Source organism: Leguminivora glycinivorella, chromosome 22 (assembly GCF_023078275.1).
Source record: "Leguminivora glycinivorella isolate SPB_JAAS2020 chromosome 22, LegGlyc_1.1, whole genome shotgun sequence".
In the NCBI taxonomy this organism is placed as follows: domain Eukaryota; kingdom Metazoa; phylum Arthropoda; class Insecta; order Lepidoptera; family Tortricidae; genus Leguminivora; species Leguminivora glycinivorella.
The window spans coordinates 527,452-671,630 of NC_062992.1; the positions used below are offsets into that span (position 1 = coordinate 527,452).

General features: G+C 38.0%; 6 protein-coding genes and 1 long non-coding RNA gene across 12 annotated transcripts in view; 3 read left to right on the top strand and 4 right to left on the bottom strand.

Annotated features, from left to right (window-relative positions):
• The first annotated feature begins 3,889 nt into the window (after window positions 1–3,889).
• Window positions 3,890–14,015, top strand: LOC125237926 (myrosinase 1-like). Its single transcript, XM_048145168.1, has 10 exons — window positions 3,890–3,993; window positions 4,811–4,958; window positions 5,686–5,852; window positions 6,271–6,528; window positions 6,680–6,768; window positions 6,850–6,997; window positions 7,387–7,574; window positions 7,918–8,070; window positions 10,882–10,973; window positions 13,828–14,015. The coding sequence occupies exons 1-10, from the start codon at window positions 3,894–3,896 to the stop codon at window positions 13,961–13,963; spliced, it is 1,479 nt and encodes a 492-aa protein (XP_048001125.1). The 5' UTR covers window positions 3,890–3,893; the 3' UTR covers window positions 13,964–14,015.
• Window positions 14,016–18,942: 4,927 nt separating this feature from the next.
• On the top strand, window positions 18,943–29,303 carry LOC125237735 (reticulon-4-interacting protein 1, mitochondrial-like). 2 transcript variants are annotated; one of them, XM_048144902.1, is made up of 13 exons: window positions 18,943–18,980; window positions 19,203–19,282; window positions 20,420–20,500; window positions 21,787–21,952; window positions 22,456–22,626; window positions 23,481–23,621; window positions 24,187–24,301; window positions 24,905–25,030; window positions 25,582–25,703; window positions 26,527–26,689; window positions 27,588–27,708; window positions 28,347–28,466; window positions 28,928–29,303. In XM_048144902.1, exons 2-13 carry the CDS (start codon window positions 19,235–19,237, stop codon window positions 29,012–29,014), a joined length of 1,461 nt encoding a protein of 486 aa, XP_048000859.1. In that variant the 5' UTR covers window positions 18,943–18,980; window positions 19,203–19,234; the 3' UTR covers window positions 29,015–29,303. The 2 variants fall into 2 exon arrangements, with proteins under 2 accessions (XP_048000859.1, XP_048000858.1); XM_048144901.1 differs by having other exon boundaries at window positions 18,951–18,980; window positions 19,207–19,282.
• A 4,617-nt stretch (window positions 29,304–33,920) lies between these two features.
• Window positions 33,921–76,509, bottom strand: LOC125237791 (protein EFR3 homolog cmp44E). Of its 3 annotated transcripts, none has more exons than XM_048144976.1 (20): window positions 76,410–76,509; window positions 64,515–64,719; window positions 63,762–63,912; window positions 62,840–62,992; window positions 62,223–62,321; window positions 61,786–61,940; window positions 60,513–60,591; window positions 59,960–60,113; window positions 59,194–59,264; window positions 58,506–58,700; window positions 56,600–56,772; window positions 54,912–55,015; window positions 53,777–53,897; window positions 52,446–52,569; window positions 50,575–50,688; window positions 47,594–47,711; window positions 40,443–40,570; window positions 37,227–37,388; window positions 36,483–36,629; window positions 33,921–34,587 (listed from the first exon to the last, which is right to left on the bottom strand). In XM_048144976.1, the coding sequence occupies exons 1-19, from the start codon at window positions 76,492–76,494 to the stop codon at window positions 36,483–36,485; spliced, it is 2,538 nt and encodes an 845-aa protein (XP_048000933.1). In that variant the 5' UTR covers window positions 76,495–76,509; the 3' UTR covers window positions 33,921–34,587. The 3 variants fall into 3 exon arrangements, with proteins under 3 accessions (XP_048000933.1, XP_048000935.1, XP_048000934.1); XM_048144978.1 differs by lacking the exon at window positions 76,410–76,509 and adding an exon at window positions 75,384–75,513; XM_048144977.1 differs by lacking the exon at window positions 76,410–76,509 and adding an exon at window positions 66,883–67,081.
• Window positions 73,829–75,304, bottom strand: LOC125237792 (cyclin-L1). Its single transcript, XM_048144979.1, has one exon. It carries the CDS (start codon window positions 75,091–75,093, stop codon window positions 73,855–73,857), a length of 1,239 nt encoding a protein of 412 aa, XP_048000936.1. The 5' UTR covers window positions 75,094–75,304; the 3' UTR covers window positions 73,829–73,854.
• Window positions 76,510–81,839: 5,330 nt separating the features above from the next.
• On the bottom strand, window positions 81,840–87,001 carry LOC125238055. Its single transcript, XM_048145344.1, has 2 exons — window positions 86,893–87,001; window positions 81,840–82,308 (listed from the first exon to the last, which is right to left on the bottom strand). The coding sequence occupies exons 1-2, from the start codon at window positions 86,999–87,001 to the stop codon at window positions 82,046–82,048; spliced, it is 372 nt and encodes a 123-aa protein (XP_048001301.1). The 3' UTR covers window positions 81,840–82,045.
• Window positions 87,002–87,004: 3 nt separating this feature from the next.
• Window positions 87,005–88,337, bottom strand: LOC125237921. Its single transcript, XR_007178391.1, has 3 exons — window positions 87,962–88,337; window positions 87,581–87,616; window positions 87,005–87,051 (listed from the first exon to the last, which is right to left on the bottom strand). It is a non-coding gene; the product is annotated as an uncharacterized LOC125237921 (long non-coding RNA).
• A 12,896-nt stretch (window positions 88,338–101,233) lies between these two features.
• Window positions 101,234–144,179, top strand: part of LOC125237680 (serine/arginine repetitive matrix protein 1) — a 125,862-nt gene continuing 82,916 nt past the window's right edge. For all 3 annotated transcript variants that reach the window (XM_048144823.1, XM_048144822.1, XM_048144824.1), the window contains exon 1: window positions 101,234–101,354. The gene's annotated coding sequence lies outside the window, so the exon portion shown is untranslated. The remainder of the gene's footprint in view (window positions 101,355–144,179) is intronic.

Below are 144,179 nucleotides of genomic sequence, written 5' to 3' on the forward strand. Positions count from 1 at the left end.
CGAATAAAGAAACGTTACCACGCTGATGGCTACCATTTGCACCGAAACCTTTTCTTTACGGAACCCTAAAATTGCTACACGATTTACAAGGGGGCAAAGTTGTTGTTTAACCGCACGTGCCAATATTGATAGCCGAGCAAGCGAAAGATTCCAATATTGGACCGCGAGCGTAGCGAGTAAGTGCGTTTTCACATTATCCGATCCGATATCGGATATCGGAAGGATTTCAAAGGAAAAAAATCAAAGATGGCGGCTTAAATGTATGGGATATCGGTCCTACCTCCGATATCGGATCAGATAATGTGAAAACGCACTGTGTCTGAATCCGTTTGTCTTTGAAGATGTAACGCACGCGACATTACAAATTTAATATGAGTTTCCCTTTCCCCTACTTATATTTGTTTTGCGTAAATCACAGGACCTCTTTGACCATCCCGGGTTATATGTAAGTACCTATGGAAATTACACCGTCAATTTATCAGGAATTGTTGGAAAACCATTTTAATAAAAATCACTTAGTAAATTCAGTTTGTAATGTAAAAGCAAGAACATTATATTTATTATTGTTGAGTTGGATCGTGGTTATAGGACTGGTTACCTGTTAACTCCGAGATTTGCTCGATGTTTCATTTTCCCGAATTTTTACATGTACCCGTCTTGGAGATCTCTGAAAATCCGGAAAAACATCGAGCGAACATTTCTTGAAGTTAAGATAATAGGCTAGTTTCCTACTAGTCGAACAGCTTCTTTTTAAAAACTGTCAAAAGGACTTGCTAATATGCAATTACTTTCTCCTAATAAATTTTCTAATTAATTCCTCGGTATATACTGGCCCGAGAAAATATCCAATGTACACCTGTGGAGACTCTGCAATGAAACCCGATCGACCAGCAGATTAAGCGCCGGAAATGGAGTTGGATTGGGCACACACTCCGAAGGGGTCTAAACCATATACCGAGGCAAGCCTTAGACTGGAACCCCCAAGGAAAAAGAAAAAGTTGCCGTCCAAAGCAAACTTGGCGACGGACTATTATTGCAGAGGCTAAGGCTATTGGAAAGACTTGGAGCGAATTGAAGCACGAAGCTCAAGACCGATCGAGGTGGCGGCGCACTGTGGACGCCCTCTGCCCCACCTAGGGGACATAGGACATTAAGTAAGTAAGTAAATTACTATGAAAAAAATACTGAGGAGTGACGTCACGGTCAATTCATTTACTTTATTAATTATGTTTAAACATAACCTGTACTTACCTACTGTTCATATTTTTCTTCAAATTTTATGGTGCTTTATTTCGTGCACTGCATAAAATATTTTTCAGTACAGACGGTGTTTTTTTTACGCACTAGTACGAGAAGTGGTTCATTATATAACAGGTCGAAACTTCGGAGGCTCATCTGTACTGAAAAACGTCGTACGATGCACGTGCAAAAAGGAAATTCGTAACTCGTGTCGATTTAAAACACTCCCTTCGGTCGTGTTTTAATTTATCGCCTTTCGTTTCGAACTTCCTTTTTTACGCACTTGTATCGTAATGTACTATTTCAGTACAGATGGTGTTTTTTTTACGCACTAGTGCGAGAAGTGGTTCATTATATAACAGGTCGAAACTTCGGATGGCCATCTGTACTGAAAAACGTCGTACGATACACGTGCGAAAAGGAAATTCGTAACTCGTGTCGATTTAAAACACTCCCTTCGGTCGTGTTTTAATTTATCGCCACTCATTTCGAACTTCCTTTTTTATGCACTTGTATCGAAATGTAGGTACTATTATTTTAAGTACTTATAGGAAACTGGTCTATTATGTTACCTATTAGGTATGTAAGAAAGAGCACGGTGAACATAGGGATGTGTATATTTTTTGCATGTTTGTATGTCATGGATGGTTGTAAAGCATATTACGAAGTGTTCAAATAAATGCAACTCTTTTATTCAAAATTATGTTACTTAAGAATCCCTTTTTAACGGAAAGCCACATATTCCAGAAATAATAAAATTACTTATGATGTAAGTGCAAGGGTAAGTCTGTAGGTATTATACTTATTACATACTCATGCCAAACGGAGTAGGCAGAGTACATGGAAAAAATTGCTGGTCACTGGATGATACTAGCTCAGGACCATACATACTAAAAGAGTAGTGAGTAAGTAAATAAACTCTGTATTGTACCACCAACATGAAATATACAAGACATCAAATATAAAAGAAAGAAGAAGGAGGAAGTACAAAGGCGAACTTATTCCTGATGAAGAGAGGCCTATTGCTCAGTAGTGGGCGAAAAGGGCTGATTTGGCTAACAAAGGATAGGCCAGAATTCGAAATCATATCAGAATGCGGAAGCTAGAAAAATGTGAAGCAAGTTTCGTGCATTTGTACTCATTTAATTCTTTCTTTAAGTACTTACGTAATTAGGTTAATAAAAATATATCACAATAACGTTTCAGTCGCTTGCAAGATGTTGTTCTTAGCAGTTGTGGGGTGAGTGATCGGAACATGATAATCTTATGGACTTTTTAGGTCTAGGTGGTGGTGGTACAGGTGACCAAAGGGCACAGAAAGTGAGTCTAGTGAAAAAGGGTATAATTCAAATTGACTCGGTGAAAAAGGGCACAAGTCCCACCTCAGACTTGTGCCCTTTTTCACCGAGTCAATTTGAGTTAATACCCATAGAAATAGGATGACAAGCGTAAGCGTAAGCGAAATGATAGGTCTGTGGTTATACCCTTTTTCACTAGACCCACAGAAATGTTCCGAGGGCTGGCAGATTGATCGTGTAGTTTCTTGAGGAAAGCCGATAATTTGTCAGATTCTACTCCTAACATAGCCTAGATCTCAGCACGGCAAGTCTGTCTGCTGGGTAGCGGTGCTAAATCAACCCCTGCCTTTTTTAAAGATTTTGATTCGCCCGTGTAGTAACGACGGGTGAAGAAATCACCTACGTACATTCCTCCCGTGGATGTCGTAGAAGTCGACTGCGGGATATGGATTCAATTGTCACGTGGGGATTGTGGCGAATGGGCAACCTGACTCTGCAATATCAACATTTATGTTTTATTTTTAACCCTTTAATTACTAAAACTTACAATGTAACTTGAGCAGTTTCGTATGTTCTGCCTATCTTTTTTGGGAATACAGGGAAGAGTATGAATGTGTTTTTAATATTATAGTTTTTAAGACCGAATAAAAATGCCTTTGCGGAAACCTGTGATAAGCATCGCCAATATCGCCATTCAACGGAACGGAGCGATGTGGCCAGTCTTCTGGCCCCGTAGCCGAATGGCATTTCTCCGACGCCAAACGAAAGCGATACGCCGCTGGCTCTGTCGCGCCAATACGCAAGCGCGATAGAGATAAATATCTACTAGCGCTTCGTTTCGTGAGCGTTTCGTGAGCGATTGTGCCATTCGGCTAGCCACCCAGGTATCACGTTTGAATGCCATAAAAGTCATAAAACCCCTTTAAATGCCGGAAATCTACTTACTGACTAAAGTAATCATTCGTCTTTTAATGAGATAAACATCACGATTGAGTAATGTCGCTAATATCCATACTAATATTATAAATGGGAAAATGTGTGTGTCTGTTTGTTTGTCCGTCTTTCACGGCAAAACGCAGCGACAAATTGACGTGTTTTTTTAAGTGGAGAGAGTTGAAGGGATGGAGTGACATAGGCTACTTTTTGCCTCTTTCCAACGCGAGTGAAGCCGAAGGCAAAAGCTAGTGTACATATAAAGCTATGTTTAGAGTTCTGTAGTTATTTAGGAACCCATTTATGAAACGTGGGCTCTTTTGTGTAGAAAATGGCAGGGTGATCTATGTCACGGCGAGATACTGTTGTACCAATCATGAGCTAGAGCTGCTGCTGGTATTGTTTGATTTCAGATTCCTAGCGATGACAAGCAAATGCTCGGGAATCCATCGTTTCCCGCCAGGATTTTGGTTTGGAGCCGCCACGTCTTCCTACCAGATCGAAGGCGGCTGGAATGTCAGTGGTAAGTGTTAACTACAAAGACGAATCCAACCTTGTACTCAAGGGGGTCACGTGGTTAAATTGTAGGTTCATCAAACTCCAAGAGGGTAGTCAAATTTTCGGCGTATAACCCAATCACTAGGAAGGGCTCACATAGACAATTTATAGACAGGACCAGGGTATGTAGCCGAATGGCACAAACGCTCACGAAACAAAACGCTCGTAGATATCAATCTCTATCGCGTTTGCGTATATGGGTGCGACAGAGCCAAACCACCTTTCACGGCGATTGGTTTTCGTTTCGCGTCGGAGAAATGCCATTTGGCTACGGGGCCTGATATGTTATAAAAGGTGTGTTTAATGTGAGAGTAATTATTCGAGTTATTATCATGACTAAATAAGAGGGACATGATGCATATTATCATTCAACATCTTGAATGATAAGGAAATAAAAGAGACACGGCGATGTTTATAATTACTCGCCCAGCGGTAAGCTATCAATATCGCCGAGTCTCTTTTATTTGCACGGGAGTGCTTATTAATCTTTTGTTTTTGTAGCCGATAGCTCATAGCTTAGGTACGGTCACGGACTTTAATTGTTGATCCACTTCTAGCTCATTTTATACTGGACATACCATAGTTAAGCATAGTTAAGCTATGACGTGTCTAGTATAAAATGGGCAACAATTGGATCAACAATTAAAGTCCGTGACTGTACTAGCTCGCGGTGGGACCAGTGCCATAGTGGCAATGAAACTTGAGAAGTTTCATATTTTCTTCCTTTTTCTTTTGGAAATACAGCCATCAGGTATTACTCGTATAGTTACTTGATGTTACAGATAAAGGCGAAAGCATCTGGGACAGGTTGGTGCATTCCCGGCCGGAGGCTATCCTGGACGGCAGTACTGGCGATGTGGCGTGCGACTCCTACCACCGCTGGCAGGAGGACCTGCAGATTATCAAAGAGATGGAGCTGGACCACTACAGGTATGTGTTCCAGAAGCATCTGGGAGCTGCTGGAGACCGTCTTGGATGGCAGTACTGGAGACGTGGCATGCGATTCCGACCTGCAGATTGTAAAGGAGATGGGGCTGGACCATTACACCAATACCAGTTACAGAAGCAGCATCTGGGAGCTTCTGTAATATATACTGGACGGTAGTACTGGTGTGGCGTGCGATTCCTACCATCGGTGGCAGGAGGACCTGCAGATTGTTAAAGAGATGGACCTGGACCACTACAGGTATGTGTTCCAGAAGCATCTGGAACCTGGTACACTGCTGGAGACCATCCTAGACAGCAGTAATGTTGTTGCGTGTGACTCCTACCACCGCTGGGAGGAGGACCTGCAGATTATTAAAGAGATGGGGCTGGACCACTACTGGTACATACCACGACAGGTTCCAGAGGCAGCATCTGGGAGCTACTGGAGACCATCCTGGATGGTAGTACTGACGTGGCATTCGACTACTACCACCGCTGGGAGGCGAGGCAAACGACGTTTATGCATGATTTTTCGAAACAAAAATCAATGACCTGTCCAAACTGACAGTACCCTAAATGGAAATATAGGACCCAGACGCCGACTATACATCAGTCTCCTTAAAATATGCAGCCAGGTTGCAGCGCATCCTTTGTAGATAGGCTAGGGCCCCACACATTCTACAAATATCTACGTAAATTTTAAACCATTGTTTACATAAGCACTTTCCAGGTTCTCCATATCCTGGCCGCGTCTGCTGCCTCTCGGGTTCAGCAATAAGATCAGCCAAGATGGCCGCCGGTACTACAACTCTATCATAGACGGGTTACTAGCGCGCGGCGTCGCGCCTGTAGTGACTCTGTACCACTGGGACCTGCCGCAGAGGCTGCAGGACCTTGGTCAGTCTTTAGTGGTCACCAACAATATATCTACCTTTACTACCGCGCGGTAATAGACAGGAGATACTCGTACGTACAACGTTACTTTTTATTCATCCTCCTTATTGCGTGGTTTTAGCATGTTACTAACGGCTTGACGGGAACGTAGGTGATCCGCCTAAGCAATTAATCTAAAGAATTAGCATAGGCACTTACTTTTTACGAAAGCGACTAGTCAGATTAGTCCGATTTCCTCACGAGGTTTCCATCACTGAAAAAGGACTAAAAATGTCAAATGACGTGAGGACTAAAACGTGTCAAATGCTATTTGAATTCGCGACGACAGAGGCGTGAATGTCGCACGCTCTCACTGCTATTTTCCTCGCATGGAGAATAAAAGACTTCTCTGCAACTACTTGACAAGTAATTTTTTCTCCAGGAGGCTGGACGAACCCCCTCATAGTGGACTGGTTCGCAGACTACGCTCGCACAGTGTTCTCTCTCTTTGCTGACCGCGTGCGCACCTGGGTCACCATAAACGAACCTGGCTCCGTCTGCGACATGGGTTATACGGGAGTCCTGGCGCCTGGGATCCGAGACATGGACGTTGGAGCGCTGCTGTGCACGAAGCATGTGTTGCTGGCGCACGCTGCTGCTTATCGGGTGTACCAAAAGGAATTCAAGACGAAATATTATGGTGGGTAGTCCAGGGTTTACAAACAGAACATATTTTCCTATGCTATTTTTTAGTTACAAATGGGGTGGATAGAGATAGCTGGCCTGAATAGGAATGAAATTTAAAATTTCACACCATTCCACATTATTTATGGGTATATTTATATTGACAGGTGAACTATCGATCGCGAACCACGAGATGTGGTTAGAACCGAAAACTGACCAAGACGTGGAAACTACTTCGCTGGCGAGAGAATATTTAGTAAGTATAAATACAAGAAGAAAACGGTACTGAATGTTATGGTGGACCATAATAGGTACTTATCATACTTACTTTTTCCAGTACGGTCGTTACTCGCACCCCATCTACTCCTCCACAGGGGGTTGGCCGCCCGCGCTGGAGAAGTACATGGCAGAGAAGAGCAAGAGAGAAGGGTACCCAAGGTCAAGATTCCCGCCGTTCACACAGGACGAGATACAACTCTTGAAAGGTAATTTATAACTGTTTGGTCGATACTCGCACCAAACTACTTCACTAATGAACTCGAAGCAAAGCGAATGGTTCTTTCTTTTCTTCAGAAAGTAAATTCCGAATTATCAGCATCTCATTTTTGGTGACTGAGTAACGACATACAATTGAGCTAGTAGGGCTAGAGCTATCTACATCCAAATCAACTTACCGTAATGTCCGGCGAGTTTTCAAATAGGTGAGTTCAATAACAGTTCAAGTGGTCCCCAAATAAACTAAGCATTAACTTTTTTCTAATTAACTAATACAATGATGAAGATTAGTTTGAAAGAGAAATCTTTTTAACCTTGGTCGATATCCTGCGGCTCAGTAGCTAATTTAGCTATTTTATCACTCGTTTTTATTCCGCAGGATCCTTCGATTACTACGGGCTGAACCACTACACGTCGCGCATAGTCCGTACCGCGACCACCGAGACTCGCCTGTCCCACAAGCCGCGAGACAAGCTCCTCGAGTTCACGTCACGAGGAGCTAAAGAAATTGGCGCGATGCTGGAGGCTCCGGCACACTGGAAGATCGGCCAGTCGCCCTGGCTGAAGGTTGGTGTGACTTGGCCCCTACACGTCACTAGCCAACATGAGGTGGGGCAATACTTGAGGTCCTGACACACTGGAAGATCGGCGCCTGGGCCTGCCTCGTCCTGAATCTGCTACTGCTAATTATGCTGAAGCGTGACCATTTTCGGCTAAAAATGTTTCTGCGAAAGCTGCTATGCCAAATGTATTTCGGACAATCGATATTCTGCAAGATAAAGGGAACCCATATTTTTTTGTAATATTACCAAGATACTTTCTGTACAGAATTGTGTCTTTATCAAATTATTGAATCCGAATCTGAAAACATCGGCCCGCTATAGCCTAAAGCCTAAGTAATCCCTTGCAGGTGTACCCAGAAGGCCTTCGGCACCTCTTGAAGCAGATCAAACAGGAGTACGGGGACGTAAGGATCCTGATCACTGAGAACGGGTACTCCGACGACGGCCACCAGCTCCTCGATCAGGATCGGCTTGAGTACCACAGGGACTACTTGGAACAGGTCAGTTCATTCGTGTTCGTGAACCGTGCTTAGGAAATTTTGTAAAGATTTGAAGTGACGGGTAAACTTTTTACAGGAAGAAAATTGAAGGAATATCTCTTTTAGTCATAGGGCTTACGGCGAAATTATGGGCAAAAGCTGCACTTTATGCAGAAAGCAAGCCACTTTTCACAGTGATACTAAGGACCAATACAAACGTTTTCATCCGAGGAAACACGATTTTCATCCACTAGAATTCAAGATGGCGGACATTTTCCAAAATGGCGGCCGCATATTTTTAAAAATTTATAGAATCGTAACGGCTGCACCGATTTTGATGGTTGGGGTGTCTTTCGCATCGTATTGAAGCGTTCATTAATATAAAAAAATTAAGTCATAAAAAAATTAATATGGCGGCCGAATAATAAGAAAAATATGAAAATTTTAAACTTTTTTTTTCATTCTCGTGCAATTTACCAATAAATTTTCAATGATATGGCCACATTTTTATGTATTTAAATGAAACCTGATAATATTATCTACATAATAAAATAAAAATCATGAAAATCCGTTGAGCAGTTTTTGAACAATACTCATTTCAAATGGAGCGCGCGGATTTGAAAGACGTTTTCGCACGTGATGTAAACAATTTTGGAATCATAACGGCTGCACCGATTTTAATGGTTGGGGTAGCTATCAGTTTGTATTAAAACATATATTTATATAAAAATTAAAATCATTTAAAAAATAAAGATGGCGTCCGAATAATAAAAAAAAATGAAATTTTCAATTTTTTTTTATTCTCACGAATATTACAAATAGTTTTTCTACCATATGGTCACATTTTTATTTATTTAAATAAAATCTGATATTAACATCTGGAAAATAAAACAAAAAACATTAAAATCCGTTCAGTAGTTTTTGAACTATACGCATTGAAAATGAAGCGCGCGGGTCTGAAAGACGTCTTTGCACTTGATATGTGATGCATCGTATCGTTTGGTACCGCTATACACTAAGACTGATTATTTATTTTGGTCACAACTTACTATATTACTATTCAGAATCAATGTTTTTAGTATTTATATACATTATTAGTTTTTTATTCCGAGTTTAGGTATATTTAGACAACCCCCGTTGACCATCACATAATTTTTATTTTAATACGTAAAAGAACTATAACAACGCCCCATATTCTGGATATAACTTCTGTGGCTATGCCATCATCGGGGTTGGAAGACGTACAATGATAGTTGGGTACTGCAGTGGTCTGAAAACAGGGAGATATGGTATGAATATGTATACTTGGACAATTGCGGTTGTGAAAAAGGCTGCGAAACAATACGCTGTACGTGTTGTGGGTCTACCCTGCGCGGCTCAATGCAAATAATGCAATGTATTAATAATGTTATATTTGCAAAAATGATATTATAAATTATTATGTTATCATTATTTCCTTGTTTGATATTATTTTGTATCTCTTTTATCTTTCAGTATAACCTAGACAAGAAGCAAAAAATATGTTTTGTATTAATATATGTTTTCGTAGCCCCCTACAGAAGTTGTCGAAAATTATTTCTGGAGTCCTCGGAAAGGACAATTGCTATTAATACAAATGTTATGTTATGTGCATTTAAGTTCTTTTACGTATTAAAATAAAAATTATGTGATGGTCAACGGGGGTTGTCTAAATATACCTAAACTCGGAATAAAAAACTAATAATGTATGTAATAATGTATAAAAACATTGATTCTGAATAGTAATATAGTAAGTTGTGACCAAAATAAATAATCAGTCTTAGTGTATAGCGGTACCAAACGATACGATGCATCACATATCAAGTGCAAAGACGTCTTTCAAACCCGCGCGCTTCATTTTCAATGCGTATAGTTCAAAAACTACTGAACGGATTTTAATGTTTTTTGTTTTATTTTCCAGATGTTAATATCAGATTTTATTTAAATAAATAAAAATGTGACCATATGGTAGAAAAACTATTTGTAATATTCGTGAGAATAAAAAAAAATTAAAAATTTCATATTTTTATTATTATTCGGCCGCCATCTTTATTTTTTAAATGATTTTAATTTTTATATAAATAAATGTTTTAATACAAACTGATAGCTACCCCAACCATTAAAATCGGTGCAGCCGTTATGATTCCAAAATTGTTTACATCACGTGCGAAAACGTTTTTCAAATCCGCGCGCTCCATTTCAAATGAGTATAGTTAAAAAACTGCTCAACGGATTTTCATGATTTTTATTTTATTATGTAGATAATATTATCAGGTTTAATTTAAATACATAAAAATGTGGCCATATCATTGAAAATTTATTGGGAAATTGCACGAGAATGAAAAAAAAAGTTTGAAATTTTCATATTTTTCTTATTATTCGGCCGCCATCTTAATTTTTTTATGATTTTATTTTTTATATTAATGAACGCTTCAATACGATGCGATAGACACCCCAACTATTAAAATCGGTGCAGCCGTTACGATTCTATAAATTTTTAAAAATATGCGGCCGCCATTTTGGAAAATGTCCGCCATCTTGAATTGTAGTGGATGAAAATCGTGTTTCCTCGGATGAAAACGTTTGTATTGGTCCCTAGTATCACTGTGCAAAGTCGCTTGCTTTCTGCATAAAATGCAGTTTTTTTCCGTAAGCCCTATGACTATTTACTATAATTATTATATTGCTAACCATTTCAGAACGACCGATAGACCGGTACAAACGATTCCGAGTGAAATGAGCCCAAAAATTCAATATTTTGAAGATACGAGTGTACACATTTACTGAAAAACACCTTTTTACTTGCACGATCAGGTTCTCAAGTCCATCACTGAAGACTCGGTGCGGGTGATCGGCTACACGGCCTGGTCACTCCTGGACAACTTTGAATGGATGGACGGATACACGTACGTAACAGGGTCTAATCCTGGGATCCTTTTAATTTACCGAAGATTTTTTTGTCGAATTTCATTTCCCAAACGAATTTTGCCAACTACACGTTTGTCAACTCAATCTTTCCCATAATAACATTTGACAACGTTAAAATCCGTCAAATGATAATTTCCCAAACTGTTGTAATGCAACTTTTATAACCCCAACTGTTAATTTCGCAAATGTTTCACTTTGACTAGAAAAGTTTGCTCAACTTTACTTTCGTCAAATTAATTACTGGACAAAATTATTTTGTCAAATAATTTGTTTAGTAAAAAAATTTTTCCTTAAAAACACACTATGCAAAACCAGTTTTTGACAAGTGTTTTAACATGATTGTTTTCATTTACCGAATTTCATTTCCCAAACAGATTTTAACAACTACTTACACGTTTGCTTCCCACAAACACTTTTGACGAAAATACCATAATTATGACGAGTCAAATAATCTTTAAAAACCTAAACATAGCCCAAAAACTTAAAAGTAGGTTTAGGTTAGGTTGGAACTGCGACCCCCACACAAAATGTTGCTAAAAAAGTAGGTTTAGGTTAGGTTGGAACTGCGACCCCCACACAAAATGTTGCTAAAAAAGTAGGTTTAGGTTAGGTTAGAACTGTGACCCCCACACAAAACTTTGCTAAGAAAGTAGGTTTATGTTAGGTTGGAACTGCGACCCCCACACAAAACTGTTGCTAAGAAAGTAGGTTTAGGTTAGGTTAGAACTGCGACCCCCACGCAAAACTTTGCTAAGAATGTAGGTTTAGGTTAGGTTCGAACTGCGACCCCCACACAAAACTGTTGCTAAATAAAGTAGGTTTAGGTTAGGTAAGAACTGCGACCCCCACACAAAATGTTGCTAAAACAGTAGGTTTAGGTTAGGTTAGAACTGCGAACCCTACACAAAACTGTAGCGAAGAAAGTAGGTTTAGGTTAGGTTAGAACTGCGACCCCCACACAAAACTGTTGCTAAGAAAGTAGGTTTAGGTTAGGTTAAAACTGCGACCCCCACACAAAATGTTGCTAAGAAAGTAGGTTTAGGTTAGGTTAGAACTGCGACCCCCACGCAAAACTTTGCTAAAAATGTAGGTTTAGGTTAGGTTCGAACTGCGACCCCCACACAAAACTGTTGCTAAGAAAGTAGGTTTAGGTTAGGTTAGAACTGCGACCCCCACGCAAAACTTTGCTAAGAATGTAGGTTTAGGTTAGGTTAGAACTGCGACCCCTACACAAAACTGTAGCGAAGAAAGTAGGTTTAGGTTAGGTTAGAACTGCGACCCCCACACAAAACTGTTGCTAAGAAAGTAGGTTTAGGTTAGGTTAAAACTGCGACCCCCACACAAAATGTTGCTAAGAAAGTAGGTTTAGGTTAGGTTAGAACTGCGACCCCCACACAAAATGTTACTAAAAAAGTAGGTTTATTTCGAATACGTTAAGATTTGGTTATATAAAAAAATGTCAAAGTAAATGTGGTTTATTTATATTTTTGTCAACTACTCGGTTTGAGTAAACAAGGTTTGTTAAAATAAAAAATGGCCAAGAAATGTTTTACCAAATGTTAGATTTCGCTTTTTTTCTGTTGGGATAATATTGGTTGGCAATTAATCATTTTGATTAATTGAAGTTTGGTAAAATGAACATTGCCAAAGTAAGGAAATGTCTAAATATTTATTTGGATATCATTATTTTGGCAAATATGTATATGTCTGTCACTACAGCCTGTGGCGTCTTACGAGGTGAATCAGACTGTCCTGCGTGCGTAGCCGAATGGCATTTCTCCGACGCCAAACGAAAACGAATCGCCGCGCCAGTTAGTCTGGCTCTGTCGCGCCAATACGCACGAGCGATAGAGATAGATATCTACTAGCGTTTCGTTTCGTGAGCGTTTGTGCCATTCGGCTACGCACCCTGAACTCGTAGCGCAATTACTGCGCCTTTATGTCCCTATGCCGACCAGGCCCCGTAGCCGAATGGCATTTCTCCGACGCCAAACGAAAGCGATACGCCGCTGGCTCTGTCGCGCCAATACGCAAGCGCGATAGAGATAGATATCTACTAGCGCTTCGTTTCGTGAGCGATTGTGCCATTCGGCTAGCCACCCAGAGTCAATTTCCGGCCTCGTGATCGTGGTTTATTTGTAGGCCCAGTATCGCGAACCGTGTCTCACAGAAAATCCCCTCTTGTTCGCCCTTTGCCCCTCCTGAATGCTCTCTTAGCATCAGCACCTGAGTGCGATTTATTTGCTGGCAGATGGAGTGCTGTGCGCGATGAATTATTGAGGTTCTGCGAGAGGATCGATGTACGTCTTTCAACAGTTTATCATGTATAAAAAATGTTTTGTACTTGTTTTTAGTTTTTAGTTTTGCAGTGATTTAGTATTTAATACTGTCATGCTGTATCACTATTTTTGAAATAAATAAAATAAATGTCACACGATAAGTTGGGAAATGATGAGTTGCCTTTTAAATTTTTGGGATAGGTACATTGTTTGGGATGTGAAAATCTGGCAAATAACTTTCGGTAATACCTTAGTAACCCCAACATGTGATATATTGTTGGATAGGCATTTAAAAATGAATAAGGGTTTACTAAAATCGTTTTTTGATAATATTAATATTTTCGGAAATAATCGCTTCTAAAGGAAAGAAAAGTGCGTCCCCCCCCCCTCTAACTTTTGAACCATAAATATGATTAAAAAATATGAAAAAAATCACAAAAGTAGAACTTTATAAAGACTTTCTAGGAAAATTGTTTTGAACTTGATAGGTTCAGTAGTTTTTGAGAAAAACACGTCAGCTACAAAGCCTACAAACCATTTGTTCTTGGTGCAGGTCGCGCTTCGGGTTATACTCAGTGGACTTCGCCTCCGCGCACCGGCGCCGCGCCGCACGCGCTTCCGCTCGGTTCTACGCAGGCGTGGTGCGTGCGCGCACCCTTAGCGGTCACACACACAACGCCACGAGATAACTTCGTCTTAATGTGATTCCGTGTTTGCAAGTTAATAAAAAGCCTTGAAAGGCTAAGGTTTACCTGAAAATTGTTGTGTTTAACTTAACCCTTAGAGTCGCAACATTTTTTTTTAATAAAAAGAAGTTTTTAAATGTTTTTTTAGATTTATTATAGTGACAAAGTAAGTGTAAAAAATACAAAAAAAAATCAATAACTTGTAAATACCTAAATAATGTACGTATAAAATAATATACGTTGTCAACAACTCAACAAAAAACGATCCTGGGTATATGTATATTATTCTAAGCAATACTTTACTTCCTACGTAGGGCTGCCATCCGTCCGGGTTTCCCCGGATTTGTCCTAGTTTGGAGGCCGTCCGGGGGCCGTCCGGGCGGGGTGTCAAGAAGTGTCCGGGGAAAACCCGGACACTTTTTATGTAAGGAAGCTCCTCATTGGATTTAATAATTTATCAGCGAATTTAAGTTGACTGATTATTTGATTAACCAATATCTGTTTACGTACTAAAAAACCGGCCAAGTGCGACTCGGACTCGCCCACCGAGGGTTACGTATTCGTATAAACTTTCAATAGTTAAAAAATCTCATCTCATATAACTTGACTAGAAGTATAGGTACTAAAGAAATGATCATTGTTGTGTATAGCTCCATCTCTCGGTGAATTCTCCAACTAATTTGGGCGACCTGTATAGTATCATGATTTTTCAGGGATAATCCATACTAATATTTAAAATGGGAATGTGTGTGTGTGTCTGTTTGTTTGTCCGTTTTTCACGGTAAAACGGAGCGACGAAATGACGTGATTTTTAAGTGGAGGTAGTTGCAGGGATGGAGAGTGACATAGGCTACGTTTTGTCCCTAAAAAGGGGGTTGACAGTTTGTATGGAGCATACCGCAATTTTCGAATTTAACGCGAGGTAAGTCGCGGGCAAAAGCTAGTTCTTTATAATGTTAACCGATTTCGGCAGTTTTCACTTTATTTGAAAGATACTGTAGATTAGGTAGAATCTCGTATAATTTTGAAATACAATATGGCAGGGTTCGAGGATATATATCAATGGATATATATCAAGATATATATCCGATATATATCCAGCGGCGTTCGACGATATATATCAATGGATATAAATATCCGATATTTATCATTTGTTTATAAATATTGCAAGACAAAAATGGTTTTAAAAAATGCAACATTATTATAAATATAGATTTTTTTGTGTTTGTTACTGATTGTTTACTAAATGTTATCTTTTTTAGTAAAATGTTCCTTATCTAAAGTTGTATTCATAAATAGTGCAACAAAATGATAATATGCCTTTCATACTAAATTGATATATATCCGAATATATATCATAAATATCCGATATTGTGATATTTATTATAAATATCGGATATTTTCGAACCCTGCAATATGGATGTATAATTTATGCAAGGATGGTAAGATTGAAAGTTAAAATTAAAAAAAAAATGACAATTTAAAAAAAAGTTTCCAAGATACAGACTCGATTTTATTTTTCCTGTACTATTTAGTCAATATTCAGTAAAATTTTCACAATTTTGGATTTGGCAAACTTCGGAGATAAGGGAGCGGGGAAAACGGTTATTTTACCGCATTTTGGTAAAAAATAGCATTTTTTAAAGAATTATAAGAAACTTGCTTTTGCCCGCGGCTTCGCTCGCGTTAAATTCGAAAATCGCGGAATTCTCCATACAACCTTTCAAATCGATAGCGTAAGTAGTTCTCGAGATACCTATTTAGTAATGTGATGTGACAGACGGACAGAGTCGCACCATAAGGGTTCCTTTTGTACCTTTGTAGTACGGAACCCTAAAAAGAGGCAAAATTAAATTTTATTTTTTGTAAGAAAAAGTCTTTTGTTTTTGTTTATTGCAAATTACACATTGTGTAAAATAAAACAATAAATGGATGAAAATAAAAGGTCCTGTTTTTAGGGTTTTTAAAAATATTTTCGGACTCGTCCGGGGAAAAAATGCGATTTACGCCAAATGTCCGGGTTTTTTGAATCTTTGTCCGGGTTTGACGAAATTTGAGATGGCAGCCCTATTCCTACGCAATGTGATGTGATGGTAAGCAACAAAGCAGTTTCTTGTCTTCACGTAGCACAAATGCACATCACATTTCGTGCATTTTGTACTTGTCTAACCGTTCGTAACGGATTTTTTTCAGGCGGTCATTTTGTTTCTTTATATTAGCCTGTTTATAGTGACGTCGTCTCAGAAGCCATGCGTTATTGATACACATATCAATAATTTGAGAAAAAATATTTAAGTAGCAACGCATGGATTTCATTTCGGTAGTATAGTACCGAAATGAAATCCATGCTATCAGCATAGCTGCGAGATCCACCCCTCCCATGTGGCGATTGTAGTGAATAACGAACAATTTGTCCTTTAGTACCGTTTCGTAACTAAAAATTGGTAACCAGCTTCGAAACGGGAAAAAAATCCCAATTCGTAACTGGCTTCAAATTAGGACTTTCCCGTTACCGATTTGTAACCACGTTTGGTAACCAGCTTCGAAACGGGAAAAAAATCCCGTAACTGGTTACAAAATGAGACTAAATCATTACCGATTCGTAGCCATGGTTGGTAACCAGCTTCCAAACGGAAAAAATAACTGGTTACAAAATGAGATTGTTTTGCCGTCATGAATACCTACATGATTTATTAGAATAATGCTGACATTGAGTAATTTTTTAGGGTTCCGTAGTCAGCTATATATGTTGATTATAGGAACCCTTATAGTTTCTCTCTGTTCGTCTGTCCATATCTACACCATCCTAGTTTCGATTTGGTAGAAACTCCGATCAGTACCTATCTCGGGCCCAATACGTAACCAGCTACAAACAGGGAATTTTGTATTCCCGTTCTGTAGCCAGTTAGAAAATTTAGTTACCAAACGATACCACGCTGGCCCAGTTTCTAACCGGCTACAAACCGGGAATCTTGATTCCCATTTTTTAGCCTAAGCGAATAGGCAAATTCCCATAAAATGATGGGCTCTTTGTATTGAGGACATTAAAATGCAGTTTTGCCTGGATTTGTAATTAAACATAGGTATTAATAAGTCTAATAACACTCTAACAGTTTTAAAGTTATTTAGAGTCGTAGTCGCAACGTATAGTATGCCATACGGAACAAATCAAACTTCAATCACAGGAGTGTTGGCAACGTATAGTATACTAAACCGTGTTGCAAATATGACAATAAAATGTAACTACTATGTATCCGACACAAAAATATTGCATTGAAAGATAGGTTATTATCATTCCCATAAAGGGCACTGCTTTCTTTGGTTGAATTCTAAGAAATTTTATTAAATTATCTTAATTTACCTTATGACTCCGCAAAGATTTTCTCATGGTCGCACAATTCGTCCACTTGTGTTATTATCGAGTACTATACTCCAATTGCTAATTCGAGTCCAAAAAAAACCGGCCAAGTGCGAGTCGGGCTCGCGCACAAAGGGTTCCGTAGCAGCAAATATAATAAACTTATTATGTCAATTTATACACCTGCCAAAATTACAGTTAAATCAACCTATCTCAAAAACTATAAGAGATACTTTGATCAAACCAAAAATCGTTGAAAGAGTTAATTAGCATGCATCACCTCTATTTTTTTTAGAATTTTATACCCCGTAGTTATAAAAATAGAGGGGGGACATACTTTTTACGACTTTGAGAGCTGATATCTCAAAAACCGTTCACTTTAAGAAAAATGTTTTTTAGAAAACTTTATATCATTTTAAAAGACCTTTCCATTGATACCCCACACGGGTATGTACATCGAAAAAAAAATTTTCATCCCTCAGTTACATGTATGGGGGCCCCACCCCCAATTCTTTTTTTTACTATTTAGTGTCATAATTTTGTAGCGGTTCATACAACACATATTCCCATCAAATTTCATCACTGTAGTACTTATAGTTTCCGAGTAAATCGGCTGTGACAGACGGACAGACGGACAGACGGACAGACGGACAGACGGACATGACGAAACTATAAGGGTTCCGTTTTTGCCATTTTGGCTACGGAACCCTAAAAACTACTACGATGTTGCCACTGCAATAAAATGTTTGTAAAATAGTATAATCCTTTTTTATAAAAACACACGCCAAGATAAATTATTTATTATTTATTTCAATCCTTTGATTTATATATTTAATAGTCTTTTATTATTTACATAAATACTAGGTCGCTCGATTTTTTTTCTTTTTTTCCGTGATTTTTAGTTGTAAAGTTGGTATTGCGCTTGTATCACTTCAGGTATCAATAACATGAAAAGTATTTTGACAGTGACATAAGTGACATTGACAGCTGTGACATTGACGTATCTGTCGTAGTTTTTTTGGACTCGAATTAGCAATTGGAGTATAACACACGTCAAAGTATTTTAATGCACATTCTACCTACCTACCTTTATACATTGTACTAGAAAAGTCATTCCTCTGTAAATGTTGGCGCAGTACCCTATTTTTTTTTTAATTTGTTTTGTAAGGGTTAACCTCTGCTTGCTTGGGAGCAAATCTGCTCCATAAGTAATTATTTTGCCGACTAGCGCGTATTTAATGAGTCCTGACAAATTCTTTGCTCCTGTTCTCCTGTTACAGAAGACACCTGTAGGCTGTAACAGGAGCAGCCGGAGCAGCCTATCATCCTTTTCGCACTTACAAAAAGCAACGACAAAAAACATAGTATGTCTGTCCTTGGTGTGTAGGTACGTGGTTCACAAACCTGCTGATGTATACTTATATAGGTACATTTCATAACTTCTCTTTTCGGGCAAACTGTAATTGAAATTCCCGGATAATTTTTATGATATTGCAAGCCCTAAAAACAAGATGTACGATTTTTAACAATAAAGTTGAATGTAAAAATGGCAACGATTTTTACGTTGTCTTGAACAGCATAAGTAAACGTCACATGCCTGTCAAACTATCAGCTGTCAAAAACACGAAAAGGAAAACACAGTGGGGGTTATGTTTGTTTAAGGTAAAGGAAATTGTATATTTAGTCATGAAATAATATAATTCGTGAGTCGTATTTTGTAGAAATACGTATAACAATTAATTTTGACTTATATTTGTACATAATTACTAGTTTAGTAACGTTACTTTTGTCAATGACGATCTATTTTGGGTGTGCAGTTATTTAGGCCGATTTTAGTCCAAAGGTTAAGGTTTGGATGTGCATCTAAGCTTTCGTTTGGTTTAGACAGACCCTCCGTCGTCTCGTGGTGCCATATTATGGACGAGTTGAAGCTCAAAGCTGGAGAAAAGATCGGTGCTTTACACGTAAGTGATTCTTACTACTTTCCATTTTTCCGGAAGTTTTAATGTTTACAAATTTGTTTGTTTGTGTGAAATGAGTGTAATGGGTCAGCGGTGTGCTATTTTAGTCAACAGTATTGTTTGTTTTGACTCTTAAATGACTTTGCACTAGTTTTCGCTGATGAGTGACCCTGAACTTATATAATACTTAATTATTAGCATCGATCGTTAAAGATAAAAGCTATATATATTAGTTACGATATAAAATGAAGTATTCTGTGATACTTTAGAGTTTGTGACATTTCTCCAAATACCTATTGTTTATTTTTATGAAATGTCTTGAAAGGATTCTTATAATTAAATTACTTTAAAAGACATGTCAGTATTCTTTTTTTTATACTGATATATTGGAACTAAAAGTTCTCATATATTCAGTTAAACCTGTGGTTAAACTCACATTTCATGTTATTATCGCCTAAACACCAGTTTAGATAAAGAAAAGATAACATTCTGTAATCAGATCCCAATAGCCATGAGACCATGGCCGTAGCTGTTGCGGGGCTTGCATTGTTGCTATGGAAAAAATTGCTTTATTATCTACTATTCTGACATTGAAACTGTCTGTTGTGCAATTTTGAGAGTTTTCCTCATTTGACTGACTGATTAAATCAGTGTGTAAATGTTTTTTTGTGTGATAATTTGTCCATTTTGGCAGCTATGGCTTGTTTTCATTAGTGATACTGTAAATGGTAGCCGCATACGATATAGTATAATAGTTCTATAATAAAATCTGGAATCTGGTAAAAAAAATGGGCATCTACTAATAAATAACTAATCTTGTTCTTCATTTCAAAAACTTCTCACAGGTAGTAAATCATTAAAATGAGTATAGTAAGATTTCCTTAAGAGAACATATTCTATCACAGACTTATTCATGGACCATATACACAATTTTGCCGTATATTTTGGTATTTGGCATATTTTTGGCACTGTTTTCGTCTAAAGCTCTTAGATTTTGTTGAACTTCATTAGCAAATATTTCAATCAATTGACACCAAATGTTTGTTTTTGAGTTTATTGCAAACACACATACACATAGATAGACAGACAGCGGGCGACTTTGTAAGATGTAGTGATAAATCTTCCTTCTGATTTGAACAGGAAGCAGCAAAATCAGCAGCAGGTAATGGCCGGTCACGGGTTGAGGATGCCGTCAACCACACTGTTGAGGTCCTTAATAAGGTGAGTGTCTTGAAAATACTGCCATTGTTACTTACTTACTTACTTAGGATTCCACAAGCATCAATTATCTATTGATTTGATTGTTTAGACTTGTAGATATTATCTAAATTTGTGTTTAGGGATATAGTATTTGTTGTAAGTACAGGTACCCTACTCATAGTGTTGTGTAAGGCTGCCAGAGCTCAACGAGGGTGCGGTGTGCTGATGACGGGAGGACTTACGGAACTGACTTATTCCGTCTATTGTCCTTTGAGTCGTCGGCAACCCGAACCCTCCTTGGAAGTGCACAAGTTCCAAGGAGGGTTCGGGTTGCCGACGACTCAAAGGACACTCCTTTTTACTGTGTATTTAACACAGCAAAAGGGAATGTACAAGTTTCTAATGGGGTGGCAACGCGCATGCGACACTCTTTGAGTTGCAGGCGTCCATAAGTTACGGTGACCGCTTTCCATCAGGCGGGCCGTACGCTTATTTGCCACCGACATAGTATGTATAAAAAAAAGTAATCCAAGATAAGTTTGCAACGTATTTCACAGTCTTGCCAGTGGATGTTGTTTTAAACGTCAAACTTTGATGAAATTATGACATTTACTTAATCCTTGCAGAGGCGGGGCTATTAAAATCTTTGCAGACTTATTTTGGCCGGACTATAGTAAGAGCCATTACAAATTGACCTTAAATAAATAAATAAATATTATAGGACATTCTTACACAGATTGACTGAGGCCCACGGTAAGCTCAAGAAGGCTTGTGTTGTGGGTACTCAGACAACGATATATGTATATAATAAATAAATACTTATATACATAGAAAACATCCATGACTCATCAGGAACACACTCATCACACAAATAAATGCCCATACCGGGATTCGAACCCGGGACCGCGGTGTAGCAGGCAGGGTCACTACCGACTGCGCCAGACCTTATTGACTGCAAGTTGTATACAAACTGCACGTCGACTTCTCGCCAACTGCAATTACAGTTGTGCCTGCTTGTCCACTGAAAAGATCTAGTTCTATGTGTCTAGTTCGTTATTTTAGTAGATTTAGTACACCGAGAGACAAAATGAGCATATGGCGTACAGTAACGGAGTGGCATGTGTGCTGAGTATCGTCGTGCATTTTATCTGTATAGGCCCTTATAGTTACGAGTATTGTTGCCTGGCTTGCAGGGCAGAACAGTGATAAAGATGATACTGCCATAACAGTAGTATTATTTAAAGACCTCTTTCTTTAGTTTGGTTATTAGCAAAATCCTATACCGTTTATGCCGTCCTGGTATTCAGATCCGCGAAGCCTTCAACGACATCTGGCACCACGAGCTGATCGCGGAGGGCCGGGACCGCATCGCGGCCTGGACCAGAGACGCGGCTCAGCGCATCAGGGATGGGACTCCTCCACTGTCCCCTGTTCTGCTTTATGAAGAGTTGGTGGCTCTGTTTAATGATAGAAGTAAGTCTTGACACTCTTGCAACCCTGGTACTCTGTGAAAGGTTCGAGAAGACTACTATCCTGGATCAGCGACGCGGCGCAGCGCATCAGATGGACCTCCTCCGCTGTCCCCTGATCTTCTTTATGAAGAGTTAGTCTCTCAAAGGAAGGGGTTCTCAATTCGTCTGTATTTTTTATTTTTTTAAATGTTTGTTTCTCGTTCCATAATCAAACTAGCTACTTATAGTATCGCGGAAAAATCTTAATAGCGCGAGGCAGCTTTTGTATGGGAGCTTATTAGCGACATCTAGTGAGACATTTGGAAGTATAATATTACATTTAACAGGCGCTGTTTAATGATCGAAGTAAGCCTTGACTCTCTTGACTCTTTGAACCCTGGTACTCTGTGAAAGGTACGAGCTAATCCCCTCGTCCAGAGATACAAACCCCACCTTTTCTTTTGTTCTTCTTTAAAGAATAGGTGTCTCGTTATTATATGATATAACCTGCACTCTCTATTCCAGTATGGCGCCGCAGCATGGTGATATTCGCATGCGGCGTGGCGCTGGGCGGCGGCTGCGGACTGGCCTTAGGGCTCCGCTGCGGGATCCACGTGCCTAGCGGACCCCACGCGAGAGCCCTGCACGCGCAGAACGACCAGAGCGTCATACTTGTTGAAGATGCCACAGCACCAGGTAAGGAACCATGATACTTGTCTCACAGCGACTGCTAGCATTAGGGCTCCGCTGAGGGACCTACGTGCTCAGCGGCCCAAGAGCCCTGCACGCGCAAAACGACCAGAGCGTTATACTTGTTGAAGATGCCACAGCACCAGGTAAGGAACCATGATACTTGTCTCACAGCGACTGCTAGCATTAGGGCTCCGCTGAGGGACCTACGTGCTCAGCGGCCCAAGAGCCCTGCACGCGCAGAACGACCAGAGCGTCATACTGGTTGAGGACGCCACAGCACCGGGTAAGAACTCGGCTCGTCTCCATTATGTCAAATGTCGGATCCTGATTTTTCGGGTGTCGGGAGCCTGTCGGGTGTAGGGCCCGTATTTCAATCTGTTGTCGGTTCCTCATTTACACCAGTCAGTGGTCGAGCAGGATCGCAGCTAGCGCCAAGTTTCCTCAGTCAAGGGGCAATTTGTGTCTTTGCCTCAAGTCATCACGCAGTAGGGTGCGATGATAAGACAGAAGAAAGTTCGTGTTGTCTTTGATGCGACTAGTGTGTGGAATTGGAATTCATATGTGACATCTGGCTAAAGAGACTTTATTGTCGATAGCACTTTCGTTCCGCGGTGTCATATTTGTATACGGACATTGCTCATAACGCCGTACGTCACATATGATGATCCAACAAATGATGCTGTCACGGCAAAAGTTCTAAACATAATCTTCTCTTTCTCTTACACAATGAAGTTTGATAGTAGTCAGCTGCAGAGAAAAGGAGTCCCCTGCCATACAAATTTGTATGCCATGGGGTCTACTTTTCTCTGCAGCTGACTAATTCTATTAATTCACCACAAATTTTGCTTTATCCACAGCGGCGGGGGCAGGCGAAGTGTTGATACGCGTCCAAGCGTTCAGCGTGTGTCCTTGTGACCGCGCCACCTTACGAGGCCGCGGCGCAGTGTTGCGAGCGCTCTGCGGCCGGAGTCAGCCCGTCGTCGGTCGGGGGTTCGCCGGTCAGTAGCAGTGAATTTATGTAAATAAATAAATAAATATTGGGGACACCTTACTCAGATCAACTTAGCCCCAAATTAAGCAAAGCTTATACTATGGGTGCTAAGCGACGATATACATACATACATATATACATAGCAAACATCCATGACTCAGGAACAAATATCTGTGCTCATCACACAAATAAATGCCCTTACCGGGATTCGAACCCAGGACCGCGGCTTAGCAGGCAGGGTCACTACCGACTGAGCCAGACCGGTCGTCGAGTAATAGTGAGAGTTATAGCCTCCTGGGGTGCAATGTTCTAATACTAGGACAAAATACCTACGATGAAATTTGAATCTACGTTAAATGGGATTGAGTTGCTTTTGTTTTGATTCGTTCGATTTTCAAACAAGAAATTCAGCCCTGTTTTCTAGTACCATTGATTCAAAGTTTGGCAATTTTTTGTATGGTGGGCCGCTGGAGGATACACAACGTAAAATATTGAAGATTTTTCTACTAATTTACAGGCATTTATATTAATTTAATCACTTGTCTCGTATAATGGACAATGGTGTGTTACAGGCGTTGTGCTGGACGTGGGATATGGGGTTTGTCATTTGGAGCTCGGCGATGAAGTGTGGGGCTGCGTGAGCGAGTGGAGCGGTGGAGCCGCGACAGAGTTACTCACGATACGCAGGTAACTATTGTTCTTAACGATTTACTCCCATGAGCCTCCCATTGTGGGCACAGACCTTCCTTTCCACATCCATACTAATATAATAAATGGGAAAGTGTGTGTGTCTGTTTGTTTGTCCGTCTTTTACGGCAAAACGGAGGGACGAATTGATGTGATTTTTTAAGTGGAGGTAGTTGAAGGGGTGGAGAGTGACATAGGCTACTTTTTGTCTCTTTCTAACGCGAGCGAAGCCGCGGGCAAACGCTAGTATCATATATTTGAAACTTGAAAACGTTACATTTGCTTAAAATGTTCTATATGAAGTATTAACTCAACCCTGTCTTACAAAACCATAACTTATAATTATAAATGGGCTTACCTACTTTTGGCCACAGACTAGCCAAAGGCAAAGACGTGGCCTACGATGGAGTGATACAAAATTTTCGATGTAGGGTACAAATGTTAACGCCTGCTATTTTATAATAGCAACACTACGCAGCGCAACGGCTAGTATAAAGTTCAGATATAATCTTTATTTCATAAGTTAATTTATCAATTGTGTTCTAGTCCCAAAGCTCGTTTTAATTCATCACACATTTTAACTGTATTTGTTTCTTATTCTAGTACTCGTGTGAGCAAGCGGCCCCACGGCCTGGCGGCGGACGCGGCGGCGTCGCTGCCGTGGGCCGGCGCGCTCGCCATACGCGCCCTGGAGCGTCTGCACTGTACCCAGGAATGTAAGGGGAAACGGTAGGCTATGTAGGGGTCACATGTATGTATGTAGGGGCCTCAAGGCCTCACAAACAGGCCTGGCAGGCAAGCATGGTCACACGATAAATGATAAAACATCAGGCTGTCCCTATCGCACCATTCGTAAGTGCGACATGACAGCCTGATGTTTTATCATTTATCGCGCAACCATGCATGCATGTCACGAATAAATGACTTTTATCTTTTTTGCGCCTGGCATCCGTTGGCTCGTTGGGTGGACCGAGATAAGTGGCGTACACGAAGGGAGGCCTATGCTCAGCGGTGGGCGATTAATGGCTAAAATGATGTTGATGGTGATGATCTTTTTTTATTACGTAGCATTTGCTAAGCAAGCTCTTAAATCAGTACTTGATCATTTGAAGTTTTTGGCGGTTAACCCCTCGTACGGCCTGTCAATGTTATCATTGAAATGGTGACCTTTACATATAAACAATAGATTAAAATTTCCAGGCATGGATACGTGTTTATGCATATGAGGGGTTAATCTCTAGAATGAACCTTATTTACAACTCTTTAAAATCCCCCCCCAGCATGGTGATATGCGGCGCGGCAAGTGGCGAAGGCTGCGCGTTAATACAGCTACTCACCGCTAGAGGCGCTCACGTCTCTGTCCTAGCTCCGAGGAAAGCGAGAAACGCTTTACAGAACTTGGGTAAAGAATCACTTTATTGTCATGTTTTGAATGGTACTGCCAAAAAACACCTTAAAAATTTAGATAATCTGTCAGTGACTTTATTTCCTTATAATAATATGATCTATATTTTAATGAGACATTTGCTGAGAGTAAGCGGTAAGAGCGTGCGACTTTCGATCCGGAGGTCGCGGGTTCGAACCCCGGCTCGCACCAATGACTTTTTCGGAACTTATGTGCGAAATGTCATTTGATATTTGTCAGCCCCTTTTCGGTTAAGGAAAACGTCATGAGGAAACCGGACTAATTCCAATAAGGCCTAGTTACCTTTCGGGTTGGAAGGTCAGATGGCAGTCGCTTCCGTAAAACTAGGGGTCAAATCTTGGGATTAGTTGTCAAAGCGGACCCCAGGCTTCCATGAGCCGTGGCAAATGCCGGGATAACGCTAGGAGGATAATGACGAGTCGCTGAGAGTAGGTATGGAGCACTTTTTAAATGTCCTCAGTCAGTCAGTTCAGCAGATAGCAGATTATAGACTCTGAAGACTTTATCGACATTTTTAACTTTTAATTAACAGAAACGTTTGCAGTCAATGCCATTGGGCTTGGAATAGATTTAAAAGCGGAAAATGTTTAAAATATAATAAATTTAGAAGTGGAAGAGACGTTTTCCGCTTTTAAATTTATTTTATCCACATCGGACACACCTTTGACGCCAGCGACCGCTATACATGACTTTGTGCCCTAGCAGTAAAAGGTTAAAATAATCGTGAACAAGATTACTGCTGTGTTATTTTTTACAATATTTGACAAATATTTAAGAATTACACCTTTTTGTTTGACAGGAGCGCATGAATACGTAGAGCTAGACGCCAACAACCACAGCACGGCGTCGTGGGCGTCTCTCGCGCAGTACGGCGCCCGCGCCGGCCCGTGGGACGGCGTGCTGGCGTGCGCCGGCGCCGGCGTGCCGGCCGCGGAGTGCTCGCCGGCTAGAGCTGCGCTCAAGTGAGTACTCACTTATAGGAGACGTGGAGCTAGACGCCGACAACCTATGGTGTCGTTGGTGTCACTAGCACAGTATGGCGCCCGCGCCGGCCCGTGGGACAGCATTCTGGCGAGCTCCGGCGCCGACGTTCCGGCGAGAGTACTCACCGGCTAAAGCTGCGTTCCAGTTAGTAGTCACTCGTAGGAGACTTGGAGCTAAACGCCAATGACACGCCACAGCGTCACCTGGGATAGTGTTTTGGGGCTGCCATCCCTGCGGGAGAGCGCTATCCGACTTAGGGTTTTAAATAGAAAAAAAAACCAAATGTTTTTTTTTTCAGAATTATGAAAAAAAAACCGAGCACCATGGTTTTTTTTCTAAATATGGTTTTTTTTTCAGATGCACAAATAATACGACAATAACGGTTTTTCGTGAGTTGTAACGTGTTTCAATAACAATAACGTACATTTTAATTCAATTAACATTCAGTATACAAACGTTTATTGGGGAATCCCCGATGCTGCGTGTAGCGTGGAGAGGCGGTGGTGTTGCCAACAGTAAATAGTGATAACTACCAACTACAGATTTCGTAAATGTTACTTTTATAAGACCAGAAATTAAAGTTATTTGATTAAATTCGTTTAATAGTTAACATTGTCTAAAAAACCGTATAAAAGTATTAACTACTTGCAAATTTTGAGATTTCGTACTTTAGAAAAAAAACATACTCCAGAAAAAAAACATACTCCAGAAAAAAAACTGTTTTTTTTCACGGTTTTTTTTTTTCAAGCCAGAAAAAATAATATCACCAACCTTGACAATTTTCTATTTGGCCTTGTGATTAACGAGCTTCACGGCATAAGCATTGAATACTCCTTTTTGATGTGGAATAAAGTTTAAAATAAACGTTTGTTTCAGAGCTACAGCAGCGCGCGATGCCGTGGTAGAGCTGCGCCCCTCCCCGCTGATCTCGGACCGGCTCCCCACCCCCCTGTCCGTCGTGTTCGCCGCCTCCTTCTACACCTTCAGGGTCTTGAGGGTGAGTTGTAAAATGTAACTTATAACTGTGATAATAGTACATTACTACAGAGGCCGGGACAAATGGGGTTGCCGGCCGAAGACATATAGACGGCCGAGCGAAGCGAGGCCGGATAGGTCTGAGGCGAGCAACCCCATTTCCCGCCGAGGTATGTATAGTGCTTTTCTCAAACATGGTATGAAATAAATAAAGTCTACTGAAAATAGTAACTTTGGATGGCTGTATCTCCTAAACGGTGCGTCGTAGCGCAAAAATAATCGAATTTTCGTTCCCCTTTAATACCCCGTATACGCCTATAAAAAAACAAAAAAATAAAAAAAAAACGAATTTTTTTTTTATAAAGCCCCTTATAGTTTTTTTTTAATTGGCTAAATACCTGGATGTTATGTCACAATTATCTGTGTTTGGAAATTAAAAAAGAAGGTTTTGCCGGCCTTGGCCTGCAAGGTTTGTATGAAATTCCATTATCTATCAATCGTCCTAGCCGCACCTGCAACGTCATACTTCGCTGCCAATTATAAGGCACATAACATCAATATTTCATACCATGTTTGAGAAAAAAATATTGTTGTTGCATGGTGGTACAATGGCTTGTTTAAGCGCCATTGATCCATTTTAATATTGTATATTTTTGGTAGTGGGTGCTCGGCTGTGGGACTCACACGGACTGGTTAGAAGAGAAGCAAAGACTATCGGCCGGGCTCACATCTCTGGCTGCACTAGTCAATGAGGGCACCCTGCGCCCTGTACTGGACAAGGTGAGTATTAAAATATGCTGTTTTTTACTTTCACCTGTATGCCTGTAATCAAATCTTGCAAGTTAAATTTGACCCGCTTCCCGGTTTCCGATTGAGCTGAAATTTTTCATACATGTGTAAATCACGTGACAATGCAATAGTATGGTATCATGGAGCTGATGGAGCAGAAAGGTGGCCATAATATGAACTCTGCAATGAAATGTCGCATCCTTATCGAGTAAGGGGTTTCTAGAAACGTTTCGGAGAGCAGTAGATGACTGTTGGAAGAAAAGTAAAGTCGGCGATAAAAGCTTGTGCCAAAAATGAAATTTTTGAGAAAAAACTTGTTACATTTTGGCTGTATAAAATCGACATTTTCGGAAAGTGTATTTTTTGCGCGACTTCTGAGTTGGACCCATAATAAAAGTTTTTCAGTATGACCAGTACGTACAGGAAAATAAAATTGATCTTCTTCGTTCCAGGTGTACCTGCCACAAGACTTCGAGACCGCCCTAGCGCACGCGTGCAGCGAAGAAGCCCTAGGGACAACAGTCATCAGGTTCCCTTAGAATGATGCCCTTGTACTGAAATACAACCTTAAATACCTGAGAGCCACGGAAAGAACGCTAATCCCGATACATTTGGTTAAAACAAATGGGACCTTCGGGTTAGTGCGAATAACTAACGCTCCAGCGGTGTGATGCGGCAGACATGTTTAAAAAAATTGCAAAAACAGTGAATACTGCTTAAAACCTTAAAAATATTGACGCCAAGCACGCATCGAAAAACACTTTGACGGTCGTCTTTAAGACCGTTCCCTACTGTGGTTTTGCACATAAAGAGATGGGAGAAGATATCTAAAAAGATGAACAAAATCGATAAGAACCTGTCAGAAAACATTCTAACCCCTATGTGCTTAAAATTGCTTAAAAATAAATCATTAAGAAAACAGTTGCAAAACGGATGCGTCCTATGAACAGATTCTGACGTATTTTGCCTTTATTTATATTGAAACTTACAGTTTTAATTTTCTAAGTACGTTTATAAACATTTTGAAACCAGTTTAGATTTGATAACTTTTGTAAATTTTTCAAAACAATATATTTTATACGAACAAACTCCAGATGGACTTATGCGAAACGTATTCTTCTGCCATATTATCTAAACTAATACTGTTAAGAAATAAAGTTTTTGATGTATATTTGAAAACCAAAGCTGATGTTTTATCAAGTTGGGATTTTAAAAATATATTGTAGATACTAATATATGTATTTATAAGTCAATAAGCGTGACCGATTTCTCCACAAACCTTGATAAAATCGGAAACGAATAAGAATGTTACTGTTTGAGATCACATATTTTATTAGGTTTTTTTTTATTTAACTTATTTTTTCTATACTATACCTGCAGTCTGCTATTGCAGACAATGGCGTTTCCTCTAGTTAAGTAGAAACTTCGATACATTTAAAATCACATTCTATTTCGTTATTAAAATAGCGACCTTTATATAAGACGCCTCTTTCCTTAATTTCTCATTCTATCCTATTTATGTTCCTATTAAATGAATCGAAAAATGTAAGTATATTCTTACTAGCATCGCGGTTTATGTGACTTAAGTTCAATATTAGATTTGAACAGACTATTCGCTGAACCTGCGATTATATTGTAATATTAAGTCGCCGCCAATAAATATATTTATTATTGACTGATGAAGAATGCATGGTATGGTATTAACATGCATGTTCATATTGTATGATATATGTCCATATTCCTGACTGGCCATACAGCATTAGTGTTTTATTTTATATCGATATACAAAAACATAGCGGAGCTTGATATTTTTTCATACAGATTTGATCGCCCAAAAGTACAATAAAATACAATGCAAATACTACAATATTGCCCACCTCAATACAGGAATATAGTGATTATGTACAGCAAGAGGTGAAACAACAGGTGGTTTATCGCAAAAAGTACAATGAAAACTAAAGAATGTCCAAAAATAACCTCAGCAAAGATTATGGATTCATCCAAGGATTAAAAGATGCTCAAGGCTCGATTCTTGTTCCGACCCTATTGTACCTAACACTAACTTTAAGTAGATAGAATCATTGTATAGATATTTTAAATAAAATTGTTGTTTTTTACCTTTGTGTATTTTTTTACTCCGACAATCTTTAATACCGCTCAAATAATTCTAGCTTTCCATTACAAATGGGTGCCTTTGCTTTTGCAACAAGGACTTATTATTAGGTATTTGAGATTCCAAGAGGCATTTCAATACGGTGATTCTTGGTGCATAATTATCCTTCTATGTAGGAAGCCACGGGTCGACAGGTTACTATGTTTTAGTCACCATTCAATACTTATTCTATTACTGTCTATTTATTAAAATGTTGTTTTCATATACATACTTAGCTGCGCAGGATCGGGATCTCTCATTTGGGAGGCCAAGATTCACTTTGGATCACTGAGCCAAAATCATTAGTTGCTATCAGAAACCATGAAAAATAAAACATCAAAAATCGGTCCAAACCACATATTTATTAACCGTCATAATACATCCCGATCGCACATGTATTTATAAGTACAAACAAAATAACAATAATAATCCATAACCACAATAATACCGATGGTCATGCCAGAACGAATAGAAACCGGAAATGGGCTAAAACCCATACGGTCTATTGTAATGTCTAATATTGACAGTGTGAAACAATTAACACGTTCGGTGCCGGCGACAGAAGATCTTTGACCAAAAACAATCCAACTCTAGTGTCACATATCACACATATGTGTGTTTAAACAAATTTACCGGCTTATGCAAGCGATACAGCAGTTGTATCCAAAACGTTCGTATTTTTATACTACTGACATAGATGTAAGAAGTTGACTTATGCCAGTGGCACGGGAATAAGAATTTAGTAATTTCTACCGGCACAGTGTAGTTATCAGTAAAACAGTGCCGGGGACGAACGTGTGTTGCGTGTTACCAATACAAAATACAAATAAATTTGTAGCTTAAAATAAGTGGTGTGTCTCATTAAACATCTTTAAAGAATTACTAGAAACTTCCAACATTGTACCTACACTGGAAATAAGTCCTTAACCCGTTAACGCTATAAACAAAAACTTCACTCACGCAAGTTAGCTAACCCTCACTTGAAAGTGTGTAGGTCTTTGAGTATAGAAAATGGTATATGTAGTTGTCTATAGCTCTGTGTGACGATGCATTTGAGAGTTCTTAGCGTTCAAATGGTTAAAAAGACATTCAACTACCAACGACCATCCATTATCCATCATTATCATAATCACCAACTTATCATTAATAATTATTAGATCAATTCACCATGTACCAACAGACCAAACTATCCTACATACATAATATATAATAGAATATATTATTTCAGAGAATATATCTTACAACTTTTGAAGCAACACAACTGACTTTAATTTCATTTATTATCTCCTTTACACTAATCAAAAAGGATATAGATATACAGTCAGTATAGTTACTATTTTGCTAAAACATTATAATACCATAGGATAAGTTTTATTTCAAATACTAGAATATATTAATAGGCTGTCACATCGGTCTACCAACTACTTATTATTGTACATGAAACTAACAACAATAAAAGGTACACTTACATCAGCAATTTATTTATTCTACAGTTTCTACACAAAAGCACATTTCGGACACTGGCGATCAAAAATATGAAAGAGGCGCGTTCCTAGCACACATTCTAAACTCGTGTAGGTGAACGCGTACCATGCTTGTATGAGTGAGATATGACAGGTCGACTGTTCGCGTCTTTGACAGGCGGTAACTGTGAGGTAACCGAGAGGGAGTGGGCGGCACTTTCAGCGGGGAGCGGGAGTGGCCATACTGTACGATAGTATTCTTTATTATACTGTGACAAAAGGGTTTTCAAGTCAAACTGCCACAAGGTCCTTTCCGTTTAAAATTCAAACATAAATTATGATAAAAACGTTATTATTGCGCATTGAGTAGAAGGACAAGCCACTGTTTTTATAACAACCCATAGATAGTAAACCTGATTGGCATACCTACACCCACTGTCGTCTATACAAGACCGTGGCGTTCAAAAGGTTGAATTGCTCTCTCGAATGTCTTGGTTGAACATGTTTAATGTTACATTATAAACACATACACGGTGTAACATGAGGAAACCGAAAGATTTTAACTACGCATTTCTGAGGGCCAAATAAAGATAAATTGTTAGGTATATGACTTCAAGCAAATATCGCAAAAAAAAAAATATTTTTGTGTATTTTTTTTTGAGTTTTATTGGATGTAACTCATATGAAAAGTAAATGTTATTCCTAAAATTTGAACTTAAAATAAAATTTACAATTTCTAAATAAATACTTTTTTGCAGTCACCAGTTACTTTTTGATATCTATCGACGAGGATAGTTAGATTATGTCCGATAACGACATTATTGCCATCAAAACAACGTTTTGTTCTGAGAAATAATAAGTGATTCGTGAAATAGAACTATGGAAACGAATTAAATCGCGTATAATGAATTTACCATTCATCCCGATGTTTCCACACTTTACAGCGTTCGTGGTCATAGTCATAGTTTTATTTCATGAGTAACTATAGCGGTAACCGAAGACAATAATAAGTAATTGTTATTTTTTTAAATGCTTATAACTCTGGAAGTAGGCGATATCCAGAAAAGTTTATATGACATGTGACTCTTCTAATATGATGAGGAACACGCTGTTAAAATGATTCGGTTTCCGCATGTCACACGGTGTATACTCGTAGTATAAACAACCATGTGACATAACTGTTGTTAATTGCCAAAAATTGCCAGTGTAAGTGCACCTTAGAATAAATATAAAGGGGGCGAAATGTAACTGGTCCATTTCTTCCATGTTTTACAATGTTTGCATTATTAAATAAAGTGTCCACCGGTTATATATGATAGGCGGGTTCAGTGGATACATGTAGAACTCAACATCATAGTGTAATACCTAATGGAAAAAATGGATTAGTACCTTATAATATTTTTCACATAGCTTGGGTATTTTAGCTGTCGCAGTGAAAAATGCTATAGAAGTTCGTACAATGAACTCGACAATATTTAGGCTATTTTATTTAGAATTGAATATATTGGCAGTATATTAGTATTGCATGGTTTTAACAATATAAACTTATCATATATTATATTAATAAATACATCAAGTCATAATTTACAAGGATAATTCATATTTGATGTGTACTCGGCGTGAAAACTTAACATGGTCTGACTTTAGACTTTACAAACATAATTTAAGAGAATTTCATTGATTATTAGTTAATGCAAAATCAAAATAAATAAATATTGTAGGATATTCTTACACAGATTGACTGAAGCCCACGGTAAGCTCAAGAAGGCTTGTGTTGTGGGTACTCAGACAACGATATATATAATATATAAATACTTATATACATAGAAAACATCCATGACTCAGGAACAAATACCTGTGCTCATCACACAAATAAATGCCTTTACCGGGATTCGAACCCGGGACCACGGCGTAGCAGGCAGGGTCACTACCGACTACGCCAGACCGGTCGTCGAAATAAAACCTACATTGTAATAACAATTTTACTCTAAAATTAGTAAGGAAAAATTTTATTATGATATAATCGATCAACCGTGCCTTAGCACGGTGTTAAAAAAATAATAATCGCTTCCAATATTATTATCAAAAAATATATTATAAGTCATAGTTTATAATAAAAGCAAGAGATTCAATTACATGGAATGTTAAGTCGAGTCGAATTTCGCATTTCGTAAATGAAAATGAGTAATTGATTTCATTATTTACGTATACATGTCCTACACATCTACAGATGCATGCGCCCTTGGGCTACAATGCTCCCATACAATACATTCGAGCTAAGATTCGAAATGCTTAAATCGTGAAAGTGATTTTGAGCAAGAAGCAATTAGTCATAAATGTCATAATATTAGTATTTGTCTTGGAGCATTAACATTTATATAAACAAGTCACGAAGCCGGAGTAACAGGTAAAGTTAATATCGTGATTATTTATGGAATCCAAAGATTATTTAATCAATAACTCTCATAGAAGCTAAGCTGCTGAACGGGAGCGTTATCTGGAAAAAAATATTCAATTATTATTTGATATGAAAGGTTTATAAACGCGCTTACATGGCGATCCTGCCATTATCTTATGTGTTATATCTTGTGTTTAGTGTTGTAACTAATATAAATCGTTAATAATTCACATAATAAATAGTATAAGTTAATATTGTAATTGTTTTATCTTTATATTAATTAAATAAATGCTCTATTTTATAATTAACGCAATCACTATTACATAATCGTTATCGCGTCTACAACTAAACGCTTTGTGTCTCTATCACTCTTCCATGTTAGTCTGAAAGTGACAGTGGCGTTTCTATCGGATCGTAAGCGATTGAGACATTCAATATGCGCTCTGTCAGGCAGGCACGGTCGCGTGATAAACGATATAACGGTGGGCCGTCCTTTTCGCACTATTTGTACCGATGCGATAAAATGTATCCAACTAGTGTGCTACGCCCGCATATGTGCCTGTCTTTCTATACTTTAGATGTGTACATTCAGTGGATATGTGGACTAATATAGAAAAGTACAGTCAACGATAAAAGCTTTATCCAAAGATTTTTTATTTTATGTTTACTTCTAAAAAACGTACCTACCTAGTATAAGAACAGCTCAGGTAGGTACTTGGTGTGTTTGTGCAGGTTGCTCTGGTGTGACGCCGTGGGGGAGCAGGCTGAGCGCGGCAGGAGAGGCTCCGATTGTATGGAGCTGAAGATCTCTTCTAGCTTGTCTTGTATACAAGACACACTGTCCGGCTGGGTATAGCAATAGGAACAGGCCTGGATGACGTACCTAGTATAAGAACAGCTCAGGTAGGTACTTGGTGTGTTTGTGCAGGTTGCTCTGGTGTGACTAGGGTTGTAAATAGAAAAAAAACCAAATGTTTTTTTTCAGAATTATGAAAAAAAACATGAAAAAAAACCGAGCACCTTGGTTTTTTTTCTAAATATGGTTTTTTTTCAGATGAACAAATAATACGACAATAACGGTTTTTCGTGAGTTGTAACGTGTTTCAATAACAATAACGTACATTTTAATTCAGTATACAAACGTTTATTGGGGAATCCCCGATGTGGCGTGCAGCGTGGAGAGGCGGTGGTGTTGCCAACAGTAAATAGTGATAACTACAAACTACAGATTTCGTAAATGTTACTTTTATAAGACCAGAAATTAAAGTTATTTGATTAAATTCGTTTAATAGTTAACATTAAGTCTAAAAAACCGTATAAAAGTATTAACTACTTTGCAAATTTTGAGATTTCGTACTTTAGAAAAAAAACATACTCCAGAAAAAAAACTGTTTTTTTTCACGGTTTTTTTTCATGTTTTTTTTCAAGCCAGAAAAAAAACCGTTTTTTTACAACCCTAGGTGTGACGCCGTGGGGGAGCAGGCTGAGCGCGGCAGGAGCGGCTCCGATTGTATGGAGCTGAAGATCTCTTCTAGCTTGTCTCGTATACAAGACACACTGTCCGGCTGGATATAGCAATAGGAACAGGCCTGGATGACGTACCTAGTATAAGAACAGCTCAGGTAGGTACTTGGTGTGTTTGTGCAGGTTGCTCTGGTGTGACGCCGTGGGGGAGCAGGCTGAGCGCGGCAGGAGCGGCTCCGATTGTATGGAGCTGAAGATCTCTTCTAGCTTGTCTCGTATACAAGACACACTGTCCGGCTGGATATAGCAATAGGAACAGGCCTGGATGACGTACCTAGTATAAGAACAGCTCAGGTAGGTACTTGGTGTGTTTGTGCAGGTTGCTCTGGTGTGACGCCGTGGGGGAGCAGGCTGAGCGCGGCAGGAGCGGCTCCGATTGTATGGAGCTGAAGATCTCTTCTAGCTTGTCTTGTATACATGACACACTGTCCGGCTGGATATAGCAATAGGAACAGGCCTGGATGACGTACCTAGTATAAGAACAGCTCAGGTAGGTACTTGGTGTGTTTGTGCAGGTTGCTCTGGTGTGACGCCGTGGGGGAGCAGGCTGAGCGCGGCAGGAGCGGCTCCGATTGTATGGAGCTGAAGATCTCTTCTAGCTTGTCTTTTAGCTCGTACTGCGGACAAACGTAGAATATGATACCAGAATTTGTATAGGGGCATTTCGAGGGTTTACTGGTGAAACCCGATAAATCGAGATAATTAAATTTCTCCTTGAAATTAACACAAAAACAATATTTTAATTACTATTTCATGCTTAATTATCGTCACAAAACTGACAAATAAAGGATAAGGTCTGAGAAAAAAACGTACCTCAAAAAGCACTAGAGAAAAATGTACGGTGGCCTAGATGGCGTTACACCTTTGGGGAACGCTCGGCTAGATGGCGCTAATATTAATATTTGACATTTAAACACTATCAAGCTAACAATATGGGCCAAATTGTCAACACTGAGGTTCAAAAGTTTTAAGCTTGTGTCGAGAGATGGCAGTCTATGCACTGTGATTACACATTTTAATTTGACAGTAACTCTCTATAATACTCGATCCTCTTTGCTCTAAATAAGTGTTACTTTCCCGATTTATGCATAGAAGATCCTTTCATTTGCAGCTGTTCAAATAAACACTCAATGAAGTCGTGATTCACGTTACTTTTACGTGGATTCACCCGGGCTGTCGCACTTCATGAGTCTTTAAGACTGCATCACACTAACCTTGGGCTGCGTCAGGTTGACGAGATGGTCGAAGGGCGCGGTCCTGAAGGCGCTGTTGAGCGAGGCGCGGCGTCGCTCGGCCTCGCGCCGCTCGGCGTCGCTGGGGCCGGTGGCGGCGCGCCGTAACGCCTCCAGGCTTACGCTCTCGGGTTGTTGTGGGTGCTAGAATTATATTCATGTTTTTATACTTGTGACAGAAAGAAGTCGAGCAATTTTTGAAGACGGACGGGATGGACGGATAAAGTGTAACCAATAAAGAAATCAAAATAACCTGATTCTTTAAACATCTGATTGAGGCAGACTAGCGCTTTAAATAATATAAGTAACAAAATTATAATTGTGTCGCTTAACTTCAAAACTGGGTAAATCCATTCTGCTATAAGGTTGATTATCTTTCAGATCAAATTATATTTTTTTGTATATTCAACCTTAGAGCAGAATGTATTTACCCAGGTTTGAAGTTAAGCGACACAATTAAACTTGCAAAAACATATAAAAAAACTTTATTTATAGGGAGAGTGTGGGGATTCACTAAAACCTTGGCTTTTTGCGGTACACTCTAAAAAAAATTTCGTTGCTCCTATCAATATTTTGATAGTCGTAGTCAAGCATCTTGATTCCATACGAGCCTGATAAGATCTTAGACAAATCGAATAAGGTAATTTTGATTGCTCTTACTTTTGCAACGTAACTGAATCGATTAAGATCTTGTTCAATAATTCCATGAAAAATAATTATGTTAACTAAATTACCTTAGTAAGTTCAACTAAGGATTGAATCAACCTATGTTACATAGTTATGCCTAACAAGTTCATAATTGATTCAAGGTGTACAATGGTTAGGAATAACAAATCACCTAAGTTATTAGTTCAATCATACATTCCCTTGTTGTTTTTAGTAATCAGCTTTATTTGAATTATATAAGATCGTAATTGTAGTAATTAACTTAACGTCAACTAAGAGAAAACTGCTCTTAGTTGGTCTTCATTTTTTAGAGTGTAATATCAAAAATACACACTGTATACTACCCTTGGTCACAGAAGGGGGAGGGCGGTTAAAACTGTAAAAAGAGATCTCGTAATTTGTGTAACTTTCCTAATATAGAGATACTTTAAAGGGAGCTAGCCAAGATGCCAATAATTGGCGCCATACCAAACAAAACATCAAAAAGTTACCTACAGATAGTTTTGTTCGCTAGGGCGCAAATGATTGGCGCCTCGACTAGGCCCTCTGTACCGTAATTGGGGGTTCAAATCCGACGTCAGTGAAGGAGGAGTCATCGCACCAACGCCAAAACTCGTCGTCGGTGCGCTGGGACATGGCGGGACAAGTTGGGACAGGTTAGGATAGGATAAGGAGTGTAATTGAATCTACTCGTACGGATTGAGTATAAATACTGTTCTACGGAAAATATTAAAAGCTGTTCTAAGACACTCAAATTATTATATTACAATTGGGTTCCTTGGCTCAAAAAGCGCTAAAATGTATAATGCATACCAAAAATTTTCTGCTTCCGCACATAGGAATACCATTTCGATCTTGCAATGATCAAGTGCATTTATTTTTTACTCCAAAAGTCACAATTCTAAAAGTTTCGTAGCAATACCCCTGCCTGCTACGCTGCGGTCCCGGGTTCGAATCCCGGTAAGGGCATTTATTTGTGTGATGAGCACAGATATTTGTTGCTGAGTCATGGATGTTTTCTATGTATATAAGTATTTATATATTATATATATCGTTGTCTGAGTACCCACAACTCAAGCCTTCTTGAGCTTACCGTGGGCCTCAGTCAATCTGTGTAAGCATGTCCTATAAAATTTATTTATTTAATAAGGGTGGATTGAAATAGGTTACTAAAATTCGATTATTCCATATGAAATTATAACAACATTTGTGCTTTTTCTTTAAACAAAAAATTCCGTTGACAACTCTAACTTAAAAGTGGAATAGCCTTGGTGAGATTTTAACACACGGGCTTTGCCGACGCAATGATCGCTGATAGCAATAAGTATCACTCAAGGTAAATTTTCCACTTTTAAATTTATTGCAAAGTTTAATATTACGTAGTCGGCGAAATGCGGCATGACGGGGCGGTAGTTGTGGTTGTACTTCTCGATGAACACGCGGTACTCCTCGTCCAGGGCTTCGTACTGCTAGAGGGAACGGTGCAGGGAGAGGTTAGGCAGGGGGTAAGGATTGGACACAGGGCACTCTCATAGGCTACTAGACATAGCTAATTTGGCACAAGACGTCTTTGTAGTATTTAACATAAGAAACCAGTATTTATAGATTTTGGGTATTAAACATGTATGACGAATACGTATTTTCGATTAAAAATTTGACGTCATAGAATAATAGTACATTACGATACAAGTGCGTAAAAAAGGACGTTCGAAACGAGTGGCGATAAATTAAATCGACACGAGTTACGAATTTCCTTTTCGCACATGTATCGTACGACGTTTTTCAGTACAGATGCGCCTCCGAAATTTCGACCTGTCATATAATGAACCACTTTTCGAAGTAGTGCGTAAAAAAGCGACCATCTGTACTGAAAACCTATTTTCACGTCGAATCAATCACTGACGCAATGACCTTAGACTGCAGTATTCTTCGTCTAAAGCTTCGTACTGCTAGAGGGAACGGTGTTAGGGAATGGTTAGGCAGGACTTGTAAGGATTGGACACAGGACACTTTCATTGAATGAACAACACAACCGGACAGGTATAATATGGTATGCCTGGCATAGCACTGCCGCTCTGTCGCAGCGACCGCACGTAGTTTCTTGATGTTTTTGACGCAAGTTTTTAAAATAATCGCTGATAAAATAATATCAAACTGTGTTTTTCTAATTAACCAGCACAAGTTTCTGAAATATCCATCGTTCACGTCAAAATGTTTTATTTTTCAAGGTTTTAATAATTGTTAAGAGTCTAAATATTATATCCGTAAATACTATAATAATCCTTAGTAAAGAAGCAAAAGTTGATCATCCTAGATTGTTTCATGTCTATGCGCCAGGAACTGAATTGTATGGAAAAACAATGGCGACTGTCGTCAGAGTCGCGCCGCTCTGAAGCGAACCTGCGTCTGTTACCGCTGCGACCTTTAGGGCCGGTTGCATCAAACCGTCTGACACCGGTTTTCTTTTTAATTTTCATTTCACATACGAAGGCTTGAGCTATTAAATGAAGTAAAAAAGCACAGATAACTCACCCGCTGCACCCCCGGCGAGCTGTTGGCGCTGTCCATCTCGTTGGGGGCGCCGATGTCGGCCAGGCTGTCGCGCCCCGCCGCCGCGCCTGCGGGCAGCGGAAACGTGAACACGGAGCCCCGGCGACCATCTGATTCACAGATCGGGAATATTAATATAAGGAATTAAACGGTAGTGAAGCCAACACCCTTTGATGATCTGATGACGTTAGTAGCGCCTCGATGGTTCCCGGTTGATTCCTAAAAGACTGTTGTAGATTTGTGTGGTAATGAGGATCGGCGACCGATTGATGGGAAAAGGGCAAGGGAATGATATGGTCGGCGCAGCAGATCATCTTCCTCCATTCCTCTCTATCAGCCGACATTTCCATACCTTTCACTACACCAATTATTAACACGTTATGATTTTAAAAGCGCTGACCGCCCAGGTAAGAGCGTGCGACTTTCAATCCGGAGGTCGCGGGTTCGATCCCCGGCTCGTACCAATGACTTTTTCGGAACTTATGTGCGAAATGTCATTTGATATTTGCCAGTCGCTTCTCGATGAAGGAAAACATCGTGAGGAAACCGGACTAATTTTTGAATTTTTTGAAATGACATTGGATTTTTCCTAGAAATATTCTAGACATGTATTTTTATATATACATATACCTAATTATATATTTTTTGTTTAACGATTATTTTTATATGAAACTGTATATTCTAGACTCAATATTATTATGAACAATAATTACAACAATAAATTGCTGTGATAATTAAGTTAGATAAAGATCATAATATATATGTAATGAACTATTCATCATAAGAGCTTGTAATTAGGCCTACATGAATAAAGATATTTTTGAGTTTGAGAGTTTTGAGTTTAATTCCAATAAGGCCTAGTTACCCTTCGGGTTAGAAGGTCAGATGGCAGTCGCTTTCGTAAAACTAGTGTCTTTGCCAAATCTTGGGATTAGTTGTCAGAGCGGACCCCCGGCTCCCATGAGCCGTAGCGAATGCCGGGATAACGCAAGGAGGATGATGATGATAACGATTTTAAAAGCGTCAAGCCGTTTGATGATCTAATGATATTAGTAGCGCCTTCCTATGGTTGCCAGCTGGTATGTTGATTCCTATGAATAGGCTACTTGACCCTTTTTCAAAGTATCTTATATTATTAATTACTGTCTAATTAAACGAAAAAAAATAGTACCATATTTTTTTATGACTTAAAAACCCGCAAAAAAATAATTTAAAGTTTACTTTTACTTGATCAGACAAAAACAACATCAGCCATATTAATCTATAGAATATCTATGACATGACGTAAGTCGATTTAGAAAAAAATATTTGAGATTGTCACAGCCGAGCAGCGACTATGAATTTTAATACAATAGTTGCTTCTATGGAGATTAGATTAGTAGTATTAGTACCACTAATTTCCATAGTTGATTTGAATTATGTGACGTCACTCCATTGGCCAACACCGTTTTCGGAGTCCATAATTAAAAAAAAACATACACACATCTTTAATTAACAATACGCAGTCATCACGCACTCTTAATCCCCGCAAGCTATAAATATTGATTTCTTAAGTCAAATACTACAGAAAACAATAACTTGATGTGCTAAATTCGATACGAGTCTAGTAGCCTATTGTAGTTAATTAGCGATACAACTAAAATGACGAGGAATATCGACCGAAGCATAAGGCTTTTAATGTATTTCTTCTCTTATATGGGCAAGTATTGACCGTGAACATTGACGACCTGTAATTTCCAAGCACGGAAATGCTCAGGTAATTTCGAAAGGGGAATCTTGATTGCTTGGAAAGAATGGTGATTTTTATGTGACTTTCGACGTGAGGGGGGGGGGTGTCATGATATCCTTTCCTACAATTGTGTTATATAAATAAATTAGAAATATTGAAATGATACCCGAACCGACGCTCTGGCTGTTTTCCACTTTTTTTTATTCTAACCATAATAGTTTGCAGACGTTTCTGTTGGTTAAAAAGTTGGTTAAGTCACTTTGTGCAAAAATGTGTAAAAATGGAAATGTGAATGTGCAACATTTGTATTAGGGCATTTTCAGAAAATCAGCAAAATTTTTAACAAAAATTAACTCCCTGTCAGTTCTGTGACAACAATTAAACATAAAATCTGTCTAAAAATTTACTTTTTCTCATTCTGAATGTAGATTATCGCTTACAGTTTATATAATTAACACAATAATAACCTAACCACAAAATTAAAATTATGAAAAAACCCCCGACTGCGACATAGTAGACCTTCTTCTTCTTTGTCCTCGCCTTTATCCCGTTACACGGGGTCTCTTTCTGAGGGGTTTCTTAATCATGTCACGCCATTTGTTGCGGTCATATACGTCATTGCATTGTAATGATAGAGTTTTCATGTCCCTCTGTACAGTCGTTAGCGATGTGGCTGGTGGTCTACCGCTTTATAATGGTCGGCGGTAGGAGTGGTAAAATAATACTCTTGCTTCCAGTTTAGTAATGAACGTAATAAACATTTATTTGAAGATGGTTAGGCTTATATAGTTGATGCCTACGTGCGTGACATTTAGGCTGACCTTTAAGTATTGTTTTAATATAATATTAATTATGGTTCATTTAGGTCAAGCCTTTACAATGATAAATAAGCTACGTCACGACTACACTACACCTTCCCTCTTTTTGGAAAAAAAAAATGTTTTTGACATTTTTTTGTTTATATACAGATATATCGTAATGGTTACTGGTTAAAAAAAAATTTTTTTCCTAAACAATCTAGATCTTAAAAACAAAAATATATGGTTAATGCTATCTGTAGTTATACATAATCTATTTATAACATTTCATTCATAATGATTAATTACATTGTTGCATGACAGGTGTTTACTTATACTGAGATGTGTAATATGATATGTAATTGCTGCGCTTTAGCGATTCCTTATTTGGATGGCGTCATCTGATCATATGTTTTAATTACTAGGTAGTGACATTATTCATAAACGCTTTATAAATCTCAATTAGATAATAACATTTTGCATTTCTTGTTGTCTATCATATTGACTTATGTATTAGTTATGAAAGGGATAAAACACAATAGGTAAGTGTGCAGTCTAAGTGCATCACTAACGATACGGGTACACAACGCATATTCATTTGTGGCTGTTACTCAGCTTAATTCATATTTATTTGCTCAGGATACAAGAAAAAAATATCGCTCACATTGGCGATTACAATATACTCTAGTATATGTATTTCATAAATTCAGGCATTGCTTTAAACGAATCACACTATTTCGTGTGTCCAAGGGTCTCCACGATTGATTCTCGATCGAAATCATGGTCAGCCGTCAAGGATATCGTACCTGCTTGTATCCTGGCGTACCCTGGCTATGCCATATGTGCTACTGAAGATGCGATAGACATAACTATTTTTAGTTATTTTTCTTCATAATTACCTTTCCCAAACAAATACCTAATACAAAAATATCTTTAAGTGTACAAGATTTCAGGAACTCAAAGTTGATCAAGCTAAGCGTTCTTTAAAATCCTATATGTTTTAGTTTAGTAATATAGTGCCATCCAATTAAACAAAATAACAAGACATGAATTCCAATTTAAAACAATTCTGAACAATGCTGCATTTTATCCTAAAAAAAGATTTTCCGTAATATTTATAGTAATTATTGAACGACTTATCCGATGTACACATCTCATTGAAATTACACAAAGAGTTTTAAAATTAAATTAGTTTTCTTTAAAACATGTAACTGAATATACTTAAATGACACTTACTTAGAACTTTAAGGTATTAAAAAAAAATAGATTAGAAACATATTAAGATAAAAAAAACACTAATGTTAATAGTACGCTGGCTAAATAATAATAGGTTTTATATTATACCATGGTTAGCTGATTGCGCGCTGGGCTGTGGGGCGGGTGCGGTGTGTTGTGCTGCGGTGCGCGACATGGTGCTGCGGTGCGGAGCCGCTGGTGGACGATGATGCAGCGGTCGGGCTGGCTCCGACTACCGATTGGCACTTGATCTTCTTCATGGGCCAGTGGAGCTGGCTGCTGGAGCGGCGAAGCTTAGCGTGGCTGGGGTGACTTGGCACGCATGGTCGGCTGGGGCGACGTAGTAACTGGGTGATACCGTTTCAGAGCGTTCGGCGTGGAGGCTGAGCTGGCGCGGTTGTAGTCCGGGGTGGGCGGGCGGGGTGGGCTGCCTCGAGCAAGTGGCTAGTGCTCGAGCAGCCCGACTGGCAGGATCGCCATATAATGGTCGGCGGTAGGAGTGGTAAAATAATACTCTTGCTTCCAGTTTAGTAATGAACGTAATAAACATTTATTTGAAGATGGTTAGGCTTATATAGTTGATGCCTACGTGCGTGACATTTAGGCTGACCTTTAAGTATTGTTTTAATATAATATTAATTATGGTTCATTTAGGTCAAGCCTTTACAATGATAAATAAGCTACGTCACGACTACACTACAGCTTCCCTTTTGCTTGCGACACTGCGACATAGTAGACCGATTTTCATGAAACATGGCTAAGAACACTCCCGACTAACTCAATTAATTTTTGTTAACAACTTTTGCTAACTGGGGGTCCCAAATTCTGAAAATGCCCTTCTGTTGGTTAAAAATGTCAGTCAAGTTGTGCAAAAATGTGTAAAAATGGAAATGTGTATGTGCAACATTTGTATTAGTAGACAAATTCTGTTAGTAGGTAGCATAGAGGAATAAAGGAAGAGTTGTAACTCCATACATCAGTAAATGCGAGTTATTTGTAGTGACATCTAGCGGCAATCACGCGTCAAATAGCGTAAATTATCAGTACTGCTACTTGTCAATAGATGTCGCGACGAACGAAGAGTCTAATGCTCACCAGTTTTAGCTAATATTCCAATAGAATTAATCAGTATTCTGTTTTCAATTCCTCCTGCTTGTAATAAAAGTTGTAAACTGTTTTAATATTAGACTTTTGGCAGACGAGACACTGACACTTACGGCCCAGCCACGACATTAGTCTAAGCGCGACAGCGGTGAGCGGCAACCATATGTGCGAATGAAAAGTCCCATCGCTGTGTCTCGCTTCAATGTATGGCCGCCGCTCGCCGCTGTCGCGCTTAGACCAATGTCGTGGCTGAGCCGTTAGAGACTCTATACATATCTAACATCTCTTATTGATCATAGTAGCTTTGTACTTTGTATAATTTATTGAAATTAATTTTCATAGAGTAGGTACTTAGTCTGTTATTTTTTTTTGATGAATACTTTTGCTTTTTATATTGTATCTTGTTTTTTAATGCATGTTAATTATAAGATGTAATGTTTTGAAAAGAAGTGGCCCGCCGAGTTTCTTGCCGGTCCCATAGTGGATACCCCCCTCCAACTGAGTGGGGACTGAAATCTTCTCGAGGCTGAGGCGTAGGGTTAGAGTCGGCGTAGCTTTATTTGACGTTCATATGCGCATTGTGATATGCCTACTTAGAAAATAAATATTTCATTTCATTTCACTGTTGACACGTAGTATCGAGCATGAATAATTTACGCTATTTGACGCGTGATTGTCGCTAGATGTCACCACAAATAACTCGCATTTACTGATGTATGGATAGGGTTGCAAAAATCGGTTTTTTTTTCTGGCTTGAAAAAAAAACATGAAAAAAAACCGTAAAAAAAACAGTTTTTTTTCTGGAGTATGTTTTTTTTAAAGGATGAAATCTCAAAATTTGCAAAATAGTTAATACTTTTATACGGTTTGTTAGACTTTATGTTAACTATTAAATGAATTTAATATAATAATAACTTTAATTTCTGATTTTATAAAACTAGCATTTACACAATCTGTACTTAGTAGTTGTCGCTATTTAGTGTTGGCAACACCACCGCCTCTCCACGCTCCACGCCGCATCGGGGATTCCCCAATAAACGTTTGCATACTGAATGTTTATCAAATTAAAATACACTTGACTGTTATTGAAACGTTACAAATCACGAAAAACCGTTATTGTCGTATTATTTGATCATCTAAAAAAAATCATATTTAGAAAAACATGTTTTTTTTTCATAATACTGAAAAAAAAAATGTTTTTTTTTCTATTTGCAACCCTATGTATAGAGTTACAAGTCTTCCGTTAGTTATTCCTGTATGGTAGGTATGTAATAAGTGCGTGTGTACTGACCGGTCTCGAGCCAGCTGTGGCGGTGCGCGAGGCTGACGCCGCCGGGCGCGTAGGGCGAGGGCGCCTGCAGGCGGCCCGCGTCCAGCCCGGACGCCTTCAGGCAGTTGTGTGTGTGTACTGACCGGTCTCGAGCCAGCTGTGGCGGTGCGCGAGGCTGACGCCGCCGGGCGCGTAGGGCGAGGGCGCCTGCAGGCGGCCCGCGTCCAGCCCGGACGCCTTCAGGCAGTTGTGTGTGTGTACTGACCGGTCTCGAGCCAGCTGTGGCGGTGCGCGAGGCTGACGCCGCCGGGCGCGTAGGGCGAGGGCGCCTGCAGGCGGCCCGCGTCCAGCCCGGACGCCTTCAGGCAGTTGTGTGTGTGTACTGACCGGTCTCGAGCCAGCTGTGGCGGTGCGCGAGGCTGACGCCGCCGGGCGCGTAGGGCGAGGGCGCCTGCAGGCGGCCCGCGTCCAGCCCGGACGCCTTCAGGCAGTTGTGTGTGTGTACTGACCGGTCTCGAGCCAGCTGTGGCGGTGCGCGAGGCTGACGCCGCCGGGCGCGTAGGGCGAGGGCGCCTGCAGGCGGCCCGCGTCCAGCCCGGACGCCTTCAGGCAGTTGTGTGTGTGTACTGACCGGTCTCGAGCCAGCTGTGGCGGTGCGCGAGGCTGACGCCGCCGGGCGCGTAGGGCGAGGGCGCCTGCAGGCGGCCCGCGTCCAGCCCGGACGCCTTCAGGCAGTTGTGTGTGTGTACTGACCGGTCTCGAGCCAGCTGTGGCGGTGCGCGAGGCTGACGCCGCCGGGCGCGTAGGGCGAGGGCGCCTGCAGGCGGCCCGCGTCCAGCCCGGACGCCTTCAGGCAGTTGTGTGTGTGTACTGACCGGTCTCGAGCCAGCTGTGGCGGTGCGCGAGGCTGACGCCGCCGGGCGCGTAGGGCGAGGGCGCCTGCAGGCGGCCCGCGTCCAGCCCGGACGCCTTCAGGCAGTTGTGTGTGTGTACTGACCGGTCTCGAGCCAGCTGTGGCGGTGCGCGAGGCTGACGCCGCCGGGCGCGTAGGGCGAGGGCGCCTGCAGGCGGCCCGCGTCCAGCCCGGACGCCTTCAGGCAGTCGCACAGCTCCATCTGACCACAAACGTGCACGTTCACTTTCATTCTGGCCTACTGGATACTAATTGATGGTCCTAAATTCGAATCCCGATATGGCAATTTATTATTTGTCCCCCAGTCGAGGACGATTAAGTATTTTTCATCAAATTTGCTGTTTAAAGGTATCATTGCGTCTACGTGTACTGAAGCATAATGTACTATTTTATTCCCAAAGGAATAATGGATTTAGTTTCAAAAATGAATACAATCCGTACAATACTTCAGGCAAAAGATGCTTCAATCTGCCAAGGATTTTTATTACACAACCAAAATTTTACTATTAAGCTATAAAATATATTATACGATATGAAAATGCATTTTATTTATGTTTTACAATTATTTCAGTGTCTTTTGCATTTATTTCGTGAAATTTAACTCAGATAAATTGTTATAATTTACAATATGCTCTCTACTCGCGCTTGACCGCGGGCGTACGCGAGTTGCCTAGCAACGGAGAGTACAACAGATCAAAATATTTAAATGAATGAGAAATAAGTACAATTTTAGTTCAATTATATGATTTATATGCTTTTTTGAACGTTGCATTTAATTTATATGCAGTATTTTCGTGTTTGTTTTCGTTCAAAAAGTGTTTGTCATCAAAAACAATGGATTTAATTATAAGGGTGATTCTCTGTAAGGATGTTCAACAAACAGTCCCCTGGCAATGATTTTTTGAAATATTTATTAATGAAATCCTAAATAGTTAGTATAATTTAATAAAACCCATTTGCCTTAATTAAATTATACAAACTATTTCTGATTTTATAAATAAATATTTTAAAAAATCATTGCCAGGGGACTGTTTGTTGAACATCCTTACAGAGAATCACCCATAAATAATCTGACTCGTAATAAAACCCATTTGCCTTAATTAAATTATACAAACTATTTCTGATTTTATAAATAAATATTTTAAAAAATCATTGCCAGGGGACTGTTTGTTGAACATCCTTACAGAGAATCACCCATAAATAATCTGACGTAGATCAAGATTGATTGGAGGTTTTGCCTTATGACTGTTTCCTCTGTATTTTTCTCTCAAATGTGATGAAAAACATTGTGTGTAACTCGGGGAGTATGAATATTACTAACTCGAGTCTTTAAATCGCTCCGGCAAGCCGTCGCGATTTAACTTACTCTCGTTAGTAATATTCAACTTCCTCCCCTTGTTGCACAATGTACTATAATTATCGTTGCCTGGGCATCCATTTAATATTTATTTAGTCAAATATAGACGAGTACCTATCATGTTCAAACTCAGTTCATGTTATACGCATATGTTATAGAACACGAAAGAGTAAGACACACACGTATTCTACTAAATATTTCGACTAAGATCAAACTGTCAAAAAATACATACACATACATACAATCACGCCTGTATCCCATAAAGGGGTGGGCAGAGCACATGAACTACTAAGTTTCAGTGCCACTCTTGGCAAAAAGGGGTTGAAAGAAAACGAAAATTGTGACATTGCAGTGACAGGTTGCAAGCCCCTCGCCTACGCCACAATTTATACCATATCGCACAGTCGACTTCTACGACACCCACGGGAAGAAAGGGAGTGGTGACGGAGGGGGGTACATATATACCGTGTTTTTTTTGTTTTCTGTTAAATTCGACACGTAGTTAGGTTCATTATCAGGAACCACCCTGTATATCACTTTTAGTTAAATTCGCAAAAAAAATGTTTCCGTAATTTTCATACATAATAAATGAATTTATACTAAATCTCTTTATTTACATGAACATATTTACATAATTATATAAGAAACTAAGACTAAACTTAAATGAATAAATAAATGAATGAATTTATTCGTGTGAGAGACCCTTAAGAATAACATTCAAGTTAGTGTCAAGTGATCGACGGCACATGTCAAAACAAATAACATCAGGACACACGTGTTCAGTAATTATCTTTATTAATTTTTTATAACTCGATAACCGTACGAGTTAAGACACTAGTTTCTTAGAGAAATTAAGTGCATTTGATCTAAAGAACCTTCCCTTAAAGTTAACGGAATTCAATAAAAACAGGGTGTAGATAGATAGGATAACCGTGCACACTCACACACATTTACATCTACATACCTACAGTACACACACACACACACACACACACATTCTAAGACTTTTTATGTAATTTAGTTTCTCATTATCGTTTAAATTGTACATAGTCCATTTAGTTAGTGGTTAGTGCCACCTAGTCCATCTTCTAGGCCTTACAGAAAACCAGCGTTGCGGAGTGTGCCATGTGGCGCATACCGTGACACCTAGCTGAGTAAGGACCATTTAGCGCAACTTATAATTTTTTTTGTTTGTAACTAGGGATCATCCACATATTACGTCACACCAAATTTCAGGTTTTTGGACCCCCCCCCCCCCCCATGTCACGCTTTTTTGTATCCCTTTAACAGGGATTGTCACATTTAGTATGACCCCCCCCCCTTACACTGTGACGTAATATATGGATGACGCCCTAGTTTCAGTTTAAGATAGTTATTGATATGTATTTTGTGCTAATAAATGCTTTTTCTTTCTTCTTTCTTTCTTTCTTTTCTTTCATAACAGCACATACCTGTTTTTATATTAAAGGAAAAAATGGAAAAATTTACGCTTCCGGCGGGACTTGAACCCGCACCATTTTTGCAATCCGTGCAATGCTCTTACCAATTGAGCTACGGAAGCCACGCCGGACATCGCAAATCTTTCCATGCCTTTCTTTTTTGTACACACGTCTTGGGGTGACGTCCATTCCATTTTTTCCTTTAATATAAAAATGTTTAGAATCGTTAGCAGACATTTCTGCTTAATAAAAATTAATTTAGCACATACCTGATCGATCATGAGGTAGGGGAACTTGTTGGGCATCTTGGCGGGCGTGATGTCGTACTCTTCCAGCAGCGGCGGCAGCAGGTGCGGGGCGTCCTCGCGGCGAGCTTCTACTATCTGGACAAAAACAGTATTCAACCATTTTATTATATTACGTCGGGGACAAACAAACATACCCGCGGTTACTGATAAGCCGACGGAAAGTTTCCAAATTTCTGAAATTTTCACATAGGAAAACTTCGGAAACTTTCCATTCTTTGCATGGACAAATTGTATGGATGGAAACTTTCCATTTCATAAATTTAAATTCCCTTTATTTTTCGTGAAACTTTCGTGAATTTTTCATGAAATTTAAGATTTTTTTGGAAAGTTTCCGCAACTTGCACATCACTACCCGCGGTCCTGGGTTCGAATCCCGGTAAGGGCATTTATTTGTGTGATGAGCACAGATATTTTAGCAGGGGGAAATTAGCTAAAATTACGGCATAATTAATGGAAGGTTTTTTTAAATTGAAATATGTACGTTATAGACCGAAGTTATTTTTCATCAACCCTCCCCACTTCTCCCTCCTCTGCGTCACCCCTCTACCCTCCCTTAAAGTGCCGAAAATGCGGTTTTTCTCGATTTCTGACAAAACTGTTGAAGATACAGAAAAAGCGCGTAGGAACGAAGTAATCCTTAATAAATTTACTACAAATCATTCATTAACACTTTGGTTCTAGCACTTATAGTTTACGCGTGATCCGTCACGAAAGTTGGTCCTTTGCTGCAATCTTCTTTAGTGAATGTTAAGTTTTCGCCCAAAATGCATACGAAATCGTCGAAATTTGTTTGATATAACTAAAATATTGTAACTCATGACTAAAATAAAATTAAGGGGGAAAAATCACTACCATGGGTGGAATTTCCAATATGTCTTGGAATTCCAGTAACTATTTAAGACGTAATATTTTCACGGTAGTAGTCGCTAGGAGCACCATTGATCTATATAGTGTATCTATTACTGGGGATGAGCTTTTGGTAGCTGTTGGTAGAGCCCTGGAGTATCAATCCAGTAGCCGTTAGTTCAAGTGCCACCCATGGTAGTGATTTTTCCCCCTGAAATTCATTTTCAGTTTATAATATTTTAGTAATATCAAACAGATTTCGTAAGCAATTTGGGAGAAAACTTAACATTCACTAAAGAAAATTGCAGTAAAGGACCAACTTTCGTGATGGATCACGCGAAACCTATAAGTGCTAGAACCAAAGTGTCAATGAACGATTTGTAGTAAATTTATCAAGGATTACTTTTTTCCTACAGGCTTTTTCTGTATCTACAACGGTTTTGTCAGAAATCGCGAAAAACCGCATTTTCGGCTATTTAAGGGGGGGAAGAGGGGTGACGCAGAGGGGGGAGGGATGGGGAGGGTTGATGAAAAAGAACTTCGGCCTGTAATGTACATATCCCAATCAAAAAAAATCTTCCATTAATTATGCCAACATTTTCATACATAACTTTCCAGAAGCAACGGACTATTTGTTCCTGAGTCATGGATGTTTTCTATGTATATAAGTATGTATTTATCTATTTAAGTATGTATATCGTCGCTTAGTACCCATAGTACAAGCTTTGCTTAGTTTGGGGCTAAGTTGATCTGTGTAAGGTGTACCCAATATTTATATTTATACGGTCCCCGTAACCGACGACCGAGGAAACCGGACTAATTCCAATAGTCTAGTTACCCTTCGGGTTGGAAGGTCAGATGGAAGTCGCTTTCGTAAAACTAGTGCCTACGCCAAATCTTGCGATTAGTTGTCAATGCGGACCCCAGGCTCCCATGAGCGGTGGCAGATGCCGGTATAACGCAAGGAGGACGATGATTAAGCTAACCTTGAGTAGATAGTCGTGGGCTCGAGTCCTGGGCAGGAGTAATCCTAGAGAGATGCAGACGGCGTGCAGTTGGCACTGCTGGCCCACTGTCAACACTGGGTTAGTCAGGGCCGATTGCTGGATACTGCAAAAGATTTCAAAATTTACAGTTTACATTTCATCCGTAGTTCGTCAAAGCCAAAGAGGATCGAGTATTAAAGAGAGTTACTGTCAAAGTAAAATGTGTAATCACAGTGCATACACTGCCATCTCTCGACACAGGCTTAAAACTTTTGAACCTCAGTTTTGACAATTTGGCCCATATTCTTAGCTTGATATGTTTTAAAATGTCAAATATTAATATTAGCGCCATCTAGCCGAGCGTACCCCAACGGTGTATCGCCATCTAGCTCACCGTACCTTTTTCTGTATGGCTTTGGGGTACGTTTTTTTCTTAGACTTTATCGGTCTATACGAAGTTATATAGGTCTTTGGTCAAAGCAAAGTAACGCCGAGCGAATTAGGGCCAGTTGCATCGACCACTTTCGACAGACACATCATCAGCAGCAGACGTCTATGGAACTTCTCATACGATAAAATTTAACGAATGCTTTAACGGTGACAGATGGTTTATGCAACCGGCCCTTATTATTTAATGTTTTGTTATGTTAAAAGTGTGCTTTATCACTCTTATCAGTTTGTTTGTTCATGGCATAAAAGATATGTTTTTTTGTGGCAGTTTTAGGTACTCTGCTGGAACAATAGTTCGCCACTTATACGAAAATCATAAGTCCACTCTTTCACATATATGTACAAAAACTGTAAATTTTAGCTAAGTACCGACGTTACACATTTAGAACCAGGAAATATTTGAAACGCCAACTAGAAAATTAACGTTAAACGTATGTTTTGAGCAAAGGGCAAAATAAGAAAATCTTTTCATATTTGAGCCATATTACTGGTACTGGACGCCAAATTATTCCACTTTTTAAAATTACACTCACATAAGCTTATTGTCCTCGGAAAATTTGAATTTTCCATAATACGAGTATTATTCAGACGACCGGTCTGGCCTAGCGCGTAGTGACCCTGCCTGCTAAGCCGCGGTCCTGCGTTCGAATCCCGGTAAGGGCATTTATTTGTGTGATGAGCACAGATATTGTTCCTGAGTCATGGATGTTTTCTATGTATATAAGTATGTATTTATCTATATAAGTAAGTTTATCGTCGTCTAGCACCCATAGTACAAGCTTTGCTTAGTTTGGGGCTAGGTTGATCTGTGTATGGTGTCCCCCAATATTGATTTATTTATTTATTTATATTTAATGTTATAAAATTAATGTTATACTCACGCCAGTATAAGCTGCATGAAGTCGCAAACAGTCTCTTCTGAGCCGAGCTCTATGATCAAAAGCGCCAGGGTCGTGTAGATAGCCTCGATATTTTCTACAGTGTTCGATTCTAGTTGCAGACCTAAAAATGTGACGTACATTTAGTGTTTGTAGTAGTAGTAGTAGTAATAATCACTTTATTGTGTACAACAGTTTACACTCAGTTCAGGCTTACTTGTCCAATCATGTAAACAAACACTGCTGGAAAACATTATCTCAATTTTTTCTGGAATTACACATTAACCATCTTTTAAAATGTTATTATACTTACACTTAAATAAACTCACAAAGTATTGAAATCAATCAAAAAACCACTGAATACATCATTTTATCGACACTTCCAATCCCTAGTAATTGTCTTTGACCATATTTAACGTTTCGTTAGTTTACTATATTGGACAAGTAAGGCTGAACTGACTTTACTTATCCCTTTACCGCATATTGTTCCATATTTGGCCGTTATAAATTCTACTCTACTGACAGCTGTTACATTTCAAATTTGAACAATTATTGCATACGTCACATGCGGTAAAAGGTTAAATATACAATTTGTAGGAATAGAGATACAAAGGCGAGCTTATCCCTATAAGGGATCTCTTCCAGCTAACCTTGGCAACGACTTCGTTAGCAAAGAAACTGGGTGAATCCACGTAAAAGTAACGTGAATGACGACTTCTTTGAGTATTTATTTATACTACAGCTGCAAATGAAAGGACCTAAGACGCGGCAGTCGTTCCGACCATTTGTCTTGGATTTCATATGCCATGACTTACCATGGTGGCCTAGCGGTAAGAGCGTGCAACTTTCGATTCGGAGGTCGCGGGTTCGAAACCCGGCTCGTACCTATGAGTTTTTCGGAACTTATGTGCGAAATGTCATTTAATATTTGCCAGTCGCTTTCCGGTGAAGGAAAACATCGTGAGGAAACCGGACTAATTCCAATAAGGCCTAGTTACCCTCCGGGTTGGAAGGTGTCGTTTTCGTAAAACTAGTGCCTACGCTAAATCTTGGAAATAGTTGCCAGAGCGGACCCCAGGCTCCCATGAGCCGTGGCAAATGCCGGGATAACGCAAGGAGGATGATGATGATGACTCACCATCGTACAGAGAGCTGAATATGGCGTAGCCGTGTTTGCTGATGAAGATGAGGTCTGGGCGAGAACATTTTTCTATCGTCAGCCCGAGTTCCGCGTACGCCAGCCTGGAATTACAGAGACCTGGTTAATATTTGTGTCACTATTACTTCTAGTATAAAATATGTTTAAAACAGTAGCTTGGATTATTTCCATTACTGTGCTGATAATAATAGAGTACATTCTAATAGACCTTGCATTTTCTTTATGGGACAGGAGGCAAACGAGCAGACATGTCGCCTGATGGTAAGCGATCACTGCCGCCCATGGACACCCGAAACACCAGAGGTGTTGGAGGTGCGTTGCCGGCCTTTAAGATGGGTGTATGCAAGGATGGACTTTGATAGAAAATTTTATAATTTCTATTAAAGTGCAATATCGTTAGATGCAAGGGAGGATCTTTGACTCAAAATATGTAGGTGTCTAAAAAACAACAGATAGGTACGCGTTTTTGTGGCCAATTCCATCATATGATAAGACTAAAAATCGCAGCAGGAACCTGGAACGCGGGCACTTGTACTGTCAACCAATTGGAACCCTAGGCCACTCTATGAATGAATGAATGAATGAAATATTTATTTGTATCTACAACCATGTCAAAATGACAAGCAGTAAGAGATTTCTTACAATCTGATTTATAACGTCACTATGACATAGTTTTACAGTGGCCTAGGGTTCAAATTGGTTGACTGTACTGAAAATGAAATATTTATTTTTCAAGTAGGCATATTACAATGCGCATATGAACGTCAAATAAAGCTATAGCGTCTATAGTTATAGCTGTGATGTATGTATTTCTAATTGATAAGGTCTGAAGGACTCACGTCGGCGTATGCAAATTATGCGCATCCTGTCTCCTATCCAGTAATGTGTGTAGTATCCCCTGCACTTGTTCACCGAGCGAAGCGAGCGCCTCTGTTTTCTTCGGTAGAACAATTTGAGATTCTGTATAGTTCGCACTTCTGAACCGATTTAGCGTGTTTTTCGAACCAGTTTTTTAAGGAGCCTAGAGCGCTAGTTACTTACGTATGTAGTAGGTTGAGCGAAGCGAAGGTCTCTTCGTATTGGTTTAGGCTATTCGTTTTTTTTTTTCACTACTTACATAGGTGTGTGCAGATTATGCGCGTTCTGCCTCCTGTCGAGTAGCGTGTGCAATATCCGCTGCAGCAACGCTCGTGTGGCAGGCTCGCCAGCTCCAGATAAACGCAGTAGGGCGTCTAGGAACACTACTGGAAACGGATCTATCTTGGTCACCGAGCGAAGCGAGGGCCTCTGTTCTCTTAGAAAAATGTGAGATTCTCTACAGGTCACATTTCACCGATTTTGTGTTTTAGAACCAGTTTTTAATGATAGTTATGTAAGACAAACAAGTAATCGATTATACGACTATTATACAATTTACCACTATGCCATTGTATTACTCTGCTTTAAATAATTCTGCAAAATAACAGTATGCCAAGAAATTTATGGAAAAAGTAATTCTGCGAAAAGAGGAGCGTTGTTATGCGAAGGTAAAATATGACAAAAAAAATTATGCAAGATAATGGTAATCCGTAAGGATCGAAAAGCCTAGAGCGCTACTGCTGAGCGAAACGAAGGTCTCCCGGTTTTGGCTTAGGTTGTCGTTGTTTAAATTATTTTTGACTACTTACGTAGGTGTGTGTAGATTGTGTGCGTTCTGTCTCCTGTCCAGTAATGTGTGTAATATCCGCTGCAGCAACGCTCGTGTGGCAGGCTCGGCGGCGCCGGACAGACGGAGCAGGGCGTCTAGGAACGCGGCGGGGAACGCTTTGCTCAGCTCGCTCGTCTTGTATGTTGTGCCCACCTGAAAACATAAGCAGTTCTTAAAAGGGTTTGTATAATATGATTGATACTATAGGCACAGTATAATAAAGAGTACTATCGTACAGTATGGCCACTCCCGCTCCCCGCTGAAAGTGCCGCCCACCCCCTCTCGGTTACCTCCCAGTTACCTCCTGTCAAAAACGCGAACAGTCGACCTGTCATATATCACCCATACAAGCATGGTAGGCGTTCGCCTACACGAACTTCGACTGTGTGCTGGGAACGCGCCATTTTCATATAGCTCGCGCCTCTTTTGATCGCCAGTGTCCGAGGTGTGCTATAGGCATCCAAATAAATTCAATATTTATATAGAACTTTAATATAGAAATTCAAAAATTCAAAAAATACACGGTGCCGTATTATGACTCTGTTTCCGTTCTGTTCAAATTAACCTTGTTTTCGTTTATATTTGATTTCCATGTATTTTCACTAGGTCGATGAGTAGATTCAAATAATGAAATATAAAAAAATATATAGGTATAGGTATATCCCGATAGTGCCGATATTATTAAAAAATAACATACATACAAATACATACATACAATCACGCCTGTATCCCATAAAGGGGTAGGCAGAACACATGAAACTACTAAAGCTTCAGTGCCACTCTTGGCAAATAAGGAGTTGAAAGAAAACGAAACTGTGACATTGCAGTGACAGGTTGCCAGCCTCTCGCCTACGCCACAATTTAACCCATACCCCACAGTCGCCTTCTACGACACCCACGGGAAGAAAGGGGGTGGTGAAATTCTTAACCCGTCACCACACAGGCCAAAGAATAACTCAAAGTGTAAACAATATAACTCCATGTTTAGTGGTACAATTTACGAAGGTTATACAGCCGCCGTGAAATATATTGGCGAGGCCAAGATTTTCTTAAATGTACAGTCAGCTGCAGAGAGCAGTCAGTTTGTATGGCAGGAGGTCCCCTTTTCTCTGCAGCTGACTGTACATGACATGACACCTGTTTCGATATCATGATTCTGAAAGACTGGCCAAATATCTAATTTACCTAGCTACAAATTCAAGGTTTATGTAAATGTCATTACTATCTCGAATCTGTAGCTACTACCATCTACTACCTACCTTCAATATACTCGGCAGCATACCTAGCGTCCGCCTTGCTGATATAACACAAGTACTTAGAAGTACTTGATACTTGTCAAATCAGGCTGAAAAGTACCAAGCTAGCATAAATGACTAGCATACTTTGAGCAGCGACTTGAGCAGTGTGCTCTGCAGCATAGCGTCAGAGCACAAATACTTAGAAGTACTTAATACCTGCTAAATCAGGATAGAAAGTACCAGGCGATCATAAATTACTAGCATACCTTGAGCAGCGACTTGAGTAGTATACTCTGCAACAGAGGGACTGCCTTGCTGACAGAACAAGAGTACTTAATACTTGCTAAATCAGACTGAAAGGTACCAGGCGATCATAAATGAGTAGCATACCTTGAGCAGCGACTTGAGCAGTATGCTCTGCAGCATAGCGACAGCCTTGCTGACAGAACACGAGTACTTAATACTTGCTAAATCAGGCTGAAAGGTACCAGGCGATCATAAATGAGTAGCAAACCTTGAGCAGCGACTTGAGCAGTATGCTCTGCAGCATAGGGACAGCCTTGCTGACAGAATACGAGTACTTAGAAGTACTTAACACCTGCTAAATCAGGGTAATAAGTACCAGGCGATCATAAATGACTAGCAAACCTTGAGCAGCGACTTGAGCAATATGCTCTGCAGCATAGCGTCGGCCTTGCTGCTCTTCCCTTGGCGCTGGGAGCTGGGGATCTTGCTGACGATGAACATCATAATGTCGATCTTCTGGAAGTCGGGGAGGTGGTCAGCAAACTCTCCTAGGGCGTTGATGAGCGCCTCTTGGTAGAGTTTCTCGTCGGTTTCTTTCTGTAAGATATAAAATAGTACTTTTTACAATCGTGATATAATACAGAGCTTTTCAGTCGAGTACCATGTTTAGGCCACGGAGCTTGCTGAGTGGCCTAATAGTACGGTGCGAAAGTGAAAAACTTAATTATATCACTATTGTATAAAATTAATATTAATAGCGTCGTTCACCGTTGTATCAACATCGGTTTTCCTGGCAACCAATTGTTTATAATAACTGTCTCTGATTGGTGGATAACGCGATAAATAAAAAAAATGTGTTTCAGATGCAGAAAAATTTGCCAGGTATCGTAAATTAGTATAAAAGTTGTATGAAGTTCCATTTTTGAAATTATTACAGTTAACTAAAGTGAACTGTAATGAAATATTATAGTTGACAAGTGTCAAAGACTATCCAAATTCAACTATAGAAGTAGGTAAGCAATCAACAGAAATTGGCTAAAAATTGATAAAGGTTATGTAATAAGTGTTAAAATTATTTTGGACTTAGTACCTCTGAATCTCTGGCGACAGACGCCCTGAGGTTCGTGAGGAGGTTGTTGATAATTTCCAGAACAGATGGACCTGAAAAGAGTAAATATAATATGTTATACATTGTTTTATCTGTAAGTGATTTATTGTAAACCTTTAGAGAAAATTAATATCTTAAACCATTAACCATGGATCCGTAAAATTAGGTTATCTTTTTGTACTTTTTCAGGAACGATTTTTTTTTTGCTCTACATGGTATAGCTGAGGTTGGAACCCACGATTTTTTGACGCATTCACATATGAGGGGTTAAACCATTTATTTTATTTTAAATTAAAATGAGCTAAATATTTTCAACCGATGCGACGGCAGAAGGAATAGGATTTACTAATGTTGTTCTCTAACGTGCACACTGTGTTGAATACTTACCAAAGAGGATCGAGTATTATAGAGTTACCGTTGAAGTAAAATGTGTTATCAGTATCACAGTGCATAGACTGCCACTTTGACCCATATTCTTAGTTCAATGTGTTAAAATGTCAAATATTAATATTAGCGCCATCTAGCCGAGCGTACCTCAAAGGTGTAATGCCATCTAGGCCATCGTACCTTTTTCTGTATGGCATTGAGGTACGTTTTTTTCTTAGACTTCCTCTGTCTATACGGAGTTATATTGTCTGATACTTACTTATCTACCTAAGGACCGTTTATATTAAAAGTGTTTTGTTTTTGTAGCGTTTATGACATTTTGATTGCAATTGCGACATTTGTGTCTGTGTGTGTGACTCACCGACACTGTCTCCGGCGGCGATAGCCACAATGTTGCTGAGCACGCCGGCGCGCGCGGCCCGGACCCTGGTCCTCGCTCTCGGGTCCGCGCCCGCGCCGCCCGCCGCGTCTAAATGCTGCATCAAGGCTTCCACTACACTGTACGAGTATTGGGCCTGGAAAGTACAAAAATAACTTAACAATCAAAAAAACTTAATCTAAATCGGTTCATGCGTTCGGGAGCTACGGTGCCACAGACAGACACACACACAGACAGACAGACAGACAGACACGTCAAACTTATAACACCCCTCCGTTTTTGCGTCGGGGGTTAATTATAAATGGGAAAGTGCATGTGTCTGTTTCTTTGTCCGTCTTTCACATCAAAACGGAGCGAGGAATCGACGTGATTTTTTAGGTTGAGATAGTTGAAGGGATGGAGAGTGACATAGGCTACTTTTTGTCTCTTTCTAACGCGAGCGAAGCCGCGGGCAAAAGCTAGTTTATAATATTAATATGGATTTAAGTTGATCGGTCCCGTAGATTATCAACCTGTATTAATATGAAGTGCTCACTTGTATGGAGAACATGATGATCTTAAATGTGTGTACGGCGAAGTCGTTCGGGACCCAAAGCTCGTGCCGATCAAAATGCCTGAAACAAATGAAGATATCTATTAATGGGGATAAAAGTACGCTCACGGCCCAGCCACGACATTAGTCTAAGCGCGACAGCGGTGAGCCATACGTGCGAATGAAAAGTCCCATCGCTGTTTCTCGCTCCAATGTATGGCCACCGCTCACCGCTGTCGCGCTTAGACCAATGTCGTGGCTGAGCCGTCAGACTCATCATCCTCCGTGCGTTCTCCCGATATTTTCCACGGCTCATGGGGATCTGGGGACCGCTTTTGACAACTAATCCCAAGATTTGGCGTAGGCTGCCATCTGACCTTCCAACCCAAAGAGTAACTAGGCCTTATTGGGATTATTCCGGTTTCCTCACGATGGTTTCCTTCACCGAAAAGCGACTGGCAAATATCAAATGACATTTCACATAACTTTCAAAGAACTCAATTGGTACGAGCCGAGAATCGAACGTGCGACCTCAGTCGGATAGTCGCACGCTCAGACTAAAATTTATATAAAAATCCAAAAAGTACCAGGGCCGCATAAAATGCTAAGAGCTTACATGAGCACCGGTCGGAGTACGCTCCGAATATGCCTGAAGGAGGCGCGACCGACCAACTCCCGCAGGTCAGCAATTCCCGTCAACTTTGTACAATGCCACGTCAGCAAATTTTAATTGATCCTATTTTGTTACCAACATTTAGTAATATAATTCGACTTTCGTAAGATATATACAGGACAATTGTTATAATTAAGAAAATATAGATACTAGAGAACCTTAATGACGAAATAAAACTTAATAAAATCTCAATTCATCAACAAAATCTTGGTAACAAAATAGGAATTAATAAAAACAAATTTAACTTTTCCCTTAATTTTTGTACAAACTTTTCGAGAACTGCTGAGGTAGACTTCTGCAAGACGAGGTGGTATATCTTCTACCCCCCATCTTGAAATAACTGATAGTAGACCGAAATTTGTCATTAATAAAGTCTAAATTCCTCGTGCAATGCCATAGGATTACCTACGGAAGTACGGAGGCTACAGATATATCTGAAGGCGGTTTAACTACCTAAATATCTCTTAAAATCGCTTAATAGATCCTCAAAAGTACCAGGACTACATGAAACAGTAGGAGCTTACATAAGCGCCGGCCGCAGCACTAAAATCTCTCTAAAGGTACCAGGATCGCATGAAACCCTAAGAGGTTACTCTTACTTACGTGAGCACTGGTCGGAGTACGCTACGAATGTGCCCGAAGGAGGCGCGACCGACCAACTCCCGGAGGCACGCTTCTGCGAGACGAGGAGGTGTATCTTCAACCCCATCTTGAGTGTCTGTGTCCATGCAGGAGAGAGTTTCGTACTTCTCTGCGCTCTAGAAGAGATGGAAATCGTTTTGGTTAGAATACAGGAATATTATAAATTGCGCTTAGTAAAAAATAGTTTGTCTACAAGTTATGGTAGAAACTTTGTCGATTGGATGCATTTCCTTTATCTTCCTGAGTCTTGGAAGCACTTGTTTTGTTGAATTCCTTTTCTTACTGAATAAAGTTCAAATTGTTCAAAATAAATTTAGGAATATGTACATAAATTTGTACACGAGGACTAAAGAGGTTTTAAAAAACAAAATCTAAAACCGTTGTCAAGGAATATTTACCTGCATATTATAGAGCAGAGACGGCACAATTTTATCCATATGCTGGGCCTCCCATATATTCTCCACTAGGTCGTCGGATACCGTCTTTCTTATCACGCCCTGAAATAAATTATTCATGTTTAATCATTTCAAGGCCCAAAAAGTAATGCAGAGATTCTTCTGGCGGCGGAATATTATTCCAAAATCGCGTGGCAGCATATCGAAAGCTGCCATGAAAACAAGACTGTTTTTGTAAATTCTAATTTCTCATCCGATAATTGTGAATTTTCTGAGCGTTTTGAGTGGATTTGTTTTTGGAAGACGGTGTTATGACTTATGAAAGTGTAGTTCGAGAGCTAATTATTTTTTTACTTTATTACACAATATTACAAATAAAGTACAAATAGCGGACTGAATGCCGAAAGCCAAAAATAATAAATCCATATGAATACTTATCATAAATGGGAAAGTGTTTGTTTGTTTGTCCATTTTCCACGGCAAAACGGAGGAACGAATTGACGTGTTTTTTTTAATACGTCATAGTAACATAGTTGAAGGGATAGAGAGTGACATAAGCTACTTTTTGTCTCTTTCTACTACTTTATAATATTAGTATGGATGATGTAGTGTTAAGTTACCTGCAAGCCCTGTATGCCGGCGAGTCGTATTTTGTCCCTCATGGTCTTGTCGTTGTGGTTGCTGTGGCACATGGCCGAGAACTTGGACACGAAGAAGTCGTAGCGACGGTGGTACGACGGCGTGTCCTCTTCGATGTTCGCGAAGCGGACGAACTGGATAAACAAATTATTAATTCTCATTTCTACATATAAGTATAATGTAAATTACCATATTGTTAGGCATGTGTGAGTATTGAGTGTGTGAGTGCGCACCGCTGTGTTATACTTAATATGCCGCATAATAAGGGTATTTTCAGAATTTCCCCCCAATTAGCGAATGTTGTTAACAAAAATTAACTCGATGTCAGTTTTATGACGACAATTAAGCATAAAATCTGTCTAAAAATTTACTTTTTTCACATTCTGAATGTAGATTATCGCTTAAAGTTTATGTAATTAACATAAAAGCAATATTTTTAATGAAATTTCATGCTTTATTATTGACACAAAACTGACAGTGAGTTAATTTTTGTCAACAACTTACGTTAATTAGGGTGTCCCATATTCTGAAAATGTGTGTGTTAAACTGACTCGAGTGTTTGACGGTCGTGTACCCTCCCGTAGCACTCCCCCCCATTAACACTTAACAGCAGTTGTTCCAACACGTTCTTCTTCTTGTTCCTACCCTTATCCCCCGTTATGTGGGGTCGGTACAACTTGTGTGTCTCTTTCTCATAACCTCTTTCACACGAACCATCCATCGTCGTTGCTTGGGTTTACCCCTCCCGCTACTTAAGTTCTGGGAGTCGGTATTTACTCACGCTCTGTGTAGCCAAGATTTGCAGCTCAGGATCCGTGGACTCTAGAAGCTTCTGCACCATCTTGAGGAAGCTCTTCACGATCAATAATTCTACTGGGAACTATAGTGTTGGTATACACTCACGCTCTGTGTAGCCAAGGTCTGCAGCTCAGGATCCGTGGACTCTAGAAGCTTCTGCACCATCTTGAGGAAACTCTCCACGAACAGATTTAGCGTCTGCGAGTGGCAGGCTAGGAGGAGTTGGTCCATCGCTTCCATTGCTATTACGACGAATCTGGAATTAATATGACTCTGATAAGGTTGAGATAGTAACTTAAATATCGTTACAAGGTGCTCGGATGCCACGGATTTCTCATTGAGACAATTTAGGACTTAATTCTTGATGCTCCGTTATGACCAATAAGTGCAAATAAATCGCACAAAATGCGTTTTACAATGTCTATTAGCTAGGAGGCAGGAGGAGGGGACAAACCCTGTAGAGTTTGGTCGAACTTTAAAACTCACCCATGCATTCTTCTATAAATATCACGACTAGCCTTTTGGAAGAGATATTCCCCGATCCAGTCCAGTTTCTCCGGACTCGAAAGCGAGTAGAAGGCGAGTTACTCCATGTTGGACTTGGACCCTGCGACCCTGGAGACCCTGCGGAAGAAGCCTGCAGAAGCTAAGCCTTTACTGGCCTATATCCCGTACTCATACTCACTCACCCATGTCTTTTCCTATAAATATCCCTGCTACCCTTCTGAAGCAGGTGCTCCCCGATCCAGTCCTGTTTCTCCGGACTCGAAATCGAGTTGCTCCATGTTGGACTTGACTAGACCCTGCGGAAGAAGCCTGCAGAAGCTAAGCCTTTACTGGCCTATATTCAGTACTCACCCATGCCTTCTCCTGTAGATATCTCGACTAGCCTTCTGGAACAAGTATTCCCCAATCCTGTCCAGCTTCTCAGGGCTCGAAAGCGAGTAAAAAGTGAGTTTCTCCATGTTGGACTTGACGAGGCCCTCCTGCGGGGAGGCCGGGAAGATGTTGTCCACCAGCCGCTTGTAGCGCGGCCGGAGGGCCGAGCAGCAGCCGCAGCAGCCTGGAATTACACGAATATTTAAAAAAAGTCAGCTCCTGGTAGCGTAAAGAACGATCTATCGCAAAATACGGACGACACGTGGATAATAAGGAGGAATGCCGAAATTGAGGAGTTAGTGGGCGAAGCGAAAAAATCGGCGTAACTAAATCCTACAAACTTCGCTTGTTCTGCCACCTACTAAGAATGGGAGAGGATCGGGTTGCTAAGAGGGCGTATCTTGGAAGCCTCAGGCCCAGATACCACTGGGAAGACAGTGTGATGGCGGATCTGTGTCAGTTACAAACAAGATTGGCAGCAAGCTGCGCATCGGGATAAGTGGCATGCTCTTCGTTCTGGAGGACAAGATCCTCTTTGGATCGCAGAGATTAGTTAGCTTAAGGATATTTAGGTTTATAATAATCTGGCTACAGGTTTCTGTAGTTGCTGGACTCAGATGATAGTTTTAAAACTTAATTATGCGCGATTATTCGTTGCAACAAACAGTTAACAGGCAGATCAACGACACGGTAGCAGAGATCTATGTAGCTTTCTGATCTTGCTCTTAAGAAATTATGCATATGACGAAAATTTGAACTGAAAAAGATATATAGGTAAATGAATCAATGATTAGATGATTCCTGAAATATTTTTTAGGCCTTTTAAAACAAAACTATATGCACCCATAACTACACTGCCTATATCCATACTTCCATACTACTAATATATACATGGGACATTGTGTGCGTCTGTTCGTTTGTCCGTCTTTCACGACAAAACGGAGCGACAAATAGACGTGATTTTTTGAGTGGAGATAGTTGAAGGGATGGAAAGTGACATTAGGCTACTTTTTGTCTCTTTTTCTAGCCAGCGAAGCCGCGGGAAAAAGCTAGTGTAACATAAAGAGAATTGATAACGAGGTCATATTTAAATTAATCACAGACTGTGCCCTCTGACCTTTCAGAAAGGTTTCAGTATAGCTTCTGACCTTTTCTCTTATTTAGATAGGCGAAGCAGATATCAAAGGCATTAAAACAACCCTTACCTATAATTGCCCGCTAGTCGAAATTGCCCCCCTGTACTTACAACTAATCGCCATCACTTCATTAATTTATGTTTTGTATGATAGTCTATAAACCCTTTAAATAAAAAAAACCGGCCAAGAGCGTGTCGGGCCACGCTCAGTGTAGGGTTCCGTAGTTTTCCGTATTTTTCTCAAAAACTACTGAACCTATCAAGTTCAAAACAATTTTCCTAGAAAGTATTCATAAAGTTCTACTTTTGTGATTTTTTTCATATTTTTTAAACATATGGTTCAAAAGTTAGAGGGGGGACGCACTTTTTTTCCTTTAGGAGCGATTATTTCCGAAACTATTAATATTATCAAAAAACGATATTAGTAAACCCTTATTCATTTTTTAATACCTATCCAACGATATATCACACGTTGGGGTTGGAATGAAAAAAAATATCAGCCCCCACTTTACATGTAGGGGGGGTGCCCTAACGAAACATTTTTTTCCACTTTTTATTTTTGCACTTTGTTGGCGTGATTGATATACATATTGGTACCAAATTTCAGCTTTCTAGTGCTAACAGTTACTGAGATTATCCGCGGACGGACGGACGGACGGACGGACAGACAGACATGGCGAAACTATAAGGGTTCCTAGTTGACTACGGAACCCTAAAAATGTACATAAACTATGTACTTATTTTCTACAAAAGACTATTTGACTGACTATATATACCTACGAAAACTTGTTGCGTTTAATGCAAGTGAAACTCAAATCCTTCATATGAAAGAGAATTTAATGTTAAGTATGTAGGTAATTCTAAAAGTTCTACACCTTAACGTTTTCGTGAAAGAGGCCCAGAGGTTCTCAAACTTCTCTTTGACGCGGTCTCTTGGGTCTCATAGCCTACAGTTTTACCTCCCTGTTTCGTGCTCAAAATGTGCTTACTTATGCATGAATTGTAAATTCTAAGAACGAATTTTCAAAGAAAATAATTTTAACTTGTACTAAAGACTACAAATACGTAGTTAAGGGTTTGTGTTAAAAATTATCCAAAAGTAAAAATGTTACTAATATTATAATTATAACACAACAATTATATTGAAAATATAAAGTAGACATGAATTTTTAACTATATTTTTTAAATAGGTATACATTTTCCCCAACTTACATGTCATATACACAGTTCTGCTTACTACAAAGCATGTTCGATGCGCGATCTTGCTTAGAGGCATCATTTTACCACTAATTTTCACTTCACGCAATCACTCTCACTTATAAGAGTTCACTACAAACTGTGTCTCACTTATATGATGTCATTAATAGCACTTGTAACGCGATTTTCTCATGATATCGTCTATTTCAATCACAGAACACAATAGACAATCAAAGTTATGTTTTTTATAAACATAAATAATGAAATACCTAATATTTATATGGAATTGATTGCTGCTTCTTAAGCGGTACTCAGCTGTGATGTGAACCTATTACTACGAAGATAACAACTGATATGTAGTACGTAGACATCTTATCATTAAGGCACTGGTCTCACCAAACGAGAGTAAGCGATGAGCTATTGGCGACAGAATCGATAAAAAGATAGTGTAAACCCGTGTGGCGTGTAAATAAAAGATAGAGCGGGCGATTTATAACTCATTAGGGTACCCCCATCCCACCCCCTACATGTAAAGTGGGGACAGATTTTTTTTTTCATTCCAACCCCAACGTCTGATATATTGTAGGATAGGTATGAATAAGGGTTTACTAAAATCGTTTTTTGATAATATTAATATTTTCGGAAATATTCGCTCCTAAAGGAAAATAGTGTGCCCCCTCTAACTTTTGAACCATATGAAAAAATATGAAAAAATCACAAAAGTAGAACTTTATAAAGACTTTCTAGGAAAATTGTTTTGAACTTGATAGGTTCTGTAGTTTTTGAGAAAAATACGGAAAATTACGGAACCTTACACTGAGCGTGGCCCGACACGCTCTTGGCCGGTTTTATTATTTACATGGGAGCAACTATCTTTTGTTCGTTTCTATCGCCCATAGCTCATCGCTTACCTACTCGCTTTTGGTGTGACCAGTGCCTTACTAACATTTCGCCCTGCCTGTGAACTAGTATCTATAATAAGTTGAGACAGATATCTATGATAACTATATTAATCAATGATCCATCTTATATTGGTTTTTCTTTGACTTTGTGAATGAGTTTTGATAAACTGAGAGTATAACCCCGGATGAGAAATTACGGTTAAACTCTCTTAGATTGTAAGGTACTGCCGTCGCTATTTCTGAAGAATTAATGTTGATAGTCGCGTGGTTGGACTTTGTAGTAAAGTAGTATCACGTGTTAGGTTAGGAAGATAAGAAATCGATGCTACAAATTATATTATAATATCAAGAATATCGACCTCTCTACTTGATATATATATTTTTTAATAAAAATTTTAAATTAGGTAACTAAACTATTTTACTAGTATTAGTCTTATTACACCATGAATTATTTATTAATATGTTTTTTTTATCTTCATTTTCAATAATAATTATTAAAATGGAGACATGATATTTCTATAGATCCATTGACTCCATCGTGCGCTGGGTGCCGTGTGTCGCAAACGCTTTAATTTGTCAGTCTTTCTTCTTAAATCGACGAACTGTTGTGCTGAACTTCATAAATTGCCACTTTAATAAGTAAGGCTTTTTCTTAAAACGGTTAACTTGCTCACAACTTCAAGATTGCCTACATCTCTACCTATCTACTCTTGCAAATAAGAGCGTTGGAAACAGCATCTCTCTAAACAGCTGTCTAAGAGTAATTCCAAACAGGGCTCCTTTCTCTATCACTTTTGTTTTTCAATTTTGGTAGAAATCCACAAATCTGGCCTATACAAATAAAATTACCATAATTTTCTCAATATCTAACCCAAGATACTTTACATTTTCGTTCCTTCCTAAATGCCTAACCGTTTCTCAGAGACAGTAACGCAGAAAGTAACAATCCTAGCCGTGTTTTCGGACAGCAAGGGCGCACAGGGCGGCCGACGACGTACGACTGAACTGAGTCCGGCGCTATATTTATCTGACCCGACTGAAATATGTCGCGTAGCTAGGGATGCGCGAGGAAGTACATACTTTTATTTATTTTTGGTTACACATATACTCATGGGATGTATTATTTGTGTCATTTCCCCTCAGACATCCGTATAAAATTAAGATTTTGAGATGTAGTCAAATAAAAAAATATCACAATAAAAAAGCTGTTTTATAATTATGTCTGAAGTATATCGCGCAAGGAAGTTTTGCTTTTATAATTTTTCGTGGCATATATTTTGAAGATACTGTTCTGGGATATTTTCTCTGTAATTTTCCCTCCGAGATCTGTCTAAAAAAATTTGAAAAAATAGTTTTAATTAAAAATCCAATAAAATAAATTGAACTAACTTGTAATTTCAAGAAAATTTCATGTAGGAAGTAGGAACGCATAGGTAGATTATAGGTAGATTGAGGTGTGCATTTGTATTGTATTATAGATTAGATACCAAATTTATGACCTAATTTAGTACACAGTACTCGTACTACTCGTAGTATAGATTCTCAATTATATGATTTGTGAGTAAATTCTTTTATTCAGTTTCAGATAAGAAAAATATATTCGGACTTAAATTTTTACAGTAGGTACCTAAGGCAACAATTTAAATGGTCAAAAAGTAAATTTGGAACACTCCTATCTTATTTTTTGTCGGAACACCGTCAATAACTTTTTAAACAATTTATGAACTCATAAAACACTAATCAATGTGTAAACAAGCCTCTGAAGGCTATTAGGTACACAGTAGACGTATGACACAATCATCATTATAATCGAGGATGAGGATAGTCATAGTCATTTGATGAAGTAAGGTTAAAATTCTATGACAGCGCGACTATGTCATTGTCCATGGTTGCATAAATGCTCTCTTTTTCCTCTGCATTAAATTAACTTCTCTCAAAGCAATCCACAAAACGCTGCAATGATAAAATATAAACATCAGGACAAATAATATATTTTGTGTTACGAATGCTTCATATTAGTATAGGTAACGTAGGTACCTATCGTATATACCTCCCACCTCCCACGCAAGTCTCAGCTCCCTTAGAGATTCCACCTACGCGATCAAATTTAATCAAGTTTGCTAAGTCCCAAGTAAAGTTTCATATGAAAGAAAACAAGGGCTTAGGGTAGACCGGGGACAATAGAAACACGTTACGGTTGAAACAAGTCAAATTTCTCGAAAACTACAATACCTACGTGGAATACGCAATACTCACGATACGAGGTCGACCATTTTGCAAGTTTGAACCAATAACGATCGGGCACGCGAGTGACGTGGCAGTGACAGGGAGCCGATGAAAATTTTCGAACAAAAAAGTAACTATTAGTGCTTTCGTATATTTTTGTCTAATTTTGTGTACCCGTGTAGTATGAAAATTTTAATTCGCTAAGTGATATGAGTGTGGATTCTATAATATTTTAAGTGCCATGAAACGGTGATGGAGTGTCATTAATTGGTAAATAATTAACTTTGAAATCAAACATGTGTTGTGGGGACAATAGGAACAACGTTCTTGTGGACGAATGAAACGTTTCAAACGTCCCTGTGTTTTAATCGTCCCCACAAGTAACCAACTATCAATGCAATGGGGTTCTGTTTTTTGTAAGTATAACAGCGTGCAAATTCCACGAATGAAAGTAGCAATATCTACGTTTGACTATGGCCTGAAAACAGAAGAATGTAACCAACAGATCTTCAAAAATGTCTACATACACTGCACACCATTGTTCTACGGACTGGTTATGACTGAAACAAGGTTATAATTGAAACACCCACTTTTGTATGAAACACATTTATATTTTTTATGACTATTCCATAGAATTATATCTTACTGTTTCATATTAACCAAAATATTAAATTTATATATAAGAAGTTACCCAAACAAAGAAGATTAAAAGTCAAGTATTTATTTTTTTACATACGTTTCTTATGTCAAGATATTGAAAGAATCTTCAGGCGCTGATATTTATTGTATAGTTTCTTCTACAAAAGTGATCTTTTGGTGGTCTGTTTTTCTAACATGGTAGTCATTAATAAGGATATGAATAAAAACATTTCTTTATTTTTCCCAAATTTATAAGGGGTGTTTCAAATGACCTCGCATAGTGTTTCAATTGACAACCATGTGGGGTCAATTCAACCACTCTCCCGCTTCCTCTTTAATTTCATAATACAAGATAACCATGGGCAACATACCTTTAAAACTAATTTTGTTTAGAAGCCAAATAAATTTCCTTTTTAAAAATAACTTTCTTATCTTCCTAACTATTCAAATTAAAATTCTACAAGCGATTAAGTATAAATTGTTTCAGTTGTCCCCGGTCTACCCTACGTTACGTATTTCAAGTTAATAATTATATACCTACCTAGCCTAGTATGCCACTTAATTGTTCATTTAAACATACAAATAAAGTATATAATGCAAACATTTATTTTACTTAGCCTCCATCCATAACTTTAGAAGTCGTTAAGTTACCTGACCTGACCATTCTTCTGCGTACAACCATAGGTACTTTCAACTGCATGTATCTCTTTTTAGAGATCAAACTAAAAATAAATTTTCAGTATCACCTAACAGGTCATAAACTACTTGTAAGTATGCTTTTTGTCAAAATCCGTTCAGCCGTTTACACGTGATCGACATGATTTATGGAAAAAAAATCTTCATATTGCAATGGCCCTCTCTAACACAAAAAGTTTGAGAAACTTTGCTCTAAAGTGAAACACATAAATAGTTATTTGTTATACAAGGGGGCAAAGTTGTATTTTAACGCAGAGTGTGGAATTGAAAAACGAGCAAGTGAAAGGATTCTATAGTTGAACCACGAGCGAAGCGAGTGGTTCGAGAATAGAATCCTGAACTTGCGAGTTTTTTAACACACGAGAAGTAAAATACATTTGCACCCGAGTGTAACACAAAACTTTTCCCCTCACTATAGCGAGGAAACTACAACGCAAAAAAATGCATTTATCACTGCTTCCAGTAGTTCCACAGGTGGTATCAGAATCAGAATCAGAATCAGAATATTTATTGGTAAAAACAATTTTACATGTCAACATCTTAGAACAAGGTAGATATTATTAAATATTTACACATTATATAAGTAATTATTATGTATCAGAAGGTACAGTGATTTTATTATTATTATTTTATACCTACTTATGTGGATCAATGAATCATCTTTATTACTAGATTCACCTAAAGGGTAAATCATCTTTATTACTAGATTCACCTACTTTTATCAATTTTACATCAGTTAATTTGACTTTAACTCAAGGTCAAATTATTTTACCCACTAGTGGATAAAATGCGTTTTTACCCGCTGGTATTAAAGGACAAAACACGTGTTTCCGAGCTAGTGAGGGGAAAATAGTAAAAATTATATGAGGTCGCTAGTTTCTTCGAACTGTCACATTTTTGGCGAATTATTGAAACAGTTAAGTTCTACATTTTAATTTAGAATAGAAACAGTGACTTCTAACGTGGCACAGTATTTCATTTCTACCATTTCATGTTACACGTTCATCGGTTGACTCTACGCATCAATATGTCGATCAATAAGCGAGTCATGCGTATAAATATCCCCACGTGTATAAATAACTTCCACACTATTCTTAGATTTGATTTTAGGCCGCGCGCGTAGACAAGTAGCCAATAGTTCACGCTCCGTATCTATTTCTCACTCTTTCATATTAGTGAGACAGAGATAACTAGAACGTTACAGGAAGCTTCTTAGATTGACCAGTTTAAGACGTTAAACTTTCTTGAGACATATTTAAATATATACGGGTATACTCGGAGTCTAATATATCCATACTAATATTATAAATGGGAAAGTGTGTGTGTGTCTGTTTGTTTGTCCGTCTTTCACGGTAAAACAGAGCGACGAATTGACGTGATTTTTTAAGTGGAGATAGTTGAAGGGATGGACATAGGCTACTTTTTGTCTCTTTCTAACGCGAGCGAAGAGGCGGGCAAAAGCTAGTATTTAAATAATTGATTGGCCACTTGTCTACGCCTGCTTAATAACCCAGATGTACAATCAACGTCAAAGATTTATTTACACGTCATCGTCATATTGTATAGATGTTTTTTTTTATATCAAGAGTAAATAGGTATCTCATAGGTAAGCGTGCTCCACCGTAGACCGCATCATCACTTACCATCAGGTGTGATCGTGGTCAAACGTCTACCTATCCATACAAAAAAAAATACATCTATAGTAACTTACTCCCTTTGTAATAAAGTGCAAAATATAAACATTACTTTGGCCTCAAACATATTTAGTTAGACAATGCCAATATTGGGCATCCCTTATTGCTAGAAATTGCCAGTGAAATTTTAACCTACATCACAGATTAACTTTACAACGCTACAACGCTAAAAGAACGCCGAGAGCGTGGAGACCTCATTGAAACATTCAAGATTTTAACGGGGCACTATGACATAGACCAGTTTCAAGACCTGTACAAGCGCAATAATAACACCAGTACAAACTAATATCTGAACTGTCTAAAAACAACCCTCGCAAACATTTTCTCAGCAACAGAGTGGTCAAAACAAACAAACTACCAGAGGACATGATCTCAGCACGGAATGTTAACCAGTTTAAGAACCGACTAGATAACTACTTAACAAATTTAAAGAACACATCTTAAGAAAGAATTGTTGGATACAGGCGACTATCAGTTGTTATAAGTGCCTGCCTGATTAATAAATAATATGCAAATGCTTTTCTTAATAAGTACTTTGTAGTCCCTTATGAGGTATTTTAACAAGTTCACTGTCCACTAGAGTTAAGGCAAGTCTTATTAAAGAGTGATTAAATGACACATCCATTCACTTTTTATATACAAAAATTAGAATGAATATTCCTAATTATGACAATTCTACTATCAGTATATGGGCAGCAGGCCTTTGTCTATTTACAGATAACAGGTACTATTCGTTACATAAGAAACACCTTAACCCATTGACCTCATTGCTTCTCAAGGTAACATTCAAGAAAAACAACCAAAATTATTCAAGAACTTTATTTTACATTTCAATATTTCCGCTTATCATCCCTGCTGTCCCTGCTCGACTTGGATCTCTCGTAATCATCATATTTCCTGGAACCACTCCCTCGACTCCGTTTGTCATCCGATCTTCGCTCTCTAGAGCGTTCAATCTCTCTATCTCTTGAGCGAGACTTATGCCTCTTGCTTGAATATTCCCGCTTCCTGTCATATGGGGACCGAGACCTTCGCTCCCTCTTAGATTTATGGTTACTATGATATTTACTAAATAATGGTGGTGTCTTAGGTGACTTGTCTTTCTTAGAATCACGTTTTGTGTCCTTAGATGTGGACGCAGTTGGGGATTCAGCCTTCTTTCCTTCAGCATTTGCTTCCCGCTCTTTCTGAGCCTGTGCGTGTTTGTTAGCTTGGTAGACTCTTCGTAGCAAGTCAACTTTCTTTTCCAATTCTTCCGAGTTCACTTTAGGTCTCTTATAGAGTTGCAGTATCCTTGTACAGATGTCACGGATGTCCTCTTCTGTTACTTTAAAGAGTAAGAACCAGTGTGGATTATTTGGTAGAGGCAAACCAATTTTCCTAGCCGTCAAGTAAATGCAAGCACAAGCTATAGTTTCCGGAGGGAACCTCATAAATACATCGGTCCGCAAAGCATCATTCATGTAATTCCAAGCCATCTGCATGAGCTGGCGATTCTTCTCATACTGCAGCAGCTGTAGGTACACCACAATCAGCTTGTGCGGATGTTTAATGTGGACACAAAAGCCTAGCTCCTTAAGTATTCTCCGCTCAGCTTTTATCACTTGGTTCTTCAATTCTATGTAGTTCTGGTCAACTATTAATGGAGATATCGTCTTCTGGGCCCTCACTTGCTTGATATGATGGAAAACATTGATCACATCTCGTATTCTACAAGGTTTTTCTTCGACTTTTGAGGCTAAGTAAATGCTACCCATTGCCATAGTTTCCATGGGGTATCTGACGAAGGATTTCGAGTAGTAAAACCTCTGAAGGTAGATCTGACCCGTAGCCATGGCGACTTGGGGCATTTTGAGCAAGATTCCGGCTGTCTGGATGAGTTCGCAGCCCAGGATACGGAGATCAGTTTCAGTTTCGATGTCTAGGCCGTCTGCCTGTGATGGCGTCTCTTTAAACACGGCTTCGGGCAGCAGGCAGTTGTACAACGTAAGAATAATCTTCCCATAGTTCTTCTGGGGCTTCGCAGCTGTGGAACTGCTGGTTTTACTTTGCGTTTGCACAGCAGACATGTTGCCAAAATACGACACCGCGTTCTACTTAATTCTTGCGAAATCACATATAAAACGAGCACCTATTGAGGCACTAACTGTTTTTACATCATTTTGATAGATTTGTGTTCACTTTTATTTGTTAATTTAATTAAAAACTACCAATATCAGTGAGAAAACGCGCTTGTAACCAGACTGACAGGAACCAAGATGGCGCCACAAAACAGGACAAACGTCAAACGGGAACTTGTAAACAAGTTCCTGGAATGCATTTTAGGGATTTACAAAAAATCTAAGCGAAAACAACTTACCCTGAGCCATTGTGATTCTTGGAAACTATTAAGCGGCCGTCGTAATGAGGTAATTACACTTTTAACTATTAATGGGCGGATTAGAAAGGACATACATGACTCAATCAATACATTTTAGTGTTGTCATAACACCAAACCTCAATATCGACATTTTTATCGCCTACAAATTCTTCACGTCAGACTTTTACTATTCATGTCAAAATATTCAAATTAAATGATGTATTTTAAAAGACCATATCGAGAATGTTAATGATGATTTTCGGTGATAACTTGCATCAGTAGAAAGGAAAGAAACACATGGATTATTAATATGTGTAAACGTATAACGTGTATATGCAGATAGATAGGTATATTAGGTATCTATTTCATAATAGTTTTGAGATTGGTATTGGTACTTTTCCGACTCATGTAGTTGACCGTGAAAATTATATTCTTTGTTATTGACGCTTATCGGAGACAGAATGCACACGCGAATTAAATTAAAATTCCATCATTTTCAACATCTCAAAAATTACGTGTACGCTAGAAGACACAGATAATCTGATATGCATGAAATATTTCAAAAATATCTTAACGCAAGACATTCGATAATCGATACTTTAATGTCCTTGTGCACATCACTAAACATAATCGGTCGCGTTCACAAAATATAAAATGTCGATGAAAACATTTTCAAATCAAAAATACCAATCGCATTTACAAGAGCTACAATAAACTTATTTGTTTTTATTATTTAATAAGATAAAATATGTAACGAGGTGTTTGACCATATTTATTATGAAATCTGAACGCATCTCATTCCGGAAACAGCAGCGGAAGTTGATTGAACTTGGCGGCATTCACAGAATGTAATCAATAATGTATGTCTTTTGTAGTTACGAATAAATCATTGAACAGCCGCAAAATAGATCCTGAATCTTTGCCAGATGCAACAGCATCCAACACTGTTAATGGCTTTCTACGGCACCATGTAAAAATCATAAGATTGAATACAAACATAAATATATTTGAAAAATATATACTCACATCCTGGATCCGTACATTTTTGTACAAAGGAGTCCAAAAAATCGTGGCCCTCCCCCGCCTCAAAACAGCATTTCACAAACGACATTGTTTAATCACTGTTCTATTTTAATAATTGAAAGTTTTTGCTCCTACGGATTTCACGAACCATAAATAGTAACTTATTAAAAAGGCAACGTGAAAAATATTATATGGAAAATATCGTTAACATTAACTAATACTTAACGTTTATTATTGCCGATTTTTCAATTAAATAAACTTTAAAAACAATGTATTTATTTAATTATCAACTATCACAGATGTTTTAACACTAACACACTTTTCATGAATTAAACTTGTCGTATAACCATTTAGAGAAATGTTTGTACAGTTTGAAATCGTATGTTTTATTCTATTTTGTACATAAATTAAATAAAACTATTTGTTCCTGTGTAAATTGGGTCACATTTCGGAAACAGATATTTTTACGCAAAAATGTCACTGCGGTCATAATAATTTTAAACCGACTAAATTCAATTTACTCTGTTATAATGACCATGCAACCGATCTTGTGGCCTACTGAAGTTTGTAGGGTTATGCGCCATTCCGTGGCTTCATAGCTTTGTAACATCTTCAAAAGTACTGCTACTCGACGCTAGATGTCCCTATGATGTCCCACTCACGAACTTTTGTCGCAAGTGAAAATAGATGGCAGCACATGCTAGTAATAGTAGTAATGCAATGCATAGTCTCTCTTTATTTTCCTTTATAATTTTTTAGGGTTCCGTACCTAATAGGTACAATGTACAATAGGAACCTTTATTTTATTTTTGCATTAATCTTAAGAAGGGTTTAACTTATAAGTAATTTTCTCTATGTCATGGCATAGAGGAATAAGTAAGGGAAGAGTTGTAACTCCATACATCAGTAAATGCGAGTTATTTGTAGTGACATCTATCGTCATTCACTCGTTAATCACGCGCCAACTAGCGTAAATTATCAGTACTGCTACTCGACACTAGGTGCCGACAGTGTTGCGTTTGCCAAAAATGTAATATTAAAACAGTTTACACCTTATATTATAAGCTGAAGTAATTGAAAGCAAAGTACTGATTAATACTATTGTAATATTAGCTAAAAATTGTTGAGCAATAGACTTTTTGTTCGTCGTGACGTCTATTGACAAGTAGCAGTACTGATAATTTACGCTAGTTGCCGCGTGATTGACGAGTGAATGACGATAGATGTCACTACAAATAACTCGCATGATGTATGGAGTTACAACTCTTCCCTTACTTATTTCCTCTATGGTCATGGCAAAGTCCTTGGCAAGTCCATGGTTTGTCAGTCTGACCAAATATTGGCCCCATGATCTTTAATGATTCATACACGATAATATTGGTACTGGACGAAGAAATAAATCAAATATTTTCGGAAACCAACGCTTGAAAAGTAAAGAAAGTGCTATTTGAGAAAGTTAGAGCCGTAGCTTTTCTCAAAAAGTATGAAAACTGGTGAAGCATAGCTCGATAGGGTTTTTTTCCGGTTTTTAATGTTATTTGCTTTATGGTTGACTGGTAGAGAATGCATTAAGACATTAAGTCCACCCACCATTTGTTCTTTTTAACCGACTTCAAAAAAAGGAGGAGGTTCTCAATTCGACTGAATGTTTTTTTTTTGTATGTTACTCGCCTGTGTGGTGACGGGTTAAGAATTTCACCACCCCCCTTTCTTCCCGTGGGTGTCGTAGAAGGCGACTGTGGGATATGGGTTAAATTGTGGCGTAGGCGAGAGGCTGGCAACCTATCACTGCAATGTCACAGTTTCATTTTCTTTCAACCCCTTACTTGCCAAGAGTGGCACTGAAGCTTTAGTAGTTTCATGTGCTCTGCCTACCCCTTTATGGGATACAGGCGTGATTGTATGTATGTATGTATGTATGTTAATCGATATCTCCGAGAATCATGGACCGATTTTCAAAATTTTTTTTCTATCGATCAGGTATGACCCCGAGATGGTCCCATTGGCATTGGCACCAAGTCGGGGTCTGATGATGGGATCTTGGAGAAATCGGGGGAACTCTTCAAATGTTATAGGCACATGTAATGTTTTTAGTGTATTTTTCAAAGGTACACCAGTATTTACGCCTGATGGTAATAATTTTATGTGGCTGAGCTGATGATGGAAGGTCAACTCCTCAATGGTTAGGAGTTAAAGGATAATTATTTCACTACTGTACATATATTCAGACTGATACATATAATATCAATAGGAACCACTAAAAATCAACAAATAAATAAACTTTTTAACAAAAAATAAAACCGCCTTCAAAAATAAGCGCGTTACAAAATACGGAGAAACTAAAAAGCAAAAAATAATAAACCTTTGAATTCAGATTTCTTATCGGATTGCAATAATCTAAACATCCAAATTATAAACAAATCAATTATTTTTGGAGTCGGGGCCAGCCTACGTGTTTGGGTGGGGCAAACAGGAAATAGCAAGGCGACGAACAGGTCTGGTACCGACTACAAAAATAATTGATTTGTTTATAATTTGGATGTTTAGATTATTGCAATCCGATAAGAAATCTGAATTCAAAGGTTTATTATTTTTTGCTTTTTAGTTTCTCCGTATTTTGTAACGCGCTTATTTTTGAAGGCGGTTTTATTTTTTTTTCACCACACCAACTGGTAAAGGATTTCTTTGCTATTCGAAAACAGATAGCAAAATTGCATTTTATCCACAAGGGGGCAAAGTAATTTCATACGAATTTTAACTCGATGTCTTAATCTGGCTGCTAGATTTTACCTATAAATGATGATTTTGAATCATAAATATTGAATAAATTGATAGATTTCATTTATTTTGATGTTTTATAGTCAGTATTTTGTTCGTGTTGGTGTGGTGAAAAATTTTGTGTTTCACTCTGTGGCAAAGTTTGTTTAACCTTCGTGCCTTGATACCCTCGCAACGCTACGCTACGCTCGCGGTTCAATTTTGGAATCTTTCGCTTGCTCGGGTATCAGTATTGACACGTGCGGTTAAACAACTACTTTGCCCCCTTGTAAAACAAATAACTATTAACTGTCCAATACAGTTAAAATAAATAAATACAACCAGTAGTTAGTACCTTTTCTCGTATCGACCCGTGACCTCAGTACTTACCTACAAAAACTGAGGTCCTACAAAGTACAAAATACCTCAAGTGCACTATCTTTTAAGCAGCTATAAGCGTTTAATATGTAAATAGCTTATGGGCAATAAGAGATAATAATCGGCTTCCGCGATCGCAGCTTATTAACGGCGATGTTCGCGTCAGGGGGCTCTCGTGACAGAGACGAGTATATAGACTGCTGATCACATCTGAACTAACTTAAATCCATACTTATACTATAAATGGGAAAGTGTCTGTGTCTGTTTGTTTGTCCATCTTTCACGGCAAAACGGAGCGACGAATTGTCGTGATTTTTTAAGTGGAGAGAGTTGAAGGGATGGAGAGTGACATAGGCTCTTTTTGTCTCTTTCTAGCGCGAGCGATGCAACGGGCAAAAGCTAGTATATAATAAATTAATATTATAGGACACTCTTACACAGATCGACTGAGTCCTACAGTAAGCTCAAGAAGGCTTTTGTTGCAGGTACTCAGACAAAGATATATATAATATACTAATACTTATATACATAGAAAACATCCATGACTCAGGAACAAAATATCTGTGCTCATCCATCACACAAATAAATGCCCTTACCGGGATTTGAACCCGGGACCGCGGCGTAGCAGGCAGGGTCACTACACACTAGGCCAGACCGGTCGTCCAAACTTGCCTTCCCGTGGGACGCACTTGGCGATCAGACAAATTTAACATATTGTACCTTAAGGTTGTCTGGAAGAAATCGCTCTTTAGCGATAAGACCGCCTGTTGTTTGCCTTTGTTCGCGTTGCTTCTTTATTTTGTATTGTTGTATTTTATCAAGGTGTGCAATAAAGAGTATTTGTATTGTATTGTATTGTATTGTATTGATGAGTGATCAACACATTAAATGCTCATCCCTTTTTCAGTCGATGCATTTTCCATAATAACAAAGCGATAAATTATGACAGTGATATTATAGCTACACCCGAAAGAGATAAATAATTATGTCAATCAATCAATTATATATTTGTGATAACTATAAAAAATACACAAGTGTTTTGTGGAGCATAGCATAGTCATTATGTCGTACTTCTTGTTATTAATAAATAAATAATAATAATGTGTAAACTATGTGAGGTGTGGTAGTTTAGATCGATGCAAAAATGTCACTGCGGTCATATTAGATCGATGGAGGTGTGCAATAAAGAGTATTGTATTGTATTGTGTGTGATGTAAAATGTGTTTGATTTGAAGCAATAGAAACTAAAAGCCTAGTCGAAGATGAAGTGTTGTCGCGCTAGGCCCCAAATCAATAATGTGACAAAAAGAGTTTTCGAAATACTTTTCATTCTGCTTAATATTTTTCATTTGAGTATGACACTTAAAATTGTAAACGCCTTAAACTAATACATAATAATAGAGGTATAATCGTCACCACTTACGAGCAAGAACATTCTACAATCCATAAGTCCAACTAAAACCTAATAACCAGAAATGTTCTTAATGGAACCTTGCTTGCAAATTTTCTTATGAAAAATTTTCAGTAATCCTAGGAATTTTTAGGGAATATTCTTTATATATTCTGCAACTTTTTGAAACAATGCTTGGAATAGAATACATTCTTTGCCGTACCCTGTTACCAATTCCTCATTTGCCCACACACGATATTTAGCTTGCTAGTCCTTATTTTATACCGATGCTTGGCACAAGCGACCCTGGTACAATGTTGGCTTAATAGGGAGTGGGTTCCGCCGAGGGTGGGGAAGTCTACAGTCGGGTTCAAAAGCTTATCAGCTATGGAGTCTTATCTTAATTTATTTGCAGATGTAGGCAGAAGCTGTTATCAATACTAATTTTCTCTTGGATTTCAGGAAAACTATAATGTGTTGGAACATTTTTGTCGTTGTGTGGTGTTAGCCATTTATATTTAATTTTTGGCAGTAGCTCAATTGATTAAGATTTATTCTTTTGGCGGTATTGATATTTTAATATATAAGGTAGTTTGACATTTGAATTGACGGCATTACGTTGTTGGATTTTGTGAAGTGAAGTTGGTGAAATAAATCCGTGATTGTATCTGAGTGTTTTAATTCCGAGTTTACATCTCAGAAGCTGGAATCGAGTCCAAAAGACCCACAGGTAATTGAAATTTGAAAAACCAATTTACTTTATTTGGCTTTCTTGACGTTATTTTGAACTTTGAGTAAGAATATAGGTCTGGTTTAGGATATTTCGATTCGTTGTGAAGGTAAAATTAGCTTAATACTTCTATTAAGAACAGACTTTACGTTTACGGTTATTGTTGGCGCAGGTTCTTCGGAAAATGATGAAGACGACAACTTGGATTTTAACAACTATTTAATAATTTGTAAAAAATACATTGCTATGGACGCGCGAGCTATCGTGGTGTCGGCGTCGAGTACGATCGGTGAGTGATGGCGGGGCGGGCTGCCGCCGGCCGCCGGCCCGCGGGTGTCGTGTCGATGTGTGCGCGGCGGCGCTCACGCACACATGGAAGGTGCGTTAACAGGCTGCCCCCCTTGGGTCAGGAGCTGCCTGATCCAACGTCGATGGAAGTGGGCAGAGGCGATTGTAGGCCCTGCGCAGGGTCCCCGTAGTGGTGAGGACGTCAGCGACGCGGTTGATGCCGTCGCTGCCCGGGTGGACGGCTGTGACTCGTCCGAGCAGCCATCGGTTTGGTGGGAGGCGGTCATCCTTGACGACGACCATCTCGCCCAGCTGTGGATGCGCACCCTGAGTGCGCCACTTGCTGCGGGACTGGAGCTCTGAAATGTATTCCTTTGAATATCTTTTCCAAAAATGAGCCTTGAGCTGTTGCACTCTCATGTATCTGGAGAGCGTTGTAAGCGGTCGTGTTTCTTCCACCTGGGGTGCAGGTGGCATTGTGATCGTTCGTCCAATTAGAAAATGTGCTGGACATAGAGGAATGAGATCGGAAGGATCTGAAGAAAGAGGAGTGAGAGGTCGAGAGTTAAGTATGCCCTCAATTTGAATCAAGGTTGAATTCATATGTTCGTAATCTAAATTAGTCATAGATAGAGTACGTTTTAAGTGATGTTTCAAGGACTTGACTGACCCTTCCACGAGCCCATTAAAATTTGGACTATAAGCTGGGGCGAATCTGAATTTGATTTCGTTTTGTGCAGAGTAGGTAGTTATGTCTTTACTATTTTCCTTTAAAAATTTGGCTAGTTCATTACATGATCCTACGTACTGAGTACCATTATCGGAAAATAATATTGCCGGCTTACCTCTGCGGGCAATAAATCGATTTAAAGCGGCAATGAAACCTTGAGACGTCAGATCGGTGACGAGCTCGAGGTGTACTGCTCTCACTGCCAGGCATACAAACACAACTATGTACGCCTTTATTAGTATAGCGCCACGACCTTTTCTGTTCGATATCAGGATAGGACCGGCATAATCTGTGGCTGTGTGTGTGAAAGGGTGATCAGCGTGCAACCTCTGCGCAGGAAGAGGGCTCATGATAGGCTGGTATGTACGACCTGAGAAACGAAGACAAGTTAAGCACTCATGTGTTGTCTTCCGGCAAAGGTTGCGACCGCTTATTATCCAGAACTTATGACGTAACGTAGATAATAGCAATTGGGGTCCTGCATGTAAGTATACAATGTGATAGTATCGAACTAATGTTTTAGTTATATAGTGAGATGCATGTAGCAAGATAGGATGTTTTGTATCATAATCATAGTTAGAGTTGGATAGACGACCTCCAACTCTGATAAGATTATTCTGGTCAATAAATGGATTTAATTTGATTAGTTTATCTTTTGGTGTGAGTGTGCCCTTAATGAGCAATGAAATTTGTTTATTGAACATTTCTGATTGTACCTTTTTACATAAGAAAATCAACGCTAATCTTAATTCTGAGATGCTTAATGGACCAACGTGTTTGTTTGCATTTTGACAATTATATATGAATCTGTACATGTAAGCTATGATGCGTCGCATTTTGCCAAAGTTTGAAAACTTTTCAGTGAAATCGCTTTCACGTACATCTACAGCTGCTGCTGAAACATGACAATGAGATTTAATTTCAGGCAAATCAGAAATGTCCACACTTAGTGGCTGCAAGGGCCATTGAATGTCCCTTTGGTGTAGGAAATGAGGGCCTTGCCACCATAAAGTTGAATCTTTGAGTTGTGAAGCATTTAGACCTCTAGACCCTATGTCAGCAGGGTTCATATCTGTGGGAACATAGTGCCATGCTGATGGGTCAAAAGTGTTGGTGATTTCATTAACTCTATTGTGTACAAACTGTTTGAGTTGCTTTTTGCACGTTTTTAACCAACCAAGCACAATGGTTGAGTCACAGTGAAAATATAGTGAATCTACTTTTAGGCGTAAAGAATTGACAACCTTTTTCATTAATTGTGTAGCTAATAGACTGCCACACAATTCCAATTTTGGAATACTTAGCCGCTGCCTCAGTGGGGCCAGTTTGCCTTTTGCAACGAGTAGATGTACACTTACATCACCGCTATTTGACACAGTGCGTAAATATACGCAGGCAGCGTAAGCTTTCATAGATGCGTCACTGAACGCATGCAATTGAACATTCACGTAATCGTCGCACAATGCTCTACGAGGAATTTCAATTTGAGATATATCTGGCAAATATTTGACAAACTGGTCCCATTGTGACTCAATTTCGGCTGGCAATTGAGAGTCCCATGGAATATTCTGAGACCAGAGAGATTGGAGAATGAGTTTTGCCTGTAACATGCAAGGGTTTATTAAGCCCAGAGGGTCAAACACTTGTGCTATAGTGGACAAAATTGTGCGTTTTGTTTTAGCTTGTTGTGTAATGTTTGGCAATGAAAACAGTAATGTGTCTCGTTTGCAAGCCCAGAGTAGGCCTAAAGTTTTGGCATAATCATCATCATTAAGATTTAGCAACTCATCATCATTGTTGTTTTCATTTGTGATCTGTGTCAGAATGGATGGTTTGTTAGACCGCCATTTACGTAAATGAAAATGAGCAGGTTCTAGCTCATGAATGACATTTTGACATGTATGTATTAATGTTTGTTCATCATCATGACCAGTGATGTAGTCATCAACGTAAAAGTCATGCAAAATAGTTTCGCGTGCAAGTTCGTCCTTGCACTCTATACCTATCTGTTTGAGTGTTCTTGTCGCAAGCCAGGGAGCCGAGGCCGTGCCGTATGTAACTGTATTTAGTTTGTACTGTTTAATTTGTTGTGTCGGATCAGGCCGCCATAGAATTTGCTGCAAACTTCGTTGATCTTCTCTTACATAAATTTGCCTATACATTTTGGCTACATCGGAAGTTGCAACAAATCTATGTTGCCTGAATCTAATAAGGATACTTAACAAATCGTCTTGAACAACCGGGCCTATGTGCTGAATGTCATTGTATGACTTTCCTGAGCTCGTGACAGCTGATCCGTCAAAGACAGATCTCAATTTCGTAGTGAGACTTTCTCTCAAAATTGCATGATGTGGGAGAAAGTATGAAAAATCATCATTGTCGGGGGTCGTATTCTCTGACATATGACCTAATTGTATGTATTCATTGATAAATTTAGTATATTGATCTTTGAATTCCGGTTCCCGTTTAAACTTGCGCTCTAATGAATGGAATCTGGTCAAAGCCTGTTCTTTAGAGTTACCTAATACCTCGGGGGATTCTTTAAGTGGTACTGTGACTATGAACTTGCCGTCCGAGTGTCGTGTGGTGGTGCTGGTAAAGATTCGTTCACATTCGCTATCAGATTTAGCTTTAGTGGAAACCTTTTCAATGGTAGAGAAACCGTCGTTATCAAAAAAATAGTTTAGTTTGTGATCTAACTCAGCGTTAGAGAAATGACAGTGGACTGTATTTTGTTTAGTTTTGTTATTGTTTGGTAATTTAACTACTAGCCAACCTAGTCGTGATTCAACTAATAATGGTCGATTTTTGCCGAGGGATATCTTGTTCATGATAAGTACATCCCAAAATAAGTCGGCGCTCAGCAGCATCTGCACCTCTGACGGATCAGCAAATGAGGGGTCCGCGAGGTGGATGTGAGAGGGAATTTCGAATGAATTGCGATTGATATGGTCAGTGTGTATGACATCGGTGATCCGAGATAGTACAAAGCAGTCAACATCGGTTGTATAACTGCGATCGTATAGTGATGATATAGTGACGTCACATCTTTGTGTAGACGTTGATGATTTGTCCTCTAGTAATTTTACTGAGGTGAATGCGGGATAACTGGGTAACCCTAATTGGTTTCGTAATGATTCTGTGATGAATGAAATAGTGGATCCGTTATCCAATAGAACACGGACCTTGTGTGTTTGACCAGTGTGGTCTTGAATATTGATTATAGCAGTGGAAAGAAGTGTTTGGCTACGGCTCCGGCTGCGGTGTATAGAGTTTAGTGTGATATTGTCTTGTACAGGTTTAGATAGGTCCTGCACATGTGCGTTAGAAGTGCTAGCCAGAGGCTCTGTAGATTGAGTGTCAATGTGTAACATAGTGTTGTGACGTTTGGTACATAAACGACATGAACTAAGTCGACAGCGTTGTTCGTCATGCCCTGCACGAAGACAATTAGTACACAGATTCAACTGTTTAATTTTATCAATGCGAGATTCTATAGGTAACGCTTTGAACTTTGGACATTGGTATATTGTGTGATAGTTGGTGCATACAGGACATTTATGTTGTTTTTGTTTGTGTGAATCATTTGCAATAAATGTTCTTGGGCGGTTGTGCGTGACGTCACTGTGCCTGCGAGGAACCTTAGATTGCGTTTGAGCCTCCTCCATGGTTTCAAGCAGGTCAGCACGACCCTTTAAGAAAGTTATAAAGTCACTATACGTGGGAATACCTACAATTTTGTTACGTTCGGTTTCCCAATCGCGCATTGAGACTGAGTCAAGCTTACTAGACATCATATGGATGATTAAAATATCCCAGTGTTCAGTAGGTAATTTTAATGTTTTTAAGGCTCTCAAGTTCTTATTTACCCAGTCTATCATACTACGCAAGGCTTTAGAAGACTCTTGAGTCACTGGCTTTATACTGAACAAAGCTTGAATATGGTTATTTACTAAAATACGATTGTTATTGAAACGCTCGCACAACAAATCCCAAGCAACATCATAATTCTCAGTTGAAAACTCTAATGATTTAATAATTAATGACGCGCTGTCTTTTAAAGAATTCCTTAGATAGTGGAACTTATGAATTTTAGGTATGGATGTGTTATCGTGTATTAGTGACTTATAAGTGTCATGGTACTCTAGCCAATCCTGATATCGACCAGAGAAAGTTGGGAGATGGATAGTTGGAAGCTTAATGTTTGGCTTACTTGAGAATACAGCATCACCTGATCCCGTCACCGATCCGCTGTCGTGCACCGCAGAGGCAGGGCCGGCGGGCGCTGCATGCCTGCTGAGCAGGTCCTGCGCAGCAGCCATGATGCCGAAGTACCGGTTCTCGAAGGAAGTCCGCTCTGCGTATTCGTCATCTGGAATTTCCGTCATACTCTCTATATCGTTTTGTATGGAATCGAAATCGTTATACATTTCTGACATTTTTGCATGTCGCATGGTAAGCTCGTGCATTTGTATGCTATTAAGCTCACTGCTAGGCAATAAAGCATTTAAATAATCGTTAAAAACTGTCAGCTTTGCTTTAAAACTGGCTCGAGTTTTCTTTAGTGATTTTAAATTTTCCATTGTGAAGTTTAAATGAAAGAAAATTAATTATTTGATCAAGAAATATCAATGGAAATGATTGAAACTATCTTTAGATGATGTTCGAATGTGTGAACAAAAACGAAATCAATCTCAAACTGCCCTACAGCTGCAAAAAAAAAGTTAAACACGCGAAAAAAATGAAATTAAAACTTTGCAATAAGTGAAAACTATTGGAACTATACTTAAATTTAATGCGAAGCGTGATTAAGCAGGCAGAAGAACAGTCAAGCAAACGTGCGAACAAGCCACGCCCGAGTGCAGGTAAGTAGGTACTTGACACAGCGAGCGGTCACGTACACAGGCGGCCGGTAGCGGACTTTGACCCCGCCGGTTCTGGAATGTTCGAATAAAAATTAGCAAAATTTACAATTTTAATTCTGTATTGGCTCAAATGAGGGACAATACAGCACTCTAGACCTCTGAACAGAAAAGGTTGAAGCTAATTTTGTGATAGTTTAGAAAGAAAAGATCGATTTGGTAACTTTCGATTGTAAAAGAAAGAAAATATTGACTAAAATGCAGGAGTTGACGGAAATACGGGAAATAAATATAGCACTGAAAATGGGAGTTTTAGAAATTGAAACCTTTAGATAGTGGTTTCTATGGCAAAGAGCACAACACTTTGTAAGAGAGGAACATTTACGTTAAATTGAATAGAAAATATTGGAACGAACTTACACAAATGCCACTGTTACCCTTTTCCTGGTATATTTCGATGAAATCTTGTATATAGTGTAGACTCAGGTGTAGACGTGTCGAAATCCAAGAATATGTCGACTCCTTTGTTCAACTTCGACCGCGCCCATGGATTCCTTTGTTCTCCTTTTGTTCAGATCGTGGATTCCATCCGGCTCGAACTTGTTGGCGCAGGTTCTTCGGAAAATGATGAAGACGACAACTTGGATTTTAACAACTATTTAATAATTTGTAAAAAATACATTGCTATGGACGCGCGAGCTATCGTGGTGTCGGCGTCGAGTACGATCGGTGAGTGATGGCGGGGCGGGCTGCCGCCGGCCGCCGGCCCGCGGGTGTCGTGTCGATGTGTGCGCGGCGGCGCTCACGCACACATGGAAGGTGCGTTAACAGTTATAATTTGTAAACAATATGAATAAAATTTTGAAATTTTAATCATGACCGTTATATCAGACATTTGAATTTTTATTTCTTTATTACATTATGCTCATTAAATATGTTAAAAATGATGTTTTATAATATCTAATGAAGCGTACAAATATATTTACAATTAATTGGGCACCTTTTGACCCAAATATGACTGATAGATGATATACTTTGTTCAATTATTGCTTTGAATTATTTTATAAATACCTTATTATAGTTTTCATGATTATTATTGTAAAAGTTAGTGTATATTCTACATGGATACGTGTAAAAGAAGGTAGTAAGTAAAACAGTTATGCTTGTGCCAATCATTTTAATTTCAGTATGGACGAATATGATATGAGAGCTGTACGGACGCCTCCGCTCCCACGTGACGATCCTGAGACAGGGCATGCGATGACACCACCGCAAGTGGAAGACCGACGAAGCAGGACCCGCGACCGAGAACAAGAAAGGCGCAGCCGCGCCAGGCGTAGCCGTTCCAGACGCAGCCTCGGGAGGAGCAGCCGCATCACCGCGGATGGAACGAGAAGCAGCAGGCGCCGCAGCAGGTCACGTTCGCGCCGCAGCCGGTCGCAGACGCGGCTCAGCTCGTCACATGCACACCGGAGCCCCGCGCGTCCGCGCCGCAGCCGCAGCCGCTCGCGCCGCAGCCGCTCGCGCCGCAGCCGCTCGCGCCGCAGTCGCACGCGCTCGCGACGCAGCCGCAGCCGCTCGCAGTCGCGCCGGCACCGTCGCAGTCAGCCGAGGTATTGTGACAATGAACTATTAGGCACGTTGAAAGATTTATTTAGAGCTGTTAGATCAGAAGATAGGTCAGATCACGTTGAAAGATTTCCCGTAATGAATGTTTTGCCTGAATTTGATCCAGCTAATCGTAGTCAAACTATTGACGTATGGTTGAACAAAGTAAATGAGACCGCGAGTATTTACAATTGGACAGAACGACAAATTGTTCACTACGCGCTTCCTAAATTATCCGGTGTTGCTCAAAAGTGGTACCAAGGCTTAACGAGTTTAAAACACACGTGGCCGGAATGGCAAGTCAAATTAAAAACGGCTTTCCCTAGCAAAGAAAATTATGGTTTATTATTGACGGAAATGCTCGAAAAACGTGCAAAATATGGAGATTCGTTAGAAGATTACTTTTATGAAAAAGTTTTGCTACTTAATAGGTGTCGTATTAAAGGTACCGATGCAGTTGATTGTATTTTATTAGGAATCGATGACAGAGCAGTCAGAACCAGTGCTGAAGCAGCTCAATTTACAGAACCGGACAAATTACTAGTTTATTTACGTAGCCAGAAAAGTACTAAACCAAAAATTACCTTGCGACAGACTAATGATAACAAGCAAGTTAACAATAGGGGCCCTAAGCCTGATAATAAAATCGTTAAATGTTTTAACTGTGGTGAGGATGGACACCCTCATTTTAAATGTAAACAACCAGTAAAGAAATGCGAAACTTGTTCTAGAATTGGTCACGTTGCGGCCGATTGTAATATCAAACGGAATGTTGACGCGAAAAATGAGAAAACTGTGTCATGACTAGACGTAGTAGACGTATCTAAAAGCAAAGATCGAAAATTTTATAAAACTGCGTATGTGGATAAGACGAGTTTATCTTGTTTTATAGATTTCGGTAGCGAGTGTACACTTTTGAGATTATCTGATGCAAATAATATATTTGGTGACTGGTCTAAAGATAATTTACCTGTTTTAAGAGGTTATCCAGATTCTGCAACTCAGACATTAGGTAAAGTGTACGCGAATATTACAATTGATTCAGCTGATGCTATGGTGGAGATATTTATAGTACCGGATAGTCATTTAAATACATCTTTGTTAATCGGACAATCGTTTACCGAGTTAGATCATATTAAGACTTATAAAACAAGTAATACTTTAACTTTTGCAAATATAACCAATGATGAGGTGTATAAACCTGTATCTTTGATTGCGAAAGACACTATTATCATAAATAATGTCACCGAGGTAGAGTTTTACACTAAACCAATTCACAATGGGTTAATATATGTAGAGTATAGTTTGATAACGCAACCTGGAAAAGAATATGAAACATTACCTGGTTTAATATCTGTGACAAATGGGCATGGACGAGTTATGATTAAAGGTTTATCAGCTGAGTCTTTTGAGCTAACTCGAGACAGTATTATTACTCGTGCAAATATTGCGAAAGAGGCTCAAGCGTATACTGTTAATAGAATTGATTTGAATACAGCATCTACCGTTAATGATGAGATATCTTTGTCTAATATTCAAATAGATAATACTCTTAACAAGGAGGATATAGACAAATTGGTCAAGTTACTAAATGAACATCGTAAATGTTTTGCATTTAATACTCAGGAATTAGGTTGTTGTAACTCTACATCAATGAATATTCAACTTAAAGACAATACACCAGTTGTATACCGTCCATATCGCTTGTCGTATGCCGAAAGAGAGGTGGTAAGAGACATGGTTAATGAATTAAAAGAGTCAGGTATTATTAGCGAGTCCACTTCCAATTATGCATCGCCGATCATATTAGTGAGAAAAAAGACTGGGGGGTATCGTATGTGTATTGATTATAGAGCTCTCAATAAGAAAACAATAAAGGAGCACTATCCTTTGCCTCGGATAGATGATCAATTAGATGGTTTAGCAGGGTATTCGTACTATACTACATTAGATCTGGCATCTGGCTATTACCAGATACCTTTAGCTGAATCTTCTAAACATCTCACGGCTTTTATTACACCAGATGGGCATTTCCAATTTAACAGGATGCCCTTTGGTTTAAGCAATGCACCTGCCAATTTTCAACGAACAATCAACAATATTTTAGGCAATGCTCGTTTTAAACACGCATTTGCATACATGGATGATATAATCATACCATCTAGAGATATCAATGACGGGTTGCACAAACTAAAACTAACATTACAATTATTCCACGATGCGGGTATGACATTAAATTTAGACAAATGTAATTTCTTTAAAAAGTCAATTGAGTATTTGGGCTTTGAAGTTGATCAAAATGGTATAAGGCCAGGTGAGAAAAAGATCCAAGCAGTAAAAGATTTTCCTCGTCCTACGGACCAGCATAGAGTTAGGCAATTTATAGGATTAGCCAGTTTCTTTCGGCGATTCGTGAAAAATTTCTCTATTATTGCGAGGCCCTTAACTCAGCTTTAAAAAAAGATAGTAAATTTACGTGGGGCGAACAAGAAGAAAATGCATTTAATCGGCTTAAAAGTGACTTAACGGATAGACCTATTCTGGCCTTTTTCAATCCATCATATGAAATAGAGTTACACACTGATGCCTCGAAACTTGGAGTGGCCGGAATTCTATTACAAAGGCAAAATAAGTCTAAACCATTTGAAGCTATTGCATATTACAGTAGACAAACTTCTCCCGAAGAAATGCATTTTACTTCTTACGATCTAGAGACCTTAGCTGTAGTAGCGTCTTTACAGCGATTTAGGGTATATCTACTTGGTATACATTTCACCATTGTTACGGATTGCAATTCTTTGAGGGCTACATTTGAGAAAAAGGATGTTATATCCAGGGTCGCGAGGTGGTGGAATGTAATCCAAGAATATGATTTTGCGATAAACTATAAACCAGGAAAATCAATGGCTCATGTAGATGCATTGAGCCGCAACCCTGTCAATGAAGAAACTTTTGAAATAAAGACCATTACAGTGGATTGGATAGCCACAGTACAACAAAATGATCCCGAAATTCAACGTACTGTTAGCTTACTTAAAAATAGTGAAACCAATAATATCATTGAAATAGCTAAGAATTTTGTTGTCAAAAGGGGTTTATTATATAAAATTACTAGTGACGGCAATCGATGGGTTGTACCTAAAGGTATAAGATTTCAATTAATGAAAAGCAATCACGATGATATAGGCCACTTTAGTTTTGACAAAACATATGACAAAATTAAAGCTACCTACTGGTTTCCCAAAATGCGAAAATTTATTAAGAAGTACGTAGAATCATGTTTAGAGTGCGCTCATGCCAAAGTCCCTGTTGCTAAAAGGGCTGGTCAATTGCATCCTATAGAGAAAGTTGCTGAACCTTTTCACACGGTCCACATCGACCATTTAGGGCCGTTTGTCAAAAGTAAGCATAAAAACACTCACATTTTGTTAATAATTGATGCGTTTACAAAATTCATTATCATTACTCCGGTTAAAAATACGAAAACGGCTAGTAGTATTAAAGCACTGACCGCCTATTTTCATACATTCGGAGTACCAAAGCGAGTTATTTCAGATAGAGGTACCTCATTCACGTCGCATAAGTTTAAGGAATTTTTATAAAGCATATACTTAATGCTGTTTGTACCCCAAGAGCCAATGGACAGGTAGAGAGGTACAACAGGACCTTACTAGCTGCATTGACGGCTTGCACCGTGGGAAAATCTGAACGAGTATGGGATGATAGCATATCACAAGTACAATGGGGTATGAACAATACTATGAATAAAGGGATTGGTAAAACGCCTGCACAAGCTTTATTTGGTACGCAATTGTCTGGTATGTCTGATGCGTTATTGCGATTAGGAGTAACTTTAGATGATGATAGTTTAGATAGGGATACGGTCCGAAAAGAAATGACAGAACATATTGAACTTGATCAGAAAAAGCAAAAGGATAGGTATGATAGGAAAAGAAAACATGTTGAATATAAAGTTGGTGATTTAGTGAGGATTGAGAGAGAGATACAGTCTACTGGACAAAGTAAAAAGTTGATTCCAAAATTGAGAGGTCCATATCGCATTACTCGTGTTTTAGGATATGACAGATATGAAGTTGAAGATACTCCACTGTCTAGGAAGAGTAGTAGGCCATTTAAAAGCGTATTTGCTGTGGATAAAATACATCCCTGGCTAGTATTTGAAAGATCTGATAGTCAAAGTGACAATGAAAATAAAGAAAGAGAAGATTACCTTGAGGTAGAATCCGAAATGTCTGAATGATTTGAGGAATTTAAAATTGAGTATATTGTTAATAATGGCATAATGATATGATTGATTTGATTATTATAGGTACTAAAACATGTATGAGGTTTTAGTACAAATTATGTAGGAATAATATTATTATTGTATATGGGAGATATGAAGGAGGCTTCCATGTACAATATTTGATTTATATACTAAAACAAGTAGGAGGTTTTAGTATTGAATTTGTGATGACGAGAATACATGGAAAATATGAAGGAGGTTTCCATGTGTTTACGAAACTAAGGTACTAGAAATGTGTATGAGGTTCTAGTACCCTTTCAACTTTGCAATATTGAAGATATGTATGAGGCTTCAATATTCGATGAATGATATCTATAATTTTAATATAAGGAATTTATAAAATGAATGATTTCATATTTGATACAATATATGTTTGTATAACGATAATAGATACATAGATTAATATTAATAGCAATTTATATTTAATTGAGTTGTATTAAAGAGTAAGTAAATAATTAATAAATTACATTATATTGAACTAGATTTTTGATCAATTAATATGGCTATGAAAGGAAATAGTAATTATTTAAAATTACGAGTTAAATTTAAATTTATAATGTAAATATAAGACAACATTGATTGTATGATCAGACAGCATTGTGAATTTTTTATTGTAAATATTATAGGATATTCCCGGGACGGGAATTAATTCAGGACGGCCGAATGTTAGCCATTTATATTTAATTTTTGGCAGTAGCTCAATTGATTAAGATTTATTCTTTTGGCGGTATTGATATTTTAATATATAAGGTAGTTTGACATTTGAATTGACGGCATTACGTTGTTGGATTTTGTGAAGTGAAGTTGGTGAAATAAATCCGTGATTGTATCTGAGTGTTTTAATTCCGAGTTTACAGTGGTGACTTGATATCTAGACATTTTCTTTGGAAAGGTACAACTGCCTAAATCGAGTGAACTTAAAATAAGCACTGACGAATCGTGTTCGTTACATCGTTGTCAACTATCAACGTAAGTACTTAGACTCTGTTTTAATAAACATACATACATGCAATCACGCCAGTATCCTATAAAGGGGTAGGCAAATGAAACTTTTCATGTTTCAAACTTTGGCAAACAAGGGGTTGAAAGAAAACGAATTGTGACATTGCAGTGACAGGTTGCAAGCCCCTCTCCTACTCCACACTTTAACCCGTATCCCTCAGTCGGCTTCTACAACACCCACGGGAAGAAAGGGGGAGGTGAAATTCTTAAACCGTCGTCATCACATGGGGGCTTACATAAAATAAATAAATAAATAAATAGGTAAATATTGGGGACACCTTATACACAGATCAACTTAGCCCCAAACTAAGCAAAGCTTGTACTATGAGTGCTAAGCGACGATATACATGTACTTAAATAAATAGATAAATACATATATACATAGAAAACATCCAGGACTGAGGAACAAATATCTGTGTTCATCACACACATAAATGCCCTTACCGGGATTCGAACCCAGGACCGCGGCTAAGAAGGCAGGGTCACTACCGACTGAGCCAGACCGGTCGTCAAATAAACATACAACACAAACATAAAGTCAAAGATAATTAGGCATAAATATAAGTTTAAGCACTTCCCAAGTGAATGTTACCCGGGAGACTTCCGAGACTCCAGCTGTATAGGGAACACGCAACAGGCGTCCCGGCCTCCGCCCACGGTTATCCTTGACCGGGGCGTGGTATTTGGCCCTCAGTTGAGGAAGTTACCTCACAGGGCATTTCAGAAGTAGGTAGGTACAAGGCTACATGCGACTACGCAGTTGGTACCTACGTATACTTACCAAATTATACTATACGAATATCAACCTTCACGCGTTTAAGCGATAAAAAAAATTCTAAATACCGTTTTATAAATGATTCACGGTGTTTTATTAGACTTATATTGACAGATATTGAGCCCGTGAGACCGTGATTACCTTTTTGATTTGAGCTTCCTCCCTATCATAGAGGAATGACTAACTGAAGAACGGACGGACGGAAATGGACGAAGACTGAAGAACCTTCTGTTGGAAAAGGAACTATACTCAGTAAAAGAATACATGCAAATAATAAAATAAATTATGGACGATTTTTCTTAGACATTAATTATTTTCTATTATAATTTTAATATTGACATTGATATGTACTAATTATAGTACTACTTTACTCTTACATTTCCGTAATTTATTTTTTATTATTTCTCATTATTCATTATTCTATATTGTATTATTGACATTGGTTATTTTTGATTTGTACTATGTAGTACTAAACCTGTATTTATTTTATTTTTACCAATATGACATTTTAATATTTTTTTTTGTTCACACTACTTTTTTCCATTTTTATTTGTAATTTTAATTTTATTATTTCTTTTGTAACGATCGTTATACGAATAGTAATATAAGCTGAAATGTAAATTTTAATTGTGTGAAATTTGTATAAACGAGATAAATAAACTAACTAACTAACTAACTAACTAAGGGATGAGTTGTAACTCCATACATCAGTCAATGCGAGTTATTTGTATAGGCATAGTTAAGTGACATCCAGCGACAATCACGCGTCAAATAGCGTGAATTAGCAGTACCACTACTCGATACAAGGTGGCAACTGTGTCTCGTCTGCCAAAAAAATAATATTAGAACAGTTTACAACTTATATTACAAGCAGAAGGAATTGAAAACAGATTACTGATTAATACTATTGTAATATTTGTAATATTAGCTAAAAATTAGTGAGCATTAGACTTTTCGTTCGTCGCGTCATCTATTGACAAGTAACAATACTGATAATTTACGCTAGTTGACGCGTGATTATTGCTAGATGTGACTTAACTATGCCTATACAAATAACCCACATTTACTGATGTGTGGAGTTACAACTCTTCATTGCTCCCTATACTTCGACGCAGTAACATGCATTGAAGATAAAACAATTGAAAATGTAATCCTGCCCTGTAATTTGTCCATGTAACTCTATAATTAGGTAGGCACCTATTTTATTTGAATTTTTTTACTACTTATATATTTAACTACTTCTTCACCTAGTTAGTAGCGAAACTTCTCAAACGTTTTCTTTGAATAATTCTACTATTTTGTACGATACTCAAATATTTTAAATTTTTTTTTGCGATATATTTAAGCTTCCTATTTATTTCCACCAAATTAGAAATATGATTAGAACCGTAAAGGAACAGCCTACCCTATGATGTAACAAGCAACGGGCGTTACGGATAATACCGCCCATAATACTATCGCCGTTTCCTTATTACTTAGGTTCTATATCGGAAAAGAAGTAGTTAATATCAAGGACCCAGTGACCACAAAGTTCCATATAAAATCTAGTTCCATTTTATTCCATCGTTGATTATATTTTTCAGTTTCCCACCTAACGTATTGATTTCGACAATCTATTAACAATATTTCTAACGAAAGTTGTGTTTCGTAAAAAATACTGGCGAAACTTTCTGCTACCGTGGCAACCCGAAAAAACTGGCAAAACTAAAGCTAGGAACACACTACGCGGACGTCCGTCGTGAATCGACCGCGGACGGGAATCTGGACAATGGAAATACACATAACCGTGCAAACTATCGATCGACGGACGTGGACGTGGCCTTGAGCGCATGGACGTCCGATCGAAATCTGGCTCGCTGGATGTTTTGTTCCGTGCACACTGATCGGTCGCGGTCGCGGTCGATTTACGACGGACATCCGCGTAGTATGTTCCTAGCTTAAAGCTTTTCGGTAGTCCCAAGTCAAAGCTTCGGATTCGGCAAAAATATTAGTGTTTGTGGAATATTTCGCATATATGATAGATATTCTAAAGTTGATTTACTTAGTGCTGTCCTATTTCAAGTACAGACTTACCTAACCGGTTTTTATAAAATTACCGTTTAATTTTTACTGTCTTAAAATATTTCTGTATTAAAGCCGATATTGAAAGTTAATTACGATATACTTTTTTAAAGCGTTTACGCAGATCTAGACGAGAGATATAATTTATCAACACGTCAGCATTGGCTGAGCGATGTAGTTGCCAATTAAATTGTGTTATTAAAAATGTGCCAACAAGTTGTAAAGGTTAATAAGTTTTCGTCAAAAAAATGTTCTTTTCATTCATTGGATTTAGCACAGATATAGCAAGCTAAAAAAATAAAGTTTTCGGTCAAAATACCTACTTCTTTTAGTACCTATCTACACTTTCTGCAAACTAATGCCAAGATTTGGCGTAGGCTCTACTTTTTACGAAAGCGACTGACATCTGACCTTTCAACCCGAAGGGTCAACTAGGTATAATAGGCCTTATTGGGATTATTCCGGTTAACTCACGATGTTTTCCTTCACTGAAACTTGTGTAGATATACCTGAAGAAAAATAAAATGATTGTCGCTTATGTATTGTATAAACTAATGCCCACGCCAATACTTATAATTATTAGGTTTAAACGTCCATGGTTTCAAAGAAGAATTTTGACTGCTTTAAGATGTGTTGAATTTCTGAGACAGGGTGTCCACTACTAAACCCAAAAAAAATTCCCTGACTTTTCCCTGACTTTCCATGACCATTTTAGAAAATTTCCCTGACCAAATTTTCATTCTATGATGACATTTTTACCAATTTTGCTTAGGGTAGCAAAACAATTTTTTTTTTGTTTTGAAAAAAAAAACCTTAAAAAAAGCAGTTTGTCCGTCTTTCACGGCAAAACGAAGCGACGAATGGACGTGGTTTTTTAAGTGGAGATATTTGAAGGCATGGATAGTGACATACGAGTAGGCTACTTTTTGTCTCTTTCTAACGAAGCGAAGCCGCGGGCAAAAAGCTAGTACTTTCATACCTACGTTTTTTATCTTTAGGTTAACTATTAAACTTTAATTTCTGGTTTTATAAAACTAAACTTAACGAAATCTGTACTTGGTACTATTTATTTTTGGCTAAACCAGTTGCCGGCCCGTGCACTCCTATCAGGGTAGAGCGAGTTTGAGTTTCGGCGCCCTTGGATAATCTGCGCTAGAAAAAAATATCGCGAGCGTAGCGAGCGCGAAAATTTTTCCCCTCTATACGTCCCTGGGGCTGATAGTAGTTATTATGTACAAAAAATAACAAACAAAATGGAGTACCGAAGTACCGAGGTACTATCAGGGCAGAGTCAGGAAAGCAAAAGCTTGAAATGAAAATGAGATTTCGAGCGTAGTGAGCGCGAAATATTGACTAATATAAGAAGTATTACCTATGTAGAAATAGTAAACGCGAGCGTAGCGAGCGCGAAATTTTTTCTCTGTTGTCAGCGTCAGGATGCCCATTTAGGTGTTTTGCCACTAAGTACATGCCTTTAGATTCCAAGTGCTTTAAAGTTTTCTCATCGTCACGCTTACTATCCTCCTATGCTCCTTTGACTCATACAAATTTGCGCCTCATGTGACGTTTTGCACCATTGGCTTTATGAGGAACTCCGCTTTGGATTGTCGGATAGATACTTAGAATTTGGACAGCGACGTAACTGTCTTTGTCGTTCGGCATCGCAACGTGGTTCGTCAAGGGCTAGAATCCCCCTTTCACGTCGCCCTAGCAAAACCACCACCTTATGAATGTTGTACATGGTGCCCCCTCGCCATTTTGGAATATGTGGGTCCCCACCCACGCAATGTAAAAAAAATATCTGGATTTTTCCACATTAACGATTTTGGGCCGGACAGATTAAGGTCAGCTAGAGCATGAAGATATCCCTCAATCCCTCATTCATTAGCCATCACTGGGATGTACAGTACTGGACAAAATTCTTCATACACCGACATATAAAATAAACTTTCTATCATAATTTCTTTACCCTTAAACTTAACATCACAGTTGTATTGGAAAACTTTAAACTAATTTCATGGCATACAACATGCAGACAATAACATATCAATGATCGTACAATTATTTTTTTACATGAGTATAAATATAAATATCAGTACTTTTGGCTCTGGACGAATTTGATCATACAGTAATTAAAATACGAATGAAATGCAATGTAGTAGTGTGCATGGCTGTCATCTGCTTTAGATATCGCTGATTGTCTCGGAGGAACATTTTTATGTTAGAAACTGAAAGTATTTATCTAACCCAAGCTTTTTCCTGTGTGTCTACTGAAGTAGGCAAAGTGGGTATAATTCAGAATGACATTTGATATTTTCTTTATTTTTCCAAAAACTTCCTTAAATTTTGGCTTGGATTGATTACATGAGACTATGTTAGCCATTCAAGCTATTCATTCCTATTAATCATAACAAACGCATGAGATATACATACTGGTATTATCTTTCAGCCATCGCCCGCCTGAATATATATGAAAAGATGACTGAAAGAAAATACTAGTATGTCTATTTCATGCGTTCGTTGTGATTCATAGGATTAAGTAGCTTCAATGGCTGACATAGTCTCATGTTATCAATCCTAGCCAAAATTTAAGGAAGTTTTTGGAAAAACAAAGAAAATATCAAATGTTATTCTGAATTATACCCACTTTGCCTACTTTAGTAGGCACACAGGAAAAAGCTTGAGTTAGATAAATACCTTCAGTTTGTACCTGAAAATGTTCCTCCGAGACAAGCAGCCATATCTAAAGCAGACTAATACATTGCATTTCATTCGTATTTTAATTACTGTATGATCAAATTTGTCCAGAGCCAAAAGTACTAATATTTATATTTATACCTATGTTAAACAATAATTGTACAATCATTGATATATTGTTGTCTGTATGTTGTACGCCATGAAATTAGCCAAAAGTTTTCAACACAACTGTGATGTTAAGTTTAAGGATAGAGAAATTAAAACATTATTTTTTAGCAACTTTTGAGACTAGGTGGCAGTGATTTTTAATTGCTAATTAAAACCGTCTTCTTCAAATGCGATGGTGGTAATAAGGTGGTTATAAATTAAATTTCACCACACCAACACGAACAAAATACTGACTGTAAAACATCAAACTAAATCAAATCTACCAATCTAATCAATATTTATGATTCAAAATCATCATTTACACGTAAATTATACCAGCCAGCTCAAGACATCAAGTTAAAATTTGTATGAAATTACTTTGCACTCTTGTGGATAAAATGCAATTTTGCTATATGTTTTCGAATAGCAAAGTAAGCCATTACCAGTTGGTGTGGTGAAAATTAAATTATTGGTTTTGTGAGTATCTCATATGACAGAGGACATCGTCTATTTTGGACCAATTTCTATATTGACTTGCATGGGATCATAACATAATATAACAGTCATTGTGTTCGATCGCTTCACGATTTTTAAGTATGTAATAGAGTGATCGTTAATAACTGGTTAAGCTGCACGTGTTACTTTGACAGTGACGGCAGTTTGTTTACGTTTATTCCGTTCAATTCGTAATGGGACTATAGGAAGATCTTTGCTGTCATGGATGTGGGCCAACCCAAGAAATCATATTATTTTTTCAATACTTTTTTTTTCTTGGTGTCAAATTTTTCCCTGACCTCCAAATCATTTCCCTGACTTTCCCTGACTTTCCATGACCACTATGAGCTTCCCTGACTTTTCCCTGACTTTCCCTGACTTTCCAGAAAGTGGACACCCTGTGAGATAATACGACAGATAAGTTTTAACATTGTCAGTTCTAATCAATTGACTTGAATGCAATTGTTTCTACGGTAGCCGAGTGTAAATGCTTTTGATCGCCTTATTTTTACAAGCAAATTAAAATGTCTCCTTAAAAAAGTTGTTTTCCTTCACGCTCGCAAAATAGTAGCACCAGCCTCTCTCATTCAGTCAGTCGACCTCGAGCGGGCCGTGCGGACGCCATCTTGCCGTCAGTTCGCGCCAAAATAGTGCTGTGCGATATAGTGCGGTGTCAGTGTTACCGGTGTTTGTGTGTGAAAAAAAAGTTCGGGAAATTCAAGGTGAGTGTTTTTTTTAAATTAACTGTCGCGAATGTCGTACTGTTATGTTATCTTGTATTTTTTAATAGGTTGATCTGCTAATATTGCTAATGCAATCTGGTTTTAGTTTGTCATTTATGTTTTACTCTGAATTTAAATAGGAGCGACAGTTATCTTAACTAGAAAAAACTGAATTAATAACAGGTTTTAAGTGTTGTGGTTCTCGATCTTATCGTAATAAGTTATAGTCGACATTTTCGCAAAATGACAAGGTCAATGCAGTTCCTGGGCTGAATAAAAAATAAGTAAAACATGATATACTTGTAGAAGAATACCTACTATGTTGTGACATAGCATAGTGCACATATATTGCCTATAGTAAATTCAATAGTAAAATGTGACACAGGGAAGAAAAATTGCATTTTTACGGCGAGGACGTACATTGAATCCGAATGAAACCTGAGCGTATCAGCGTAGTGAGGATTTCAACTATTAACGCTTGAGGTTCAGATAATGTTGCTAGCATGTGTCACATAGAAAATGCGCAATGAACATTACTTGCCAGAACAAAACTGAGCAGTTATATCGAACTGTAGGTACGTTACGTAAACCTATTATTATCTACTTACATAAAACATATATTCTTATAGACATATACCATATACCTAATGGCTTGTCAACTCTACATAAAACTTGATGTCCATATGTATACCTTTGTTATAGGCACTTTAACGCGCATAATTATTCCAAATATGATACGATATCGTAAATAATCAAAATTAAGCACTTTAATTTCTTATAATTTTAGATAACTTTTCAATGGCTCCATCAACAATAATATCATAAACGTTTGTGTTATTAAAGAACGTGTATATTTTTGTTTTAAAGCTTTTAAGCCATGGAAGGTGCAGATAAAATAATAAGTAGAGTTGCGGTGTTACACTCTACTCACTCTAGACTAAAATGTCTGGAGTCATAAACTCAATATTTCTAACAAAAAAAAAGGTTCGTTCTCAAAAAAGTGGCACCGTCAGGGTAAAGTGAATGAAAAAAAATGAAAATGGTTTTTTGTACCTTTTTGGATTTAAGTATGTTTTTGAGTGCATCAATGATACGGAATTTTCAGGAGGGAACGAAATAGTCGTAAAAACGTAGAACTTATAGCGAGTTGAAATTTTAGACATACAGGAGAAAGTGAATAGACAGGGTAGCAGGGAAAACGTGGCAGGATAAAGAGAGTTTGAATAAAAAAACAAGTTTACCACTAATAATTCAACGTATATCGACTATTATGATTTCGTTAGGATTCAATTTTTTTTCTTTAAGTAGAAACAAAAGCAAAAAAAAGTATTTTTTTAAACAATATCCATTATTTTTTATTCAAAACAGTTGAAGTACAGTAAGTGATATCTGATTATTATTTTCAGTCACGATGCCTGCAGTGTTTGACTGGTAGAGAATGCCTTAAGGCATTATGTACACCATTTTGTACTTTTTTATGTGCAATAAAGAATAAATAAATAAGTACCTACAATCACAGTCTTGTAAAACAACAAAGCACATATCATGATTCACAATGTGAGTTGTACTTGTGCATGTAATGCCTGCAATGGCTGCCCCAGTGGAAGAGTTGGTTCCTCTCCTTGATGTCTCCTTGGTAACAGATGTCGAGATAATGAGGTCAGTATTTAAAATGAGGGCCACTCTAGGGCCGGACGGTGTGCCTTGGCTCTTTAAACATCTTGGAAGTAGATTACGTGGCCACATTGACGACTGCCTCCGAGAGGATATATATTCTCGTTGGAAGGTGGGCAGACTGTGTCTTTCGAAAAAAGGGTAGTCCAGCTGACTGTCCCTTAGGAAACCGTCCCATTGCCCTCCTAGATGAAACTGGCACGATGTTGAGCGCATCATCGTAAGTCTCATCTACTGCTGTGCACGCATTTTGAAAGACACGTGCCCAAACATCAGAGATCGGGTTCTGGGAGAAGCGATAGACGCAATTGATGCGCTGCATAAATACAGCGGTCTGGTAGCAGAGAAAAGGCAGGGAGCTATCGCAGTATCTCTTGACATGATAATAAAATAGGCGCATTGCTTCCACGATGCGCCTTTCTATTTGAAGATCATCATTCACCATAGGGCATTACCTTGCAGATAGAGTACTGCTCAATGAATCAGGAGGAAGATGCCTAGAAAGACGAATGGAGTGTGGTGTTCCTACCGGCTGCGCCATATAAACGTATAGGGACAGGTCAATGAGACTACGTGCTCAAATCAAGACTGACTTCTTTATTCTTCTTCTTACCCACATGCATATTCATAATAATCATAACCTACCCACAGTTTTCCACAGGGGTCGGTACTGGGCGCCTGCTCTGGAGCATCGGCTTTGACTTGGCTATCAGAGTAGTCCAACTTCTCCGCATGATCACCATTTGTTATGCCGATGACACAATAGTAGCCGTGAGGGGAAGAAAGTACCAGGATAATAAGAAGAGCCACAGTGGCAACTGAGCTCACAGTTAGGCGCATTAATTTGTTTGGGCTTGCGGTGTTACTTGCCACGACCGATGACGTGGTTTTCGAAGGAAAGGTTGGCTTCTGTCCGAAGAAAGTGATTGCTGCCGACCTAGCCAAAATGATAATCGTTGACGCTATACGCCGATCGAAATGAAAATGAAAAATGAAAATGAAAATAGTTTATTGATACAGTGAAACTTATGATTAGATTAGACATATGTTACAGTAGGTATTACTTATAGTTAAACACTGCTAAATACTTATTTAAAATGTAGATGTTGCCTGTAACACCTGCACAAGGCTATGCCTGAATCGCAGGATGTCACTTTTCCTGAATTGCCAATTAAAATGATTATGCGCTAAAGAAAACTAAATTAACTTAGTTATGTAAATTAACTTAATGTAAGCAATACTAAGTCTACTACAGAGACAGTAAGTAAGTATACTATGCTACAAATTTTATGTCTATTACTATACTAATAATAAGGATGTTTAACAAAACTAGATAGGACAGGGAGAGGAACCTTTAGAAGGATGGGTATAAGTTACTTTAAAAGTAAGAATGTGTGTGTGTAATGTGTGTATGTGTGTGTTTGTGTGTGTGTGTGTGTGTGTGTGTGTGTGTGTGTGTGTGTGTGTGTGTGTGTGTGTGTGTGTGTGTGTGTGTGTGTGTGTGTGTGTGTGTGTGTGTGTGTGTGCGCGCGCCCATATGTGTGTGTGTTATAACGTTAATATTTTTTCTGTTTCACCATAGTTCAAAGTGCTTAACCATATTTTAACTTTAATTTGGGCTTCCCTTATTGATGAAGTTTTAATATCACAATTTTTATTAACTATTTTATATATCGATAAGTGTTTGTATAAGCCGAATCTTTTTGCAAAGTGAGTCTTAAGTTCAGGTAACGGGAAAGTAAAAATGCGCTTTTCCAGTAGTTGTTCATAATTTGGCATATTAAGTACATATTTGTGTGCTATGGTCGAGCTACGCAATATAAACAGTTGGCGCACAGTAAGGACCTCACTTTCTGTATGCAAGCATTGTGTTGAGAATCTTCTCGGTTTTGAAAAAATTACCTTTAGTAATGAACGCTGGGCTCTCTCTAGAAGTATTAGATATGTACTAGCTGCGCTACCCCACACTGATATGCAATAGGTAATAATGGATTGAGCTAGGGCAATGTAAGTAGATTTGAGCAGAGTCTTATCCATGACATCCCGGAGATTTTTAAAAATGTATATCAGTTTTCTGATACGGTTCGCCGTAGTACGAATATGGTCTGTAAAATTGAGTTTCTCATCTAGGATAACGCCTAAGTATTTTAGAGACGAGGCTCGCGCTATAGTTTGACAGCTACATGACGAATAATTAATGCATGAGTGAATTTTTAAGACACTTGGGGATTGCGGAGCTGAAGTAGCTGTTTTGTGAAAACATAAATATTTTGTTTTGTCTGCATTCAGAGTCAATAGGTTGCTTTGAAGCCATTTTGTCACTGTGACTAGACCACTTTCGGCAGAGGTGATTACGTCGTCCCACGAGGCCCCATGAAATACGATTGCCGTGTCGTCTGCGTAGCACACAATGTCTGCATTGGTCAGTTTTAATGAAGTCAAATCGTTAATGTAAATCAGAAACAAAGTTGGTCCAAGTATACTGCCTTGGGGCACACCAAAAGTTATTTGTCTGAGCTTACTGACTTGTTCATTAACCCTTACACACTGCGTGCGACCCGACAGGTAGCTATGCATCCATTTTAAAGGAGTTCCTCGTATCCCGGATAACTCCAATTTCCTAATCAGGATAGGGATCGACACTGTGTCGAAGGCCTTGGCTAGGTCAAGGAACACTCCGACACAGGCCTTTCCTTGATCTAAATGCTCAGCGACTTTATCTGTTAGTTCTGTTATAGCGGCTTCGGTGGATTTCCCACTCCTGAAACCAAATTGTTTTTGACTAAATAAATTATGTTTTTCAAAGAAATTTACCACGCGCTTGTTTACCACTCTTTCCAAGACTTTAGAGAGCGATCCTAGAAGCGAAATGGGTCTGTAGTTGCCAAAATTATTTTTGTCCCCACTTTTGTACACCGGAGTGACAGCAGCTTTTTTCCATGAGTCGGGAAATGTGCCCTCTGTAAGACTCAAGTTACATATGTATGTGAGAGGTTGAACAATATGGTTTTTGATTTTTTTCAGGAGTGAATTAGTTAGTCCATCAAGACCCGGAGCACTGTCAGGTTTAAGTTTTAAAATAATGTTTCCAATTTCTGCCTCATCAGTTGGATTCATGAAAAAAGAATCAGATAGACTATTATTCAACCTAATACCGTTAGCAAGATCTATTTGGCTCGAGTTTATTTCAGAGAGAATTTTTTTGGCTAGGCTTGGGCCTACATTAGTGAAGTATTCATTGCAGCCATCTAGTGATTCATGTTCAGTATTTTTTATTTTAAGAAGGTCAATACATTTTACTTTACGTTTATTGTTGTAAGTGATGTTTCTTATACTTTTCCAAAGTCTTTTTGTATTATTTTTATTTTGATTTAAAATGTTGGATTCATATGAAGTTTTGACTTTTCGCAATAAATTAACGTAAAAATTTCTGTAGCGAGTGTATATAGCCCTTGCAGTGAGATCATTAGGATTTCGTCTTGTTTTGGCGTGCAGTCGGTCTCGGTGTCTAGAGCAACGTAGAAGGCCCGGAGTCATCCAGGGCTGGATTGTAAATTTAGATCGACTAACAGTTATAGTTTCTGAGTGTGATTCCAAAATACCAGATAATATAGCATCAAACTCATCGACAGCTTCATTCACCAGTTTTTTAGAAGTAACAGTTGACCAGTCAATTTTTTCAGATCCTCTTCTATTGCTTGATAGTTAATTTTCTTCATGATACGTGTAGGTTTTTTATGTTTCGGTTGATTTAAATGTACCCCAGCCAGAATAAGATCATGGTCTGTGATATCCGATTTACATATTAAAGATTCAGAATAATATTTAGAGGTGATATTAATATGATCAAGACATGTATCCTTTCTCGTTGGCTTGGTGACCGTAGGGGACAAGTTAAGTTCTGCCAGCAAGCATAGGTAGCGAGCGCTGTAATCCTGTTTACTATCAGGGCATATATTGATATTAATGTCTCCTACAACTATCTTACAATTACCATTACCATTGTTCTTGAGGTTATTTTCTAGAAAGTCCAAGAATGGGTCAATGTTAGTGAAAGAGGGAGAACGGTATATAGCGTATAGAGTAACTTGTTTATTTAAGGTTACGCACAGACAATTGGCCTCAGCGAAATCAGGCTCTTTTACTACGCACTCCCACCGATCGCTGACGTACACCACGACGCCACCAGCTTGATTAAGGTAACTGTACCATATTACGGGAACTTAAGACGTTTCCTACTTTAAGTGAGGATTGAAACAAAAATGCGAGGTTTCTAGTGGTGTTAACTATTTTATTTTGAGGATAAGTCTTCTACGATTGATTTAAGACACTATTTTGCATCGTAACTTCTAATTTATAGAAATTACCGTTGTTTTACTAAACCCTTTGTTTGCCCATTATTCCGGGATATAATTTTGGTATGGCTTTAATTCCGGGAGTCGTTGTACATTATTACGGGATATCTTTAAAGTCCACTTTGTTGAAGCATAATGTAAAGAAACGAATTAAAAATATTGTTTACATAAATATATAATGCACATATCGTTTTGATAAATGCTTATACAGAGTGTATTTTTTATAATTGGCAATATTTTGGTGAGCTGGAATGGGAAGGGAAATATGATATTTTACGGTATAACGATTATATGATATAACGACAGGGTGTTATAAGTTTCACTGTCTGTCTGTCTAAGGCATCGCTTTCGAATAGATGAACCGATTTTGATTAGTTTTTTTCGTTTGAAAGAGCTGAATTAATCGAGAGTGTTCTTCTTAGCCATGTTTTATGAAATCGGTTTAAATAGGTACTATTTTATATTTATATATGTCTATCCTATTATGTATTGTCCTCATGTAAATTTTAGCTTTCTAGTACTAATGATTATTGAGCTATATCGTAGACGGACAGGCTGACTGACGGACAAACCAATATGCGTTATAAAGATTTTTAGCTAAGAAAGTTTAAAAACATAATATCCGGGTCTCTGTAGCTTATTTTATGAGTTTATATATTATAATATACTTTATATAAGTATACCGGAATAAGATACACTCATATAAAGTCGTGTACTTAATTACGGCAGTCAAAAAAAGGCTATATTAAAACATAAACAAGATTTTTTTCTTACTATATTGGAAGATTATATAACAATTACACTCAAAACATTGAAATAAATAAACTTTGTGCTTTAATTTTATGAAATAAAACAAATTTAATGTTGATGTCACAGTCCAATATTTCGCACATATTACTCAATGAGTATACATTTCGTATTCAATTATGAGATTAAAATCTAAAAAATATATGTACCGTAATTATGTCACTATAATCTGTAGTCTTTACTTAATGTATTTACATCAAATATATAAATATACTTAACCGTAAATAGTAATAGGACACAAAAACATTACGGACTGTGTTTCCGTTATTCCGTGATACTCCCGCAATTATGTACACCTCGTCAAAATGGTGTACATTATTCCGGGAGCGGGCATTTTAATAAAAATATGTTTTAAATTAACTTGAAAAGATGATATAAATGTCTTTTAATAACTATAAGACAATTATGATACAAATTTAATATCAATAAACTTACCATCATCACAGCAAACCCTTACGAAGTTCCGCTGCCGCGTTAAGCTCACCGTCAAACACGCCCATAGAAACCACTGCGTGGTTGCGACTGACGCATTTGGAGGTACCTCATGGCTTCAAAAGATAAGATAAATATCCGAAAATCGACTTTTTCGGTTCTATTTGATCTATAGTTAATTAAATACTGCATTAACTTAAGATTTTACTGATAGTTTCCTTATTTTGCGACAAAAACCAAAGTATCCCGGAATAATGTACCACATTTTACTATCCCGGAATAGTGTACAGATACCTTAATGAACTTCGTTGTTCTATGAGAAGTGTAACCGACTATTTGTGGGATTATAGAATCTTCATGTATCCAGCACTCAGTAAGGACGATCACGTCCAAATTTATCATTAACCTAGCCAGAAGCACAAGGAAAGCATTGAAGTTTTTGTTAAGACTTCTTATATTCAGAGTAAGCACTTTGAAAGAAAATTTGTCAATTATGTGCAGACAATCTTCAGGTAAGTCGAATGTGTGACATGGAATTTCAGCCTGATCAATTTCATATAAAATGCTAGGATCTAAAGACGTGCCCGCTATAACATTTGAAAACAAACAAGTAATTAGGTGCGATTATTGAAATTCCTGTCAGGAAATATATAAATTTGTAAATGGGAATAGTGTATAAAATAAGCGCGTGTGTGTGTATGTCAGTGTGAATGAGTAGGGGTTGTACCTCGCCATCCCAGGTCCTATTGCATAATAAGAAAAGGAAACAAGTAATATTAAGTGTCATATACAGAAGCTTCTTAGGGTGCAAGGGTCTCTTTAGGCTGCTCCGGATCACTGACGATGTCCTCACCCAATATCCTATCAAGGTCATCGGAGGTTTTAATGGGGATTGCTTGGGATCCTGGTCCTCTGCCGTCTTGCTTTCGAATGTATATAGTCCCGCCGTGAGTCCAGCAGTGTTTATAGTTCGCCTCGGACGCTCGGGCTCTACTTTCGCGAAACAAGGCCCTATTATCTCGTGTGAGACGTTCATTGAAATAGATTTTGGCAGGCGGGCCGTCAATGTCGATGTCATTCGTGTTGAGGCGTCTTGATCTTGCCGCTTTATAAAATTTGTCTCTCGTGCGCCTTGTGGTGAAGCGAACGACGAGGGGCCTTGAACTGGTGCCCTCTCTCCGCCGGCCAGCTCGGGAGACATATTCTATGTCCGTTTCTGTAATACCAAGGCCGATTTTCGCAGCTGTGACCATAACAATGTGCTGCGGGTTCTCGTTCTGATTTTCCGGAACGCCAGCAATTTCGACCTCGTTCCTAAGAGATTGTTGGGCCTGGTAGTTGAGCTGGTGCTCCAATTCGAACACCTTGTTCTTAAGTATCAGAACTTCAGCAGCTTTTTCTTCGGCCGCTTCTAACCTCTCCTCACAAGAGTAAATGCAATCTGGTTCTGTAATGCCTATATACAAGAGCGATAGGGATGTTGCCTTGCCTATTGGCGGTGAGGCGGTCCCTCTTACGCCCCAAATTAAGTACTTGGGCTTAAATTCAAACCAAAATTGGTACTCCGAGGAACATTTTATCAAATTGGTTCCTAGCCTCGACGGGACTGCTTCGGCGCTGAGCAGACTATTGCCCAATATCGAAGGACCCAATGCCCCATATCGGCGCTTATATGCGAACGTCATCCGCAGCGTGTATACAAAATTTCAGCTCAGTCGGTTGAATATTTCTGCTTCAAATTGGGTTGCAAGATTTGACCTCAACATACATACAAACATACAATACATACATGCATACATTGCAAGTTAGTAAAAACCATGTCAAAATAGCTTTTTTTTACTTGTATTTCTTTATCCTGTCAACAGTCACTTTACCCTGCAGAGTGATGGCAGGATAAAGTTACACAGGGTGTAGTGAAAATCCGATTAACTAGATATTATCTTCGAAACTGTTGATAATACAACTGTCATAATTTTAATATACATAGTTATACTTCAATACAACATTAAAATGTTATTGGTAAAAAAACTGTCGTATTAATATTTTAAAATAATCATGCCAGAATAAAGTGGACATACCTGTTACAAACTCCGAACGTCACACTTTGAAAACTTCTAACCACAAGACATGAGCACCTCACACACAAACCTTTACACCGGCGGCTAGAACCATACTGGCTACGTGTTTTACGTATATTAGGGCCTCAATAAGACTTTCTGTGTGTGAGTGAGGTGCAATACCGCGGACGCACAGGATATGGAGAAAATATCGCTGGACAAACTTTGAAGGTGAAAATTAGTGTTCAAAAGTAATCGAAACAACCCGTGCAACGTATATTTAAGAATATAGTAGTCTATTCTCTACAAAAAACGATATTTTATTATCATAAAACTGCAATTTAATAATTTATAGAGCGAAAACTTGAGCAGTGTCGCGTTGTGACAAGGCAGGGTACAGTAGAAAACGGTCTTCTTTATTTTTTTTTTACAAAAGTATTATATTTATAGAAAAAATATGTGTTGGCCTCGATGTGTCACGTTAATGCCTACTTATGAAAATTTTAATTATATGTGAAAATTATATATTTCGCATACTTTCTATTCAAAAACGTGATGGCAGGGTACGATGCCACTATTTTGAGAATTACCCAAAAATACTCTTAAAACTGCGATAGGTAATACCTACTTAGTGCCATGTTATATCATGCACGATTGCCCAAATCTTGCTGTCTACCTGTTGCAAATCTAACTGTACCGATTGATTCACGTCAGAAAGACTATGAAAAAAGTGGAGCTTTATGGAGGGGGGTATCTATGCTTCATCTGTAATAAGGACGAATTTATGTTGGAAGGTTGGAACTGCAGAATCAAACATCTTTATTGTACTTGAAACATGAGGTCCTTTGTCTGATGGAAAGTCAGGAAATAAAAACTTTAATAATTCGCATAACCATCTCAATTTCACTTGTACAGTACATGAATACAGTGAGTTCTTTGCAAAATTTGCAGTTCACTGTACATACCCACCGGCAGTTATTCTTATTAATGTTACTTTTCAATATGTCTCAATCTCAAGTTTTGTTACTTCTGATATGTTAACGTGTTATGTTAAATAAGTGAGGTCTGCTGTCAATTACCGGTTTTTATTGAAAGTCCAGTTTTTACAGAACAAAAAAAAACGATTTATTATTGCAATATTTGCAATCCCTAGCAATGAGTAGGGATGACAGCTGTCATTTGTACTCGGTGCCTCGGTGGCCGCTACTGTACCTTATTGTTCCTCATTCATATGTATACTGACTACACTTAGCTCATAATTTAGACTAATAGCGAGCCCAAATATGACAGTTCTTATAATTTGCACTGCTTGCCCGCCGATACCTCTTGCACTAGTTAGTATCTAAATCTGTAGGGTTCTACACTTGCGCTCGTCACTTTAAGACAAGTATAACAATTATTTTATAGACATTAACAAGTACTAAGAGCTTTGAATGATTCACGGTTAATTTAATTAGACTTATAATATCGAGAGTTCAGCTCAACAAAAATCAAAAAGGTAATCACGGTATATATAAGTCAAATTAACAAGTACTGTCACGAATTAACGATAAGATAACACACTTTTTCTGCAAGAGTAGCATTGAAAAAATGTTTTACTTCTTATATATTTTGCGGTAAACGTTTGAGCTTAGTTTAATTACCTACAAAAATCACTTACTTAATATAGACTGTGCTATGATATGACGGGCTGTAATTTGCCCAGGACCACTTAAATCAAGAGCTAGCAGTAAATTAATGATTGAAAGTGCGGTATACGAAGCTAGATCTTTCTTAAAAGACCGTCGTTATTGTCTAAATCCATTTATACGACGACGTGTCAGTTGAACTGCGCAACAGGCAAGTTATCACTTTCCATCACAAAAGCTTTTAGTCGCAATAAATAACCTCAAAGATAAACGATACAATTAAATTGCAGCGACTGTTACTCTCGTTTTGTTATTAAAAACCTTGGACATATTTTAAAAGTTTATTATTAACTTTGTTTCAATGGAGTAAGATAAAGAATTGCAGTTGATTTGTTTAAAAACTTAGCTCGACAGTTGATTGTTTTATGTACTGCGTCGTTTACTAAGTTTTGCGTATTACAAGGTCATAATTGTAATATTAATGGAATTAAATGTTTTTAAGTCTGGTAGGTAATCCGGTTGGGCTCTTGCACTTCTTATTAAATATGCAATAAGTTGCATTGCATTGAAACCATCGCACAACTTTAAGTTTCACAAGTTGAAAGAGGACGAAGTTTTCGCCATGTTTCATATTTTTGAGCCTATATCACATGGGTTCCTAATTAGCTATAATCACTCAAGAGGTCCTAATATTCGTAGCTTTATTTTCTCATTTAATTAATTATGAATAGATACACAAACTTTTGAAGCAGGTGCTTACAGAAAGGTTTATACTATGTAGTCTAGGAGGCATTGCTTTTTTTTTTTAAAGGACAGGCATTGCTTTAACATGCCGTTTTTGTCGGTAAAATATATAAACTAATATACGTATCTACTTGCTGCACATTCAGGCAAGTAATCAAACGAAACCGTTCTCTAAAACAAGTAGACGGCCGTTATTCCTAAGATTTAGTTCTCAAACGGTCAATAATATTATGGTTTAAAAGCTCGTAAAAGTTGCGCAAAGTATCGATCATAGTTACACAACCTGCCGAGTGCTCGCCTCGAGCTTTCAAAATGTTAGACTATTACTAGCGTATGCGTTGCGTTAGTTTAAAATAGTACATTAGGATACAAGTGCGGAAAAGAGTAAGTTTGAGACGAGTTGCATAAATTAAAACACGACCACAACACACAACACGATCGAAGGGAGTTTTTTAAACCGACACGTGTTACGAATTTCCTCTTCGCACGTGTATCATACTACGTTTTTCAGTACTTACATGTACATGGTACCCTTTGAAAACATTAATGTATTATTTTGTGAATTATTGCGGAAAAAATAATCATATGTAGGTACTGAAAGTAAACGTTTAGATTGACATATCGTCACTACTTTGAAAAAATCTCGTTTCTCACGCTGCTCCTCAAAGTTGAAACGCAGTAAGTCTATATTATTATGCATTCCATACATACTTACTACAATTTTCTTTTCATTAACGAATAACCGGTAAACACTCTAGCTACTTCCCATCCCTAGTGTTATTTTTTTATTTTCAAAAAAGGTTTGGGCATTCGTCATTCAACCGCAGGCGAGACCATCATGCAGGCAAATGAGACTAATTTTGAATTTGGAATCAAGCCAATTACGACATTAAGGGCAATTTCGAAACCCCTACGCTTGAGAAGATCGTTAAAACTTGGATTAGATTTTCGAGTAAAGACAAGCTTTGCAAAATGGACGAAAAATTAAAGACTGGCTACAAATTCTGTACCTAATCTATGTCATTAGACAATATTACGAGGTATAGCATTTACTTAACTTTTAAAATGGTCACATACCTAGTATGATGGCAATAATTTCCCCTTTATGAAACAAAACAAAAACCGTTGCAGTTTCATAAACCAAAATTTAACATTTAAATATCACCTTTCAAGGTTTACCAAGGTTCACTTAATTTTACGTAATTGACTCGTTTACTTTAAACATGCATTTTTTTTAAATTCACGGTTCACAAGAGGTACAACACAAAACCACTGACATTGTGTATAATTTATAAATTCTTCTATGTACCAAATTAACCTACTTAAAATATGTCATTTTCACCTTATTCTACTAAATTTTTAGAGTTCTGTCTCCAAAATGACAAAAACAGTAATTTATGTCTGTCTGTCTCTATCTACTCAGAAGTGACTAAATGGCATTAGATCACACAGGATAGGAGCAAATGGCGGAGTCTAGTGTCAGAGGCCAAAATCCACTTCGGTTCGTTGAGCTAGCTCAAGAGAGAGAGAGAGAGAATGTCACAGTCACAATTTACTACAAATTTATGTACTTATGTATTCCTTCTCAATTAAACTGTCCAATATATTCCTTGTTAAAGAACTTAAAGACGCTTTAAAGTATGACCAATCGAAGATCAAAATTCGCCTCATTAGTGGAAGACGTTGAAGTATGCCGTCACGTTCCTAATTTAGGAGACCGGTTAAGAACAGGGGATCGATTTTTGAATTTCGAACGCACGAATTCGCCGTTCGAAAGTCTGTGGAAAACAACGTAATGCTATTTTTGAAAAAGGACGGTTGGTCATTTTAAAACTAGTGGTAATGACCGCTCGTTTTCGATTCTGTTAAGTAGAAATTAAATCGCTAGTGGGGGAGATATTATTGAACCAATTTCGCGAAATAGAATGTCACTAAAATACCGGTTGAAAACGGTGAATTGCCTATTATTTTCAGTGACAATTTTCTGAATTCGAACGCGTGAGACTCAAAAATTGGTCCCCAGGGGGCCGATTTTTGAATCTCACTGTCACTAAAATACCGGTTGAAAATGGTGAATTGCCTATTATTTTCAGTGATAATTTTCTGGCTTGACTTTCGGGTGCAGATTAAAATCAACATTCGAAAATCGTTAGAGAGGTAGGTAGATGAAGGAAAACAAAAGACTCGCGGCTTGATTTGGTATACAATTCAGACAATTCAACTCATCTGCGGGCCGATTTTTGAGTCTCACGCGTTCGAATTCAGAAAATTGTCACTGAAAATAATAAGCAAGTCACCGTTTTCAACCGGTATTTTAGTGACAAAATCCCGTATGCGAGATTCAAAAATCGCCCTCGAGCTTCTACGTTCTAGACGTCGGAAAAAATATGCAATTCTAATTTTACTTCTAGCCATTAACAGCTTCCAGTGCCCTATCCCACAAAACTTACAATTACAATCTTACAAGTGTCAAGCTACAAGTTTGTAATACTTAAACACAACACAAGGCGCTGTTCCCTGATAGGGATGAAACCTACATAAAAAATGGCATTCTGTTTAGTCCGTCAGTTAGATCGTCCAAAAATACTGAACACATATTTTTCTCTTTTTCTAATTAATGAAAAAATACAAAGATATAGAGCATCGAAGTTCCAGAGTGGGGGCTTGTGACAGTTGTGACGTCACTTGTAAGTAAAAATTGTGCCTAGGCGTGACGTCACGCGAAACGTCAACGCACTGTACCGTCGTCATTTTTCGTTTACGAGAAAAAAGAAAAATTACGTGCCTCATATTCTTTGATAATCTAATTGACGGAGTAATTAGTTTTTTTTTAAGTCGTCTCGCCTATTTCACAAAAGACAAAGCCCATACAAAACAGTGTACTCCTGAAATGTACGGGCCTTTTAGGGATAAAACTAGATGGCGCTGTTTCGCAGCCTGGAGTTTGCAAAAAACATTTTTTTCCTAAATATTTTTGCGTGTTTTTATTCTTTATAAGAACAAATTACATATTTCTTTATTTTCATAACATGATATCACGCCAGTACACATTTTAAAAATAATTGTAGGCATCATTAGTGTAGTTATGATAGTCTTTAATAGGTGGCGCTAAAAAAATTAAGGTACGATTCTTAGTATGAAGATTGTCAATCCTATATAAATCATCCTTGCCAATTACTAAAAATAGTAACTAATCTATTTTTTGTGTAGGTACCTAGTCAATGAATCTTTATTATATTTAGGCGTTAGGAAAGAATTTTAATGTTACCGTCCAGTGCCTAGGAATCGCACATTAGGAAAATATAACTTATCGCTTGTTTTATTCAAATTTTCACTGTTTTGGCATTGACAACTCCGTTGGCAAATAGGTATATTTATTACTTAGGAATTCAACATAAAAAATCTTAATAAGAATTATACTAGCAGGTAACCACCGTTAGTGTGCCATGTTTAGACATAACCTATTCATTATTTTTCAAGAATTACCTTTTAAGTGTACTAGGAATCCGTTTTCCGTGGGTGTTTCGAGTCAGGTTGAATCATTGGTGAAACAATAGGATATTAGTCACTGTAACATAATACATAATATGTCACGTAGATTTTATGGAAAGTATTATTTTTTGCACCAGTGTATCATATATTCAGTTCTTCAGTTGTGGTCATTTAATTTCTTGTATAAATAAATAAATAACGAAATCTGTCTGGTGATGACTATTATGTTCATTTCATGGACTTGTACATCGACAAATATAAATTTTACTCTTAATTATAGTTTTAAATAATCTATATCTATTTATGATACTTATGAAATCTTGTCAGTGATCAATTGATCATTTGCACGGTAGTGCCGGACTTCATAGTCATTTGTTGATATGATTTTCATCACAAAATTATTCAAAATTATTTTTTAATTATTCAAAATTTAATTCCTTAATGAATTTAAAATTCACAATAAACATACATGTCATTCCTAGTGATGTACTGTTCCCGGGAAATCCCGGGAAAATAGAACAGGGAATTATTGCATATGAAGGGAAATTTCCGGTGATAATAATTTCTGAAGATTTATTTGCCCGGGAACGTCACATCACCACTACTCACTAGTCATTTCTACAGATAATTTCAAGACCATATTCGGTTCTAAAGCTTCATAAAATGAGATCATAATTAATACTGTTAAATAAATAATAGTTAGTTCATCAGCCCACATACAACTGGCATTATTTGTACAATTTGTCACGACTGCGGTGACGTCACGCCGCCCACGCGTTCACACCTTCGTATTTATGAGAGCCTAGTACTGTTCGCGAATATATTCCGTTGAGATAAGTGTAAATTGAGCGTTTTTCAGTTATTTACGATACAAGTGCGAAAAGTAGGAAGTGTTTTGAACCAGCACGAGTCGACTATTCGACGTGAATAAGATATTCGCCCTTCTTTTATACCTACGTGCAAAGTTTTACAGTATGTAGAAATTTCATGTTTCGACATAGTCATGTAAAGTAGGTACGCATTTGCGCTCAAGTGCAATTTAGTAGCAACAGTACATTTATTTTACAAGATTTTTACATATTTTTACACATATTTATATTGATTTGTTATATGAACGTATTATTTATGTGTTATATTGATTGTATGTAAATAATATTGCTATACTTGTCAATAGTTGTCATGCTTTCTAAATTTATTTTTCTTACGGCACCCACATTCGCGAATTTCTGTTTAGCCCTATGGTTGACTGGTAGAGAATGCCTCAAGGCATTAAGTCCGCCATTTGTACTTTTTTTTTCAATTGTGCAATAAAGTTTAAATAAATAAATAAATAAATAAATATTTCACTTACAGTTTTATCAGTAAGCAATATTACCTACGGGTTTCATCTCTAACCTGTGGGCTAATCTAATTCACCATTGACACTTGACACTGACAATTCTGTGCCTATTTCTGAATTAATAACTAATTAACATGTTACTCAGCGTCAATATTTTCTTGTTAAACAGGCAATGATCAGCGAAGTGTCACTGTCGGGCGACAATTGTCACTATTGTGAAATAGGCCACAGATGATGGAGACACATATACTCTGCTCTTGGCTTATAAAAATCAAAAAGCTTAGCAACAAGATATAAACATTACGTTTTAGACATCCCTTCTTTCTTCGAAATTGTTCAAAAACTGGTTCAACATAAAAACTTGCTGGTAAATTTTAACGACAGGCTCAAATAGGTCCGGTTTGAGTGACGTCACGCCATGCTTGACAAACACCTCACGTATGCCTCCTTGGTAGTCGTGAGGTCCTGGTACTTTTGGAACTTGAGGCGTAGACGGTTGAGAATTTTTATGAGAATTCACGGAAAATCTAATTTTAGTCGGTTTATAAAGGGCAGTAACTTGTTGTTAGCTTATTTAGAGGTAGGTATGTAGTAGCTTTGCTGCGCCCTTGCAGGGTCATATTACTCCCACATGTAATATGTTTGTATTTTGTAATATGATTGCAAAAAATGCTTTGTTTGTTTATAATGATGATTGTGGATCAACTTTAACTTTCTTGTGTTGTTATTTAGTTGTTAACCTCTATAGGAACTCTGTGTTTTAACCAAATCGCAAACATTACGAAATTCTAATAAAAGACATCAACGCGGTCCTAACTCCTAAATTAAAAATGAATTATAAACACTCTATTTGATAACGCAAACATTGTAAAACATGGAAAAAATGGACCAGTTACATTTGCCCCCAGTCTAGATTTGCCCCGCTGTACCTTAGTAAAAAATGTGCGCCATGATTACACTCTATTAGTAACCATCACAAATTGAATTAAAACCATAATGCATTATAATTTATAAATTAACTATAATGGAACATTTCGTCTCATCATCTTCCCACAATATCTAAATTTAGTCCTTATATCTTTATAATAAAGTTTATAGTTGCCGATGTAAGTTGAGCCTAATGTGCGGTGAACCTATGGAACCATAAGACACCATTTGTTCACATGACTTGTCACTTTTCATCACTTTGTTAGGGCTGGGCCACACAAATGTGAATAACTCAAAAGTTATTTGACAAAAAATCTGAATTTAGAATCTTTGTGACTGAAACTGAAACATCAGCAGTTTTGTGCTCTGTATACCCCTTTTGTGACGTTTCTGTATGTGTTTTTCAAATTGGGATTAAAAAAGCACATACAAAACCGTCACAAAAGGGGTAGACGGAGCAGAAAACTGCTGAAGTTTCAGTCATAACAAGGTCAAGCCACTCTTAGCAATTAAGGGGTTGTAATAAAATGAAAATAACATTTGACGTATCTTAACGTTCGAATGATGACGTTTAAAAAATGTTAAAAGGAGAAATGTAGTCCATTTTTCTTGTATATGTGTTTTGCATTTCTTCTGTCTGTTACCCTCCGTGAATCTTTCTCACTTGATGGTCTCATCGGAAGATCAGCGCTGGAAGTCACCAGCAACACGCTGAGATGAGGCCATTTCGTGGCACTTCATTACTTTCTGTCTTGTTGTTATTATGTGTTCTTTGTCTTGTCTGTGTTCACGAATAAATGTTTATTCTATTCTATTCTAAATATACTTGTAAGCCAATCAACAACAAAGCCCCTTAAAAAAATAGTAGGATATTTGTAGATATCTATTTTTTCGCAAAATTCCCTCATCTGGTTTTTTTTTATAAATCTCTTGGCCACAGACTAGCCAAAGCTACGATGGAGTGAGCTCGCCCAGAAGATGCCTGTTCACTCTCTGTTGTTTTTTCTGTTTTTTGGCCTCAGAAATGCGTGGCTAAAATATCTCACAATGCTCACGAGCACCGTGTATACTCGTATGTAAATGTGTCGTCATGTCAGTCATCGCCGGTGTGACCGCAGCCTGAGTCTGTCAGGTCATTACCATCGCCATCTAGTGGTTTTTTACGGCTTTTCACTTACGTCAGCCATTGTAAACCAATTCTATTACATGTCTCACATACACGACAGGGTTCAGCTCGTGTCATCAATGCATGCCAAATATACATATAGGTACCTACATGTTCTTTTCTATAGAAATGGGTTGCTAAATAAAATATGGACGTTTTAATCGGAATTTCTCATTGAAACGTATTAAATGAATCTAATCTAAGGTATTAAAAGGTATTTTTTTTTATTCCTAATAACACTACAAAGATGCTTAGACATAGACATAGACATAGACATTTTATTAATAATATTATAAATATTACACGTTCATCAATAAAATTATTTAACAGCAATTAAATTAAGATTATTACAATTTCAGTCTAGTTATAATTTCAAATATTTAATTGAAAGATGCATTCATTGATTATATTACATATGATATGTCATTTAGATTTGTTAATTTGATTTTATACATAATTATTATTTTATTCTAATATAAGTTATTTGGTAGGTCAAAGAAATCTTTTATGTCATAGAAGGAGTATTCTAAGAGCCACCTTCTTAACTTTTTTAAAAATTGGTGGGTACTGCCTGCATTTTTTACTGCTACAATTTCGCCAAACCAAAGTTTAACGGCGAGGTTATGCACTCTTATATTAAGTACTTATAACTATTCATTAACATGCACCATCAGTTATACAAAACCAACCACTAACACTTTGAATTCGGAGGACACGTAACATGTCAACAGATCCAGTCATATCCTATGCTACAATCTACATTAGGTATGTATGCACGTAGGTTGTTTACATCTTACGCCGCCTCCCAAGAAGCATAGTATACTAAAGCTACTTATCAATAAATGTATCTATGTACTTTAAACTAACACTGAAATGAACTAAATGAGAGTATCTAATAGGAACTTTTTTACTCTGTTTTTAAAGACTACTTTACTTTTTTTTTTTATTAAATGGATATATATCTTATTGGAGTAGTACCCTGCGACTATGTGTAAAACCTCATATTATTTGTATCGAATTTTATTCCGTTCTTCAATTTCTTCTTGTGAAAAAAAATTAGAGTAAGTACAAATATTCCACTGAATTACGATATAAATAGTGTTTTCACAACTCTACTTTTTATTTCGGAACATCGCTGTCTAGGCGGTGAAACTTTAACCAAAATCTAACGAAACTGAAGTTAAATCCAAAACTAAGAGAATATATCGCAAGTATTTAAATTAAATGATATATTTTGGATATACTTAATATCTGGTTGTACCTACTTATATTGTTTACTTTCACCCGCGTGTAAGGTACAGCGGGGCAAATCTTGACTGGGGGACAATTGTAAATAATTCATTTTTTCCATTATTACACTATGATGTTGAGTTCTACATGTATCCACTGAACACGCCTACCATATATAACCGATGGACACTCTATTTAATAATGCAAACATTGTAAAACATGGAAAAAATGGACCAGTTACATTTGCCCCCCAGTCGAGATTTGTCCTGCTGTACCCTTACACTAATGTACATTATCAACAGCTTTTCAAAACAATTTAAGAGGATACGGTAGCGAAAATGCTAAAATGGAAAGGAGCCCCCCTTTTAACTTGGGAATTTTAGTTAAATATACAAGTGTTATTAACTAGATTTATCAAAAAAAAATTGTCCATTAAGAAAAACTCAGTCAAAAGATATTTCAAAAAATCGTTAAAATCGAGGTTCCGCTCTCGACTCTTTCTTCCTTCAAAACTTAATCAATCGGAACGAAATTTAAGAATCTGAATAATAATGAAATAATCTATGTCGGACCGTTTAGCTTTTTTAGTTAATTGTTAGAGTAACACATCTTTTTTTGCGCCACAATGAAAAAGGCCGTTTTTGGAAACTTTTGATTGGCTCTAGAGTCTTTAAAAAGCAGAATATCAAAAAAATCAAAACGGTCCGACACAGATAAAAATAATAACAATCTGTGTTGAAAAAAATCATTGCTCTATCTTCAAAAACCAGGGAGGAAATAGTCGAAAGCGTTTGTATGGAGAATTGACCCCTACCGTATCGTCTTAATGTTTTTACACCTTATAAAAAGGAATACAGCGATAAATCTATCGCAATAAAATCAAAGCACGCCGCCTTCTTGTGTGGTTTCACACGTTTTAGTGCGGGGAAAGCAAGTGTTCAACATGTCACAGGAAAGTATCATTTTATGATACAGAGCCTATTAAAAACATTCCTTTTTTTTGTTTTAAAATAGATTAGCTCTCCTACCTTTGCGTTGTTTGTTTGCTTTTTCCCCGTAAAATGTCTCCACTCCCTTGCTTCCCGTGGGTGTCGTAGAAGTCGACTGTGGAATATGGGTTAAATTGTGGCGTAGGCGAGAGGCAACCTGTCTCACCTGTCACTGCAATGTCACAATTCCGTTTTCTTTCAACCCTTTAATAGCCAAGACACTGAAAATTGAGTAGTTGAATACAAAAACGATTTCTCGGTGAAGGAGTATTCAACTTCATTGTAAGGGATATTTTCCTATAATAAAATAACCTTTTATTTCGTGTTTTTCGCTACCAATACTGTGTTAACTAACTCAAAAACATCTCTATATCTATAATCCATACTCCATCCATACTAATATTATAAATGGGAAACTGTGTGGTCACGGCAGTCGGCAAAACGGAGCGACTTGGAGATAGTTGAAGGGGTGGAGAGTAACATAGGCTACTTTTTGTCTCTTTCTAAACCCCCACCGCACTTCCCTAAAATGAGGGGGGGGGGGTTGTATGGAGCATTCCGAAATTTTCAAATTAAACGCGAGCGAAGCCGCGGGCAAAAGCTAGTTTTTTTTTTTTTTATACTACGTCGGTGGCAAACAAGTATACGGTCCGCCTGATGTAAAGCGGTCACCGTAACCTATGGACGCCTGCAACTCAAACAGTGTCACATGCGCGTTGCCACCCCATTAGAAACTTGTACACTCCCTTTTGCTGTGTTAAGTACACAGCAAAAAGGAGTGTACAAGTTCCAAGGAGGGTTCGGGTTGCCGACGACTCAAAGGACAATAGACGGAACAAGTTAGTTCCGTAAGTCCTCCCGTCATCAGCACACCGCACCCTCGTTGAGCTCTGGCAGCCTTACTCACCGGCAGGAACACAACACTATGAGTAGGGTCTAGTGCTATTTGGCTGCGGTCTTCTGTAAGGCGGAGGTACTACCCCAGTTGGGCTCTGCTCTAGATTCGAGCGAGACGATATCCGCTGTGCTGTGCCCTACCACACAAAGCGGAATATCATTCGCTATGCCCTACCTCCTAGTTTAAAATAAAACTGTTCTAAACTCGAAGACGGCCCTGAACTCTGCTCTAAAGCTCTCAACTTGTCGATCGTCAGTTATTTGACAGTCGACAAGCGTTTATGTCTTCGACACAACTTGACACTCATTGTTCTTTGACTATTTACCACATCATTAGATTACTGTGTTAACCCAGTATATCTTGATCCCTGGCAAGAACGATTTAATAGTGGACTGACAAAAGCTCATACAAAAAAGCGTACCCTGTAATGTATGGGGCTTTTAGGCTTATAAGTAGATGGCGCTGTTTCGCAGACTGAAAGTGGCCAAAATCATATTTTCCCCAAACATTTTTTCGTTTTTTTTATTTTTTATAAGAACTAATGACATAATATCTTTATTTAAAAATCATGATCATGATATCACGTCAATATTTACACAATTTGGAAAAAAAAGTAGGCATCATCAGTGTAGTTATGATAGTATTTAATAGGTGGCGCTAAAAAATTGAGGTACGATTCTTAGTATGAAGTATGTAAATCCTATATAAATAATCCTTGATCCCTGGATAAGTAGCCTAATCTATCTCCGCTCTTCCACATTGACGCGACAGAGCCAGACTGCGTTTCGGCACAGTATAATAAAGAGTACTATCGTACAGTATGGCCACTCCCGCTGAGAGTGCCGCCCACCCCCTCTCGGTTACCTCACAGTAACATTACCGCCTGTCAAAAACGCGAACAGTCGACCTGTCATATTTCACTCATACAAGCACAGTACGCGTTCACCTACACGAGCTTAGACTGTGTGCTAGGAACGCGCCTCTTTCTTATATTTGATCGCCATTCGCCAGTGTCCGAGGTGTGGTTTCGGTTAACGTCAACGATTTTGATTTCGGCTGTGCGGCTGTTACTTTTTATTTAATAGGGGCGCATTTCTGAAAGTTACAAGCGTCCGCTTGTGACTTGTAACTTTCAGTTTGTCTCTTTCCAACTTGTCATATTAGACGTTGACAACCACTTGTATATTGTACCTTTCGAGAAACGGGCCCCAAGTCAGACACTTGTTCAGTTGGTAAAAGATATACAGGTTTATAAGAGTTATGAATTGTTTAGTTCACTTGCTAAAAGCTTGCTATTGTATTATATTGTCTTATCTGCTGATCTACACGTAATTGTAAGAAAATGGTAATTAACTAAGTGTTAAATTATGACTTTGAACTTTTCTTTTGATCTTTTCATTATGTTTGCAGTTTGCACTATTCGTTGACATGCAAAACCTTACTTTTATAAAGTTATTTATCGTTTATTTATTTATTTGCGTGGGGCATTTATTTGTGGGATGAGCACAGATATTTGTTCTTGAGTCATCGATGTTTTCTATGTATTATAAGTATTCGTATATTAAATATATCGTTGTCTGAGTACCCACAACACAAGCCTTCTTGAGCTTACCGTGGGGCTCAGTCAACGTGTGAAAGAATGTCCTATAATATTTATTTATTTATTTCATAACTGTTTACTCTTAATAGAAATGGTATTTATTTATGTATTACTATTATTTATTTTTATAAGACATTGGTCAAGAATATCGTAAGCTTATTTGTAATAACTAACTTCTTCTTACATTGGTATATGGTGGTGGTGTGTCTTCATTCGACACCCCTGCTGGGGTGTGAGTGGCCCCTTCCGCGCTGGGCGCTGTGGGGGCTGTGTCGGGGCGCGCCCCATCCTCGTGGGGGCGGTCTGACGTCGTCATTTTGGGGACGACTGGGCGATCCGGATTGGTATATTATATTATACAATACTAAGGGCTTTCTAAATTTTAAGAATCATTAGATTGTTAAGTCTCGTAAGAAAGAAGGTAACAATTACAGTTACCTGTTATGTTGTAAGCATGTAAATATACAAATGATTAAATCAGTCGTACTCGCATATGTAACAGCCGGTTAAAGCTTTATCTAGGTGTCATAACATATCCATAACTTTATTTCTACACAACAATAGTTTTTATGTAATAGTCAGCAAGGTTAGTTGTTGTAGTTATGTTTTAATGTAATAATCAGAGGCGGAGCGTACAATAGCCGGATGGCCCGCGGTGTCAAGTGATGGACATACGCAGTGCACAGATTTTATGGCGCTCCCACACTGACGGTTATAAATGTTATATAACATTGTATGACAGGGATAGCGCGATGACATTGACGATACGCTGTCCCTGTCACATCATGTTATAAATATAACATTCATAACAACCAGTTTGGGGGCATCATTACATTACTAGGCTGACTGTAGGGTTGCAAATAGAAAAAAAATGTTTTTTTTTCAGAATTATGAAAAAAAACCGAGCACCATTGTTTTTTTTTCTAAATATGTTTTTTTTTCAGATGAACAAATAATTGGGCATAACGGTTTTTCGTGAGTTGTAACGTGTTTCAATAACAATAACGTACATTTTAATTCGATTGACATTCAGTATACAAACGTTTATTGGGGAATCCCCGATGCGGCGTGCAGCGTGGAGAGGCGGTGGTTTTGCCAACAGTAAATAGCGATAACTACCAACTACAGATTTCGTAAATCTTACTTTTATAAGATCAGAAATTAAAGTTATTTGATTAAATTCGTTTAATAGTTCGGTTTTTTTTAGACATTAAGTCTGAAAAAAACCGTAAGTATAAAAGTCTTAACTGCTTTGCAGATTTTGAGATTTCGTACTTTAGAAAAAAACATACTCCAGAAAAAAAAACTGTTTTTTTTATGTTTGTTTTTTCAAGCCAGAAAAAAAGCAGTTTTTTGCAACCCTACAGGCTGAGTGAGCTTTCATTTTGGGTATCGCATTCACTGCTGAGGTACCTTTCGTACTTTTTGACCTTTATTTACTAATACAAAACTTCAAGTCAAAAGTTAATATGAAACGGAAACAAGTGAATGATGAGATGACGGGTGAAAGAGAGGTAGGTATGGAAGAGAAGGACATGCTGCACCAATCCCAAATGACAGGGATGAGGGCAGGCGAATGATAAAAAAAATCCTTGTCACTGGCTGGATTACTGATGTACAATGTAGACTTTCGTACTGTTTTAAATATGTTATATGCGCGTACGCATGGTGTGTGATATCACGCATAATTGCATCTTCGTTACATTGTGTGTGTACGAGTGATACATGTTGTACATGTATCATACATTTACATCTTTACAAACAGAGGTACAACTTACAGTATAGGATAAAAATATAGGATAGCATAGGAATTATTTCAATAATGAGTTAAACAGGTCTATGAATATGTATTAAATATGATATAAAGTGAAATATATAAATATTACTGACCCCCACCTTGAGAACCTGTGTCTTAAACAAACCACACTTGTGTCGCAACTGTGAGGAGTGTGACAGATTGCTTCACTCGGCCTTCGGTCCGGACCACTTACACTTTACACCTGTCACTGGGAACTGGACATTTTGAAACGTGAAGACATGCTTGAAAGATTAAACAGGATCTGAAAGAGGTTCTGAATCCATAGGTCAATGGAGAGAAGCGATAGCGTACTTTTATTTATTTATTTATTTTATCCTTATTGATTAAAGAAACACATTGTTCTTATTATGTAGGTACAAAAAGCGAATACTTTGTATGCCTTGTGGGCCTTGTGGCGTAATATGCACTCATAAATTTGTACCACAAACATGACCTGTATCTGTGTATTATCTGTGTGTATTAGCAAATAAACAAATACAAATACAAACTCTACCAGTCAATCTTTGGGCAAAGCAGAAAGGTTTTAGGTGGTGCAAAATTATGGTTTAAATACAAAAGAAATATAACTTTACGGTTTAACTGGGGAAAGCCGCCTCTCGTATATCCTCTCATCATCCTCATTGCGTTATCCCGGCATTTGCCGCGGCTCCTGGGGTCCGCTGTGACAACTAATCCCAAGATTTGGCGTAGGCACTAGTTTTACGAAAGCGACTGCCATCTGACCTTTCAACCCAAAGGGTAACTAGACCTTATTGGAATTAGTCCGGTTTCCTCACGATGTTTTCCTTCACCGAAAAGCGACTGGCAAATATCAAATGACATTTCGAACATACGTTCCGAAAAACTCATTGGTACCAAGGACCATTGGTACGAACCGGGGTTGGAACCCGCGACCTCCGGATTGAAAGGCGACCAGCGCTTAGCGCCTTTCGTACATGCTCTACGGATCACAATTCTTATCTGATTTTCTTGACATTTTGTGATGTTTTTATGTTCAAACATTTTTTGTCGGTACAGTTTCTGGATTTTTTTATGCGGGAATTGACGTAAATGGCCTCAGCGGCAATAGCAATCTCTATCCCAATTCTTCAGACGTCAGAGTACATCACATAAAGCTAGGTTTACACGGGCTTAGTATTTGTCATTAGTGCTTGTCAGCAAACTGACAAGTGGCAAGTAGCCGTCTACTTAAGGGTAATAGAGAATAGTATTAGTTACAAGATATTGCCATGGTAACGAAGTAAACTAATCAGTGGAATAGTTGAACTTCACTTGTCAGTAATGTTTACACCACTTGTAAAGTGACAAGTGTTAGTATTTTTGCCGGGGCGATAGTTACTTGTCGCTTAGTAAATAGAACCGACTTCTATTCACTTACACTCGCAGTTGCACTAATACTAAGCACTTTGTACAATGTGTTTACACGCATGTGACAAGTGTTAGTCACACGCACTAAGCATTAGCTACTAAGCCCGTGTAAACCCAGCATAACCTCTTCTAATTTATATGGAAATATTCTCACTGTACCTACCACTTTCACTAGCTGTAGGTTACCTATACATTATCCTAATTATGACATGCCAAAACATACCACGAAATAACAGTGATCATGTTTTGGCCGTACACAGTCAAAATATCAATCACAGCATAGTTCACGATTATTATATAACAAGTAGGTATGACATTACATTAGATTAGTTAGTAAGAAACTAGTTTTGTAGCAACTGGAGCGGTCGCGGACGTTATTGGTAACTTGACAGCCATTTGTTATAGTCATACAGTGACTATATTATGTGACTTTGCGTAGACAAGAGTCTTTATTTTTCATGTCAAATATGGGTTATTTTATCATAATAATAATTCATAATTTTTTATTCGCATTTAAAAAGTGTTAACATCATCGGTCTTACATAAATCGTGTGATTCAACTTTTTTTTTATCGGAGTTAAAAAAATGGATCGGAAAAAACCTAGTTATAATTTCAAACAGGAGTTTTGTCTGGCAGAATATTTAAGAGTTTATTGTAATAATATGATTTTGATATCCTCGCTGAAATTCTTCCCAGTCACATACATACTTGTTAGAATACCCTCCGGAAATTCAGGAGGGATTCGCTAAGAAGAAGCGGTATACCGGGTGGGCCCTGTAACAAAAGCAAAAAATTAAACTGTAGACTATACTCCTTATACTGACCAACGTTTGTTCACCCTTGAAAGTTTTTCCTAAGAGTTAATGTATTGCGAATTCTGTTAAGTCTAAAGCGTGACAGATAACGTCAATGACAACAATAATGGCGTACATTGAAGCTAATATTTATTTTGTATGAAAAATTAAAAAATTCAAGACGTATTAATTTTTAAAAGTCGCTGAACAAATGTTGGTCAGTTTAAGGAGTATAGCCTACGGTTTAATTTTTTGCTTTTGTTACAGGCCCCACCCTGTATATATACCCAGAATGTTGCGCGAGGCCATTGAAATCAAGAAATATCCAAACTTTAATAGAGAAGATGGCTTTTCTTTACCTCCGGCTTGGGATCCAGTAGTACATCTGATAATGGAACAAGCACGACGAAGGCTGTGAGGCATTTGTGTTGTATGGTGTTGGACATTTGCAGTTTGTTTTTATCAATTTTGTGTAGATTAATTAATTAATTGTTTTTTAACATAGTAATTGTTAATTTTTTAAATATTGTTTAGCTAGCTTTATTAACAGTGTGTGAACCTGCCTTAAAAATCTATATTATTTATGGTCATGGTTCATTAATATTTCTTATAAGGTAACGGACCCAATCATGGACAGTTTAAGAAAAAATTTCGACTGTTTCTGATATTTCACTCATAAATGTAAAAATTCTACCGCTAAGCGTGTTAAATCTTGAATGTCCTATCCTTCTTTTACATTTCAAGCGTATTGCAGAATGGAATGGATACTCCTATTAGTTTCTTCATACTTAACAAATTAAAACTAGGTGTTTTTTCTCCAATTATGGACGGCAGTTCTCCAGTAATGGATCCCCCATTATGGACAGTGAAATAAGTTTAAAATTTTACTTTTAAAGCCAACTGATACTCAATGAGTCAATTTTATATACCATAAATACAATTAGTTTGAGTTATTTTAACATAGCATTGTTTCTTGTAAATTTTGGTTTTGTAAATTGTTCCTTGTCCATCATAGGAGGTAGGCTGTTTTTCGGTTCCTAATGAACACTCGCAAAATAACGCCATTTCTTTATATCTTTGGAGCAACAAACTAGTATGTTTTATACCTTATCTCATGCTTAATGCAGTAAGTAAAACGCATTCAAGTTTACACCGAGTATTATTTTTTTATTATTTTATACATGAACTCAACTCTCTTAGCAACATTACTAAGAATTCGTCTTGATATTTTTTTCAGTAAACTGATGAATTTTATCTTGTCGCCAAATCCTTCAGAAATAACCGAATTAATTGAAACTTCAAAATGAAACAGCTCTACAACTCTAGTTTATGTAACATAGTCGTCAGTTTTTAGAAACTAATTTTAGATACTTATTTTTAAGGATTTGTGTTTTTTTGTCCATAATGGCATCACCGTCCATTATGGGGTATTTCACCTTATGTGGGTAGCTTTTGCACATTGTAATTTTTCCTCAGTCACCCGTTGACCACGAATGCTATAAAGTGTTCGAAACGTCGGGATGAATTGTAAATTCATTATACGCGATATAATCCGTTTCCATAGTATTATTTCATGAGGGATTTCCATTTTCTCAAGAAGTTGTATAGTATAATGTCAGTCAAAATCAATTAAAATCGACTGCCGAATCTCACAGAGCGGTATCGTCCGACAAACTAAAAGCCAGTGAGCCCCTTTAGAGACATAGCTTGATTTAATTTCTGAATTAAATTCCTTCTAATACCATAATAGACACCCAACCCAACCTAAGTCATTAAAAAGTCCAATTTAATCCATTTACTCCATATTTGGCTTGATATAAGCAGGTTATATTATTTAAAAAACATATATGTTACATACCTACATGAATTGCCCTTAAACATGTCTCCTTATCCAATTACGTTAACTTATTTATCAACGCGATTGCAAGAAACATATTAGCCTTAACTAAATCATCAATGGCTGACACACTTCGTGCTTCTAACATCTTCATTAAACCGTACAAACCTATTTGCGGTTCACAAACAAACATATATTTGAGATAACTAAGAGCTGTGAAGTTTCTCAGCTGCGAAAATAATGTTGTAAAGCAAAATTACATTTGCATTTGGTGCAAGATACATAGTCTATTGTTAAAGAAGTTTTAGAAGTGTAAATGTAAGTTTGTGTGGCCGTCATCGTCATGGCAATGTTGACAATCATTCAAGATGATTTGTTGAGAAATGTGTTGGGCAGTGGACTAGTTGTGATGACTGCATTGGCAGGTTGATAAATGTTGTCAAGGTTTCGAAATATATGAACGAACTAGCTTTTGCCGAGGGTTTTTAGCTTTTTCACGATAACTTCTAAAAATGCGATGCGGCGGGGTTAGAAAGAGATAAAAAGTATGTAACTCTCCATCCCTTCAACTGTCTCCACTTAAAAAAAAACACGTCAATTCATTGCTCCGTTTTGCTGTGAAAGACGGACAAACAAACAGAGACTCACACTTTCCCATTTATAATATTAAATAATATAAATAATTATGGATAAAAAAAATGCTAAACTCAATTTGTTTAGCCTCATTTCCAGGGTGCGTGCACATCGCATGCGATTTGAATTTAAGTTACGTTGCTGACTGGAGGTTAGATACAGCACATTACACCAATCAAGTAATGAAATTTAAATGGGCTTTTATAGTGGGTGAAATTATATTTCACGAGCAACCCTGTAGTGTGTTTATAAGATGTGCTTAAATAACCATGATTCACAGAGGAGATATTGTAAAAGAAATGTAATGTTCGATACTTCATACAATTCTTACGTACCTAATTAATATAAGATCTTGTGATATGTGATGCTTATGGATGGGCATGGATGTTGAATAAAATATCATCGCGATTCGCGAGTTATCACTATACAAAAGGTCTTTTGGTGGAATTAATATTGATATCTTCACTAAGAAAGGATTTTTCAATATTCATCTCCTAAGGGGGGAAATGGGGGTCCAAAGTTTGCATGGGAAAACAAGATTAGATAAGTACGCGGGCGAAGCCGCGGGAAAATGCTAGTTTATTATGTACCTTACATTCATTGTATTTCGACCTTGAGAAAATCTTCTGCGCATGGGGAAAACCATTGTAAATGAATCTTGAAGGTAATTTCCAAGGTCGTTGATGCATTAATATGCATGTTTATAAATAGAGTAAACAGTACCCTTTTTATGTCTCAGAGAAAAATCTTGAATTAGAAGAACTAGTGATGGCCCGTTCCTAGGAAAATTCCCTTAGTGGGAAATACGTTACTATGAACTAATCTCTTTATTTACTTTAACTCTTAGGCTAGGCTACTTTATAATACGTATTGTATATCTTACAAAACAATACAAAATATATGAACACATTATAAAAAACCTAATCTAGGGTGCCGCCAGCAGCGGGGCAAGGCCCAAGCTGCCGGTGGTTAGGGCTGCAGAGAGAGGAACCGCGGACTATCCGCGCCGTGTCCAAAATCACCGCCGCACGCATCTGGCTGGCCCTTGATTCAGCCACATAGCTAGAGTCTCTCAAGATGTTGGTCGAGACTCTTCGCTATGAGACCGTTCGCTGAAACGACTATCGGGACAATGATCGTCAAATCAAATGAACTAATTATTATTAGTCTTTTCCGAATCATATATGTATTTTCATTTATTAAGGTGTGACTTTTCTAAATACTAAACTTGAAAATTGTACATTATGTTGTACACAGTTCCACATCGCCCTGACAAGTTATCCATTTCTACTTCACAAACAACTCGGCCATGTTATCTAAAAGATACATGTAAACTGCATAAGTTTATTACTAATACCGAACAACAACATCAAATCTACAACAAAACGCAGTAAGGTTCTACAAACTTACATACAGTCAAAAACATCCATCTTAACAATTTTCAACCTAAATACAAAGGAAAAAGGTTAGACACGATCTAATTTTCAAATCGAACTGCAGATAATAAGTGAGTCGATGGAAACAAGTGCGCGGGCGCTGATCTTGTGACGTCACAAGGTCATAAGGCTATTCATAAATGCTAGTATAATACTAGCTAGTGTAAATTTGACTTCTAGGATCTCAAATAATATAAAGTTGCCAAATAATTGAATTTTATCACCTGACATTTTATTATCATAGTTTAGTTTAGTTTAGTTTATTTATTTCATAATGGTAAATTACAGTATAAATTATTCTACGTTAACCTATATGAATTTACATTATGATCGTCAATTATAATAATTTGGCATGCAAAGATACAATAATATAACGTCAATAATACTCAAAAACAATAGAAATTATTAAATTATATCATATCATACGCATAACTGTTTTTAACCCGTAGAGGAGAGCATTCGGACCGGATACACGGCCATACATAGGATATCATTTTTACAAGCTGAAAAGCGTTCACTTTTCGTTATAAAACACATAAACAAACAATATTTTCGTACATAAAAATATATGACATATATGTACACTTTGAATGTATGAAGAACGTTTGAATGTATGATTTTTTTCTTCTGTAAAAAAGACATAAACGCGTGTCTAACGTGTCATGATGTCACACATACATATGTCCATAGTTGAAGCCGTTGAAGGTACTTCATTATCAAAGATACTGATACATAACATTTTTTAGTTGACAACATTTCATTTTTTTGGATCCAGTCGTCCCCCAAAAGACGACGACAGACCACCCCACAAGGATGGGGCGCGCCCCGACACAGCCCCCACAGCGCCCAGCGCGGAAGGGGCCACTCACACCCCAGCAGGGGTGTCGAATGAAGACACACCAACACAGTCATTTCAATTTTTCAAGTGGTCTTGCTTTTTTGTTACACACGGGAAGTATACTATTTACAGAAATGGTTTTCGATTTAGCCCACTTCTAAAAATTTTACAGCACTAGAACTAAACTCGATCAGTTTCATAAGCTCTGCCTCCCCTGTTGGGAATACAGCCGTAAGTTTATCCGTGCTGTTGTTTATATTTTTTTTTTTTTTTAGTTTATTCAGAGATATATTTTTTCAATACTTAAATCGATTTTACTTCAATTTTCTTCATGAACAGCCGCTGTGTTGTGATTGGCCGGTGATGTCACCTTGGCTGCCCACGCGCCGCACTGGTATCAGTTTTTTGCGATAATCTTTATGTTTTCGCGTTTTTGCTAAGTATAAGGATATTGGTTTTATTCGGTTTTTCTTGTTTGTTTAACGAGGTTTGCTTTGAATAAAATATTAGTGGGTAAACATCGTTTTATTGGTTATTTAATGATGTACCCTAACTATGTTTTCTCGTAAAAAATCCTAGTTCGTAAAACAACAATTTAAATAAGTAGGTATGTATAGTACTTAAAAATATGCCAGTTGCCATCAGCTTCATTGTTTTCTAAATTTCTCTCTTAAGTATTTATCAGAAATGCCAGTGGTATTTAAGGTTTTCTTAAAGTAAGTACCATAAGGTTTTCGGGAGAAAATCGTTTTTAATCGATAAAAGCGCCTAATGTTTTGCCTTTGTATTTTCTTATGTATTCTTTGTATTGTTTTCTGCGTTGACCGGCCAAAAAACTTGTATTTACCTCCAGTTATTTCCAAATTTAAATATATTATTATCTTTTGTTCATACCTGACAAATCTTCTCGGATTACCAGTCATTACAAAATGATTAAAACGTAATGACTAAGTATAATTCTGTAATGTGGCGACATCTTGCGGAGTCATCATCGGCATCATCGTCATCTGTTTTCCAGATTCCGGTTTAGCTACGGTCAGTTGGTCACCCTGGAGGAAAAGGCATTGTGATACAGTGTTTAATATCATCATCATCTCCTCCTAGCCGTTTTCGGCTACGGCGACTGCATTTTATAGATGAGAGCGTCGCTGGTGTGCCCTCAGGTGACTGACGAAGCCAATTTTTGCTACGAATGTGCGACCACACTCGCGGCAGGTCAGCACCCCTCCGACATAATTGTAGGTAATAGCCACAGGTGGTCTGGCTTTTAGCTCGTCGCGCTTAGCGTCGAGTTCTGTCTGCCTTCTAGCTTCAAACTGACGCACCTGTGTCTGCACGGTATGCCTCCACCGTGGGCGATCACTGGCCAGACTCTCCCAAGTCGTTGGCTCTATATGAACTCTCTTCATATGTCGCTTCAACACATCTTTGAACCGCAAAAATTGGCCGCCTTGCTTCCGCTTACCATTTTGCAGTTCGCTGTAGAAGATGCGTTTGGCGACTCGGTCTTGGGACATGCGTGAGATGTGACCGCACCATCGTAGCTGTCGTCTCATAAGGTAGGCCTCTATTCCGGCGACATCGGCACGCCTAAGGATCTCCGTGTTCCTAACACGGTCGGACCAGTGGACACCCATAATGTCGCGGAGGCACCTAAGATGGAAGCTATCTAAAGACCGAATATGCTTACGATAGAGGCCCCACGTCTCAGAGGCATAGAGAAGGTTTGGCAGGACAATAGCCATGTACACAGCAACTTTTGTTGAGAGTTTTATGTCGTGCGACCGAAACACCTTTGAACGAAGTTTGCCGAACGCTGCTGCAGCGGCACCTATTCGGCAATTTACTTCGTTGTCAAGGTGGCACTTAGCTGTAATCGTGCTACCCAGGTATTTGAATTGCTCTACTTGCTTAAGCGAGTCCTGGCCGAGTTTTATGTCTACTTGGGGATTGGCAAACGTGTCAAGAGCTAGGACTTCGGTCTTTTTCACATTTATTTTAAGGCCAAATCTTTGACAAGACTCATCAAGACTCGACATAAGGTCTTGTAGAGCACCTGGGGAGTCGGCCACAAAACACAAGTCGTCTGCATACATCATTTCCGTTATAACTGCGTGAGACACTTTAGTGCGCGCTTTAAGCCGGGCTAAGTTAAATATACCACCATCGGTGCGATAGCGAATACGGATGCCATCAGAAGAAATTTGTAGTGCCTCCCGAACTGCTACTGCGAAGTACAAAGCAAACAGAGTGGGCGCAAGCACACACCCCTGCTTCACGCCACAACTTACAGAGAAAAACTCTGATTGTTCGCCCTTGACACTTACGCAGCACTGCATGTTGTCATGCAACAGCCGGACCATCCTAACAAACTGTGTTTAATATACAGAGTGGATAAAACGAAGGGCGTATAATATTTTTCACAAGAAAGGGGACCAAGGGCAAAAATGATCAAAAATGTTAATCAACTTGAGCTCTAAACATTCTAACATCGTTTTTAATGCGAATAGTAGCACATACACCAAAAAATAAGTAGAAATAAGGGGCAATTGTAACTGATCCATTTTTTCCATTACTACACTATATGATGTTGAGTTCTACATGTATTTGTATCCACTGATCACGCCTCGCCTACCATACATATATAACCTAAGGCCACTCTATTTAATAATGCAAACATTGTAAAACATGGAAAAAACGGACCAGTCACATTTGCCCCCCAGTCGATATTTGCCCCGCTGTACCTTAATCTAATAAATAAACAAATCAAAAATCCATTGTCACGTCAATGCACGTAATTGACGTAATTTGATAGTCAAACCCACACCATTGTAGTCTAGAATAGTTTCGCACAATTATTTAACTTAGATATTAAATTATTATAGTTTGTAGTCATGCGCTTACGTCACCCGTCACCTTGGCAACCCACGCGTACATAGAAGGGCATGATTCTAAAGGACAGGCATGGTGGTTAGGCCCTTTTAGCTACGGGTTGCAATGTCAAGTCACCCACGTTTACCCACAAAAGGGCGTGATAGTAAAGGCTAGTCGTGGTTCTTACGCCCTTTCAGCTCCTGGTTGCAAAGATGGCACATCACCCACACTTTACCCACAGAAGGGCATGTTTCCAAAGGACAGTTGTGGTGGTTAAGCCCTATTGACTACAGACTGTGTATAGGTGCACTGTTTTTATAAGTAAGTAAGTAAGCAAGTAAGTAATCATTTATTGTCAGATTGTGCAAATCAGTTTACAGATGTTACAATATTAAATAATGAATATTATTAATTAATGAAATTGATGATTAGCGATGCTCGTACAATGTTCGTGTCTGTCATAGAGGAATAAGGGAAGAAAGGTAGATGTCGCGACGAGCGAAAAGCTTACCAATTTTTAGCTAATATTACAATAGTATTCATCAGTATTCTGTTTTCGGGTTAAAGAATCATTTATTTCTCAAAAAGAAATTTACATTTCACTTATATGAGAATCATTTTGCTATTAATACAATTTGATGAATAAATTCACATCGTAGATAAGTTTTTAAATTTTACAAGTTTGCTTCTACAAACTATGCATTATTATAATTATTAGAATAGAAGACATTAGAGTACTAAGTTAAGAGGTTTATACTTAAATACTAGCATGCACTAAAATTACATGTTTTGTAATTGAAGGATATTTCATAAAATTTTATAAGTTTCAAATATTATTAAAAACATTCATAACATTAATTATATTTTTTAAAATGAGGTAGACATTCAATCGCAACGGGAGCGTTACACAAACAATATGTACATAGTGAAACAATAATACAGCAGGTCAGTTATGAACTCAGTAGACTTTCATCATTTAAGGTGTAAAGTTTTAATTTATTTTTAAATATTTTAAACGTACGTGCGTTTTTTATAGTATCCGGTAATTTATTATATAACTGTGCTCCTGCAAAAGTAATCGTTTGTTTACCCTGGGCACTTTTTATTTCAATTCCTTCTGCTTGTAATATAAGTTGTAAACTGTTCTAATACCCCGCCCGCCCGCTGTTCGCCCGTGTGGTGACGGGTTAAGAATTTCACCACCCCCTCTCTTCCCGTGGGTGTCGTCGTAGAAGGCGACTGTGGGATATGGGGTAAATTGTGGCGTAGGCGAGAGGCTGGCAACCTGTCACTGCAATGTCACAGTTTCGTTTTCTTTCAACCCCTTATTTGCCAAGAGTGCCACTGTAACTTTAGCAGTTTCATGTGCTCTGCCTACCCCTTTGTGGGAAACAGGTGTGATTGTATGTATGTATGTACTGTTCTAATATTAAATTTTTGGCAGACGAGACACAGCTGCCACCTAATATCTAGTAGTGGTACTGATAATTCACGCTATTTGACGCGTGATTGTCGCTAGATGTCACTTAACTATGCCTAATACAAATAACCCGCATTTACTGATGTATGGAGTTACAACTCTTCCCAACCTTACTTGTTCCTCTATGGTGTATGTATAAGGTCATTTTGAGCGCAGTTTTAATTTTTATTTTATTAGCAAATTATTGCACGGAAAAGCGCTAAACTTAGGTTTATAGGTATAAGGTGACCGCAATTTGACGTTATTTGTAAACATTCTTTAGAATTGTGCAAATTAAATAGGAAATTGTCACGAAAAATATACAGGTTGTTTGTTTAGTCAGCTGCAATCTTTTACGGGGTGAATAAATATACTAAAGATGTCATACTCGATCAGGTACCGTAGCCGAATGGCATTTCTGCGACGCGAAACGAAAACGAAACGCTGCGAAAGGTAGTCTGGCTCTGTCGCGCCAATACGAGCGATAGAGATAGATATCTACGAGCGTTTCGTTTCGTGAGCGTTTCGTGAGAGTTTGAGCCACTCGGCTACGTACCCAGTAACTTTTGATATGGCACTAACCTCAAAATCGCGAAAATTCGCGATTACATTTCCATATAAAATGTCAAATTCAGATAGACAAAACTATATTTTTTACCGCGTTTCGGGATTAGTCCCATAGTCAAAGTTGCTCATAGGTATATTTATTTCTTCGGCCAGTACTTATTTAACTATTACAGGGGCGATTGAATAAACACCCTGTATAATACGTGACAATAAACAATTTTCAGTTATTTAAATAAATATGGGAAGTAATTTCACAATAATTTAATGCGGTGGCAGTAAAAGCCTAATTTTCAGACTTTCATGTAATAACATAATTTACATAACACGAATGACCCAGTGAACTTGAACCTTTAGCACAGTATAATAAAGAGTACTATCGTACAGTATGGCCACTCCCGCTCCCTGCTAAAAGTGCCGCCCACCCCCTCTCGGTAACCTCACAGTTACCGCCTGTCAAAAACGCGAACAGTCGACCTGTCATATCTCACTCACACAAGCATAGTACGCGTTCACCTACACGAGCTTAGACTGTGTGCTAGGAACGCGCCTCTTTCATATATTTGATGGCCAGTGTCCGAGATGTGCCTTTGCCAACAACGTACGACGTTATAAGTAGGTAGATACTAAAAATTGCGCTGTTTGGCATAAGGTTGAAAAGGTCAAAGGTTTCGCGAACGTAGAACGTGTAAAATCAGTTTACAAATCTCGGTCCCAAATTATTACCAATTTATGATCATTTTCAAATAACCACTTAGCGGTTAATGTATACTAGAATATAAAATAATGATAAGATAAATAAAAGCATGCAGATTATCTCTAATTGACTTTACTGCGCACGCGCAGTGGCGAGTAACTTGCATGTCAAGTAGTTTAGTGAGTTGATCTGCATAGTATGTTTAAGAGGAAATGATTCACACTTAGGGAAATCATGTCCTGTACAGAGTCTAAGTGCGTTTTCATATTATCCGATCCGATATCGGATGTAGGACCGATATCCCGTACATTACACTTGCTTATTTACGATTGGAAAAGCTTTGAAACTGTTTTATTTTATTTGAAAACATATTTGACATTATATCCATGGCTTTCTAACACACAGATATATTATACGCTGTAACCGTCTGAAAAATCGAAAATTGTCAAAGAAAACACAATATTATGTATTTGCCGAATTAAAAAAAAACATATATGTATTTATCATGAGATAAATACTCAAAATTAAATGGACTGGGCGATACTAATTTTATTCGCACGGCATATTTTTTGCTGTGAAATGAGCGCAAAATTTCCCAAAATGGTACCTTCTTAAAATGTGAGTGCGTTTAGTAAAAATCCCACTTTGTCGGTAACCATTAAGGCGAGATTAACTTGTATCCTTATATGAATAAACTGACAAAGCGGCTTTATAGCAATCAACAAAGTGGGACGTTTTCTCGTGCACACTCACTCCCATCTCACCCCTATCCCCACCTCCCCACTCACTCTTATTTAATAGGAGTTTTTAACTTTTTATAGATACCTTAAGTCCGTTTTCACATTATCCGATCCGATATATGATGTCGGAAGGATTTCAAGGGTAAAAATCTAACATCCGATATCCGATCGGATAATGTGAAAACGCACTAAGACTAGATAAAGTGTGTGAGCAAGATTTATGCACATCCCCGCATCCGTAGAAGATCAAACACCTATAATTTAAATATTAACTCATTTCACTTTACATAGTAGCCCGTCAGGTTGTCATCACAGACATACAGCATTCAAGCTATTTAAACCCCACTAAGCCATTTCCACCCCTCTTCTCTAAGAAATAAATACCATGACCTCAAGTCACCCACTAAAGCCTGGGACTTAATGAGTCTCTTGTGTGGTAATGAGGTCTCCTGGTGGTCCAAATACATTTGTGGCTTATTGAAAAAGGTCCTCATGCTTGAAGAGCAATAAAGATCATTTTATCTGAAACGTCAATAGTAATTCTTGATAGAATGGTTGGCATTAGAGATGGGCCGAATATTCGGTAAATATTCGGTATTCGGCATATTCGGCAAGTTTTTCAATGTTCGTATTCGGCCGAATAATTCGGTTGCATTGCCGAATATTTACCGAATAAACAAAGTAAATAACTAATGAAGATCTTACGTATTCCATTGAATAATAAGCTCCTATTTTAATAGCTTTCTAAGGAACTACCAAAAAGATATAATTACCTATGCGTCAAAATATTAGGTAGGTACAATTGTTTTGTAAAAAAGTTAAAAAACCGTAGTTTAAGAGTTAAGAAGAGTTCAGAGTTGTTTTAACTAAGTTTTAGTTATCCATTAAATCATAAGAACATAGTTGTAGTAACATATGTAACCATTATCAATCATTTAATAGTTTTAATGAACATCCGCTTTAAAAATATGTCGAAACCGAATATTCGGCCGAATGTTCGGTTCGGTAAGAGCTGAACCGAATGTTCGGCCGAATATTCGTATTCGGCAAAGTCCATATTCGGCCCATCTCTAGTTGGCATTGCTCATGAGGGATAGGGCCCATAAAATAATGACATATTTGTAAACCAATGGAACCGCATAAAGGTGATCTCCGAAGATGCAACGTCTATATAAGTCCCGTGGTGAGATTAGATTGGTTGGAATTCATAGTGGTTGTCATTTTGAGATTCTTTGTGAATGTAGGCAGAGAGGCACAGTGGGAGGAATGCTAAATCTGGATAAGGTACAGCGGGGCAAATCTCGACTGGGGGGCAATTGTAACTAATCCATTTTTTCCATTATTACACTATTATTTTGAGTTCTACATGTGTCCACTGAACAGGCATACCATATATAACCGGTTGACACTCTATTTAATAATGCAAACATTGTAAAACATGGAAAAAATGGACCAGTTACATTTGCCCCCAGTCGAGATTTGTCCCGCTGTACCTTACACTAATGTACATACAACAACATTATCAACAGCTTTTCAAAACAATTTAATGTTTTTACACCTTATAAAAAGGATTACAGCGATAAATCTATCATAATAAAATCAATCTCATTCGGTTTATCCGTTCGGGAGCTACGATGCCACAGACAGAAACACACAAAGACAGACAGACAGACACGTCAAACTTATATCACCCCGTCGTTTTTGCGTCGGGGGTTAAAAATAGATACGAAGAAGTCACAGTAAGAGACAGAAGCCTGCATAAATATAAACCTACTAGGACCTATGTAAGACCTTTATTGTACTGATGAACATGATAACAATGGATTAAATGAATATTGTTAGAGTAATTATTTATTAATGCCTTATTTTGATTTATCTTACTGTCATTTATGATGAAAGTATTAAAGAATATCAATTGACTAATAGTAGTCACTGGGTTTCCGCCATGTTGGAATGTTATAAAAATGGCGGACAAGCAGTGACGGTGGCCAGTTCGAGTACAGACGAGTAGTAGTGAAGAAGTCTTGAATTATTTATTGTAAATTGGTTGTTAATATGTTTGTTATAAGTGAATAAAGTAAATGTGATGGTACAAGTAATAGTTTTCATCATCAACCTGGTAATATCCCCAACAGTTCAGAAGTTGGACGAAACAAAAATCGATAAGATTTTTGCCACGCCGCACAAGTGTAAGGTTTTTTTTTTTTTTAGTCAAAATAATGTAACGGATTTATTTAACGAAACGTGCATTTAAATTGCTTTGGTAAGTGAGATATGTATTATATTTATTTCTTAAAATTAAACTTCATGTTCTGAAACTGGTTTGATAATCTACCCTCATGGCAGTATAAATTGATGAGCTCTCATTATTGTTTTATTTAAAAGATGACTTACTTTTGTACCTAAAAATCTTTTTACAAAAGGTGTGTAACATTACATTGCCCATTAGTTATTGAAACACATAAATCTGATAACTATATGACTAGTATATTCTGGATACACAATAAGCGCCGTCATATGATACGTCATTCAGTTTGTGACAGTAAAATTTCATAAATTAATTGGCATAAGGAAATCGTGGAATTATGAGTAAAGTAAATTTGTATCTTATCAATAGAAATAAAGTTCTGATTAAACGACTGCTTTATTTAACGATGCCTCGAGTTGTTAAACACAAGCCATTTTATGTTGTTTCCGAAAAGTGGTGTAATTTATTCCAACGAGGCAATTGTCCTGCTGTTGTATTCTGTTATTATAATATAATTATACATATTCGAGCTTATCAAGTTATACAGATCAGATAAACAATTAAACATTCATACTGAATGAAATACGCTGTGTAAAATATGTTCTCATAAAGTACTTCAATAATTTAATCCCTCGTGTCCGGTAACACAAGATTGGTAAAAATTATGTATACTTATGAAAAGTTGATCTCAATTCAAACTGAGAATTATAATGCAGTTCTTAATTTTGATATTTAATGCTTTAAGTACGATTTTGAACAAAAACGATTCCTGTTCATTTGCAAATACATATTTAATAGTGAATTTAACATATTATATTAACCGTTAAAATTGAAGTTGTGCAATTGTGGGTAGTTTAATTCTGTTAAGTACTGAATTTAAATAAACAACTTTGATAATAAGGTTGCCAACCCCTGGTATGAATAATGGAGAGTAAGTTGTATCTCTAATCATCTTCAGATATTTTATGATAACTCGTTATAAAAATGTTTAGCGTTGTTTTTCAACGTTTTATTTCACGAATTGGACTGATTGATCTCATTTTGATTGTTGACGGTATGCTACCACATTTATGAATACTATTTTATAATGGCCAGTGATGGCAGAATTATTTAATCAAAGTAACGTATAAAATAAAATTCTTCGCATTTTACCATGGTGATCATGGGTGATAATTCGATGGGAAATCGAAAAATTACATCTATGGTGTGAATAAATATCATTAAGACATGTTTCAGACTATTAGTAATATCTGTTTGCTTCTTGAGAATAACGATTCAATCTTGATATGCTTATATATTATGGTGCATGTGACATGACGGGTGATGGTCACATGTAGTCATATATAGAGTCATATGTAGTCATATGTAGAGTCATATGTAGAGTCATATGTAGAGTCATATGTAGAGTCATATGTAGAGTCATATGTAGAGTCATATGTAGAGTCATATGTAGAGTCATATGTAGAGTCATATGTAGAGTCATATGTAGAGTCATATGTAGAGTCATATGTAGAGTCATATGTTGAGTCATATGTAGAGTCATATGTAGAGTCATATGTAGAGTCATATGTAGAGTCATATGTAGAGTCATATGTAGAGTCATATGTAGAGTCATATGTAGAGTCATATGTAGAGTCATATGTAGAGTCATATGTAGAGTCATATGTAGAGTCATATGTAGAGTCATATGTAGAGTCATATGTAGAGTCAGTCATATGTAGAGTCAGTCATATGTAGAGTCAGTCATATGTAGAGTCAGTCATATGTAGAGTCAGTCATATGTAGAGTCAGTCATATGTAGAGTCAGTCATATGTACAGTCATATGTAGAGTCAGTCATATGCAGAGTCAGTCATATGTAGAGTCAGTCATATGTAGAGTCAGTCATATGCAGAGTCAGTCATATGTAGAGTCAGTCATATGTAGAGTCAGTCATATGTAGAGTCAGTCATATGTAGAGTCAGTCATATGTAGAGTCAGTCATATGTAGAGTCAGTCATATGTAGAGTCAGTCATATGTAGAGTCAGTCATATGTAGAGTCAGTCATATGTAGAGTCAGTCATATGTAGGTCATAGAGTCATATGTACGCGTAAACTCGAGTATTTTGGCCCCAGTATAAAATAATGACTTGAGCCAGGGTATTGCACAATGAATCGTATCTTGTGGAATATGGTTGACG

Excerpts from the sequence above, each read along its gene's own strand:
- LOC125237791 (XM_048144976.1), bottom strand. The coding sequence starts at position 76,494 with ATGTCGTTTGTGAAATGCTGTTTTGAGGCGGGGGAGGGCCACGATTTT. Across the intron at positions 62,993-63,761 it reads AGACCTTGGCTACACAGAGC|TTCGTCCGCTTCGCGAACAT; the intron begins GTGAGTGTATAC and ends TTGTTTATCCAG. Across the intron at positions 61,941-62,222 it reads CTCTGCTCTATAATATGCAG|AGCGCAGAGAAGTACGAAAC; the intron begins GTAAATATTCCT and ends CATCTCTTCTAG.
- LOC125237735 (XM_048144902.1), top strand. The coding sequence starts at position 19,235 with ATGGACGAGTTGAAGCTCAAAGCTGGAGAAAAGATCGGTGCTTTACAC. Across the intron at positions 22,627-23,480 it reads TGAAGATGCCACAGCACCAG|CGGCGGGGGCAGGCGAAGTG; the intron begins GTAAGGAACCAT and ends CTTTATCCACAG. Across the intron at positions 28,467-28,927 it reads TGCGCCCTGTACTGGACAAG|GTGTACCTGCCACAAGACTT; the intron begins GTGAGTATTAAA and ends TCTTCGTTCCAG.
- LOC125237926 (XM_048145168.1), top strand. The coding sequence starts at position 3,894 with ATGACAAGCAAATGCTCGGGAATCCATCGTTTCCCGCCAGGATTTTGG. Across the intron at positions 6,529-6,679 it reads ATTCAAGACGAAATATTATG|GTGAACTATCGATCGCGAAC; the intron begins GTGGGTAGTCCA and ends TTATATTGACAG. Across the intron at positions 6,769-6,849 it reads CGCTGGCGAGAGAATATTTA|TACGGTCGTTACTCGCACCC; the intron begins GTAAGTATAAAT and ends TACTTTTTCCAG.
- LOC125238055 (XM_048145344.1), bottom strand. The coding sequence starts at position 87,001 with ATGGCTGCTGCGCAGGACCTGCTCAGCAGGCATGCAGCGCCCGCCGGC. Across the intron at positions 82,309-86,892 it reads AGGTGATGCTGTATTCTCAA|AGCTCCAGTCCCGCAGCAAG; the intron begins GTAAGCCAAACA and ends AATACATTTCAG.
- LOC125237792 (XM_048144979.1), bottom strand. The coding sequence starts at position 75,093 with ATGTCTGCTGTGCAAACGCAAAGTAAAACCAGCAGTTCCACAGCTGCG.